Genomic DNA, 122,907 nt, shown 5'->3' on the forward strand with positions numbered 1-122,907 from the left:
GGGCGATCGTCAGCTTGTATTGGGCATTCCTTTACCTATTTCACTATGATAGGTTGTAGCGAATTGGTTCTCAGGGATATACAGCCTGAAAACCCACATCACTGATCGTTTGTAGCGTAGGAAGAAACACTGATTGAAAAATTAAGGTGCCCGAGTCATCACCAAAGAGAGAATCTTTACTTTTCATGTTAATGATCTACCATGAATACATCGTCATGCCATGTATCACATCATATAATCTGGCTTAAACATCGGAACGTCAAACTGTCGTTTACGCTGGCATGTGACAGCCATCTCTCCACTTAAAAAGCTGTGTATATTTCGATCGTCAATTTAAATATTATTTTTTATTATTAAAAACAAGTACAATTTCGTTATATCTCACCTGCAGCCGCTGTGAACTCTCTTGTGTGGTTGAGACAGCCCTCAACCCCTACATAGTACATGGGGTGGATACTTGGAACGACGTAGGACACGTTTCCCATGTCGGTGGAACCCAACGCCTGTCCGGCCAGTTTTTCCTGCGGCGTGAACTCAACACCAAGACCCTTAGCGTTTTCGACAAAGGCATTGGCCAGCGTCTTGTTGGTAACAACGTTGGCGTAACTTCGTGGATCAAAGTTGCATTCCGCCTAAATCAAATCAAAACTGGTTATGAAAGTACGTGACTGTGAATCAATTGTGCTAAAATAACGTTTCCAGATTATCTCTATATACTATACTTTTAAGATTCCTTATTGTTGTAATGTACTATGATGCAAGCATAAATATAGCTGTCTAAATGTTCAGGTCCGTGTCCCCTGTTTAGAATCCGCACATGCACTCGTTCAGGTTATACTGACAGGGTATCCTAATAACTATCAATGCACCATGGTACAATATCAACTGTGCCTTAATACCATTTTAGCAGATACACGTTTAATCGGATTAAACCAAGTTAAATTTCTGCGAGTCACTGACCAGACATATCCTCCTCAATACAGGCCAGACACCCTACCAGACACTATCACAGACTCTGTTAACATCCTGAAATATTTGGACCAGGCGCCCTGTTAACACACTACACGATACTCATCACAGTCTCTGTTAACATCCTGCCAGTTACTGAACAGACGCCTTGTACGCTCTACCAGATACTCATCACAGTCTCTGTTAACATCCTGTCAGATACTGACCAGACGCCTTGTACGCTCTACCAGATACTCATCACAGTCTCTGTTAACATCGTGTCAGATACTGACCAGACGCCTTGTACGCTCTACCAGATACTCATCACAGTCTCTGTTAACATCCTGTCAGATACTGACCAGACGCCTTGTACGCTCTACCAGATACTCATCACAGTCTCTGTTAACATCCTGTCAGATACTGACCAGACTCCTTGTACGCTCTACCAGATACTCATCACAGTCTCTGTTAACATCCTGTCAGATACGACCAGACGCCTTGTACGCTCTACCAGATACTCATCACAGTCTCTGTTAACATCCTGTCAGATACTGAACAGACGCCTTGTACGCTCTACCAGATACTCATCACAGTCTCTGTTAACATCCTGTCAGATACTGACCAGACGCCTTGTACGCTCTACCAGATACTCATCACAGTCTCTGTTAACATCGTGTCAGATACTGACCAGACGCCTTGTACGCTCTACCAGATACTCATCACAGTCTCTGTTCACATCCTGCAAGATACTGAACAGACGCCTTGTACGCTCTACCAGATACTCATCACAGTCTCTGTTAACATCCTGCCAGATGCTGAACAGACGCCTTGTACGCTCTACCAGATACTCATCACAGTCTCTGTTAACATCCTGCAAGATACTGAACAGACGCCTTGTACGCTCTACCAGATACTCATCACAGTCTCTGTTAACATCCTGCCAGATACTGAACAGACGCCTTGTACGCTCTACCAGATACTCATCACAGTCTCTGTTAACATCCTGCCAGATACTGAACAGACGCCTTGTACGCTCTACCAGATACTCATCACAGTCTCTGTTAACATCCTGTCAGATACTGAACAGACGCCTTGTACGCTCTACCAGATACTCATCACAGTCTCTGTTAACATCCTGCAAGATACTGAACAGACGCCTTGTACGCTCTACCAGATACTCATCACAGTCTCTGTTAACATCCTGCCAGATACTGAACAGACGCCTTGTACGCTCTACAAGATACTCATCACAGTCTCTGTTAACATCTTGCCAGATACTTACCAGACGCCTTGTACGCTCTACCAGATACTCATCACAGTCTCTGTTAACATCCTGCCAGATACTGAACAGACGCCTTGTACGCTCTACCAGATACTCATCACAGTCTCTGTTAACATCCTGCAAGATACTGAACAGACGCCTTGTACGCTCTACCAGATACTCATCACAGTCTCTGTTAACGTCCTGCCAGATACTGAACAGACGCCTTGTACGCTCTACCAGATACTCATCACAGTCTCTGTTAACGTCCTGCCAGATACTGAACAGACGCCTTGTACGCTCTACCAGATACTCATCACAGTCTCTGTTAACATCCTGCCAGATACTGAACAGACGCCTTGTACGTTCTACCAGATGCTCATCACAGTCTCTGTTAACATCCTGCAAGATACTGAACAGACGCCTTGTACGCTCAACCAGATACTCATCACAGTCTCTGTTAACATCTTGCCAGATACTGAACAGACGCCTTGTACGCTCTACCAGATACTCATCACAGTCTCTGTTAACATCCTGTCAGATACTGAACAGACGCCTTGTACGCTCTACCAGATACTCATCACAGTCTCTGTTAACATCCTGCAAGATATTGAACAGACGCCTTGTACGCTCTACAAGATACTCATCACAGTCTCTGTTAACATCCTGCAAGATACTGAACAGACGCCTTGTACGCTCTACCAGATACTCATCACAGTCTCTGTTAACATCCTGCCAGATACTGAACAGACGCCTTGTACGCTCTACCAGATACTCATCACAGTCTCTGTTAACATCCTGTCAGATACTGAACAGACGCCTTGTACGCTCTACCAGATACTCATCACAGTCTCTGTTAACATCCTGTCAGATACTGAACAGACGCCTTGTACGCTCTACTAGATACTCATCACAGTCTCTGTTAACATCCTGTCAGATACTGAACAGACGACTTGTACACTCTACCAGATACTCATCACAGTCTCTGTTAACATCCTGTCAGATACTGAACAGACGCCTTGTACGCTCTACCAGATACTCATCACAGTCTCTGTTAACATCCTGCCAGATACTGAACAGACGCCTTGTACGCTCTACCAGATACTCATCACAGTCTCTGTTAACATCCTGTCAGATACTGAACAGACGCCTTGTACGCTCTACCAGATACTCATCACAGTCTCTGTTAACGTCCTGTCAGATACTGAACAGACGCCTTGTACGCTCTACCAGATACTCATCACAGTCTCTGTTAACATCTTGCCAGATACTGACCAGACGCCTTGTACGCTCTACCAGATACTCATCACAGTCTCTGTTAACATCCTGCCAGATACTGAACAGACGCCTTGTACGCTCTACCAGATACTCATCACAGTCTCTGTTAACATCCTGCAAGATACTGACCAGACGCCCTGTTAACACACTACACGATACTCATCACAGTCTGTGTTAACATTCTGTCAGATACTGACCAGACACCCTGTTAACACAATACAGATATTCATCACAGTCTCTGTTAACATCCTGAAAAATTCTGATCAGATTCCATGTTAACAGCCAACCAGGTACTCATCACAGACTGTGTTAACATCCTGCCAGATACTGACCAGACGCCGTTTACACTCTACCAGATACATACCACAGTCCCTGTTAACATCCTGGAAATACTGTTAACACCCTACCAGTTACTAAATCGGCATTTTATTCATAAACAACATGGCGACTGCCGTGCAGATTTTGGTCGAATGCTGGATTTGTGTACCGTCAACTGGGTGACGGCAGATGTTTTCCAAATCTTTTCAGGCTATTAATTACGGTGTTCAAGTGCTTTACTGAACCGCGCTAATTAAAGCGCCAAGAAAGGCCAATTATATTGCATTAAAGATCTTGATAAAAGATTAGATCGTCTTGACTCGGTGCCACCATTTTGTTTGCAGCAAATGCAAGTGATATGAGAGGTGGATAGTTCAGGAAGATGGTGGCCAAGGGTACTGCAACTACTGACCGTGCACCCTGTGGCTGAAGCAGCAGCCTCTATACACTTGGACACTTTCTCCTTCAGAACGTTCAGCTCAGCGTCAGTGGGTGCCCTCAGGTAGTATTCCAATTCCGTCAACTCAGGTATGATGTTGGGCTTGGCCCCGCCATTGATGATGATCCCTTAACCAACGTTAGACATACGTTTTAGTTGTGGTATCTTCACGACAGATCAGAGCAAAATGAATATTGTATTTCAAAAACATAAGCTTATGTTTCTCCGACAAGGAACTGGTCGCTTATTATAGATAGGGCCGTCGGTCGGATTCGTTAGAGGACCGTATAATATTTTGCTGACGCCTCCACCCCCCTCCACACACACAAACACACATTGACATGTAACATTTCTTCATGCCACACCCCATCCCATATTAAATTACCAGACACTCAATAATGTTCTAATTTATAACACATTATTATTTGAAAAAGTAGAAGTATGTGATATTTTCATGCCACCCTTAGAAATGTTCCTTGTGGTCAGTCAGTACAGATTATGCAATAAGTATATATACATTGCGTTGTCTATATTCATATGTGGAAGTGTTCAGAATTGGCTAAAGAAAGAGATTGAGTTGGAACTTACGCAACTTTGTACAGCATGAACAGTTTATATCACGGCCGATGTGATTGATGTTTGAGAGATTTATCACTTTGGCAATTAACTTTGGCCTCATTCCGATAGGTTCTAATGTTCAGAACTGGCTGACTGAAACTACGTACCATGCACTCTCCAGTCAGGTTTCATCTGTTGTCTGAGACAGGAGATGTTCTGGTAGCACAGGACGGCGGCGTCAAGAGCGTTGATGCCCTTCCAAGGAAAGCCGGCAGCGTGAGATGCCTTGCCGTGGAACTTGATATTGCATCTGAACCACATACATATTCGATATACAGTATTTCACTTACATATCGACGTGTCTGCTTGATAGGGTATGAAAGCCAAAGTGTCACATGACATGTTATATATAGGAGAGCAGAGGAACAGGTCTATAAAAATATGAACCACCAAAAAGAAAGTCGAATTTATCAAATGATACAAATTGTATGCTATTATTGTGTATACTGATTATAAACGCCACAAGCTTTCGGAATAAACTCAATAAACTACAGATTATCAGAATCACTATTTGTGATAAAAGTAGAATGAAGGTGTTGCTGTATCTTACTGTACTATGGACAGGCAGAAAGGGAATGCTGTTACCAAAGGCGACGGGTGCGCCATCATCGCAATATCAACATCATCAAAGACTTTGGCGTTGATGAAATCAAGTTTGCCACCTCCACCCTCCTCCGCAGGAGTGCCAAGAACAGTTAACTGAAACACAGGACAATAACTCTCATGTACACATTAGTATTTTATCACGCCAAGGCTATAGGACTGACCATCAGCATTTTAGTCATTCGTAACCCCGATTCAGTATAAATTTGAAATATTCCTCAGAGTATGTTTACATACATGAAGAGCGCAATATCTATATGTCTTGTCTATATACATAAAACATTTATTGCTGTGTATTTAAGGACCATTAAATAATATCTAAAGAAGTAAACAAAGTAACAACGACGTACACACACAGGGACGCACGCACACACAACACACACACACACACACACGCACGCACGCACGCACACACGCACTCACACACACGCGCACACACACACACAATACACACACACACGCACGCACGCACGCACGCACGCACGCACACACGCACGCACGCACGCACGCACACACGCACTCACATATCCCACCTACTTATCGCCTTTCTCCGAAGCGACCCCTTCTATGGTCAGGGTAATAGCCCTCTGTCCGGAGAGTTTTATATGCGTTTTTATGCGTGCAATTATCTCCTGAACGCGGCGTTAAACCCAATTTCACCTCACATCACCTATTACTGAAGAATTCAGATATAAAATATATGTGAAAAGAGCTTTAGGTTTTGCAAGTGTTATACATGATGGTAGATATAAATTATGAGCCTTCAAGATGCATGTATATATAACACCTTAACCTTGACCTCTCAGGCGTATCAGAAAACCTCTTATCAGTCTAGGTCTCGTTCTCAGAGATATATACATGTATTGTTGTCAATTGTACGGTTATTGTCATAAACCTTTACTGCTCTCGTTTCAACGCATTTGGGAAAACTATGACATTTGTATATCCACGTGGCAATGTACAGGGCCATGTAAAATCGTTGACAATTAACATGAATAAATTATGTCCAAAAAAACAACCCAAAAAATTTTTTAGAATGACATTTGTATATTTCAGGGCTTCTTACTTTTAATTTTTCATTCATATACTTTCATTGTTTCTTTGCGCTCAAATACAGAACCACATCCAGTGTTCTACTTCTCTATCCAGTCCTCCAAGGGGAAGATTTTGTTTATGCTTTATGAGGCATATATAATATCTACCCGTCCTTTACCATTTATGAAAATTGCATGCATGCACGTTGCTTTTTTAAAGATATTTGAATTTGTAAACTTTCTGAAATATTAATACTTATATTACATTATGTTTTGGTGGCCATATATACTTATTATATTATATTCATGTTACTTTAGGTGGGAACCCTGCAATACTGAATGAACTCTTGATATAACAAGTGGTCATGTACATATAGTTAACAGTGTGGGATGTAACAGTGGTATTAATGCTGGTAAAATCCTACCTTCCCTCCCGTTCCTGTAGCCTGTAACGCCGCCTTCACCCCAAGGCCCGCTGCCACGCCCACTTCAGCAATCAGGTTGTGGCCACAAGCGTGTCCGATCTCCGGCAGGGCATCATATTCACACAGTACGGCCACATGAGGACCTGTCCCATCTTGACCAAACACTGCCCTGAACCCTGTATCCAGTTTGTAATTCCTTTCAACCTCAAATCCATGTTTCTCAAGAAAATCGGTCAGTACCTTGTGAGCATTTATCTCCTCAAAATTAAGCTCAGGCTTTTCCCATATGGCATGACTGACTTTGTTCAATTCATCTGCATACCTGTCAATTTCTACGCAAGCTGCATCTTTCAGTGGTTTCGCCGTCATCTTGTATGACCAGTGTGCTGTTTGTGCTGAGTAACGTGACGATCATAAGACTCCTGCTTAAAGTGACACGAGGCTGTGTTGCGGTGGTCTGATATGATATACAATGCAAATAGAAATAGTTCATAGTTCAGCCAGGATTGTGTCTACAATGTCTGGACACATTATTCAACAAATATCGCTCGTTGGTCAACATGTAAGTACGAAGCCTAATTACCAAGGGACCAGCAAGATGAGTAGCTGCGAGTAGTTTAGTGGACGAGATACATGTATGATAAAGGCGCCTTTCACCCCAGGGAATCTGCATAATTGTGAGTAGTATCAAAATCACGTGACCAGTCGGATAACCAATGAACGTCCAACGCCGGACAATCACGTGACAGTTCCGGGTCAGTGACCCGCACTCAAACCCGGTAACTAAGATTTATATAACACCGGTTTGCGGAATTAAATAGTATACACGAAACCGGCGAACGACTAGCTAATTCAACAGTTGAGAAAGCATGGAACAGCCTGTTGACGAACCTCCCATGATCGCTACCGCTAAATGCGGTTTGTTGGGTAGAAATTTGTCCATTAGAGGAAAGAAACGTATTATCATTTTGGGTACAAATTGTCGGCAGTGACCAGACTAAACGTATGTCGAGTTGAAAACCGTACAGTTTTGGACGTGAGAATGTTTCTGGCCGGTAAGGCCACCATTAAAGGAATAACAATGACCATGGAAGAATGGACAACAATGCTACAATTGCTACCTTTGATAAAGACTGAACTCGTATTGTTTAACGTTACTGGAAAGTGTAGACCTTCCATAATAGGCGATACAACGTATAATATGTTATGAATATGTTATAGTGCAAACCATTTCAATACTTTTATTTATAATTGTGCAAACCATTTCAATACTTTTATTTAACATTTCATTTATCTAAATACCTAACTGGTTCAATATGTTTCCAAGTGCACCGAAATTCTATGCCCTTTGTCTGTTTAATATATTCAGCAAACATTCGGCGTTATCCCCTCTTATCATAAGCCCCTCCGGGCAGGACCCTTAATCTCCAGCGCTATCTACAAATTTCAATTAACACCTCCTAACGTCGCCGGATCTTACGTCTATACATACACGTGGGACAATGACCTTGCCACACGTTACGTAATTCCTCGCTCTACAAACCGCGACTGACATGGTCAGTCAGGGAGAGAGACAGCCAGGAGACAGCCTGGAGACAGCCAGAAGATCGACTCGTGTAAGTGACAGAACGGTTCTCCCACCCGGGAAGATTGGCCACTCGGTCCCGGTGTGCGTTCTGTCACGTTATTATCAACATGTACCTTTTCGACTCATTTCAATCTGCATCAGTAAATATGGCTGCTGTCGTCTAAACTTCATCCCTGAGTTTTGTCCTCCGCCATCACCCTGAGCTACCATCCGAGGGCCGAAACGTACGCCCTTGGACAAATAGATACTGTCTTTATACTTAAGCTTTCCGAATGTCGTTTTTAAGCACGTTTATGTATTAAGAAATATGATACCGTTTTCATTACCTTCGATAGCCGCGAACATTTTGAAACTGTCACTTCTAAACAGTAGTTATGACACCGTGCGTGAGCATTGACGCTGACCGCATCGCCCTTGTTAACGGTTTAATCACCAGAGGCTGTTGCGCAGCAGCTGGTATTACGGATCGCTGACGCTGAATACGTCTGACCGATCTGTTGACGGGAGCTATTCACACCCGATTATATCGAATGTACCAACATGTCATGCTTATTATCAACCGTTTAACCTGTAGCCGTGCGTAAAAGCAAATCCAGTGTAATCCCGAATGGGAAGCTGGCGCAGTGTTCGCGATATAGGCTGCCGGTAAAGTCTCTCGTTTATGCGTACGTAGTAAATAATCCCTAGGTAATGTGCCTTTGTAGACGTCCTTTAACTCGTAGTCGCCTCGCACGAAAGCGTCTATATCCGAGGTGTACAACATCTTTACGTCATCATAACGTTACGGTACGCGTCCACTTCAATACAGTTATTCATTTCCAAATAAGTAATCATGGTCAAAGGGTGAGCTAGCGGTTGTGAAAAGTACAGATCGATTCCTACTTTGCCCGATTGTTTAGGGTAGTGATGTCCTTCATCCGCGCCTAGATCGTTACTAATATCGATCATGTACAGGGTAAAACCGCCACGGAATTGTTCGGCCGTTATACCGTGTAATCCATTTCGCCACAGTCCACCGCAATTACGAAACAGGTCTAAGTAAGTTTCGTACAATCTGGACGAGTCGTCGTCGTAATCTACGTGGATAGATTTACCGTGTACCTCTTGACCATTCAATTTTACGTTTAGATTTGTCAAGCTTTGATGACCAAATTTGAAAGGGTTCAAATGACATGTACCGGCATACGCATTATTTTCCACCAAACCAACGACCATACGTTTCGGGAGATCTCCGTTGACAATAGTTTGATTATGATAATCTCTTACACCCGTTGGTATATCGTGAGCAGTTGTCTTGACTCGCGTAATAGGATATTTTTGCAGTTATCCCTTTCTGTAAAGCTTTAATGTGTAGTTCTCTTATTCGTGGCGAAACGTCCACTTGTCTGACGTAAAATTCCGCTCTGACGATCTCACTTTTATAAGTAGTCCCACCACCGGCGTACATCAACCAAAACTGATCCGATGAACGAAATGAGTTCTAGTTTTATATTAACACCGTCCATGAGATAACGGGGTTGTAAAAATATATCGCAATTACGTCTTGACACGTATTCTACTTCACGCGTGGGAACTATTGATTTCCACCGTTTTTTCGTCCCCGAGTTGCAGCCAGCATTGTCCATATTGAGATCGTCAAATTTGTTGGCTTCGTCCATATGCCATCCTTGACACGTCATAAAACTCTGTTTAGATTCTTCGTCGAAGGACAGTAGCGATTCGACATAACTGCGGTAGGGGTACGTACCGAGACTGGGCGTGACTTCCTGCTAATTTTGACCGAGTTGTATCCTTACATCGCGGAAAAGACTGTGAAAGGAATTATTTATAGGCGCGACGTGGTCCGGAGGTATATTATCAGCACAATTGAGTATTTATACCCTTGATCATAAAGTTAGTCACTACTTTCACATTTTGATTTGTATGATTTGTGTTATGATTAAATTGACAAAATAAGAAATCATTCCGTGTATATGTGTATTATATATTGTACCCCAATACGTAATTAAATTGTGTATAAATAAGGACACTAGGTTAATTACTGTAATTGATTATTTTATAAACATATTCACATTTAGTTGCGTGATATGTCACAGAGGTAAAGCTAATTCATAACAACTAATTGTTCCATTTATTTGGCTTCTATCGTTTAGATGAAACAAATGCTATAACATGGGGTGATAAACTTCATTGGCAATAGACGTAGCATATAATTGTTCGCATGAACAGTCTACTCTGTTCCAGATATGTTTATTCATTTTGTCAGCATTTAAATCGTTGCATTCCTGACTCAATGATTCATTTGACGAAATATAATTCCCTGTTTTGAATTACCGTCAGATAGTTCCAGACCAATTATAAAATTTCCAGCCCTATGTGTTGCGCATAATTCCGAGATAATTCGAAGTTCATATTCTTGTACGAACACTTATCGAAATTCATTTATACGTAGTACTATTATGTACATATGTATATTAGTTCAAATTATAATAATGAGGCCCTCTATATTCTCGAAACGGTCTTTGTTCTACGACAACCGTAAGTCGGTATGGGAAAACAAAATATTTGTTTAATTGTTCAAAGTTCATAGTCAATGTCATATGATTATAGACAAGGAAGATAAGAAATTAAATATAAAGAGTAGCCACTTTAAATGACAGAAATTCTTTTAGTTAAATTTGCTCATGATTTGGTCTTTTCGTGGTACATAGTGCCAAAATACTCTTAATTATTTACTTTCATGTCATTACTAATCTCACATAAGGTCAAAAGTTGTAAAACGTTTAACATATATGATTATGACATGTTGTATCCAAATATTTCCAAATTTTTCCAAACATTTCCAAACAAATCCAAACAAATCCAAGCTTGGAAATATGACCTTGCCAAATATTGGAATGGTCATATTTCCAATTGGAATGGTGGTATTTCCAAGTTTGGGATTTTTTGGAATGGATGATATTTTGTCCAGTGATACGTCTGGCTTTGTCCGAAGACATTACGATACGATACCCGACAACACCTTAATAGCCAGAGGCGCTAAAACTGCCGCTAATGTCCCGATAAATCCTCCTTGTTGCTGTAGTATTCGTTTCTTCTGTTTTAAAGACCCCCGTTTTTTTCTGAGCTCGTGTAGTTTTATTCTGTGTTTGAGTAAGGATTTTCTCTGACTGACACTCATCGGTACGTGTCCGAGAAATATATTCGACGCTACCTCGGATATCGCGTCTACGACTTCTTTAGGTAAATGACGTTAAAGCTTGTTTCTAACGCGAGGGGTCACTCTACACATACAGTGTAATATATCGGCATTTTTCTTCACTATACTCTTATTCATGACTCTTCCCAAGATGTAGCCGGAGGAATGTCTAGCTTCAATTTGAGACGGTTAACGTTAGATTTATTCTATTGTACCCCGGACGTCTTCGGTTTAGTCACGTGACTATCGATCGTTTTCGCCGGATTTACGTTAACATTTTCATCGTCGGTGTCGGTACTACTGTCCCGGGAATCGCTACTATAGGCTCCATCCTTATCAACACTATGCATGCGGTCCCACGATTTACAACCTTGTTGACACCACGCCATGACGATATCGAATGATGAGGGCGAGGTAATTTCGCGTATTAATACCTCTTAAGGTCGACAGCGTCACCCTTTATACCCGTACGGTTGGACTACGAGTTCTGATTTTATACGTAGAGCTGCCCTTTAAGGCGTAACAGCGGTACCACGAGACAATGCGCGTAGACCTCTAGGGTTAACCTCTTATAGTACTAGCATCGTTATACCGTCCCCTTTAAGACAACGGATGTAACGTTATGGACAAACACTCGCGCATTATTTTGACAGTTATATACCGTAACGTAGTGCTTTAAGGTAACGCGTGTTTGCGTTACGACCAAGGTATGTATACATCTATTGCCCCGTCAAATATATTCCCTCTAAATCTATATGTTTCGGGTGTCGCGGGAGTCAGATCTAACATCAAATAAGTATGAGGCAATTTCCGCGCCTTATAGTACGCCTCTCGTATAAATTTTATTTTCGTGGGATATACTTGACGAGCTAATGTTTCGATTTGAGACCCATCTCTCGGGTTTTTATAAACTACCATATGAGTACTATTTAAACTTATAGCTCGATGGTGTTTCGTTTTAGCAAATAAATTTAGCTGTAGATATATCAATGAAACATTTCTGTGACTCGACTTTTTCACGAACCATCTAAGTAACTCTGACTCTTCCTCTGACGTAATATCGCCCAGAAAATCGTCTAGGACTATCCAACTCTTATCTCGAACTAACATTTCTGCTTTGATGACGTTACGTAGAAAATATATGGATATACCGTGTTTCGCGCAGAAAGACGATATTTCATCGTACAGAACCTGTTGTTCGCTAAATACCCACACGATGGCATCGGGTTTTTCGCACAGAGGTAAATCGTTATCTAAACTCTGCAGTAACTTATATACAAAGGTGGTCTTTCCAGCACCGCTACTTCCACTTATCAATACGCGGAAAGGGTGTTTAAACGTGAATGTATCCCACGACAGTTCTACGTGTCCTGACATGACGACGGCAGTCGACCTTATGTCGAACACTCGAACAGAAAACGTTATAAATATCGATTAAAGACAGAGGTGAAATTGGGTTTAGTGAGTGAGTGAGTGAGTGTGTGCGTGCGTGCGTGCGTGCGTGCGTGCGTGCGTGCGTGCGTGCGTGCGTGCGTGCGTGCGTGTGTGTGTACGTGTACTTGTACTTGTCCGGACTGATGTCGATTTATAGTGCTTGCTCACTGAGATACCATGCCGCAGTTTAACATGAATACCCCACTCAGACACAGTATACTGACTCCGAGCCGACCAGTCCTCGCTTTAGCCCCTGAATGCCGAGCGTCAGACAGGGTAACAACGAGTACCATCTTTTAACGTCATTTGGTAGTCCACTAGACCACGGAGGCGGTCAGAATAAAGGCAGAAAATATTGAGAACGATAGACGTATGTTTATTCTTGAAAACCTGTAGATGGCACGGGAACAAAGTTGTCAGGATGTCGAAAGCTGTAGGTAAAGGGGTCATTGCTACCATGGTAACGACCTATTAGTCCCACACTAAAATCCTTAAATTTCATAATTCCCTGCATCTGGTCAGCATCTGGTCAGTATCTGGTCAGCATCTGGTCAGGATCTGGTCAGTGGCTTTGTCATTCAAATGATGATTTTCAGTTTATCTACCTATTTGGAAAAAAATAACTGTATTGAAGTGGACGCGTACCGTAACGTTATGATGACGTAAAGATGTTGTACACCTCGGATATAGACGCTTTCGTGCGAGGCGACTACGAGTTAAAGGACGTCTACAAAGGCACATTACCTAGGGATTATTTACTACGTACGCATAAACGAGAGACTTTACCGGCAGCCTATATCGTGAACACTGCGCCAGCTTCTCATTCGGGATTACACTGGATTTGCTTTTACGTACCGAATAAGGATACCGTAGAAAGTTTTGTTTCATTCGGTTTGAATAATTCGCTTATGTGTGCTGAATTCAATAGTTTGAAATATCTATACGGTAGACGTGTGTACATATTTTCTAGTAGAAAGCTTCAATGTTACGATAGCGTTGTTTGCGGTTACTATTGTCTGTATTTTCTATATTATCGGTGTCGACACAACTCCATGAGTGGTATTTGAAACAGTTTCACCGATGATTGTACTATAAACGATGATATCGTACACTCTTGGTATTGGAATAAAAAGCGTTAAAAACGTATATGCTACTATTTTCTGGTTTATTGGCCACGCCTACAGGTTAAACGGTTGATAAAAAGCATGACATGTTGGTACATTCGATATAATTGGGTGTGAATAGCTCCCGTCAACGGATCGGTCAGACGTATTCAGCGTCAGCGATCCGTAATACCAGCTGCTGCGCAACAGCCTCTGGTGATTAACCCGTTAACAAGGGCGATGCGGTCAGCGTCAATGTCGCTCACGCACGGTGTCATAACTATTGTTTAGAAGTGACAGTTTCAAAATGTTCGCGGCTATCGAAGGTAATGAAAACGGTATCATATTTCTTAATACATAAACGTGCTTAAATACGACATTCGGAAAGCTTAAGTATAAAGACAGTATCTATTCACGACATATTATACGTTGTCTCGCCTATTATGGAAGGTCTACACTTTCCAGTAACGTTAAACAATCCGAGTTCAGTCTTTATCAAAGGTAGCAATTGTAGCATCGTTGTCCATTCTTCCATGGTCATTGTTATTCCTTTAATGGTGGCCTTACCGGCCAGAAACATTCTCACGTCCAAAACTGTACGGTTTTCAACTCGACATACGTTTAGTCTGGTCACTGCCGACAATTGTACAATTGGAAATATGAAGACAAAATCTTACAAGAACATAGAAGACATTCCCCCAACTGCGTCTACCTGAAGACCGTATTTGGCTCACCATCCACGACGATCTAAGACGTCGTCAACATCCACGTGTACAGTGTACGCACAGGTTCCTTATGGAACCACCAAATCTCCCAAAAGAAAACTTTTAACATTTTGCTGAGACGCTTTCAATTAAGATATCCTTTCTCTATTTCTTTTTTTTTTCAGCTTGAGAATTTCACTTTGTAATTTTAGAACTTCTTTTTTATTGTTATTGTATACACTAAGTCTAGAATAGCATTCACTTGGTTTAATTATGAATAAGTTACATAACAGCGCTCAAAATCAAAATGGGTGGGAAAGTGGGGTGGGAAAGAGGGGTGGGACCCCTGGGTGGGGGAGGGGACCCTGCGGGTAGAAATCAGCCAATGAGAGGACAGAAATATATGTCCTTACTCTGGGTTGGGGGGTGGGGGAGGGGGACCCTGCGGTAGGAATCAGCCAATGAGAGGGCTGCAATATATGACGGGCAGAAATCAGCCAATGGGAGGGCTGCAAATAAAAAAACCGGGCATAAGTGCACTATATACTACTATTGTGTGTGTGTATGTGTGTGTGTGTGTGTGTGTGTGTGTGTGTGTGTGTGTGTGTGTGTGTGTGTGTGTGTGTGTGTGTGTGTGTGTGTGTGTGTGTGTGTGTGTGTGTGTGTCTCCATGTGGCAGCCTGCGATAATGTCGGTTTTATTGTGGGCTATCATGCCGCAACTTAACATATATACCCCATTCAGACACAATATACTGACTCCGAGGTGTTATCCCTTTAATTTCAGGCAGGGTAACAACAAATGCCGTTTTTTAACGTATTTCGGTATGACAGTGCCAGGGAATCAAACCACCGGCTTTCTGCTCTCTGGGAGGACGTTCTATCTATTCGAATAAAGAGCCGGTCTCATATCATGGAAATTAGACTGTGTTCAGTTCTACAACTGCGTGTTAGGGATTCAATTAAATAAATGTATAGGTAATGCTAAAATGTGCAAAAATAATATTTGAGAGGTGTTGATATTCTTATTTTTGAACATAAGCAAGTCTTTGACCTATCTAAGATGACTTTTCACTAGATGTTCATATTTAATGGTGATTCAAGGACGCATGCTCATGAGATGGTCGGAATCGTACCGTCGACCATGCTTTTGACAGATATTTCTTATGAATATGGAAAGGGTTGTGTCGTTTCATATTTAAAGGCAGAAATCTATTTGCCAAGTATTTTAGTACTGGAAACCTATTTGTCAAGAACCCCTCCAAGTTGTGGCAAGTCTCGCACAAACGGATTTTTAAAAATTCAGCATGCTATTTTCATGGGTATGTGATAAGGAAGAAGAATAAAGAAAATTATTTCGAAAACTCTTTAAAAAAAAAAAAATTATGTCGCGCATGATCGAAAATATTTTATTTGCTTCAAATGTTTTTGTTATGCAGATAAATAAATGTGTATTAAGACACACAATTCGATTATAATTTAATTGAAATAATTAATAGCATTATTAAAATATCTCGCCCATAGGCGAAAAGGTTTGGCCCGTTGGCGAGAATAATTTCATTTGCCCTGACCTCTTAAAACTTAAAACTTTTGCAAATACATAAAGGTGTCTCTACAAGTATCATGATTCATTTAAACTTAATTCAACTAGTTTATGACGCTCCCATTTTTAGACAGATTAATTTGTTTTAACACGGTAACTGTGCATTGATGAGAGAGAGAGAGAGATACAGTGTATATATATGTTTCCCTTTATTTCAAATTTATGGTTGGTTAATTCTGGCCAGTCCCATGTGGCTGCTTGTTCTATGCCGATTTTCTAGGGCGTCCCAGGTCAGCGACAAGAGTAAAGGATTGATTGTTCCGAAACCAGGCCCTACGAAATCGAGCTTAAACGGCAAATCAAGTTGCTGCAAACTTCCATCAGGCTGCTGGAGTAGACGATTTGAAACCGTCTACATGCAGCTCATCTCCATGCTCGAAGGCAACGTGTTGTTCCGCCCCTTACATTTTCGTCATTTTGCCAACAGACATCAATGGTGTACACAACGTCGAAACTTGGATAATCGTCGCTGGTCACGTGTCATGCGTTCAGATGAGTCACGAGTCACTTTGCACTTCCTTAATAGGCTTGGTCGTATCTGGCGACGTCGAAATGAACGTAAATATCAACATGGGACCTCATGGCGGTGGGTCAGTTATGGTGTGGTGTGGTGTGGTTGCGAACATCCATATTGTGCAAGGAAGTGTATTTTGACAGTTCTATCGGGACAAAATACAAGATGGCGAGATATGTGTGTCAATGTCATAGGCCGCCGACCACGTTGCTGAAGTTGGCCAGGCGCTCCAAGAGGAGTGGGACAAACACCCTCAGATCTCGCTAATACTCACTAACGTCCAAAAACGTCAAATGTGAAATTCCTATCTTACTTTTATATTCCTACAAAATTGTTGGCGGTCATAACTTTCATACTTCACTTCCGGTTACAATATGTTCACATATTATAATCATACAACTATTACTTACAAAATAATATATCTTACAAATTTTGACGTTATTTCCACGTATCCCTTACTTTTTAAGAGTATATTTGAACTTAAGAACTCATTATTATACATCTATTGTTTTTTTTTCAAAATGCCAGTGAAAGGTTCTCTAAGGCAAATTCTAAGAGTAAATAAGTTATCGTTTTTGTGTCACCTTTTCCTATTTTATTGATTTAATAATACCACTGCTGTGATAATACCTTTCTCCTTTTAGCTCTTTATGGCCTCTTCCATTAAGTTTTCTTGTCGATTTGGAGTCTTTCACTGCAGTGAGTAAAATCTATGTGAAACTCGTAGTCAGAGGCCGTTATACATTGACACATTGTCATTTAGGATTTTGAAATAACTATAAAATGTTTCTAAACATGGCATACCGGAATCTTTCACCATCTAACATGATTTTGAATCATGAATTCTCAACGAGGATAGTTTCTTTGGAGGTATGCAGATTATGATCATAATATTTTAATTATTACGCTTTCTCTTGTAAGGACAAAGATCGACGCAGTCACTGTGGCCATAAATCACATGATATTTAGCTGTTTTGCCATCTTTTCCTTCCCACCCCACGTCTAATCCCAGTACCAAAATTATAGCTGCAAACACCCGTCTTCTTCTTCACCACATTGTCAAATATTCATTCTCTCTCGCCATGTTGGGTTGGAAGGGTGACGATAGTGGCGTTTCCTTGGCGGGACATATATTTCTGTCGCAGACCTTAGGTGTCTCAATACCGATGTTGCCAAACATAAATTGCTTCGTGTGTCATGGCATTTAGTGGCAGTGTCCATTCCGAGTGAATCAGTGAATCTGTCAGCAAGTCGGAAATCCCATCGGCGAACACTGCACAAGCCTCCATGGAGTTGTTAAAGATAACATAACTACCGTTTATATAATGAAGTTATGTTGATGTTTTTTAATCCTTTAATCTGTGTTCATGGTTATTATACTTTCCACTGTCTTCTGAGGATCTGTTAATTTCTAAATTGACGGAATTCATCATGGCAATGTGATTTATTTCTACTATTATTATTTCTGTTTAGATATTGGATTTGATATATGAAGTACAGTCGAACCTTGTTATATCGAACTTGGATGTGTCGAACTCCCGGTTGTCTCAAAACTCGCCAGTATCCACATTCAGCATAAACGTCACCTGATTCCTCGAACTTTCTTCCCGGTTCGCCGAGTTCGACACAACGGGGTTTGACTGTATAGGAGAAATTATAGATATCGCTCGACACCAGAACATAAAACTTCACAATAACTGCAGTGTTGAATAACGTCCAATTCAGTGTAAGTAAATGTGCTGTTATCATGGTATGGGGAGCCTCCATGGGGATGTATATAGAACAAACAAGGATAACTATATATGTAGGCTTTGTTACAAACAATCATTTCACTCCAGTTCATATTCATGTAAATTACAGCACACATCATAGCACAATTCATCATAATTATGCAAGACCATCACGTTGTAGCCACGACTCGTTCTTCATTGGTTATATGAATACAACATGTAGGCTAGGTTGCTCTAGATACAACTCCTCGTCACCAATAAAGGGATTTTGTATGTTTTATTATTTGGCCGAGGGAGGCATTGAACATGAGCAATCAACGTTCATTTTAAACGTATTCATACGGATACATGTGTGTTGGTATTTACGGAAACGTAGCAGGGCCACGGTGAATATTTTTTGACTAAGTACCTCCAACGTAGGACTTACTATCTCCTACGTAGGACTTAGTATCGCCTACGTAGGACTTCCTATCTCCTACGTAAAAGATACCTAGTCCTACGTAGGAGATGCTAAGTGCTATCCATTGTGTCTACTTTGTCATCGTTTTTTACAGTGAACATGCTGTGACCACATTTTCTATTTGCTGCGATGGGTATTTCAGTTTGGAAATGCTTATTCACTTTGAAAATATTTGTTAAAATCTTCCTTGATCTTGGATAACATATCCGGTGATGTGAACACGTCAATGGCTGTCATGGCGAGAGCCTTTCCCATGTCCAGTGTGTTGCGCTGTGCTTCAGGCGAACCTTTGAAAAGATGAGTAGTTGTTCACCTATGTTTCAGCTTGAGGATTTTCCAATATGTATTGCATTAAAGTCCCTAAATATTTAGTCACAACAAAAAAGCGATGAATAGTGGAACGTCATGATGTACTTCAAGTAAATATACTGGGCCCAATCAAAGCGGATCGATCCATATGCTGTCACCTAGAGTGTGGCGACTAACAATTTATTATCTCTGTTGGAGTGAACAATCATTTGATCAATTCCTTAACCGTGTATGGCGTATTCCTTTGTTCCCAGTGATGGGTCGTAGCGATTCTTTCTCACGGATAAATAGCCAAAAATCCTACGTCATTGATATTGTGCTGTATTTGAAGAAACAACGATTTCCAGATATAGTTGTCAAAGTGAGTGCCAAAAAGAGGAATTTGATTTTTCACGTTATTTAATTAGGATCTGTCCAGGATTTGTGACAGCATAACAGTTTTTACGCCTGAACGCCATTTTCGCCTTCACGTGGCCGTCCTCTTCTCCACTGTTGAAGCTGTGTATATTGTGATCATGAACTTTATGTATTATGCATGAATTTTAAAAGAAAAACAGGTATAATTTCGTTATATCTCACCAGCAGCAGCTGTGAACTCCCTTGTGTGGTTGAGACAGCCCTCAACCCCGACGTCGTACATGGGGTGGATACTAGGTACGACGTAGGACACGTTTCCCATGTCTGTGGAACCCATAGCTGTTCCTGCCAGTTTTTCCTGCGGCGTGAACTCAACACCAAGACCCTCAGCATTATCGACAAAGGCATTGGCCAGCGTCTTGTTGGTAACAACGTTGGCGTAATTCCCTCGTGGATTATACTGGTACTCCGCCTGAATCAGATCACAAGTGTACATGGAACTACATGTGAATCAACAGTGCGCAAATAACATTTTCAGATTTTCTCCATATACTACACTGATTGGTTACCGTATTGATGTCAAGGAAAATATTTATTAGTTTCTGACTGTTACGGACCCTGCATCCTGACATATACAGGCTGGACACCCTGTTAAAATACTGCCACATGCTGATAAGAGACTGTTAACATGTTGCTGGAAACCTGTCCTACTCATCAGACCCTGTTGACACCCTACCAGATACTCATCAGAGATTATGTTCGGATTCTGACAGTCTTTGGACTCCCGGTTAACACACTACCAGATACTCATCCCAGGCCCTGTTTACATGCTGCCAGATACTTATCACATTCTCTCTTAACACCCCACTACATACTCACAAGACGCCCTGTTAACATGCTTCCAGATATACAGACTCTCTTAACATCCTCATACATACTCACAAGACGCCCTGTTAATTATAACATGCTTCCAGATACTGGCCTGCCACCCTGTTAACATTTTCAACAACACCGACTGGACAATCTCTACACACTCTGCCAGAGGCTCACATTTAACAATGTTGACATCTTGTAAGCTACACCTTGTTAAGGTCATGGCATATACTGACCGTGCACCCTGTGGCTGAAGCAGCAGCCTCTATACACTTGGACACTTTCTCCTTCAGAACGTTCAGCTCAGCGTCAGTGGGTGCCCTCAAGATGTACTCCAGTTGCGTCAACTCAGGTATGATGTTGGGCTTGGCCCCGCCATTATTGATGATTCCTTAACCAACGTTAGATGTCAGTTCACAGATCAGAGCATAATGAATATTACAAAGACATACGTTTGTGGCCCTTCGTCAAAGATTGGGTAATTTATTATAGATAGGTGGGCTGGTAGGATTGGTCTCAGGATGAGTGAGTGAGTGAGTTTGGTTTTATGCCGCTTTTAGCAATATACCGGAAATATCAAGACGGGGGACACCAGAAATGGGCTTCACGCATTGTACCCGTGTCGGGAATCGAACCTTGGTCCTCGGCGTGACGAGCGAACGCTTTAACCTTCAGGCACCCTATTTTATGTAACACCCCCCGCCATCCAACCCCCCCTCTCCCCAAATGCATGGCACATTTCTTCTGGACCCATAGACACACTGCTCTGAACATACAATAAGTATATATACAATGCTATGCCTGTATTCATATGTTAACATATTCAGAATTGGTTGCAGAATTGGTTGGGACTCATCCAGCTATGTACATTAGGAATAGTTTATATCACGGCTTGTCAGATTGATTTGAGAAGAATGACCGAAGTGACACATTTGTATGTTTGAAAGGTTTATCACATTGGCAATTCACTTTAGCCTCATTCCGATAGGTTCTTATGTCCAGAACTGACGACCGCCTCCGTGGTCTAGTGGTAGAGCGGAAGGTCCGGGATTCGATCCCCGGCCGCGTCATACCAAAAGACGTTAAAAGATGGTACTTGTTGTAACCCTGCCTGGCGCTCGGCATTAAGGGGCTACAACAAGGACTGGTCGGCTCAGAGTCAGTATACTGTGTCTGAGTGGGGTATTCATGTTAAACTGCGGCATGGTATCTCAGTGAGCTAGCACTATAAATCGGCGTCAGTCCGGACTAGTACAAGCAGCCACACACACACACACACGTGCATGCACGTCGCTATATAAGTGCAATAATCCTGGACGCGACGTTAAACCCATTTTCACCTCACCTCACCTCACCTCACCTCACCTCACCTCACCTCACCTCACCAGAACTGACTGAAACTACGTACCATGCACTCTCCAGTCAGGCTTCATCTGTTGTCTGAGGCAGGAGATGTTCTGGTAGCACAGGACGGCGGCGTCAAGAGCGTTGATGCCGTTCCAGGGAAATCCCGCAGCGTGAGATGCCTTGCCGTGGAACTTGATATTGCATCTAAACCATATACATATTCGATACACAGTATTTCACGTTTAAATCGTGTCTGCTTAATATGGTATGAAAGCCAAAGTGACGCAGGTAAAGATAGGATAGTGAACCGCTCTTTAAAATGCCGAATTACATTACATTATACATGCTATTATTTTGTGGAATTGATAATTTCAGCCCGAATTGATAATTGACACCACAAGCTCCCCAATTAAACACATTAAACTACAAATTATAAGAATCATTATGAGCGTTGAGTGAGTGAGTGAGTGAGTTGGGTTTAACGCCGCTTTTAACAGTATTCCAGTTATATAGCGACGTGTCAGCTTAATGTGGGAGGAAAGCCCGAAGTGATGCAGGTCTCAGACGTTTACCGATTCGGTGAAACCCACGAGCTAGGGTATGGTGCTGACAAACCTAGAAACATAATCGGGACCAACCGGGATTCGAACCCACGATCATAGGTTTCTGGCGTGCCCAAGGGACGCAACTCTGCACAGCGAATCGCGGCGCCTTAGACGACTGGGCCACCAGTGCCCCCTTATGAGCGATAATGGAGTAAAACGTCGCGTTCAAGACTTTACGCTCCCTGGGTAGACGCTTTGCAACTAGATCAAGGAGGCGGTCTTGCGATGATGGTAGAGTCATGATGTTGCTGCCGAAGTTGTATATCTTACCCTATTGCGGACAGGCAGTAAGGGAACGCTGTTGCCATAGGCGACGGGTGCGCCATCATCGCAATATCAACATCATCAAAGACTTTGGCGTTGATGAAATCAATTTTGCCACCTCCTCCCTCTTCTGCGGGAGTGCCGAGAACAGTTAGCTGAAACACAAGACAAATACACTCGTGCATACATTATTTTATCACCAAAAGGCTATTGGACTAACCATTTAGGTTAGTTATTGATATGCACAGTAACCACTAGCATTTATTTATTTATTTTATCTATACCCACTATAGGTGTCGGGAGTTTCATTGCTTTGACGTCACGCCGAAGACCCGGGTTCGATTCCTGACATGGCTACAATGTGTGAAGCCCATTTCTGGTGTCCCCCGCCGTGATATTGCTGGAATATTGCTAAAAGCGGCGTAAAGCCAAAACTCACTCATTGCTTTGATCCATTCACAACAAAGACATATACACTCGTGCATACAGTATCTTATCACCCCAAGGCTATTGGACTAACCATTTAGGTTACTTATTGATATGCACATTAACCACTAGCATTTATTTATTTATTTTATCTGCACATGTACCAACTATAGGTGTCGGGAGTTTCATTGCTTTGATCCATTCACAACAAAGGGTGTCAAAGATTCATTTAAATTGCCTAAAAAGTACCCGAGACCCAGCCCAAGTCATTCGATTCACTTCGCAGTATCAATTTGACACATTTCTCAGTGAAAGTTTACATACATGTACACGTTTAGCGAAATATGTCTTTTTATATGTTGTACATATACCTTGTGTATTTGACAATATGTCTATATATATTTGAGCCGAACTTATAATTATATAATATATGTTGTAGCAGGATCACGGGGTACATGTGGTTTTATGCGTCACGTATTAGGTTAGTGGTATAAAAACTAACGGGGAACGTTGATAGCCGATGGTACCCGATATGTTTTATTATGTCATTGTAAAAGAATTAAGACAAAATCAAAATTGATAAAAATCAGCTGTTCGATTGAGCTGAGGTGCTAAAATAGGTGACTTTCATTGACTCGGAAAAAACGTGCGGGGGCGGTGTATAAGTGATTTATCCTCCCGCTCAGAAAAGTATTTCCCTACTAGGCGGCATACAAATTAAATTTGGTAAGGTTATGTAAACTAATCAGATCTCATCACGCTGACATGAAGTTATGATAACTATGCCTATCCATAATCGGTGCGTGCTTATGTACAATGTAATAGCTATTAATTAATAAGTAAAAACATACAAAGAAACCACACACACACACACACACACACACACGCACGCACGTACGCACGCACGTACGCACGCACGCACGCACACACACACATGTATATACATACATCACACCAACAACGTTGGTTGATGCATGAACGCCGTTGCATAAGTGCAAACATCTCTATAACGTTAAGGAAGCACGGGTGGCCCAGTCGTCTAAGGCGCCGCGATTCGCTATGCAGAGTTGTGTCTCTTGGGCACGCCAGAAACCTATGATTGTGGGTTCGAATCCCGGTTCGCTCCGATTATGTTTCTAGGTTTGTCAGCACCATACCCGTGCTCGTGGGTTTCACCGAAGTGGTAAACGTCAGAGACCTGCATCACTTCGGGCTTTCCTCACACATTAAGCTGACACGCCGTGATATAACTGGAATAATGTTAAAAGCGGCGTTAAACCCAACTCACTCACTAACGTTAAACTCCGTGTCACATTACCTACATCTACACCGAGCCTTACATTTCGTAAGTGGTATGCATGATCGTTGATATAATCTATCAACCTTCAAGCTGCAAGGTATAGATATAACACCTTGACCTTGACCTGTCAAGGGTATCAGGAAATCCCACATCAGTCTAGGGTCAACGCATTCATCCTTAGTGATATATGTATCTCTTGCGTGAATTGTTTGTTTGATAACAGAAACGTGTACTGCTTTCCAATCAGCGCATTGCAATTGGGCGAATATGTGTTACCATTTTCATTGTTTCAGATAGTGTTCTACATCGTTATACAGTTCCCCACAGGGTAGCAAGATTATCTTCTTTATAAGGCATGTATAATATCTGGCCACCCTTACAATTTATGAGCAAAGAAATGTATGCACACTGCTTTCGTTCATAGATATTTGTACAGTCGATCCTTGTTGTGTCGAACTTGGTTGTCTCGACCTCATTTGGGAGTCCCATGTTTTGCAATTAAGCACATAATTCTACTAACGTCTCGGCCCCCAGATAACTCGATTTTTTTCACGTCCTAAGGAGTTTGACACAACGAGGTTGGATTGTATTTGTGAACATTCTGAAATAGTGACAATTATCTTATATATTATTATGTATCATGATCAGTGGGCATATATTTATTATATTATGTTAACATAATGTAAAACTAAATAAAATCGTGATATAATATCCACCCAATACACAATTAGTCATAGATATATAGTTAGCAGTGACTCAACGAAATCACTCAATGTCAGGTTCAGCTGTGTGATCACAGCTTTACATGGGAGGGAAGCCACACAGTGGTATTATACAAGTACAAACTGACCTTTCCTCCCGTTCCTGTAGCCTGTAACGCCGCCTTCACCCCAAGGCCCGCTGCCACGCCCACTTCAGCAATCAGGTTGTGGCCACAAGCGTGTCCGATCTCCGGCAGGGCATCATATTCACACAGTACGGCCACATGAGGACCTGTCCCATCTTGACCAAACACTGCCCTGAACCCTGTATCCAGTTTGTAATTCCTTTCAACCTCAAATCCATGTTTCTCAAGAAAATCGGTCAGTACCTTGTGAGCATTTATCTCCTCAAAATTAAGCTCAGGCTTTTCCCATATGGCATGACTGACTTTGTTCAATTCATCTGCATACCTGTCAATTTCTACGCAAGCTGCATCTTTCAGTGGTTTTGCCGTCATCTTGTATGACCAGTGCGCTGTTTGTTCTGAGTAACGTGGCGATCATAAGACTCCTGCTTAAAGTGACACGACTTTGTCGATTAGTATGCATCTGTACTGACCCCGCATACAACAAGGGCACCGTGACTTGCTTAAAATGATAGCCCTGACTCTGCATTTGAATGAGGTAATCATACAAGTCGACGCAGTTTAACATAAACACCCGATTCAAATTTTGAATGTCTGTTTTTACCGTTTACTGTGATAATTGACTGAAAGTTTAATAATCTTCTTATCATTTTTTGTTTGTTTTTCAAACCACTGGAATATTGCTGATATGGTTTAAGGCAACACTCACTCACTCACTCACTCACTCACTTACTCACTAATTAAAGGTGGCTATTACAATATTAATGGAGACGTCTACATTCTGAACCATTTGAGATGCTTCAAATGCCGAAAAATACGGCCATGGTGTCAATACTTGCACATTGTCTGTTACATGGGCTCAATGCAGTGAGAACTTTAAAAATTGCATCAACTGCACAGGAAATCACTCATGCTTCTCTAAAGAATGCCCTTTCTGGAAACATCAAATGGAGATCAATCAAATTAAATTCAGAGGGAATATTTAGTTTTGCTGATGCCAAAACACTTGTTTAACTCAAAAGGTAAAATACATCTCTAATAATGACCTGTGCATATTTAATGATCCCAACACTTACATAGAGCTATATCCTGCAATTGCACCTACTCTCGTCTCGTACCGATTCTTACCTACCCAATGAAATTGAATTGTCAGTCCACAATGACCTTTGTAGAAGTAACAATTTCCCAATTATCATTAAAGCAATAAATCCATGTGATATTCCACCTTCAACTAATTTACAAAGACTAAATGGCATTTTCTTTCGCATCAGCTATGTGTTGAAACTGGGAGATAATATCCCACGTGACAGAAGATTATGTTGTTTTTGTCATGCTGGGTATGTGGAGGACGAGTATCATTTGTTGTTAGTTTGCCCCGGTTATAAGTTATAGGTGGATCACTTCCAAAGGCAATATTGTGCAAATCCGACCGAACAAAAATTTCATATCATTATCTCTACAAATGATTGTAAATTAATTAAACGTCTAGCTGTATATATACTGAACCGCAAAAGAAACATTACCATGGGTAGATATATGAGAAACCTTATTTGTCCAAACAGTGTAAAACTATTTAAGACATATTAAAAATATGAGACTTGGCAAAACCTATCATCAAGGTTGAAAATAAAGTGTCAAATGTTCTTAAAGTGAAACACAGCACTAGTCTCTGAGAAAATGGCATCGCAAGTCAGTATCTCGTGTGTCCGCCACGTATCTCGTGTGTCCCGCCGTGCAACGTCGATACATGGAACGGATGAGGCGGTTGATGAAGGCCATAGGCACTTGAGCCCACATTCTGAGGAACACCTGACGCAGTTCAGCTGCAGTTGTCGGCCTTGGCCGGACGTCATTCAGCCATCTTTGAATATCGTCCCACATGTGCTTAATGGGATTTAAATCAGGACTGAGGGCAGGCTACTGCAAGATTCTGATGCCATCTGATGCCAGGAAGTCTCTTGCTGCTCAATCAATGTACCGAGCTGCTGTAACAACATTGCCTCTTCCTGGACCGATGTTCTGGAAGACCACCGAGCCGACCCTCTGTGCAAGATCAATTCCACCCCACACCATGATGCTCGGACCACTCCACCTAGTCTCTCTCAACAGCACAAGTATCCGAATAACGTTTCCCACGGCGTCGCCAGACTCTCTCTCTGCCATCAGCTGTTGAGATGCAGTAACGGTTCTTGTCTGAGAAGAGGACTCTTCTCCACTGCTGTTGGCGCCAATGCTAGTGCTGTGTTGCCCATTGAAGACGAAGACGACGATCCCGGCGATGACGTGGTGTCAGAACGGGTCCTCGGTGTGGCCTGTGACATTGGAGGTGTCAATCGTCGACGCACGGTGTATGCACTAATGTGTCGCTGTTGTGTCCCCATGGTCTGTCGACAAGTAATGGGGGAACGCATGTGCATTTGACTTGGCACGGAACTCACGTTCATCGGGTTACCATGGCCGTTGCCGTGATGCATTTTGGCGATCGCTTTTATTGTCATCTGCATGTTTTTTTTATCATCAAATTTAATTTTTTTCGGACAAGGTTATGTTAAATTTTAGAAACATTGACAAAAAATACCCAGATATTTAAATGACAACTTTTCATGCAATGTTACTCTGGGTGACGTTTCTTTTGCCGTTCAGTATACAATGCATATTGGTGTGTTAAGTAAAAACAAAAGTGACACATTAGAATGCACATTTGTACCTTTTATAACGACTTATAAGGATAGACTATCGACAAAATAAACGATATGCTATTTTAGATTTTAAGATGACACTAGCTGTTCATACATTCTGTGAACAAGGATTTCAATAGTTATGCCCTTTTGAACAGTAGCATCCGTCGTTAGTGACTGTTGATATCACACTGGAATAAATTGTACTTGCATTCAAGGTGACGATGACGCATTCGGGGGAAATCACTATTTGACAGATGTAAGCTAAAAGCACTTTTGGTACAGAACGGATTTGATGACAGCGACTCAAAACAAGTTAAAGAACGCCCACACTAAGAAGGGTGTGTGTTGCAATACCTACCGGCCATGACAGATTTACTGTAGTCATATGATAAAACTAGGGTGTTCTTTAACTTATTTTAAATAGTATATGGAACACACATACAACTGCAAAATAGTTCTTAAGCTAATAGTTCATATCCCTGCTAAAGTCCTCATAGATCTCTGCCTGGATATCTTGTGATGTGTAGACATCAACAGCAGTCATGGCCAGGGCCTTACCGATGTCCAACGTGTAGGGCTGTGCTTCAGGTGAACCTGGAAAAAATCATGTTCAACACATAGAAATGTCATTTCAGCGTCTGTTGATATGAAAGCAATGAACTGAAGCCGATTTTAGAAGGAAATCTACACAAAGAAATATCTAACGCAAGATAGGTTGCTGAAAGGTTCAGAGCTTAACCATGATGGACTGCGTTTATGGAGTTACAAGCCAATCACATTTTAACAAAATCCCCTCCGAGGTCCACACACTTCTGCTTATTATGCTGGAGTGACTGAATCGCACAAGTGTAGAAGGCTAGGTGGTGTAAGAAGTCCTCCTCAGCAGAGACGGCCTATGTGGTCTAGTGGCAGAGCGTTCGTCCCCCGGCTACGTCATACCAAAAGACTATAAAATATTGTACTTGCTGTTACCCTACCTTGCGCTCGGCATTAATGGGCTAAAACAAGGACTGGTAGGTTCAGAGTATCTGGCATGGTATCTCAGTGGGCAAGCACTATAACATCAGCATTAGTTCAGACTAGTACAAGGTGGCCACACTCATACACATGCCTGCACATCGCTATAAAAGTGCAATAATCTTGACGTTTAACCCCATTTCACCTCACCTCATCACATCAACAGCAGAATGACGGTATCATCTTTTGCATTATGAGTCCCAGGCAGATTGCACTTCAAGTATCGGAAGAGGTGGGCATATGGCGATTCCAAATCTGGCAAATACGGTTGATGTCCAATGAATTCAAGGCAACAGACGTTCGGAGGAGCAACACAGCATCAGTGAGTTGTCTTGGACGTTTAGCCTTCATATTGTCATGCAGTGCTCACACAGATTATCATAACTTTGGCCTTTAATAGTCTAACCTTTGAAGTAGTCCACCTGTAGAATTCCTTTAGAATCCCAGAAAACCAATGCCATCGTCTTGCCAGCTGATGGAACTATATTTGCCCTTTACAGAGTAGACGTTGGACTGTTTCCGCTGGTTTGACTGCTGTTTAATCTCTGGTTGATAGTGGTGAACCCAAGACTCATCTATAGTTACGAATATCTCAACAAAATCAGTCAGTAGCCTTGGAACCCAGCGTGCTTAAACCTTTAATATTCCCATTTCTTTCCTGAGAATGTTCTCCATTATCTCCTGTGAGATGACTTGTGGAGAGTAGTCAATCCTCCAAAATTATAAAATGCATTTTATCAACATTTTTATCAGTAGTGGCAGTTGAAGGTCTGCCTGATCGCGGCTCATTTTTGAGGCTCTAAGATCATCCTCCTCTAAGGTGGACACCATTTCCTCACGAGTGGCATTTGGAGATCGTCCTTCAGTTCGAGATACTTCATGACAACGTGGTAGCCAATTTTGCTCATAAGTCATCACCAAAGAGTACAAAGACACTTTGATAACTGAAGAAACGTGCTGCCCGGTTGTGTATTTGGTTCAAATGCAGCCTTTAAGCATGGACATTTACTAATGTGCTAAAAACACACTGTACGGGGGTAAGTAAGTGATGGAGTGAGTAAATATTTGCAGCGAGACACTGTTTGGGATATGCAGTACACCCTTCGTAGTTATGCTCATCATCTTACAGCCACATTTCTTATGTTTGAAATCAAAACCACTAGGCAATATTTATTTTATTATCCAATATCACTATGAAGCAATTAAATATGGCTAACCTGTTTTTCATTTATAAAACAAGTTAATGTCTGAGACCATTTGGGCTCATCATGGTGCAAGATATCATCAACATATCCCTTAAGAAATCACCCAAAATGTTCATGATCTTTAAATGCCAACAGTGTGGAGGCCATGCTGAATCTCTTTTGCTCAGTTTTAGTGATCTTTCGCCTGTTGGTTTACAATTGTGTCGAATTCTCTTCCTGACATCATATTTTAGAAGTTTGTCAGATCACAAGACTCATATAGTACTCTCAACAGTATTTTTTCGTCGTTGTGTTTGTTTATAATGATTTAATCTCACCAGCAGCCGCTGTGAACTCCCTTGTGTGGTTGAGACAGTCCTTAACCCCGACGTAGTAGATAGGGTGGATACTAGGTACGACGTAGGACACGTTTCCCATGTCTGTGGAACCTATGCACACACCTTTCAGCTTTTCCTGCTGGGTAAACTCAACTCCAATAACCTTAGCATTAGCAACAAAGGCATTGGCCAGAGTCCTGTTGGTTACAACGTTGGAGTATTCCTTTGGGTCGAACTCGTATTCAACCTGTGACATTCGAAACATGAACATCACTTTTCGACTTGATAACATAGGTAAGCATGTGTATGTATATGTTTTAATACTCTCTGCGTTCAGAGTAAGAGAAATCGTAGATTTTATCCAGTAAACATTTATTCCATTTAAGTAACGAAATACTACTACTCTTCACCTTTCCAATTATGTTTTAGACTCGCCACTCACTTTTTTTTATTTATGCATGCATGTAGATTAATGTGTTTAAGTATGATTAATAATATAAATAAGTTGGATACCGATTTTGTAAGCACAGACGATTGACCTCCCTCAGTTGTAACAGAGTTATTGATTTACGTGTATTCTGTAGGATGGCCACCCGGTTCATGATATTCACCTAGAAATTAATTAAGCACCCCACTGGTTGTCCGGGCCATAGCTGTACAACAACAAGGTATCATTGGCTTAAGGCCTGAGCTATAGTGGAGAATAACATGTCTTGTGTAAGATGAGACTCTTCACTAATGAAACAACAGAGAATGTTCAATATTTTCATTGCACTTATAACACAGTTGCGATAGTACTGTAATTGAGCAAAACTTGATAACCACGAAAAGTATGGATCTCGAAAGTTCCATGATCTGGTATGAGCGACCATTGCTGTACAAAAAAGTTAATTGTTATCTTACAAAAATCCTGAAAATTAGTAACAAGTGTAAACGCCCTGAGCCTTGATGACAGATTCAACCCATCCTGTTTCCTCTAGTGAGTCTTCTGATACGATCACGAGTTAACTGCTGCCACTCCCGATGCTATGCAGCCTCTAAAGCTGCACACATTCTATACTGGTGGGTCCATTGCCTGCAGCTAACGTCCAAAATGTCCTCAACATGTCAATAGCTTGGCAAAGTATCAATAGCATAAATGCAGTCACAGCAGTTAGCGTTGTCGCCACACAAACACAGGTCGAGTGGCAAGAGCATGACCGTCAAAATGTGGCACAACAACAGGATTCAGGATGTCCTGTGTGTGACTATCACCGATAAGATTGCCTCGTACTCGTGCCTTGTGCAGATTACAGTCCTGAGATATTACTCCCCACACCATGGCGGAGCCTCCAGCATACGGGACTGTTGATGCAATGTTCCTAGGGGAATAAGGAGTGTTTCTGTGTCTCCAAACCCGCATCCGCCCAACTGTGCCGTGCAGCAAGAATCTGCTTTCATCAGACCAATGGAACCGTCGCCAAGTATACAGATTCCCATGACATCGAGCCATACACTAAACTAGGGCTGGGACGGGTAACTCGGGTACCCGGGTCGGGTGGGTACTGAGTAGGACTGTAGGACCCACAGTACTACCCGGACCCGTGGTTAGTCACGTGATATATTGTTTAATGACAAACACTCTATACAGTACAGATCAGTGGTTACACAACAGGTCTCTAATGATTTCTGACAATGCACTCACTCTTTCTGACTTTTCATATGGTTGAATATAGATATAAATTAAGTCAACTTCAGTTTATGCATGATCAGATTGTTTAATACTTGTATCTAAATTCGTTTTGCCAAGGCTATGGTAAAAAAAATCCAACAGACATTTTATACCTTTCTCTTGAGACCTACAGTGGGTACCCGGGTAGGGTCGGATAGTATGGGGTTGGGTACCCGGGTAGTACATTTTGACTCGTCCCAGCCCTACATCAAACCAATCGGATCTAATGCGCAGTTAACAAGGGACGTCTGATGACCCTCCGCGACTTCAAAACAAATGATTGTATCCAGTTTTGGACAGTTCTGGTGAACAGATGACTGTTGGGAAGCCATTGTTCTTTCAGAGCTCTGTCTTCCCGTACAGTTGTCTTTCGGGGTGGCCCTGGTCGTGGACGGTCCTTTCCATCACGTGTCTGTTGGTGTTGTCTTACGAGTCTGCTGATGACAGCATGGTTATAGCCAAGTTGACGCCTCATGGCTCTATATCACATAACTGTGTCATGCATGCCATGTCCAACGGAGTACCCTGACAGCCTCCTGCGTGTCATGGTTACATGTGCTGACTAAACATTTGGATAACTGACACTTTATATACCCTTAATTGCATCATTATCTAAGTGCTTTTTCTGTAACTCGAGGGTATCGTACTAAGGTGTATATGTATCATCTGTTTTTTCTCTCAGAGCGACACAGTAAGTTATTGTCATGACTATACTAGAGATCGACAGCTATTCTATGAATGAGTATCATGAAAGTTGATTTTTTATAAACGGGTTTATCACTGTTCTTTATTTTGTCAGGAGGTATTTTATAAATGTCTAGGTGTAAAGATTTCCAACACTCTATTGTCTGTACATTGGATTAGGGAGTTACACTTCAGTAACGTGGGTAAATGCGTTGCATCGTAAACTAAGGGTTTCAAACGTTGGTCATAACATTAACCTCTAGTTTGTCTTGTCCGAATTGTTTACATGCCTTGAAAAAGATTGTTGATTGTGATTTTGCATGTTTACCACTCTAATTACACGAATCTTTCTCTGCAGACGCGTTTATGGATTCTACAAGACAATTACCATTAAAAATTTTACAAACTGAAATAAATTTCTACCTCATATATAGATTAAAAATTGTCAGACTTCTGCCCCACACTCACGATACTCTCTTTTTACCGGACATAAATCCTGTTTACATTTTGCAGATTAGACAGTAAACAATCAGTCAGATGTAAATATTAAATTATCTTAACATTTTGTGAGCTGCTGCCGATACACCCAGGAATGGTTCTTCTAGATACTGACCGTGCATCCTGTGGCCGAAGCAGCAGCCTCTATACACTTGGACACTTTCTCCTTCAGAACGTTCAGCTCTTTGTCTGTAGGTGTCCTCAGGGAGTATGCGAGTTCTGAGACCTCAGGAATGACGTTTGCCTTCACACCTCCTTTCTTTATGATTCCTGTACTCACAAATGATGTAGTTAAATGGACATTGCGTCGCAACAGGCGAAGGGGGTATTATGAATAAAATAGTAAAAAAAAATGTAGTTCGTCATTTCCATTGATTGGCCAGAGAACTATTCCCTGCAAAAAAATGAATCGTAAAAGTAGTAAAATCGTAAATATCTTAGTGTTGCCGACATCCATACTAAATTAATACCAAAAATGAATTGGTCGTTTTTGCATGGATTGGGATTAATTTGTGTGGAAAGAATGAGGTACTGCAGGAAATTGGTGAACAGATGGCGCCTGGCGCCGAAACACACCAACATGTCCTGCACGTGCAACATCACTTGTTTGGCTGTAAAAACGTGGGGTTTTCATTTTCATGCCATCAGTCCTACAGCGAGTGAACAACGAAAACATGCCACGACGACGGCAGCCCAACGCAACAACGCCATCTAAAGAGAGATATATTCATCGCTGCTTTCATGAGTATTTCAGTTATATCACAGTATGTCACTTTGGTGAGACCCAGAGGCACGGGATATTTACAACAATAACAGCAACTGAAAACAGGAGAATCATATTCAGATTTAGCAAGGTTTCCAACGTAGTACCAAGTACCACTACAAGACTCTGGAACCGTATCCGGTCGACCACGTATCACTCCCAGAGCACATGACAGATTCATACGGCTACGCCACTTACGTGAAAGAGCCACCAAAGGCAATGCCATGATTGCGTAGGATGTTTTGCCCAGACAGCAAAAGACTTTCCGCGATGAAGGTATTCCGTTAGGCGACCAGTTCGAGGTGTCATTTTGACGGACCTGCATCGTCGACTGCCACGTCAATGATGTCAAAGTTACAGATTATGCCCACAACTGCGATGGAGACAAGTTGTGTTTAGTACAAGTCACGTTGTATTCTTCGAGAACTCCCAAAGACAACGCCCGACCTCACACGGCAAGACTGACAATAGCCTTTTTCAGGAATCACAATATCCAGGTCCTGCTGTGGCCCACCAGGTCTCCAGATTTAAACCCAATCGAAAATGTATGGGATGCACTGAATCAACGACTGCGAGCACGTCAGCAACAACACAACCTCCGAGAGTTGGCAAAAACACAACAAGCAGACTGGGTGAACATTCCCCGGGCCACAATCAGAAATCTCATTGCTTCCAAGGAACGACAGTGCCAGTCAATCGTGGCCATACAAGATATTGAGAACAGATGACCTTCACCTTGAGAATCTACTCTTCCATGTGTGCCATATGGAACCTGGTCCAATTCAATGATATGTGTCTATTTTGAGCAATCGATTACCATATTTTGGTTATTTGAATTATTTAGTTTGTTGTTTAACGCCGCTCTCAGCAATATTCCAGCTATATGACGGCGGTCTGTAAAAAATCGAGTCTAGACCAGACACTCCAGTGATGAATATCATGAGCATCGATCGACGCAATTGGGTTCGATGACATGCATCAACCAAGTCAGCGAGCCTGACCATCCGATCCCGTTAGTCGCCTTTTACAACAAGCATAGTCACCTTTTACGGCAAGCATGGGTGAATGATTATATACATACAAGTATCACTTGTGTGGTTTTTTTTTGCAAGGGTTACTTGTCAACCACCTTTACCATGCACTCTCCAGTCAGGTCTCATCTGTTGTCTGAGGCAGGAGATGTTCTGGTAGCACAAAACGGCGGCGTCAAGAGCGTTGATGCCGTTCCAGGGAAATCCCGCAGCGTGAGACGACTTGCCATGGAACTTGATGGTGCAGCTGTTGAAACAAAGATCCTATGCTACTCAAAAACGTTCAGGGCCACCAGATTCTTTTATGTGACTATAGTTGATCTGTCATACCAAGAGAGCATAACAATAGTAATATGAAAGATATATGTTATGAGTAGTATATTTTACCTGGTAAAATGTTTGTGGAAGAAATATTAGTATGAATGACATGGATCAAGATATGAACAGCCACATATACAATTTATGCCATTTCGTGTCATTTTGAGTGTGGCGACATCATAATGATAAAGGGGCACTGGTGGCCCAGTCGTCTACGGCGCCGCGATTCGCTGTGCAAAGTTGCATCCCTTGGGCACGCCAGAAACCTATGATTGTGGGTTCGAATCCCGGTTCGACCCGATTATGTTTCTAGGTTTGTCAGCACCATACCCGTGCTCGTGGGTTTCACCTAAGTGGAAAACGTCTGAGACCTGCATCACTTCGGGCTTTCCTCCCACATTAAGCTGACACGCCGCGATACAACTGGAATACTGTTAAACGCGGCGTTACATCCAACTCACTCACTCACTCATAATGATAAATAAAGTCAATTGATCACCTGAAAAAACACTGGAACATATGAAACAAGTTAAAATTGGAATTGCATCGGACATCATTGTTGTCACTGATGTGCCAAATTTGGAAATGTCCTCCACATGTCTACCTTGATACGTTTTGAAAGCTTTACTTTCGAGGCCTTGATTATTGTAACCTTGATCAAACAACTTCTGAGCAAGAGTTGTAAGACACTCTTTGAAATCTTCGAATTGAAGGAATGCTCGATTGTACCTCAAAAGTTGTGAAATGTAGACACCAAGTGCTGGAGCTGCTGGACATAAAGGGAAAGTGGACTGAAACATGACAATTGTCAAGATATGAACAGCCACGTACACAGTTTTATGTCAAGTGTCATTTTAACTACAGTGTAATCATAATGATTAATGATAGATTATATCAATAGTGTATATATCTTACCTTACGACGGCCAGAAACAAAGGACATGCGGTTACATATGGCGAAGGATGCGCCATCATCGCAACATCAACATCGTTAAAGACGTTAGCGTTGATGAGATCGAGTTTACCACCACCATCCTCTTCAGCTGGAGTGCCCAGAACAGTTAACTTAAAGAAATGGACATTTCGCAATTTAGCAGGTCCAATCAGAAGCATTTCATTTAAACTGTCTGCTTTGAATATTATCTCAGTTTCTAGTGTGTCAGGCGCGTCCGCTTGGCGAGGGAGGAAAACTCAAGGTAATGAAAGTCTTAGACGTTTAAAATTTGGAGAAACCCACTTACACCGACATACTGCAAAGTGATGGAAGTCTCATGATCAGACGTTTGAATCATGTATCTTATTCAGGACAGATTGTGGAATCGAACCCACGATCATTGAAGGCGAGGGGAGGAAGGGCTGCTATTGTAAGGAAAAAAGAAATTGTCCCAGAAAACGCTTGAAAAATGCTTAATGACCTTTAGGAAAAAATTGCTTGGCACACAAAAACATACATTGTTGCAAAATGTTTTTACCGAATAATATTAAGACTCATGGTGTTAATTAAAACAATATCTGGTTTTGCAGATGTCAGATCACGTCTCCATACAAGCCACAATATCTCGAACATGACGCTACACCTCATTTAACCTCCCATTTCTACAACAAATGATACCACACATGATTCCCTGAGAGTCAACACTGCGTGATATCAGTACAACTGACCTTCCCTCCCTTTCCTGTAGCCTGTAGTGCCGCCTTCACTCCAAGACCCGCTGCCACGCCCACTTCAGCTATCAAGTTGTGACCACAAGCGTGTCCGATCTCTGGCAGGGCATCATATTCACACAGTACGGCCACATGAGGACCTATTCCATCTTGACCAAACACTGCCCTGAACGCTGTATTCAATTTGTAATTCCTCTCAACCTTAAATCCATGCTTCTCAAGAAAATCAGTCAGTACTTGGTGAGCATTTATCTCCTCATAATAAAGTTCAGGTTTTTCCCATATGGTCTGACTGATTTCATTAAGGTCAGCCGCATACCGGTCTATTTCCATACATGCTGCATCCTTCATTGTTGTTGCCGCCATCCTGCGTGCAACAGCGTTGTGTTAGTAAAAGCAAAAACTCGATGGGACCTTAATCAGAAAACGAGTGTCATGCTCATCACACTGATATTCATACAGTTCACGTCGTATTCCTATTAACTGCAATGTCTCAGTGACTCGAGGTGAAAATAGACTTTCGAACTTATGTATATTTGATGACCGTGATAAACTGGGGCACAACAACGATAGCGAGAGATGAGGTCGAAGTTCGTTAACAGGATATCATTGGCCTGTCGTTAAAGTTATATGTTCATGGGTATACTCTACATAAATCCTTTTAAAGCAACACTTACCTGAAGAACATTTTTTGTGTACTATTAATCCTCGGCGATCTGTTAAAGTTTCAATGTATCTACGCTAGTGATAGGAGAAAAAATTATATTGGAAACGAAACGTTATTGATTTTGGCATGAGAAATAAGCTGCTGAAAAATTCAACTTTATCAATGAATATAACTGTACATATCTTTGTCTTAGGAGAACAGTGTTTAATTGTAATTAATACCGTTATGGTCATGTTTGATGAAGTATGGACAACCGTCATTACAAATTGAACCACTGAATTGCTTAATGGTATAGATGTTAAATAACAAGGTCTATTTCAGCAACATATCTTTGTAAGACGTAAGTTATTATTTTTGTTTATCTGCTAGATATTTCTGTTCCTCTGCTAGAGCATTTGACCTGTGTGTCTAAAAAATATACCATAAGCATCACTTAATACAGTTAATAAGTTAATACTCTCGTTAATAATATATTAAAATACAATATTGTCCTAATTCTCTAATTCTGCGGGGGTATTGTATATTTGCCTGCTGTTTGTTTGTAATTCGCAAATGCTGCATGCACAGAACGCGTGCAGTGTTTGTTTATTTTTTGTTTAATGCTGCACTCAGCAATATCCCGGCTACATGACGTAATGACGTTTTACTTTTTCTTCTCAATTATGTACTCAGTCTGTATCTTTCCATTGTAATGAATATTTTGACGTGACTACAGCTTGGCCGGTCTACCGGCCTACTGTGTCTGGGGACTTGATGCTTCTTGGCCGGTATACGGGCCTACGGTGTTGAGAGAGTAATAATAATTAGGCCTAAGCAAATTAAATTTGAAAACACAAAATCATTGTCAATATACCGGTACATCACAAACGTATCGCGATACGTAATTGTTTCATTTTCATATTGCGGTATACCGGTAATACCGTGCAGCCCTAGTAATGATATATGTAAATCAGGTTAAATCTGCCTTCAAAATCCGTATTGAGCTATAATGCCACTCACAGACAGTTGATGAAATCTATTGATGCGTGTCCTCAAGTAGGTCCACTTTTGTTTCAGCTAACTGACACTCTGTTCTGTGACGTGTTACTGCATTTATCGATGCCGGAGTGATGAAACGGTGATTTTATATAATCCCATATCAACTATATCCCGCCAACGTTTCCATTAGACTAAAACCATTTGCACAAGGAAGTGACAACATATGGTTAGGAAACGTAATGCAAACACGTGTGAATATTATGTATACATTTGATATCAAACAGTACCAACGTCATTTATTGTTTCGACAGTGGTACACTGTATGAAAACAATTAAACTGTGTTAATAAGGGTCCAGTAGACAATCCCCTTCCACTGATTTACCCGTCTGAGCTAGAAATAAGAAAAACGCTGATACCGTCGTCTCTTTCCTGCTTAGAGCATGAGGGTTCAGTGACAAAAAGCTATTCACAAGACTGTTTGACAAGATGTCCTCCTAAAGGATATACAGTTTCAAGACTGACTGCACAATATCTCACCACGAATTTAGTTGCTTAGAGTGAACGACTCTTTCAGATGACCTTGTTTTGCACATCACTATGATAGAGCTGAAATACACAGTGAAGTAAAACCAAACAATTTTGTGTGTGCATCATGTGGTGTTATTCAATTTTAGTTATGCCATTCGTGAATCTAAACCAGACAATTACAAATAACACTTATGGACACACATATATGACGAAGAATAGATCTGCACTTATAATTAGTCTAGTTATTAAACTTTAATTTTAAGCAGCACTTTCTGTATCACAGTTCAAAAGCTAAAATATTGTTATTCAATTCAAATACTCAGCAGGTAAACCATTCAATCAACAACACCCTGAATGTAACCTTCCCTCCTGTCCTGAAAAGGAGTCCAGGCAATAAAGTGTTAAACCTAGGACAAATTGCAAAAGTTTTCATTTTGCGTTTTTAGCATGGAATAACTTATATTAGTATTAAACATACTTAAAATGTACATGATTAATATTTTAAGTGGAACATATAAAAATCAAGACTTGAAATTATTGACCAAAATCGAGATGGCCGTTAGCCCAAACGGAGCTCCATACCAACAAAGGGCAAAAGCGCACGTCAACATTCTACAGAAGAAAATGTCAACGTTTTGGAAGATTTTCATCTTCTGCAACTGTTTTCCTTGGTGAGTATACACAGAATAACATAATAAAGTATATACCTATCCAGTGTTATATATATAACGTTAAATCTCACCTAAGTCAAACCTTTCTAGATCACGTTTGCCCCTGTTGAAAAGTATAAATTATGAACACTTTCCTTCAAACTGGATAATAAAATCATGATTGTTTAAGCATATATGTATAGAATCATAATTTATATAAATAGAAATGGCCAAGTTATACAAAATATTTGTAAAATTAATTGAATTTCCTTACCCCAGGCCTTTCATGGAAATAAAAAGTATGGAGGACTAGTTGTTCCAAAATCTTGTATGGAAGCAGGTAATTTGTATTTCTTTTATCAAAATTACATTATTCTAAAACATCTTTCTAAAATACTTTTTACGAAACTGTGTATTATTTTTCCTCCAATTTACTTCGATTTCTTTATCATAATATATCTATATCTTAGAATTGTTAAAACAAATGATGTGAGGGTAACTTTAAAAAAAAATTAAAAAAAGAGTTTATATACATGTATGGATGAACAACTTCTTTATTACAATTAGTAGCAATGTTAGAACCTACACCGAAACGTCGTTCCTAATTGTAATAAAAAAGTGTTCATACATAGGTCGATTCCTTACTATGCACCATCGCCATGATGGTCTGAGCAGATTCATCGTCAGCTACATACGAGTCATTGTTAATTTGCATTATCGACTATTAGAAGAAGAATTACGTATAACCAAGTCATTCTTGAGCCAGTTATGGGTTGTAAAGACACTGACATTAGGACAGACCTGCCCAGCTTACAACAGGTTTGAAAATTATAATGCTGGGGACACGGGGATAATCATATCCAGATAAGGACAGTCATGAGGACAAATACGATGGTGTCACCGATACTGGTGCGTGCTCTGGCTTAATAAGGAATGGGGAGTGAATCATTGAATCCAAATGTAGTTCGGCCCTTGCTTAACATTAAAGCAAGAACACTTGCTTTAAGAATAAAGCGAAGCAACACACTACGGGAGGAATATACACCATATGTACATGTACATTTATGTATGCCTCATAATTGCTTTCCGCTTTGTATCATGTCTCACCTTTTTTGTCAATTGATCAATCTTTATTCATTTCGTTTTGTAGGCAACATGTCCATTCTACATTACAGAGATACACGAAGAGAGAACATTCACAATACATCAATTAACATACAAAAGGCGTAAGCGCATAGATATATAAGTGGAAATACCTACATTTTGTGTATTGGATACATTATTTGTGACGTTATTATTTCAAACCTATGTAAAGTCAGGAAAAGATGGTATTTTCGAGGAATATATTTACATTACAAACAAACACAAAATTATATTTATTTTCATAAATGTTTTTGTTTGACAAACTAAAGATAATCAGTGGTGATTTAATTCCTTTTTTATATCGTCAAATCTCAAGCCTCACCTTATGCAATCTCATTAAAATCACACCTTAGTTCTCGCTACCGCTTAACAATAATCTGAAGACATCTCATTAGGGGTCACGTCAGAACGACCTTTCATCCGACCAATCAGTGCGTCGCTTACCAGATTATGAAAGTGGCGGTCGGAATGTGATTTCTAATCATGCAATCTCGAAAACTTTAACACGGGGTATTCCGAACGATAGTTACGGGTTTAACGACTGAATCTTACAATCTAGACCATCTATTAGCCATTCCAGAGCTGCCTTTTGCTTGGTCATTTGTTTGGTCGGTCAAAGTTCGCGCAAGGTCGGTCTGACGTGACCCGTAATGGGATGTCCTCTGATCTTTGTTTAGCGGTAGCGAGAACTAAGATCTGATTTTAATGAGATTGCACCTTATTATATGTATTCAAATTTGCATCCTGTCGTGTGAGGATGCATAGGTAATATGGGAGTGATTTTTTTATATTTTGTATGTGTATACTTGCAAAGTATCATTTTTCATTTAAACGTCTTTCTTTAAGACGTCACAGCACAATTGTATCCTAGCACCCATAAGGTCCCTTTTCCCCTGGTAAGTCACATATAATAAGCTCCAATGGATACACTATACTTGCTTCCTGTTCTTTTTTTTATCATAAAACGTCAATACAATTATTATTCAGTCTGCTTATTACTGCTCCCACAGATGACTGCTTAACTGTATTTCGTGTCATTCTTGAAGTCTCTTTTTATGTCCGACAGCATCCCCGGCAGTGTGTAGACGTCGATGGCTGTCATGGCGAGGGCCTTGCTGACGTTTAGTGTGACGGGTTGCGCTTCGGGAGACCCTGTGTACAATAATTCACATTCCTATCGTAATTATATAACTACATAGAATTGATTCAAGTGACAGTAAACACACAACAGTGGACAGTAGACACACAGCAGTGGACAGTAGACACACAACAGACAACAGTGGACAGTGGACAGTAGACACACACAATTGGATAGTAGACACACAGCAGTAAACAGTAGACCAACAACAGTGGACACAAAAGTGAACAATGGACACACAACAGTGGACAGTGGAGACACAACAGTGGGAAATAGAGACACAACAGTGAACAGTGGAGACACAACAGTGGAAAGTAGAGACACAACAGTGGACAGTGGACACACAACATTGGGAAGTAGAGACACAACAGTGAACAGTGGAGACACAACAGTGGGAAGTAGAGACACAACAGTGGACAGTGGAGACACAACAGTGGAGACACAACAGTGGGAAGTAGAGACACAACAGTGGGAAGTAGAGACACAACAGTGAACAGTGGAGACACAACAGTGGACAGTGGAGACACAACAGTGGGAAGTAGAGACACAACAGTGAACAGTGGAGACACAACAGTGGACAGTGGAGACACAACAGTGGGAAGTAGAGACACAACAGTCGACAGTGGAGACACAACAGTGGAAAGTTGACACACAACACACAACAGTGGACAGTAGACACATAACAACGGATAGTAGACACACAACAGTGGACAGTGGACACTCAACAGTGGGAAGTAGAGACACAACAGTGAACAGTGGAGACACAACAGTGGAAAGTTGACACACAACACACAACAGTGGACAGTAGACACATAACAACGGATAGTAGACACACAACAGTGGACAGTGGACACACAACAGTGGGAAGTAGAGACACAACAGTGAACAGTGGAGACACAACAGTGGAAAGTTGACACACAACACACAACAGTGGACAGTAGACACATAACAACGGATAGTAGACACACAACAGTGGACAGTGGACACACAACAGTGGACAGTAGACACACAACAGTGGACAGTGGAGACACATCAGTGGACAGTGGACATACAACAGATCAGTGGACACACAACAGTGGGAAGTAGACACACAACAGACAACAATGGACACACAACAGTTGACAGTAGACACACAACAGTGGACAGTGGAGACACAACAGTGGACAGTAGACACACAACAGTGGAGACTCAACAGTGGACAGTAGACACACAACAGTGAACAGTGGGCAGTAGACACATCAGAGTGGACAGTTAACCAGAAAAACAGTGGACATAGGACACGCAACAATGGACAGTGGACACACAACAGTTGACAGTAGACACACAACACACAGCAGTGGACAGTGGACACACAACAGTGGACAGTAGACACACAACAGTGGAGACACAACAGTGGACAGTAGACACACAACAGGGGACAGTGGAGACACAACAGTGGGAAGTAGAGACACAACAGTGGACAGTGGACACACAACAGTGGGAAGTAGAGACACAACAGTGAACAGTGGAGACACAACAGTGGAAAGTAGAGACACAACAGTGGACAGTGGACACACAACAGTGGGAAGTAGAGACACAACAGTGAACAGTGGAGACACAACAGTGGAAAGTAGAGACACAACAGTGAACAGTGGAGACACAACAGTGGAGACACAACAGTGGGAAGTAGAGACACAACAGTGGGAAGTAGAGACACAACAGTGAACAGTGGACACACAACAGTGGACAGTGGAGACACAACAGTGGGAAGTAGAGACACAACAGTGGACAGTGGACACACAACAGTGGGAAGTAGAGACACAACAGTGAACAGTGGAGACACAACAGTGGAAAGTAGAGACACAACAGTGGACAGTGGACACACAACAGTGGGAAGTAGAGACACAACAGTGAACAGTGGAGACACAACAGTGGAAAGTAGAGACACAACAGTGAACAGTGGAGACACAACAGTGGATACACAACAGTGGGAAGTAGAGACACAACAGTGGACAGTGGACACACAACAGTGAACAGTGGAGACACAACAGTGGACAGTGGAGACACAACAGTGGGAAGTAGAGACACAACAGTGAACAGTGGAGACACAACAGTGGGAAGTAGAGACACAACAGTGGACAGTGGAGACACAACAGTGGGAAGTAGAGACACAACAGTGAACAGTGGAGACACAACAGTGGAAAGTAGAGACACAACAGTGGACAGTGGACACACAACAGTGGAAAGTTGACACACAACACACAACAGTGGACAGTAGACACATAACAACGGATAGTAGACACACAACAGTGGACAGTGGACACTCAACAGTGGGAAGTAGAGACACAACAGTGAACAGTGGAGACACAACAGTGGAAAGTTGACACACAACACACAACAGTGGACAGTAGACACATAACAACGGATAGTAGACACACAACAGTGGACAGTGGACACACAACAGTGGGAAGTAGAGACACAACAGTGAACAGTGGAGACACAACAGTGGAAAGTTGACACACAACACACAACAGTGGACAGTAGACACATAACAACGGATAGTAGACACACAACAGTGGACAGTGGACACACAACAGTGGACAGTAGACACACAACAGTGGACAGTGGAGACACATCAGTGGACAGTGGACATACAACAGATCAGTGGACACACAACAGTGGGAAGTAGACACACAACAGACAACAATGGACACACAACAGTTGACAGTAGACACACAACAGTGGACAGTGGAGACACAACAGTGGACAGTAGACACACAACAGTGGAGACTCAACAGTGGACAGTAGACACACAACAGTGAACAGTGGGCAGTAGACACATCAGAGTGGACAGTTAACCAGAAAAACAGTGGACATAGGACACGCAACAATGGACAGTGGACACACAACAGTTGACAGTAGACACACAACACACAGCAGTGGACAGTGGACACACAACAGTGGACAGTAGACACACAACAGTGGAGACACAACAGTGGACAGTAGACACACAACAGGGGACAGTGGAGACACAACAGTGGGAAGTAGAGACACAACAGTGGACAGTGGACACACAACAGTGGGAAGTAGAGACACAACAGTGAACAGTGGAGACACAACAGTGGAAAGTAGAGACACAACAGTGGACAGTGGACACACAACAGTGGGAAGTAGAGACACAACAGTGAACAGTGGAGACACAACAGTGGAAAGTAGAGACACAACAGTGAACAGTGGAGACACAACAGTGGAGACACAACAGTGGGAAGTAGAGACACAACAGTGGGAAGTAGAGACACAACAGTGAACAGTGGACACACAACAGTGGACAGTGGAGACACAACAGTGGGAAGTAGAGACACAACAGTGGACAGTGGACACACAACAGTGGGAAGTAGAGACACAACAGTGAACAGTGGAGACACAACAGTGGAAAGTAGAGACACAACAGTGGACAGTGGACACACAACAGTGGGAAGTAGAGACACAACAGTGAACAGTGGAGACACAACAGTGGAAAGTAGAGACACAACAGTGAACAGTGGAGACACAACAGTGGATACACAACAGTGGGAAGTAGAGACACAACAGTGGACAGTGGACACACAACAGTGAACAGTGGAGACACAACAGTGGACAGTGGAGACACAACAGTGGGAAGTAGAGACACAACAGTGAACAGTGGAGACACAACAGTGGGAAGTAGAGACACAACAGTGGACAGTGGAGACACAACAGTGGGAAGTAGAGACACAACAGTGAACAGTGGAGACACAACAGTGGAAAGTAGAGACACAACAGTGGACAGTGGACACACAACAGTGGAAAGTTGACACACAACACACAACAGTGGACAGTAGACACATAACAACGGATAGTAGACACACAACAGTGGACAGTGGACACACAGCAGTGGGAAGTAGAGACACAACAGTGAACAGTGGAGACACAACAGTGGAAAGTTGACACACAACACACAACAGTGGGCAGTAGACACATAACAACGGATAGTAGACACACAACAGTGGACAGTGTACACACAACAGTGGGAAGTAGAGACACAACAGTGAACAGTGGAGACACAACAGTGGAAAGTTGACACACAACACACAACAGTGGACAGTAGACACATAACAACGGATAGTAGACACACAACAGTGGACAGTGGACACACAACAGTGGACAGTGGAGACACATCAGTGGACCGTAGACATACAACAGATCAGTGGACACACAACAGTGGGAAGTAGACACACAACAGACAACAGTGGACACACAACAGTTGACAGTAGACACACAACAGTGGACAGTGGAGACACAACAGTGGACAGTAGACACACAACAGTGGAGACTCAACAGTGGACAGTAGACACACAACAGTGAACAGTGGGCACTAGACACATCAGAGTGGACAGTTAACCAGAAAAACAGTGGACATAGGACACGCAACAATGGACAGTGGACACACAACAGTTGACAGTAGACACACAACACACAGCAGTGGACAGTGGACACACAACAGTGGACAGTAGACACACAACAGTGGAGACACAACAGTGGACAGTAGACACACAACAGGGGACAGTGGAGACACAACAGTGAACAGTGGACAGTAGACACATCAGAGTGGACAGTTAACCACAGTGGACATAGGACACACAACAATGGACAGTGGACACACAACAGTGGCCAGTGGACACACAACAGTGGATACACAACAGTCGACACACAACAGTTGACAGTGGAGACATAACAATGGACAGTGGACACACAACACACATTGCCGATTCACTCGGGGATATATTTATGTTATGTAAACAGTATCAGTGTATGCATTACGCCACACAACAGATGTGGCTATACAAAAAAAACAACCATATAACATTTAATTTCAGAAAAACTGCTATCGACAGAATAAAACATTGCTACATTGTATCATTTATATAAATATTGTTCATGCAACATTAGGAGTCCTGAATCAAGTGTAAGTTCCATGGTGTGCAGGTCATGCAATACATGACACACAAAATTTAAGTGATAACACACAATTGAAAATTGATTTTAATAAGGGCAATGATATTATATGTATTGTGTGTATCCTTTACAAGGATTAATTGAGTGCAGATACTCATAACAAGCTGTTGCCATGCGTTCAAACATGTCATTACCATGACATGTGTAAACTTCGTAAATTGTGATAATATTCCTTTTGAGGTTTAACGATCCTGCATTTGCTATTGTACAAAGTTTAAATCTGATGTGTGTGTGTGTGTGTGTGTGTGTGTGAGTGTGTCATGATCAGTGGGTGTCTCTGTGTTAACGTCTGTGTGCGCGCGTGTGTTTGTGTGCGTCGGAGTGTGTGTGTCTCAGTGTCTGTGTGTATATATGCGTCTTTGTGTGTGTATGTGTGTTTCTGTGTCTGTGTCTCATTGCAATTGTGTGTGTCTCAGTGTCTGGGTGTACGTCTTCTTTGTCTGTGTCTATGTGTGTCTGTATGTGTGTTTGTCTCTGTGTCACACAGACACACACACAGACGCACACTTAGAGACACGGAGACATACACACAGAGACATAAAGACAGACATACAGACGCACGCACATAGAGACGTACATGTACAGGCATACATACAGACAGATACTCACATACAGAGGCACACACATACAAACACACACAAGTACACAACCACACAGGTATACAAACACACAGAGAGACACCCACAAACACACAGAGATACACACACAAACATACACAGACACAGGCACACACATACAAACACACACAAGTACACAACCACACAGGTATACAAACACACACAGAAACACCCACAAACACACAGAGATACACACACAAACACACACAGACACAGGCACACATACAAATACACACAAGCACACAACCACACAGGTATACAAACACAAACAGACACACCCACAAACACACATAGACACAGGCACACACATACAAACACACACAAGTACACAACCACACAGGTATACAAACACACACAGAAACACCCACAAACACACAGAGATACACACATACAGACACAGAGATACACACACACAGACACAGGCACACATAAACAAACACACATAAGTACACAGCCACACAGGTATACAAACACAAACAGAGACACCCACAAACACCCACAGACACAGGCACACACATACAAACACACACAAGTACACAACCACACAGGTATACAAACACACACAGAAACACCCACAAACACACAGAGATACACACACAAACACACACAAAGACGACTTCCGACTGTATCAATCACTATGAAATCGTGACGAAGTGTTTGGGGAGGGGTGTGTGTGTGTGTGTGTAGGGTGTGTGTGTGTGTGTGTGTGTGTGTGTGTAGGGGTGGGGGGGGGGGGATGACATGCATCAGATATCGGTACATGGCCCATTTTTAATAGTTATTATATAAAACTACGTTTCATTTTCGTGTCTTCGTTTTGGCCTTGTTATTTTCTAAATTTGATACACGTATTTCGTATTTTCATTTTATTGGCAACTTTGACCGTGTATACCTACATTGATTCCGTCGTTGTTTGGCTGAAATACAGCCCTTCCACCGTTATCTTTAACTCACCTACTCACTGAAATCCTTTTTGTGTATGGATTTGCTGGTCAAGGAATCGAATCAAGATTCGCCCCGAAAATGATCGGTAATTAGCACCATACGACCAATTGGGCGTGTTCCCAAACCTTAAGCTTGCACATCCTAATTGCCAAGGCAGTCTATAAAGACACTGCTCCCCAACTAACTCATGGAGCCCTTGTGCATACATTGTTATATGCTGCGCCTCACCAGATGCCGTTGTGAATTCTCTCGTATGGTTAAGACAGCCTTCGACTCCGACGTAGAACATAGGATGGATGCTGGGGACAACATACGAAACGTTGCCCATGTCTGTGGACCCCAATGCCAGACCTGCATATTTCTCCTTCGGTGTAAATTCTATCCCCGTTGTATTAGCGTTAGTGGTGAAAGCCTTCGCTAGGGACCTGTTTGTGACGACGTTGGAATATGACTTTGGATCAAAGTCATATTCAACCTTAAATTTAGAGAGGTATCCATTAAAAATCCTCCTTTATCATGAATATACAATGATGTGTTTTCGGTGATAAAGCCTACGGTTGATTGTTACGTGCTTCAGACGAAAAACCCAATGTTGCTTAAATCAAATAACGGATTTAGAATTTAGAAATTCCTTTGGTATGAGAAAGATTGATTGGCCGTGAAATACTCTACAATAAATCGTGTGTCTCTGCTTGTTGTCGTTTTTATTCTAAATATTTGTTTCAATACCAAGGCTTGTGAACTTCATGAGTTTCAGCAAATTCATAAAAGTGTATCATCTGTATAAGAGTGTGGCATTTTACCTACAATATGCATAACTTCCGTGATGTAACTGCAAAACAGCACACAACAGCGTTACACCCAAATGACTCACGAAATGACATAGATGTGACGAAAAATACATGTGCACACATCCCGACAGTTCTTCTCTTAATGTTAGGATAATGAATATAAGAAATATAATCAGCCAGTTCACCAGGACATAATCTAATGCTATCCACCTTACATCCAGTTGCTGCTACTGCCGCCATGATGCACTGAATAAACTTCTCTTTCAAAACACCCATATCGTCATCACTAGGTGTCCGCAGGTAGTATTCGAGTTCCGTCAGCTCTGGGATAATGTTGGGTTTGGCTCCCCCATTCTTGATTATCCCTAAAACACAAGTTTAGTCTGCAATATTCAAGCTGTATCACGGCAGTGAGCAACAGTATGCTCTATCGACCACGGTGACACACAATCAGCAATATTCACATTATTAACTCCGATCTTCTTTAATGGAACATGCTATTAGAATTGAATTCTGTGAATTATATATTTTGCATCGGATGTGCACACACACACGCCCGCACGCACGCCCGCATGCACTCACGCACGCAAACACACAACATGTATACACTCACGCACACAGCTACATTCACACCTTCATATATACACTTTCACGCACGCACGCACGCACGCACGCACGCATGCACTCACGCACGCACGCACACAACACGTATATACTCACGCACGCACGCACGCACGCACTCACGCACGCACGCACGCACACGCACACACACACACATACATACATCCATACATATACATACTTGTAGTCATATTGATCAGAAGTACAATTCATATAATTTTCTACCTAAAGCATTATGACAATCAATGTGGAACCTTTACCATGGACCCTCCAGTCAGGTTTCATCTGTTGTCTGAGACAGGAGATGTTCTGGTAGCACAGGACGGCGGCGTCAAGAGCGTTGATGCCCTCCCAGGGAAATCCCGCAGCGTGAGACGCCTTGCCTTGGAACTTGATGGTGCACCTTTTGGATGAGAGAATTCAAGATGTCTCTACAGCAGGTGTCCATGGAATTTGTTGACGACATCCCATTATCTTTCTTACATCACATACGAAAACTTCCGATGAACATCAGAATGGACACAAGAGGCGGATCTTTATTGTTTTGTCTTACTTTTTCAAACGCTGGTTTATTATGGCTCATGCATACAGTTAGAGCCAGCTGTAACACTTGTATGCAAGTGACTTACGACTATGACATGTAAACAGCCGGTACAGAACGCTAACTATATAAAGCTATAGAATTCCATTTTTATGTTTGCTTTTTTACCGAATATTCTCACAATTCTCGCGGCGATTATCTTCACCGTTTCTCCGAATACAAATTGCCATGATATCTCGCCTATTAATTAGTGGATGCGATCTTTCGGCCATTGTGTTTACCAGCGTTGGGAACCACTCACTTCCTTCTCAATAATAACATCGTCAAATTCACTACGTCATCAAGTTGCGAGCGTCTGTTCTAATCTCCAGAAATGACATCTTGATAGAACAATGTTTTATCGTGAAATACACCACGTCGCGTTTTTCATTTTCATTTTGATTTATCGCGTAGCTATCTTATATATATATATGTGTGAGTGTGTGCGTGTGCGCGTGCGTGCGTGCGTGTGCGTGTCGCAAGCTTGGCATTGCCATTTCAATATTGTACTACTTGCAGAGTATAATTAGATGTAGTCATATATTCGCATAATTTTGAACATACAGCTAAACCTAATGCCGTCTAAGCCGTCACTCTGTGACACACAGAGTTGCGTCCCTTGAACGTATCAGGCTCCAGTGATCGTTGTCTCGAATAACAGACTGATGTAACCTGCATCATTGTTGTCTCCAACCACCTTACACTGATATGCCGTGACGTAACTGTAATACAGCTGAAAGAGCTGATAGATCCCACTCACTCCTCCAGTTATTCACTAAAATATCACAGTGACAACTCTTGGACATTTGCGCGTGTTAACCTAATCACAGCATCACAGGCACACACTTAACAAGCAATGAGTCAGAGACTTCAAATAGTGCGTCACAGATACACCGATGTTAAGGACATAACATCTACCTACTGCTCTCTCGATAAACAAAAGACGTCAACAGTTGTGAACGGTGCTGGATGAGCCATCATTGCCACGTCTACCCCTTTAAATGCATTGGCATGGATAAGATCAATCTTGCCGCCTCCCCCCTCCTCTGCTGGAGTGCCCAGAACGGTTATCTGGAATACAATGTCACCACAAAAAAACATGTTTATGCAATAGCAGGCTGGGTTGCGTTTTCAACAATGGTTGAATGACTTCTTTGAGTGGCATTTAGAAGTTGGAGTGATGAAGTAAGACGAGTTCTATGGATGAACAACTTCTTTATTACAATTAGTGGACGGTGTAGATCCTAACACCTTTATCAAGCAAGTGATCACTTGCTTGATAAAGGTGTTAGGATCTACACCGAAACGTCCACTAATTGTAATAAAGACGTTGTTCATCCATACTTCAATCTTACTTCAATGGTTGAATGTTTGAATAATGATTTGTTTGTTTGATTGCTTGTTTGTATAACGCCGCACACAGCAAATATTCCAGCTTTATGACGGCGGTCTGTAACTAATCGAGTTTGGACCAGATAATTCAGTGATTCATATCATGAGCATCGATCCACGCATTTTGGATACGATGACATGTATCAACCAAGACCACGCGATCCCGTTAGTCGACACCCATGACAATCATAGCAGCATTGGGTTGCTGAAGATATGAAACAAACAAACAAACAAAAGAGCCGACACAAAATTGGGTTCGGGTGGCCATGTCATGGGTCCCGATACTTTCTTATGCTTTAAGTCACTGGTGTGCCTGGTTCGGGTTCAATTATTTAACAGCCACCGTGACATACTATATTAAAACAACATTCACGTACATGTATGATTTAATAACTGGTAACAGATTTACGAAAGTTCATACTGACCTTCCCTCCTGACCCTGTGGCCTGTAACGCCGCCTTCACCCCAAGGCCCGCTGCCACGCCCACTTCAGCAATCAGGTTGTGGCCACAAGCGTGTCCGATCTCCGGCAGGGCATCATATTCACACAGTACGGCCACATGAGGACCTGTCCCATCTTGACCAAACACTGCCCGGAACGCTGTATTCAGTTTGTAATTCCTCTCAACCTCAAATCCATGCTTCTCAAGAAATGCGGATAGATAATCGTGGGCAAACGTTTCTGCATACTGAAGTTCTGGGTGTTTCCAGATTTCCTGACTGAGTGTGTTGAGATCTGCAGAGTGGGCGTCGATCTCCCGACAAGCCACGACTTTCCCTGACATGCTCGTTCGGTAGAGAAACAGCTAAATGGCTCGGTGTTCCGGATTGTTTCTGTTGTTCTTTTCTTTGCACACGGCTGTGATCACGTGTGAAGCGTTAATGTAACGGTAAAGTAGTATTGACGCTATGTAAAGGTGGAGAAGCGAAATATAGTTGTTTTAATCCGTACCAATGACTGCGCATGTCACTGTGTATTCTATTAGTACTTAAATAACAGCGACAATACCTTTCCCGTAATCGTTGTACGATTCCGATCACTATGCCTGATCGATTTTTCCTTGTAAAATCTCGACAGCCTATAAATGATACAGTCTGGTATAGGCAAACCAGCGTCCAGCTCAAATAGTATGTAGTTGGTCATTTCGCCACATATATAGGTGAGCCGTGAAGATCCGGAGTAGAATAGGTCTTCAGCAACCCATGCTTGTCGTAAAAGGTGACTAACGGGATCGGGTGGTCAGACTCGCTTACTTGGTTGATGCATGTCATCGTATCCCAAATGCGTGGATCGATGCTCATGATGTCAATCACAGGGTTGTCTGGTCTGGACTCGATTATTTACAGACCGCCGTCATTTAGCTAGAATATTGTTCGGCGTTAGAAACAAATAAACCAACAAACAAAAGTAATACGAGGCATTGAACGCTTTAAATCAGATCAAACCAACTTTTGAGTATGAGTGGTATGACGCACTTTGAAATAGTCAAAGAAAGAGGTGGCACGGTTTGTCCAGTCGCCTAAGGCGCCGCGATTTCTTGGGCACGCCAGAGACCTATGATTGTGGGTTCGAATCTCGGCTCGCCCCACTTATGTTTCTAAGTTTGTCAGCACCAAACCCGTGCTCGTGGGTTTCACTTCAGACTGCATCACTTCGGGCTTTCCTCCCACATTAAGCTGACACGCCGTGATTTAACTGGAATACTGTTAAAAGCGGCGTTAAACCCAACTCACTCACCCACTCACTACAAAGAAAGAACATCCTCGATTTACTTCAAAAGTTTGCTCTAGCAAAGGCTAGAGCTACTGGAATGTTGCTCGACAAAACAACTTATCTGCGTATCTGGGATGTATTTTTCCTGTTTTTCCTGTCAGAGCAGGATGATCACGTGGTTTAAGGGGCAACGATTCGCCGAGCTTATGGTTGCTTTCCTGACAAGGACGAGTGTCCGATGCGTGTTATAATTAAGCTGAATCGCCATCATGTAACTAAAATACTGTTGGGTTTAGCTTAAGTCACTTCTGTCACGAAGGACAGTTCAAGTTTGAATAACCTAATGTGCATGTCATACTTACAAAAGCGACATATATACAGTGGAACATATATTTTTATCAAGTTTGATGTTGACGTAACACAAAATTACGCCAATGAAAACTGGTTCAGTATATTTCCAATATACTAAATCCTTTCAACGTATATTTCACCAACTGTTGTAGTGTCTTCCAGCATGACTGAAAACGTTCATGTTTGTCACCAAATATGTAGTGAAAATGTTACAGGAAATTGAACTGTTGAGTACGGACCTTGTTTAAGCCATGATCATGTTGTGCCCGGCCATTGTTGCACCCTACACCTTTAATGGATCGGCAAATATCCCCTGCGGTGTCCCTGTTATTGTACAGGGGGACAGATGGAGGTCAGATGAGGTCAAGGCATTGCTACGATATATGTTTACTCAGTCTGTTGACGACACAATGTCAAGTACATTGGTAAACTACTGTACAAAACACACCTCCCCTCTGTCGCGATTGTGTCGCGTAACGTTCTCGAGCGGCAAAGATCAAGGTCAAGTTTGTAGCTATAAAATGCTAGTATTAGGCGTATGATTGCTGGCTCAATGTGAGATGGGCCATGGTGTTATATGATATACTTGTTGAGGAGGATCCATTGATAAATGTATCTCTGTGTGTGTGTATGTGTGTGTGTGTGTATGTGCGTGTGCGTGCGTGCGTGTGTGTGTGTGTGTGTGTGTGTGTGTGTGTGTGTGTGTGTGTGTGTGTGTGTGTGTGTGTGTGTGTGTGTGTGTGTGTGTGTGTGTGTGTGCGAGCGCACGTGAGTGTTTGAGTATACAAGTGGGTGGGTGGGTGCTGGAATGCAGCTGCGTGGGTATCTGAGTATGTTTGTGTTTTTGTCTGTGTTACGATTATATGTTGTAATAAATATGGCATAATATGTGTACTATATAATAACGTATGTTAATCAATATTTTGCCGTGAATGGTGTCTCATATGCCAATAATGGTTACTTATACATATATTATTATTATTATTATTATTATTATTATTATTATTATAAATATTATGTACAGATTAAAATTTAAAAAATGCAGCAAAGAGGGTTCGGGTGATCCTGGCACAGTCAGACTGGTTATTCTCATCATCAGCTCAGGGCCCTAGGCCACACGCACTCCTGACAGCGAATGGGACTCCTCCAAGGAAGCGCTGCCTAGTCAAACCCACCCAGAACTTTTCGGAGAATGTGAAGACTCCCAACACTACAGCCTTCTGCATTACCCAGATTGTCAGAAGGGCTCTTTTCATGGTAGCAAACCCGGGTACTCTCCCAATGTCAGACAACAGATTGGGAGGTACCAAACCTAAGGCACCGAGAACAATGGGGGGTCGGACAACTTGGTACTTGGGATGTAAGCGTGACATTTCGAAAACGAGGTCCGCATATTTGTCATGTTTTTTCCTGTATCTTGTCATTCACATTGTGTCAAAAGGGACAGAAAATTCAATTATTATATAAATTTTATTGGATTTATCAAAAAGGACAATATCAGGTTTGTTGGCCTGGATACGTCTGAGGCTGTATAAGGGCCTATTCCAAAGAATGTTGTATTTATCCTTTTCCATATATTCCGGGTCGTACCATGGATGGACCTCTGTGCCAAACCACAAGCATGGCGAAGACGGTAATAAAATGATCAAGCCACTTAATCATGTCGCTAAGATACTGTGTTTGTGCCACAGCTGAGCATCCACTGATAATGTGTTGGACAGTCTCATTAAATTCATTACATAATCTACATTTCATATTTACATTTTAATGCAAAATCACACATCGAGGGTTTCGATTGGGAAGTGACTGGTCCTGAGCAGCAAACAGAAAACCTTCTGTTTCACTTTTCAGGCCAGTCGACTTCATCCAAGCGAATAACTCAGCAGGGTTGCTTCTCTTCTCAACACACTTCACATAAACATGAAAATCTGAGTCTGTGTGACTGTTTGCAAGCATCGGCCCTACAACAAATGGGTTCATTTCACCTGTGCGTTGTCAGAATGTTGCGATCTTATTATCTTCAGTGCGAGAGCATAAATCCCTTATACCCTGCCACAAAGTCGACGTTTCGTGACAAACCATTTAATTCATTACCCTGACATATGAACGCATTTCTGCACGTCATATTGACGTGACGAGAATATCAAACGTGACTGGAATATGCGACTAGCAGTTATATATTTGTTTTATCTATTTTGATGAAATATACACTTTAATGAAGACTGAATCTTCCCTCTTGTTTCATTTTAGCGTCCTGTATCAATGATCAAATATATAGCTAGCACCGGTTTTAACATTATATCAGCCGCATCACACGGGGCACGCCCCTTTTTGAGTTCTCAGTTACTGGCATCGCTTCCGATTGCTTCAACGAGCACTAGGCCCTTCTGAACCCCCGAGTCACATCATGCCGCTTTGGAAGAATGTGGATCCACTTGTTTTATTAGTTCCCGTGATTACTGGTGTCATATTATACAGCACAAGTTCACGGGAAACGGTAAAAGACATATATTTTGATACTCAATAAATGTCGGTTTATCAATCAGTTCAGTACTCGAATTTGCAACATTGTACTATACGATTGCAGTCTTTAAGATAACGTCTATGTAGTGTATTCATTGGTGTATAATACGAGTCTTGAAGCCTCAAAGACGTTTGTTTGTTTGTTTGTTGTTTAACGCCGCACTCAGAAAGATTCCAGTTTTTGACGGCGGTCTTTAAATAATCGAGTCTGGACCAGACAATCAAGTGACTGACATCATGGGCGTCGATTTGCGCAATTGGGATACGATCAGATTCATCAACCAAGTCAGCGAGCCTGACCACCCGATCCCATTAGTCGTCTCTTACGACCAGCGTTACCCAGCAGTTGATGCATTACGCAGCAGTTGATGCACCGGAAGTCTTTAGTAACTGTAGTATTGGGATAACCAGATATAGTAGCATGATTGTAACGTACTTTTTTAAAGTTATAACACAATTGATAGATTATGGAAAGGAAAAGTTTTGATTTTGTTATTTTCTAGATTCCAGTCTATATCTACCTAACAGTAACTGTCCTTCGTGACATCCTTTTAATAGTATACATGTTTTTCTAAAGTCGCGTGACATGGCTGTGATACTGCCGCCACGGCTTTAAATTCTATTCAATTGTGAATATATTAACTTGGTCTTATAACAAGCATAGGACACCAGTAATCTATTATGCCTGTATTATCATTCATGTAATTATCTTGCAAAAAGAGTTTGCACGCCCGTTTTATTCCTGGAAACCTATTTGTCCAGAAACTCTTCTGGATTTGTTGAACAGTCTCAATACATGTCAAAATCCAGGGGGCACGGGTGGCCCAGTCGTCTAAGGCGCCGCGATTCGCTGTGCAGAGTTGCGTCCCTTGTGCACGCCAGAAACCTATGATTGTGGGTTCGAATCCCGGTTCGCCCCGATTATGTTTAGGTTTGTCAGCACCATACCCGTCCTCGTGGGTTTCACCGAAGTGGTAAACGTCTGAGACCTGCATCACTTCGGGCTTTCCTCCCACATTAAGCTGACACGCCGTGATATAACTGGAATACTGTTAAAAGCGGCGTAAAACCAACTCACTCACTGACTCACTCACTCAAAATCCAAGTTTAAGCCATTGAATTCATCCATGTACAGTGGTCCATTGTTTCAAATGTTCATGTACTCAAACTCCTTTTTCTTTTTCTGGCTTTGCCACACATAGGTCTAAATGAACGTGTAATGTATTGAAACAAGATCGGTCAGTTTGCCATTGGTTTTTTCCCCATGGGGATTGTTTCAATGGCTGGTAAATGTTGCCATAAATCAACTGCTTGTAGATCGCGGAAATTCTCTTACTTCTTTACCTGTTGCACCAGATGGTTGCATAATAGTATATTACTGATGTGCGTTTATCTATTCATGTTTCAGATGATTAATGTATGACATAGCAATCACCGTATTGCATATGTTAGTTCACATTATCTGTGCTATCATGACAAATTGTCTGTATGGCAGAGTTGTGAAATAGAATGGCTATGTCACTTATCAAGTTTGCAACAATTGCACATAACATAAGCAGCTAATTTAACCATAGTATTGTAAATGCTACTGGTGTACAACTAAATGATTACGGGGAGTCGATATACCAACAACAACGATGTAGTTCAGTTGGGCATATTGTCTGGTCCAAACTCGATTATATAAGGACCGCCGTCATATATATAGAATATTGCTGAGTGCGGTGTTAAACAGCTAAGAAACATACAAACAAACAAATCAATTGGGCGTATCACGGTATATATGTTGGCGAATATGACAGGAATAATTTAATAACTGGTTACAAACATATCTCGGAAAGTTCATACTGACCTTCCCTCTCGTCCCTGTTGCCTGTAGTGCCGCCTTCACCCCAAGACCCGCTGACACGCCCACTTCATGAGCAGCTATCAGGTTGTGACCATAAGCGTGTCCGATGCTCAGGCAGGGCATCATATTCATAGAGTACGTCCACGTGAGGACCTGTTTCATTTTGACCAAACACTGCCCAGAACGTTGTAACCAGTTTGTAATTCCTCTCAAACACAAATCCATGCTTCTCAAGAAATGCGGATAGATAATCGAGGGCAAACGTTTCTGCATACTGCAGTTCTGGGTGTTTCCAGATTTCCTGACTGAGTGTGTTGAGATCTTCCCAGACGTGCTCGTTCGGCAGAGAAACAGTTAAATGCCTCGGTGTGCTAGGTTGATTCTATCGTTCATTTTTTCACACAGCTGTGAGAACATGCATGACACATTCATGTCACTTACTTGCACAACGTGTTTTTCTCGGTATTTAAGTAGACACGACGCGATGTGTCCGAAACTGCGCTACACCCATCTCACACCCTACCTTCCTGGAATAATGCCCAGGATACAGGTGGAAATAAATTGGTGCCAGGTCTGGCAAGTATGGAGGGTGAGAAAGCTCTTCAAACCCACGATGTCGCACAGCAGCCTTTGCAAGTCGAGAGGTGTGAGAAGGGGCATTGAATTGTCATGAAACGGTAGAACTCCAGCAGTCAACATTCCTCGCCGCTTTCCCCTCTCAGGCGATGAGGCAAATCAACATAGTAGGCACTGGTAATCGTCTTTTGACTTTCTAAGTAATTAACAAGGATCACACCCTTTGCATCACAGAATACAGTGGCCATAACTTTCTTCACTGATCTTGAAGACCCAAATTTCTTCGGTGCCGGAGCAAGGGAATGGTACCATTCCATGGATTAACGTTTTGACTCGGGATCTTAGTGGTAGACCCATGTTTCATCATCCGTTACTTATCTCTTTTTGAGTTTTGTGGCATTCTCCTCAAGTACCTCTAAAGTTTCTCTGGCAATGTCAGTTCTGATTTCCTTAGGTTCATAATTTAGAAACTTTGGCACCCAACAAGCAGATATCTTATTCATCTGTAAATGTTAATGAACAATAGTTTCAATGGATCCACTTTTTAGACCTGTGTCTTCCTCAAGTTCACCAATGGTTATACGTCTATCTGACAGTATAAGTGTTTTCTATCTCCGTGATTGCATCTTCATTGATGGCAGTTGAGGGACGTCCATCATCACGGCTTGTTCTCACAGCCTTAAACATAGCTGCCTAACGTTTAACAGTGTAATACCTGGGGCACTTATCCCTATACACTTGTGACATGCGGGCATGGGGAGACTTGGGAAGTACGTTTCTCTAAAGTAAAAAACTTGATGACTGCTCGGTACTCGTTCTTCTTCGTTACTGTCTCCCATTGGGCCCCCATCACATTCAACTGGCTTTCACCAATATACAAACGGCCTCAACAGACCAAATACACTTGCAATGAACTACTCAAACAAGGTACTACATTAACTAGTTCACCTTGTTATGGCCCATATTGGAACGAAAGCCAGGCTTAGAACTGTTTTACCAGCCCTCGTACATGAACAAGGTAGTTTTGATCGTTCTGGAGGTTTCTGGAAAGGACAGTTTCTAAACAGCTGACTATACCTACATGTATAAATGAGTGACAAGAAGGCGATTCAACCTGTTTCTCATTTACCTGCCAGTTGCAGTTTGATACCTGTTTGGAAACAACGAAATCCAGTTCTGGATTCAAGCAGGAAGACAGGCTTATTCAAGTCAATATGTTACCCATTACTGCCACCATTTCTTTGACCCATTAATATGCCTTTTTTATGATAAATCTGAAACTGTGTGTTTGGATGTAATTCATTGATGATTTCTTGATGTTTTTGTTGTCATCTACTGATTTTACAATTTGCTTCGTCATGTAAAAGTACACACACACACACACACACACACACACACACACACACACACACACACACACACACACATATATATATATATATATATATATATATATATATATATATACTTATATATATATATACACGATCGAAATGGTGTTTGGTTGAACGTTAGCGTGGCATCTAGAATACCACACACACATGAGACATAAATATGATGGCGAGACATGGTTCATGAGAGCTTGCGTTCACTGTTCACCCGCTAACGCATACCCGTATAGGCTGTGTTCAATATTCGACACAAATGTAGACATACGGTACCACTGTTGAGATTCGAAAAACGTATTATATTGTGGAAGACGTACATCTTGTCCATGTAACTAAAATGTAAATTTAATAGATTCTACATAGCGATCACGGGGGGTATTGTCAGTTTGCCGTCACTGTAAACACAATATGGTTGAGATGAAAGCTATTGAAATGACCACAGTTAATATGCATCCTGTGATTATGCTGTGTCTGTGAGAGAGAGATGTTTGGTCATATACAAATATTCTCAAAGATGCATACAGCATATTTTATATAATTTAAATTTTATTTGTAGTCATCCACAAGAACAGCATGACAAAATATAAGTTACAATTTTTATATAACTACATAACAACATGACCACTTTTTCTCCTACATTTTAGATGTCGGAGTAATCGCTTTTCTTACATTCGTTTGGCATCAGACTGAATAAGTGATTGTCATTGTAAACGAATTGCAAGAATAATTAAACATTGGACACTCAACACGAGACATTAGATGAGACAAAAGAATACCTTATCCTACAGTCACCGTACATGTATACCTGGGTGTCAACAAATGAATAGTTACTTACGATTAATACAATTCTTCTCCTATCTTTTTTACAATTCGTGATAACCTGAAGAAATATACAGTATTTAATAATAACTTTCAAGAAACGAATATCGGTGTTCTTTTACCGACTCTGTATATTGGTATATGTAAGCATTAGCTTTGACAAATAATCATGAAACTGATATAACGCAAGGCCCCTTTCCTGAGTAACAGTTTTCTGTATAAGGCCATCCAAATAATGATCTTTCAACTCCAATCTCAGCTTCGGTCAGTCGAAAGAAAAAAAGTCAAAATATACAAATCTTCCTTTGGTTGATGATACAACAGGTATGTTGTCTGTATAGATAAAACTATGTGCAAAAAATATATGAATCTTGTCTTCAGGAGCTTCCAATTTTAACATTTACCGAACGCGCAGCCCCGACATTGGAACATGTGTTGGGTCGTAGTGCAACGTTTGCTGTATCGGTGTAAGAAGATGCAGCGTTGAATCGTTTTTCTCACAGCGGAATGATATCTGTATTGAGGCGGTGAATGGGCGGAAATATTACCCTTTCTTATTTTTGAACGACATAGTAAAGTAGAACAGACTGGAATGAGGAACACACAAAATAGTACAGACCACCTAGTCTGAAAATATTAGACGTGACAAAGAATAACTATTATTAACATCAAGTCAATTGAAAGTGCCCATTGGAAGACAGATATCAAATAGAACTCCATGTGAAGAAAGATAAACATATACAATATATGAATCATGGAATACAAATGTATGCATTTTTATGAAGACTGGACATCTGCAAGGAGATCCCTTTTAGCCTCCTGTGTCAATGACGGTTGTAAAAGTAGCTCTACACCCGTCATAGCAAGTGCCTTGCTTACTTTCAGTGTATAGGGCTGGGCGTCAGAGGAACCTGAAATACAAAACGTACAACGATGAGCATTATGTTTTTTCCTTAAACCTATATTGACGAGGGGCGTGGGGGGTGCTGCCACGCCATGATATAACTGATATACTGTGATTTAACTGGAATACTGTTACAAGCTTAAGCGGAGTTAAACCAAACTCACACACACCTGCCTCGTTCATATCTAATACATATGGCCTTGTAAAACCGTACAAGCCAATGAATCTTAGGCAGCAGTTTGTCGCCAGGGGACTTATGGATAGATCAAAAATATTATTGTCGCCATTTTTGGTTTTTAATATCAGTTACTGATCACTCCGAGTGTGCTGTAAGAGGTATACCTGCTGCTTCGGTAAATTCTGTTGTGTGGTTGATGCAGTTTTTCCTACCCACGAAGAACATTGGGTGGATGCTCGGCACTACATGTGACACGTTTCCCATATCCGTGGAACCAACGTACTTTCCCCTGACACGTTCAGTGGGCGAGAATTCCAGCCCAAGGGACTTGGCATGTTCCGTGTAGGATGTGGCCAGGATTTTGTTAGTGATGAGGCTTTCGTACGCTTTGGGATGAAAATAATAGTCTGCCTGTAACATAATAAAAACACGCTTAGAAGCAGCGATAAAATACATAAGCAATAATTAGGATTGATTAAATTAAGGCCAATTGGTTCGTGGATGTGTGACTGTCGACTGTATCACTTGCCCAACTACGCAATAACACCTTGGAACAATCGAGTTTGTGGGGCAATCACACCCGTTGCTGTTTGCCTTAATACCTACTGAGGACAACAACCATCAAACATGCAATTATATACTGGGTAATTAGCAATGCCTGATGCCATATACCCTAGAAAGCGGGAATTCAAAGTGTTAAGATTAACTGGCCTTCCAAACGTCAACTTAAATGTGCTTTTGAACAGGGCGGGCAATCTTCACAGTCAACAATTCTAAAACACAAATGTATTCCTCTTTTACATTACTTCTCAATGTCGAATTATATCTGAAAGAAATTACCATTGCAAAATTTAGCATAGCTTTGTCGCTTGTATTTCCCATCATATCCAAATAGCAATGGGACGGTATCATAATATTCCAAGACATGAAAGGATTTGCCTGTACTGTATACTAATATTGTGGAGGATGGGAACCATTTTATACTGATTTGTTGCAAATACAGTATGTTACGAGTACCAAACATATATGTTAATCATCCAACACAGTTTAAATTTAATTCGTTAATGTCTTCATCTGATGTGAAAGTAATTAAAACACTTGCTGTGTACATTTATCATGCCAATCATGTTTTAGGGTCTTCATATCTATAAGTACATGTGGTGTGTTTACCATATTTTCACTAATATACAAGATGATGAATCACTCTGCAGTACAGTATTTCATAGGTTTATCCTGTATTCACTGTTATACTAAACATTGCAGTCTTTAGACACTGTCGTACCTTGCACTTTGGGGGTGGCTCTGTCGTCTTGGGCAAGTCAGGAACCTGTGATTGTGGGTTCGAATTCCGATCATACCTCTAGGTTTGTCAGCACGATACCCCTGCTCGTAGGTTTAACCAAAGTGGTAAACTACCAAAATCGTAATATATTTGCATCAGGGGCGGTCGGGTAGCCTAGTGGTTAAAGCGGTCGCTCGTCACGCCGAAGACCCGGGTTCGATTCCCGACATGGGTACAATGTGTGGAGCCCATTTCCGCCGTGATATTGATGGAATATTGCTAAAAGCGGCGTGAAATCAAACCTCACTCACTCACTCACATTTGCATCGCGTGACGGGAGAGTTTTCATAGGTTGTCAATGAAACTGTGGTAATACCAAGCGTTACAGATCACTGTTTGATTTACCGATCATTGAAGGGTGATTATAAAGATGTGTGAAATAAATTCTGAGGTAAACGATAGACTGTAGACAGTATACTGTCACTGTCAGTCTAGATAAAGTCGATATTTGATATGCATGTCTTCGTTTTGTTCTCATGGATGGATCGTAAAGAGGATATTCGTAACCGGGCATACAGTCAACTCGCGGACGTTTCCCAGTGTATGCCAAAATGCTGACTTCAAGATTAAAAGGTATAAATGATCACAAACAATGCTTCTTGGTGTAATCGTGCTTGGGAATTCACAGGGGTTACCCAATACTGTGGAAGCAGTTCATCAGTGTTTACGTCATTTTAAGAATACAATCATTGAAAACATATAAACGTCAAACTGTATGGTTCAGACACTTTTGAAAGCCAGCTTCAAGGTCATGTGACCGACCTCCCGTCCAGTGGTAAAGTCGTATATCGTGTAAACTTCACATAACAAAATTATAATGTGTTAAGTTTGCATTCACTGTTATACAACATGTAGTTGAGGCCTCACCTTGCATCCTGTGGCTGTAGCAGCAGCCTCCACACAAGCAGAGAACTTCTTCGTCAGCTCCTTCACCTCACTGTCGGTGGGCGCCCTGCAGTTAAACTCCATCTCAGTCAGCTCGGGGATGATGTTTGGCTTGACTCCTCCGTTGTGTATCACACCTTAGATTTAAAAAAAAAATGTTTTCATGATTTTGTTTAAACATCATGTACTGCTCAACTTGAGGTATTTACCAGGTTTACATTCGCTATATTTCAAATATCTCGAATAAACTTACAATGTTTTGACCATTTTCTTCTTATATAAATTTCACTCAATACATTGTTAAAACCAATTTCTCTTTTCAAATGTTTTCAATTCTCCGGAGTTTTATAAGATATTAATCTTTTTTTTAAATGTCGTGGTTGGTAGTATTTTTGTCCACGGAACATTCCGTTTGGGCGAAGAAATCTGTATACGAATAACTAAACCAATAAAGAATGAGTGAGTGAGTGAGTATGGTTTTACGCCGCTTTTAGAAATATTCCAGCAATATCACGGCGGGGGACACCAGAAATGGGCTTCACACATTGTTCCCATGTCGGGAATCGAACCCGGGTCTTCGGCGTGACGAGCGAACGCTTTAACGACTAGGCTACCCGACCGCCCCCAATAAAGCATGACCGAGCATTGATATTTGATAGGATTCTAGCAAAATCATAAGCAAATTTAACAAGGGTCATACATGACGTGTATAATATCTTGAAATCTTCCAAAAAATGTATAGTAATGAATACGGTATTATATACAATAAAGGCTTATTTTCTAAAGATTAACTCACTCCAGGGCATAGTCGTACTCTTTCGCCCGAACAATACATAACTTACAACTATATTGAATTATATAACTTATGTTGAATTATAGTCTGGACTAACTTAGTTACCATGCACTCTCCAGTCAGGTTTCATCTGTTGTCTGAGACAGGAGACGTTCTGGTAGCACAGGACGGCGGCGTCAAGAGCGTTGATGCCGTCCCAGGGAAATCCCGCAGCGTGAGACGCCTTGCCGTGGAACTTGATGAAGCACCTTGGTATGTCACAAAACATTCATATCATCATTTATTACCCATAGGGTTAGAAATAACCGAGTTCATAATAATCGTAATTGCATAAAGGCAGATATCATTTAACGCGCACCAGTGTACTGTTTAAGTCATCCAGACCGTATTGTTGGCGTCATCCGAATTTTATTGTGACGTATGGTCGGTATGATGTCACACTAGAAACGACGTCATAGAAGCTGATGATTCGACTATTGTGAGTATGTAAGACGGCGGTCGTCGTCGTTGTTTTTTCTAAAGCGGAACGCAAATGGATAAGAAATAATGGGTAATATAAGAAATTATTACACTTGCATACATGTGTGTCATACTGATTGTACGAAACTCGTGTAAAAATGCATGTATTATCCTCAATTTCGCTTGGCAAATATAAGAATTCCGACACTCGTATCGTCAAATCAGTATGACACACTTCCTTTTATAATAATCCCTATATAAGTGATTAGTGTAGTCGACTTACACGCATGTCTATGTTATTGGACCAAAAGTTTATATTTTAACTTTAAAAACCTGTTTGCAATTCTATTATTAATAACAGCGGGAAATAACAAAGTTAGATAAATACTTTTGCCTAGCTAATGATGGCATATATTCCGCCGTCTCCGGTGTTGGGTGGGCCATCATGGCGACGTCGATGTCTTTGAATACTCCGGCATTGATCAGATCTATTTTTCCTCCCATTGACTCCTCAGCCGGAGTCCCCAGTACCGTCACCTGCGGAGACAAGCGTCCTCATCAGTGGCACAAGCAGGCATCAGTTTCGTTCATACACTAACAGTAAATACGTACCTACATAAACACAAGTAACTTTGACCATGAGCAGTCGAACCCCGTTATCTCGAATGTACCGATATCTCGAACCTATTCTCCTAATAATAAGCATCTCACATGCTGGTGAGCAATTCTCCTCCATTCATGTATATCTAGGACCTTTCCTCACAGAAATAGTGGCACTTTGTTGTATTGGTCCGACAGACCAAATACCAATTGCTGGTTGAAAATATGTCGATAATTGATCCTGGAAAAAACCCGATAATTAATACCTGGATTTACAGATTGGTTGATCATCAAAATGTGTGACGATGCACGGGTGGCCAAGTCGTCTAAGGCGCCGCAATTCGCTGTGCAGAGTTGCGTCCGTTGGACACGCCAGAAACCTATGATTGTGGGTTCGAATCCTGGTTCGACCTGATTATGTTTCCAGGTTTGTCAGCACCATAACCGTGCTCGTGGGTTTCACCGAAGTGGTAAACGTCCGAGACCTGCATCACTTCGGGCGTTCCTCCTACATTAATCTGACCCGCCTTGATATAACTGGAATAATGTTTAAAGCGGCGTTAAACCCAACTCACACATTCACTTAAAATGTGTGCACAAAAATATACATGTACCCGTCACTTCAGAGAAAGGCAGGTTGATGCTTTTTAAAGGCCAAATACGGGCCAAGAGTTGGGCACACTTCAAATGTTCCTTCCCTTTCAAATTTCAAAATGCTATACATCTCTAATCGGTGAGTGAGTGAGTGAGTGAGCATGGTTTTACACTGTTTTTTTGCAATATTCCAGCAATATCACGGCAGGGGACCCTAGTAATTGGCTTCACACATTGTACCCACGTCGGGAATCGAACCCGGGTCTTTGGCGTGACGAACGAACGCTTTAACCACCAGGCTAGCTACCCCCGCCCCCAACTCTAATCAGAATGAAAATAAATGTCACTTCACCATAATTAATGTAAAAAAACAAAACGAAAAGCCAGAATTCTATTTTGAACTTTTAATATGTTAAATTGTAAAATTAACAAATATAGAATTTTGGAAGTCTATTTGGTTCATCAACGACCCAATAAAACACTAAATACATGACATTGTTTATGGATAACTTTTTTATTCTTTGTCACGACGGTTCAGAGCTACTTCTTGTCCATTGTGTTAACTAAAAGTTGTGTGTGAGATTATTGTAGTAGCACAGTTGGGTATGAATCTGGGCGAGGTGGCAGTGGTCCAGAACCCCTATTCACTATACTACTATATGAGTGACGCAGTAGCTCATAGTCCAATGTAGTACGGATTAGCGTGTCGTGGTCGACATGTGCAGTGCCGTAGCCAGCCAGGGTGAGTGTGTGTGTGTGTCCAAAATAGTTAACTACGGCCTTGATGTGGGTCATTCTATTCAATACATCCCATACCTTGCCAATGGGTTTCCCCGCCGCCTGTAGCGCAGCCTTTATCCCCAGGCCCGCTGCCACGCCCACTTCGGCTATGAGGTTGTGGCCACATGCGTGTCCGATTCCCGGCAGAGCGTCATACTCACAAATGACCGCCACATTCGGACCAGGTCCGCTCTCTCCGTACTCTGCCCGGAAAGCTGTTGGGAGGTTATACCTCCGCTGGACATCGAACCCACATTTCTCAAGATACCCTGTTATGTAGTCATGTGCAAACGTTTCCTCATAGGCAAGCTCAGGGTGTTTCCAGATTTCTTGACTGAGAGTGTTGAGATCTGCTGCGTTAGCGTCAATCTCCCGACAAGCGACCTCCTTCAAGGACATGGTGATGCGAGTGTTGTTGATACAGCGGCGAGTCCTGACTTGCGAAACACCTGGCAGAGTAGACTGGGATATTGATGCACACGGCACTTAACCACATGACATGACACTGGCCTCCGATATGAGCGGTGACTCCTCGCTGACATTTGACGCGTGCCTGGTTGACTTTAGACTCACAATCCTATATCGTTCTATTGCACGGAGAGGTCTAGGCATATATTTACATTTATACATCGGAAATTGTATAGTTGTTCGGGTATACTAAAAGTAATCTACAACACCGCAATACATATAGCGCTGCCACAGTTGATATGCATTGGAAATGTATCGCGAATTGCCAAATCGTAAATTAAATCCTCCTTTTTCCTAATGGAAACGCTGTATTCATATTTGGAACATATCTACATACAATAAGTTTGTCGAACAGTGCCGAACACAATATATTTCATGCATATTACTTTGATTAAATGTTCATTATGAATCGTTTTGTTAATCATCAGAGACAGATAATTTACCCCCTGCTACTTCCACCGATACGGGATGTCACGGGTGGTCCAGTCGTCTAAGGCGCCGCGATTCGCTGTGCAGAGTTGCGTCCCTTGGACACGCCAGAAACCTATGATTGTGGGTTCGAATCCCGGTTTGCCCCGTTTCTGGGTTTCTAGGTTTGTCAGCACCATAGCCTGCTCGTGGGTTTCAACGAAGTGGTAAACGTCTGAGACCTGCATCACTTCGGGCTTTCCTCACACATTAAGCCGACACGCCGTGATATGACTGGAATACTGTTAAAAGCGGCGTTAAACCCAACTCACTCACTCACTCATTCCACCTGTACGGAGAGTACAACTGACTGTACTTTATCGTCTTCACGGCGGATAACTAAGCTCATTGATTATCAAAAATGTAACATACGCTTTTATCTATCTTGGATAATCATGTGTATTCATTTTATGGTGAGTTACAATTTAAAGCCACTCCGGCGTATAGTGAGTCTATACACGCCGCGACCCGTAAAGATCCGGGTTAAAACGGGTCTTCTGCCACCCGTGCTTGTCGTAAGAGAGTACTAACGGAATCGGGTGGTCAGGCTCGCTGACTTCATTGATGCATGTCATCGTATCCCAATTGCAGACAACCGTCATATAACCCAAATATTGCTGAGTGCGGCGGTAAACAACAAACAAACAAACTGAACATACTGCAATAACGTAATCTCGGAAACGTGTATTAGTCGGTATTTCAGCGATATCAAGACGTGTCAGCTTGATGTTTGGAGGAACGCCCGGTGTACACATATCTTAGAAGTTTACAGCATTGGCGAATCCCGTGAGCGGGGGTATGTAAAACCTGGAAATTTGAATTTATTCCCTGAAGAGTCACGAACGGCTGCATCAATATGTGATGCAGAGTTGCATCCCTTACTTGAGCCGCTGATCTTGACATAGTGAGTGAGTGATTATTGTTTAACATCAACATTCTATCTATCCTTGGATTCTATCAGATGTTGAGCTTTCGTGTCTAATTGTTAAACGTCTGCGTTATACTAAATTCAACAAAAATGTCTTTCTCAAATTCGTACAACCGTTGATGCTTATTTTTCAGTTTCTTATCCAACCTGCGTCGTTTGGTAATTATAAACATGTTCGTACTATCAACATAGCAATAATAGACAGAAAAGAACCTGTGCATGACAAAAACGATCTTGCTGTCAGCATGACAATAATATATTTAACAAAACGTCCCCATTGGGATCCCTATACCAATTGCATGGCTCGATGTTCATGATGTCAATCACTGGACTGCCTGGTCCAAACTCAATTATTTACAGACCGCCGTCATATAGCTGGGATGTTGCTGGAGTGCGGCGTTAAACAACAAACAAACATTGGGATCCCAGGTGAGGACAGATTCCCAGGGATCCAAATGAATCATGGGTCAAGCTCCGTGATTTTCGTCGATTGCGTGTCAGCTTACCCTACAGCATAGATCGTGGCTTATACTCTCATATTGATTGTCTGGTTAAGCCTCGAGGATTTAAACAACAACTAATTATAAACAAAAAGAGAAAAGAACGTTAACCTAAAGTAATAGGGCATAATGGATATTTTATGATCTCTTCTATGCTGTCGGGATCCCAAAGAAGCGTATACACAATATCTTAGTGGGGCCATAGTCAACAGGAGATCAGAGGTCATTGTTAAAAGTAAGTGAGTGAGTATGGTTTTACGCCATTTTTAGCAATATTCCAGCAATATCACGGCGGGGGGCACGAGAAATGGGCTTCACACATTGTACCCATGTCTGGAATCGAACCCGGGTCTTCGTCGTGACGAGCGAACGCTAAAACCACTAGGCTACCTGACAGCCCCCATTGTTAAAAGACAACATGCAGTGCCAGCAAAATATTCTGAGGTGAGTTATGTTTTTTACCAACCTATTTATAAGTGGGCATTATAGACGACAGGATAAGTCGGCATCACCGCGGGAGGATGATGTCTCCCGGGGCACTAGGGATCAAGGCTGTCCTGGAATGCCTACAGGGAGACAGACATGGGGTACTGGGGATCAAGTCTGTCCTGGAATGCCTACAGGGAGACAAACACGGGGCACTATGAGTCAAGGCTGTCCTGGAATGCCTACAGGGAGAGAAACACGGGGTACTGGGGATCTAGTTTTTCCATGAATGCCTACAGGTAGACAAACACGGGGTACTAGGGGTCAAGGCTGTCCTGGAATGCCTACAGAGAGACAAACACGGGGTACTGGGGATCTAGTTTTTCCATGAATGCCTACAGGTAGACAAACACGGGGCACTATGAGTCAAGGCTGTCCTTGAATGCCTACAGGGAGACAAACACGGGGTACTGGGGAACTAGTTTTTCCATGAATGCCTACAGGTAGACAAACACGGGGTACTAGGGGTCAAGGCTGTCCTGGAATGCCTACAGGGAGACAGACACGGGGTACTGGGGATCTAGTTTGTCCTGGAATGACTACAGGGAGACAAACACGGGGTACTGGGGATCTAGTTTGTCCTTGAATGCATACAGGTAGACAAACACGGGGTACTGGGAGTCAAGGCTGTCCTGGAATGCCTACAGGTAGACAAACACGGGGTACTAGGGGTCAAGGCTGTCCTGGAATGCCTACATGGAGACAGACATGGGGTACTAGGGGTCAAGGCTGTCCTGGAATGCCTACAGGGAGACAAACACGGGGTACTGGGGATCTAGTTTGTCCTGGAATGCCTACCGGGAGACAAACACGGGGCACTAGGGGTCAAGGCTGTCCTGGAATGCCTAAAGGGAGACAAACACGGGGTACTGGGGATCTAGTTTGTCCCGGAATGCCTACAGGGACACTAGAGAAGTCGTAGTTGCAGTAATGAATAGGCCTAATGCTGCCGTCAGCATATCATTTTCCTAAATGGGACTAATCAGCATCAAGTAGTTACTGTGGCGGAAACATTCAACTTGTTCTTAAATAACCTTTCATTTGATAGTATACGTATGTAATAGAATAATGGAATATATGTTGTTACCATCAATCTAATTATGATGAAAAATGAACGTATTGGTGCGTGTTTGTATATGAATATATATTTTATTGTTAATCATTAAATTACAAACCTGAATGACGGTTCACACTTGCGTCATTGCGTTTCAGAATGAAAGCATTCAGAAATAGTTGCATGATTATCAGCTGAACAAGGAACTAGGAACAGATTGTCAGTTCATAATTACCTTCCTTTTTATGTGTGAGAGTGCTCAATGACAAAATGTAAAAGCTCATAGAATGCATTTCAAACCATAAATGTACAGTGCCTATTTGATTATGATGACCAACTACTGACCACTGACATATCTCATCCGCTTCAGACATCACTCCCTACCATGTTCATCGAGTGCAGATGAGGGGAGGTGAAATTGGGTTTAACGTAGGGATCAAGATTACTGCAATTATATAGCGACGTGCATGCACGTGTGTGTGTGTGCGCGCGCACGTCTGTAAGAGAGGAGAGAAAGGGGGCGGGGGGAGAGAGAAAGAGGTAGAGGGAGAGTGAGGCCGATTATATAGTGCTAGCCCAATGATACCATGCCGCTGATTGATACTCAGACGCAGAATGCTGACTCCGAAAGCACCATTCCTTGTTTTACCCCTTCGTGCCGAGCGCAAGGCAGGGAAACAACAAGTATAATCTTTTAATGCCCTTTGGTATGACGCGACCGGGCGTCGAACGACAACCTTCTGATCTCCAGAAAGACGTTTCATCCACTACGCCACGAAAGCGGTTCCTGAATACAGTAAACAGAAGTGAGATAAATTCTTCGTCTACATAGTCCTCGGTACCAAGGTACATTTCAGGAACAAGTATAGCTGACATAAAATCATGCTTCTCAAGGCAAATTTTGTGCACTCATTAGCTCCAATAAAAATATTCTTAACGCAGTTACTCGTAATATTATGGCATCACGCACATAAAAATACACATGCTTGTGGGTGGAACCGACTATCGATTCAACGTAATGGTCTATTACATACAAACACGACATCTCGGGTGCTTCATCAGTGACTATTCACAGTGGTATCCATGAAGCATGTTGAGGACAATAGTCGACGTACGGCCACACGCAATAAAAGCAATTACAATTTCCTTCGCACCTTTTTTAAACAAAGAAACCACTCCAAAGGTGGACAAAATTAAAACTTCAATTTCATTCGATGAACATATAATCCTCAAATGATATGTCAGAAACGTTTGTTTATTTCTAAATTAAGTGCCATCCGTACGTTATGTAACACGTATCAATAATACAATTGTCCTGATTGGTTTTATATACAATGGACCATTGTTAGTTGTGGGTGAGGTGATCTGGAAGGTGGAGGAACGATGGAAGTTTCGATTCAGTGACGAGCCCACTTGTTTCCCACTGTTTGTTGTCTATTAAGTTATTGTAATGTAAGTGGCGTCTTTCTTCTCCGCACACAGAGGGATAATGTTTGTCGATATCTTCTCCGGTGATGGTAGAGTTTTGTCATGCCCTAGTGATAACATTAAACTTTCATCGTGCAGTGCCTAACTTCAACAAGCATCCTGTTTATTCCCAGGCTACATAAAGCTGATATTAAATCAATATAGATCCACGACAACCAGACGCAGAAACACAAGAATCGATTTATATTCTGTCAGTACATAAATTGTTTGTACTCTCGCCACTGGGGCCATGGGCATTATATTTACTGTCTAAATAAATTTTAGTTTATGGACATAACGAAAAATATGTATAATAGTGAAAACGTCTCTGTCCGGAAACCTCCCCGTCCGTACATGAACTGTTTGGAGCGTCTACATATGTACAAAATAACATTATTCAACAGTCTAGACTTATTAATCAGGAAATTTATCATTCTGGACGATTTCACTGCACTGTTCAGATTAACGGTGATGCGTGCGGGTGAATAATCTGAGCTGTTCGGGCTTCGGTGTTTGTTTTATGCATGTAACGTTGAACGAATTTCATTCTGTGAACACTATGAAGGACAACTTATATCCGCTATTACTCAGACAGGCACACTTGCATGTAATTGTTTAGCGTAAATCATTGGCCTAAAACAATAAAAATCCAAACATAACGTCCGGTCAACACAGTAAGAGAAGCTGTAAGTCAACTTAATCACACTTTCAAAGGCACGAACGTGTCCATATATTACCAAGTCTGGATCGACAGAAATTAAACGAGATTCTTGAGATAATCCAAGTTGAACGTTACAATCGACACAGATTATATTGATTGAACAGGAAACATTTTTTTTATCAATTACCATAAAATGGCACCGAAGTGTTCAGCATATCTCAATAACTGGTCAGACGTGCTGTTCGTTCGACTTTTGCAAAGGTAATATATTAAAATGTAACTTCAATGTTTTGTACATCAATTCAGGTTCAATAGAACAAACAATAGAGTGTGACGTGCGAATCCTTCTCTGCGACAAAGACCAACAAAATCATTGATATCCCACAGAACATGACATTCAGAAAATGGTTCATGCATAACTGTATCAATCACAATGACCATTTTCTCATTTTTGTCAACAAAAAGAACTGTGTGATGATGATAAAATAAGTTGAGTCATACAATCTCAATGATTTGCAATCACACAAAAAACACAACGGTTCCGCTCAATGGGGTTGTCATGGTGGCGCTCATGTTGTGGGTGGTAGACGACAAGTCAGTCTAGAGATGACATTGCTATGGCAGGCGACATCTATTGAAAAGCAACACAGCGTAAAATATCGATCAAATTTGTTTGGAACTTTCTTCAATGTTGCTTTATGTTGTCAAGGTAGCATTTAGCAGATTATGTACATCTCAAATTAATTATTGAGTACATTTCATGGTACCGATGAAGCACTCTCATTGATGTACACTCAACATCTTCTTTAAGAGCAGACACAATATTTGCGGGTAGTGGTATGTTGCTGTGCCACTTCGCTTGTGATGCTTTGCGAGATGTGATTGTTACGTGACTCGCTGAATGCATTGGCGCTGACAGCCGCGGGATCGGAAAGTCCAAGAAAAAGGCGACGGAGTAATATGGTTAGAATCTATTTCTAAAGACGACACATTTTGGCAAATGATTCTCGTTTCGGATTTTATGTGTGCCCAAATACATTTTTATGGAACAACCTAAAACCATCTTTCGTGTAAACGAAATAGGAACCTTTTAAGACTGATTAGCACATACCGATACCCGAATTTTTGAAGAATGTATCTAATGTATTCGTGATTGGACATTGTCTACAGCGGTTACATCGAAGTTATTGATATCTGAACAAGTTCATATATAACTGACTGGCCCTTGAGATCATTTGGTGACCGACAATAAAGGTAACAATGAGTAGTCAGGTCCTAACAGACAGCGGTGTGAGTTCCGCTGCCAGGTCTATGACAATATGTTGTGGCAGCACGGACGATGATGACAGGATGACCAACGAGACGTATTTCTCTGAAGAAGGAACATGTGACTCTTCTGACGAGTATGACACAGATCTGGATCTTCCCCTGAATGCCAGATCACCGCCTCCTGGTAAATATGAACGTTATAATTAAGAATTTGTTCTCAGTTACAAAAAGGTGATGTTAAGGACACGGTGTTGACCCAAATATGCCTCTCGTTGTCATCATTTGAAATGACCAATGTATAGCATTCAGATATCCAGGGATTGAGATGTAAGGATTAATATAGAAATATAATGACCATAAATACATCCTTTGGATTGACAACTTCGAATTTAATGTGACGACCTTGTCACATATCCTTTCGAATGATACGTTTATAATACCATGTTAAAACTGTGTTAAAGATCGCGCTATCCGACTGACCAGTGTCTGTGTTGTAAGAATCCATACATGTTGGCTGGTCACCAAGTACGGACATTATGACGTCATAATGTTTGAAGTGGTTACGTGCTAGTCACGTCATAACTGACCCTGTGCGCACTTCGAGCTAGCGAGATCAGATTTCGGTCACAAGTTAGATATATTATATTCATTCAATAACGTCTGAACTTGTTATGCTGCATTCGTTACAATTGTTTCCAGCCAGACCTTCGGTCTTTGTGGTGTACAAGTCCATTCAGATCGTACAACCCCGTGCATCCCGCTTACGACACATGTAACTCAAAATCTAAACAGAAGAGCAAGATAATATGAGACATTTCCTTTAACGTATAAATATATGTGTTTACTCAAAGGAGTATCGTCAGACCTGCGTTCGATATGAGCTACATTCAAAACGTCAACGACTAAGAATAACCAGTCTTAATATCTACCGAAACAGATTCAAATTGATTCAAACAGACTAAAAAAATGCTTACTAGTGATCACTGAAAACCATTCGATGACACCATTGATGTATGCGAAAAGGGTACCCCGTGAGATCTCGGTTGCAATTGGTCTTCAGCAAGCCATGAATGTCATAGTTTCCCAATTGCGTAGATTGATGCTCATGATGTTAATCATTGGATTGTCTGGCCCAGATTCGATCATCAACAAACTGCCGCCATATAGGTGTAATATTGTTGAATGTATAATATTGTTGGATATACAACAAACAAACAAAGTCAATACGGATTATTCGTTTCAGAAACACCAGACGAAGATAAGCTAGACGTGGTGTGTAGAAAGGTGTATCAGAGTGCTTGCAGTCGCCAGACTCCTGTCATGACGTACCCACAGCGGAGAATAGAGGACGGACTGTCCAACAGGACACTGCATCTCAAGTACCGGACAATGGGTTGTAATGCAATGAGGCCTCTATCGGTTGCCCTAACGGTGAGTACACATAATCATAATCATATTTTAAAGAGCCCATACTGTAAAACATATTAATATGGGTATATCCGTCACATGAGTAGGTGAGTGAGACGAACAATACGCTGCTTTTATCAATCAATGTTTTATTCCAACAAACCACCGTAGGTGGTACAGGAACAATACATAAACAATAAATTGTAGTGATCACTTGGTAAATTGTTGATTATAGTGTTGTACTCATCTTCTGACAGCATTTTTAATAACTCTTATAAATCGAAGATCTTCAATCTTCAAAATGTGCCACGTGGGGGACATTAGAAAAGACATTTACACTTTGTACCAATGTAGGGAATCGAACCCGGGTCTTCAAAGAGACGAGCGAACGCCACTAGGTTACCCCACGCATCGTAATGAACAGAACATGTTTGAAGTGATAAATGCACCAGCATATACATGCAACGATCACAACACGGCGATCTGTACGTTGATCTCAGGTCATTCAATATCTTCAAGTGACATTTAGAGTTCTATTATAAATGAAGTTATATTGACCTGGTAAAGGTACTGGTATTTGTATCAACACGTCGCACTGAAACAAAAGGAGACAATGACACCAATGCCTGAATCCAGTTTATTATAAACATTTAGTTGTATCATGTGCTCGTGATGTATGTAGAAATTTATAAAATAATTACAAGACACATGTTTCAGCTATATCATCAGGGAAAAGTTACAAGTGAATTTTAAATTTGTGCTTCTGTACACTAGTGAACCTTACATATGTGCTACTGTACACCAGTGAATTTTACATATGTACTGCTGTACACCAGTGAACTTTACATATGTGCTACTGTACACCAGTGAATTTTACATATGTACTGCTGTACACCAGTGAACTTTACATATGTGCTACTGTACACCAGTAAACTTTACATATGTGCTGCTGAACACCAAAGAACTTTACATATGTGCTACTGTACACCAGTGAATTTTACATATGTACTGCTGAACACCTAATAACTTTACATATGCACTGCTGAACACCTAAGAACTTAACATATGTACTGCTGAACACCAGTCATGGTGCAGGACCAGTAACGGCCGAAGTCAACACATTGTTAACCATAGACTTTAACCTTTAACTTTATGTGACAAAGTGTTCCTTGCGCTAACAGTGAGTGGGTGAGTTTGGGTTAACGCCACTTCGAACAGTATTCAAGTCATATCACGGCGTGTCAGATTAAAATGGAAGGAAAGCCCGGAGTGATCTAGGTCTCAGACGTTTACCACTTTGATGAAACCCACGAATACGGATAGTGCAGGCAAACCGACAAACATATTCTGCGCGAACCACGATTTGAACCCACAAGCATAGATTTTTGGCGTGTCCAATTGCAAGCAACTCTGCGCCTCTCACGACTGTGGATGCTTGTACTAGCCCGGATTAATGCCGACTTTATAGTGCTAAATACCATATCGCAGGTTAACATGGATAGCCCCACACAGTATACTGACTCCGAGCCGACCAGTTCTCTTTTATCCCCTTAATGCCGATTGCAAGGCAGAGTAACAACAAGTAACATCTTTTAACTTCTTTTGGCATGACGCGGCTGGGGATTGACCACCGAACTTCGGATCTCCGGGCAAACGTTCTTTCCAATACATCATGGAGGCTGGCCGAAATAACGAAGCATGTTTTGAAACATATAGACAAGTTTGCTAAAACAAAAGTTGTATTTCTTCATCGTTTTTTGTATAATGTATGATACTTCAGATGAATCATAATTTATAGGTTAATTATTATCACAAGCGCCTCTTCAATCACTATCGTCCTGCTTGCCGTGAGAAACTACAGTGGGGATCGTCAGATTCCATGAATTACGATTACAAAATATTACGAGTAATGTTCACGCCATCAATCTCTTGAATATTGTATTTCAGAATAACCTGCGCGTTGAACGCCTGGACCTCCAATACGCAGACATGAAGGCCGAAGGAGTGAAGGACCTGGCCAATGCGCTCTCAGACAACATCACTGTGTCATATCTGGTAGGTGGAAACTTTTGCTATGTGTTGACCTCTTATGGCGCATTTCATGTGTCAGGAGAATCTTGTATCTCGAAGGATGTCCGAAATACAAAACGTCAACACCAGAGAATAGCTATAGTCATTCTACAATATTCAACCATACCCACTGACGCAGATTTCATAGGGGGTAAAAGGCAACACGAGGATGCAAATTATGATCATGAAGAGTTCCGAAAGTTCATATATGTGAATGAAGAGTTCCAAAAGTTCATATATATGAGTGAAGAGTTCCGAAAGTTCATATATGTGAATGAAGAGTTCCGAAAGTTCATATATATGAGTGAAGAGGTCCGAAAGTTCATATATGTGAATGAAGAGTTCCGAAAGTTCATATATGTGAATGAAGAGCTCCGAAAGTTCCGAAAGTTCATATATGTGAATGAAGAGTTCCGAAAGTTCATATATGTGAACGAAGAGTTCCGAAAGTTCATATATGTGAATGAAGAGTTCCGAAAGTTCATATATGTGAATGAAGAGTTCCGAAAGTTCATATATATGAGTGAAGAGTTCCGAAAGTTCATATATGTGAGTGAAGAGTTCCGAAAGTTCATATATGTGAATGAAGAGTTCCAAAAGTTCATATATGTGAACGAAGAGTTCCGAAAGTTCATATATGTGAATGAAGAGCTCCGAAAGTTCATATATGTGAATGAAGAGTTCCGAAAGTTCATATATGTGAACGAAGAGTTCCGAAAGTTCATATATGTGAATGAAGAGTTCCGAAAGTTCATATATGTGAACGAAGAGTTCCGAAAGTTCATATATGTGAATGAAGAGTTCCGAAAGTTCATACATGTGAATGAAGAGTTCCGAAAGTTCATATATGTGAACGAAGAGTTCAGATGGCACAGGGGCGGTCTTGACGCCGAAGACCCGGGTTCGATTCCCGACATGGGTACAACGTGTGAAGCCCACTTCTGGTGTCCCCCACCATGATATTGCTGGAATGTTGCTAAAAGCAGTGTTAAACCATACTCACTCACTCACTCAGATTGAACAGGGAGTAATTATCTTATGAAATGGACAAGGGAAGGGATGACCAAGTGACAGAATCTGGGATGAATCACATTTATGTACCTTAGATCTGCCATGATCCACTGATGGTGGATTGGAACCATACAGTCCCTACGATTATGATACTTGATATGTTAGCACCATACCGTGCTCTTCGGTTGGACTAAACAGGTAAATATATACAGCCTCCATTACTAAGGGTTCGTCCCAGTAGGCTGACATACGGTGACATCACTTCAAACGGCCAGTGCTGCGTTTACCTTTAGACTAGCATCTAGTCTCAGAAATGAACATAGCGTACAGAAACAACAGTTGTTCAGTTATCTTAATAAAAATATTATAAAAAGGAGCCCAGTGACTCTCTTCATTTTCAGACCTGATACTGCAGTGATCTAGACTTGCCAAACATTATAGACTTGCATGGGCTGTATTTGATATAAATTTGTATCAGGGTCTGTAAGACAGACTACGTTTACCTTCTTCACTCACAAATATATTTACATATGTTCATCTCTGGAAAATATATGCGAAAGGTATATGTGTGTCCTTATACACGAGGTTAATAACACAATAAATACTGTCCATGGATAATTTATTTGTGTCAGTGTCGGAACAGTGTAAGACTCGCTGGTGTCAGCCTTGTATTTCTTGCTTGAATCAACACAAAGCAGTTCTAAAAACACCCTTGCAAAATGCATGTTGATCTATGTGCCTGTAAGTGTGCAATCGATGAGAATCTTTTGTCACTGCACTTGTAGCAATGGCATGAACGTCAATACTGGGTATTGTTGTCTCTTGTGCTGCTTCATTTAACACAAGGCAAAGCGCCAGAAAAGATATCCATAATTAAAACATCTCCTGTAGTAGCGTAACAACAGAGCATAAGAATGGAACATGACCTGCAAATGCAAGCTATGTAGATAACTGCTATGACCTACATGTACACCATATGTCAGGCCGACACAATGACATACATTTTCTGAATATTCAAATGTGTGAATATTACTTTATTCATAAATTTACAAGGAATAAGAATAAAAACAACACTTTGTGTTATCAAAAGAAATTAATGATAGTTTTATTTTTGTGGCATAATACGTTTTGTCATTAAAACAATCTATCATCAGTACAGTGATAAAGCTGGTTTACCGTCTAGGGAAGCCGAAGGGACACTTGCAAATATTTCAAAGTAGTAATTATGACTTTACATAAATAATTCGTGATGACACTCAGCTTTCACATAGTATCGACACATCCGTAATTATAATTTGTAAGTGGCGCTAATGAGCTTCCATAGACGTCAAACATGCCGTCTCGTCTATAAACATGTAATCATGTCACATACCCCGTATACATGACTCATCAGTGACTGTGCATATTGTTGTTTCCGTCAGAACCTTGGAAACAATGACATCGGTACAGAGGGGGCGAAATGGGTCGCATATTTGCTTCTGAAGAACAGGCTGATAAAACACCTGAATATAGAAGGTATGTCTATTCACACGTTATCTACATGTTTTTGTGTATGCCAATGTTTGTTTGACAATCCCCTTTGACAAGCATGACAGACGCTTTTCATGTACAGTCATTCCAAAAGTACATTTTGCATATCACCATGAATGGACACATAATAAATGTGTTGTACTGTCCCTGTCTCATATTACTTCAAAGTCCCCCTCAAAACTTCATTTATATATGTACAATGAATATATACATGAACAATGTAGGTTAAATTTGTAAGATATGAATGTGATGGCCACGGATTTTACCTTAAAAAATATCACTTAAGACATTAATCCATGGTGAACGTTTCTAACTTGTTATTATTCACGTTCTTGTTTAGTCCTTTTGCTCTGACATTCGGTATATGAATGTGTTACCAACACCAAAGAACTTATATCCGTTTTGATATGGTTAAAATCCGATGAAACATATATTCATACAGATGAACTGGTATAGGGTGACATTTAATGTCATGCTATTAATATTTATTCTATCATGAATTTGGATAGTACTCGATTTTGATTGGTCAATCAGAGGTATCAAGTCACAATAAACCTCCTCTGATTGAAACAGCCTATTTGACACCCGGATCACCGCGGAGGCCAATATTTTTTAGAATAGTGCGTCTCTTACAATCATTGTCGGTACGCATATTTAAGTAATTATATGTACAATCATAGACTACAAAATGCAAAGGTGCGGTTACTATAATACTCAAAGGCTGTATGGCAATACATTTCAGGCAGAAAAAACGACAGAAATATTCAAAGAGAATCTAGTTCAAGTTTGGAGGACAACAGTTAGCTTGCTATTTGGCGCTTGTCAATATACGACTGTGAGGTTATATCTGTTGCATCACAATGAGCGACATGGCGTCATAATAGTGACGTTCGATGTAAAACGAAACCTTCCAAGGTTGGCTCAGTTTTTCGTAGGTGTGCCCACCCTTGTTAAGCTTACGAAGTTGTCGTGATTCATGCTTTCAAAGTCTGTCATAAGTTCGAGTGAATTATTACTGTGTGAACAAACTGCTTGAGCATTTAGATCGACATATTTTGTTTAAAGGCTGTCGATGATTTCGGAGAAGGACTCATCCCATTCCGCTCCACTCAGTGTGTTTGTTAACACCAAAGAGTTCGCGTTTTATTTATTCATGGTAGAATTGAGATAAACAAACTGTGTTTTCATTGTTGAGCTAAGTTGCCAGTATATTTAAACGCGCTAAATCTAACTTTTGAAACCTCGATTCCAAATTCAATTTAGCGCGGGTAAATGATTAGCATTTCCCATTTGTACATTGCAGGAAACAAACTCACGGACAATGCCGCACCTCACCTTGCTATGGTGCTTGAAGTAAGGCTCCTGAATAGTTGAATGAAAGAGGGAAATAACGTCGATTTGAACAGTATTTCAGTTTAATACGGCGTCGCACTCAGCAATACTGCAGCTGTATGACGTCAGTCTTTAAATAATCGAGTCTGGACAAGACATTTCAGTTATTGACACCACGAGCATTGATCGACGCAATTGGGATACGATGCCATGTATCAACAAAGTCAGCGAGCCTGACCTCTCGATCCCGTTAATCGTCTCTTACAACATATATGGGTGGTCTAACCCGGATCCTCGCGGGGTTTACTGTTACAGGAACGGTTAATGTGATGCAAACCGTAGACATTAATCACTTGGATGATACCCAAATGCACGGAAAGGGTGAATAACAACGATCATAATTGGGATGAATGTGGGGATCGAACTCGTGACCAGATGATTCTGGCACTGCCAGGGGACGCAACTCTGCATAGTGTGCTTCAGCACCGTAGATTATTTGTCTGTGTCTCTTATCTTTTAAAATAATCACAATTGTCTGAAATTTATAAAAGCAAGTAACATTATATCAGTTAGATTGCCAATTATCAGTTAATGGCATTCTTCCTTTACAGCACAACACTAGTTTGAGTATTTTAGATCTCAGCCACAACGAGTTCTGCGACAATGGACCAAAGCTTATCGCAGCAGCACTTGGTGAGTACGCTGTTTTAACAGCTCACTATTTACTTAAGTAATGTCGGTAACGGTTGAGGAGATGATATATTAAATACGAGTATATTCGTGATCGAACTGCATTGGAGAAACCGTGGGACACGACTTTTCTCATTTCTGAATATGGCTTTAAGCAAGAAGACTATTGTCCAACATCCTTTATAGATGACCACTGTTCATCGTGTGACATATCAGTATTTACTCCAACTGTAACACCTTGTAACCAAACGATACCGTCTTCTTTTTGTTACAGGCAAAATTCTCAACGTTGCACGTGTAAGATATTGATTGTTTTGAATAGAAGTATAAGCTAAGGATGGTCCTGTGTTGGGCGAGACACCGAGGCGATTTGCCATTTAATTAGAGATTTTTGCTATTTACTGCTGTCGTTTTCTGCATCTTCCAGGACTCAACACGGGTTTGGAAACATTTCGAATGAGCTGGAACCACGTCAGAGGAAAAGGAGCTGTAGCCATTTGTCAGAGTTTGAAGGTAGGTTTGTGTTACAGTTGTATCTTGCAAGGAAGAATACACCCATTATTCCTGTTACACTCATTTACTACAATCATGATATTATAATGAATAAACACATTAAGAAAACGCTTAAGGTTTCATGCGTTCGCCATTTCATGTACACGTGTTCCATCTGACACACAATGCTTAAAACATTATGTTTAAGTTCAGATTGATGCATCTGCTCAATGCAACATCCTTCCAGGACATTTAGAATACAGCATTATGATTGGTCTCCAGACAGCAGAGGGTTCGATTCCCACTTTTGGTGTCCCCCGCGTGATATTGCTGGAATATTGCTATCCGCGGCGACAACACCATACTCACTCAGGACAGACAACCCGACGAACGACGACTAATAGAGTGAACTATGAAATTCAGTACTATCAATGCAGTTTGACCTTTGTCGCTACTCAACCACACACGCTGACGCCATGTCTACCCCATTACAATGGGTGGACTTTTGATCATGATGTCATTATAGCTGTGTGTACTTAATGTGCAAGAACGCTTGATTTGTCTCTAGGTAGGGTTGTTTGAATAATGCACATACTTACATTATATGTACTCACAGTAATTTTATTTCCTCATATAATGATAAAAATAATAAAATAGCATGCAAAAATTTTGATGATTTGAGTGCAAACATAAGCGACTTTGGACCGATCGTCAATTGTCAAACCTTGGAGTATTCATCTCACTGAAAACTGATGACACAACACTCATCACTTCAGCGACCGCCAAATAGTTAATTATTGTGTCATTATGTTCCCAATTTCAAACTTCAATCGCAATCTGTACATTTTCTTTCAAATTCGAAATTCCGTTCGCTTCAATAACGTGAAGTATAGAATCTATGTTTGGATCTTCAAAATTGGAAACACAGGAGGTTTATCTCCTAAATGATTTTTTTTTATTGAAGCTATTTGATTAATCATAATACAAAAGTGTTCACATGCGACTTCGTACATGACTTTAGTGGTCATAAGATCGTCGTTCGATCACCATCAGCACAACATAACATTTCACCATCAGTAAAACATAACATTTCACCATCAGCAAAACGTAACATTTCACCATCAGCACAACATAACATTTCACCATCAGTACAACATAGCATTTCACCATCAGCACAACATAACATTTCATCATCAGTACAACGGAACATTTCACCATCAGTACAACGTAACATTTCACCATCAGCACAACATAATATTTCACCATCCGTACAACATAACATTTCACCATCAGCACAACATAATATTTCACCATCAGTAAAACGCAACATTTCACCATCAGTACAATATAACATTTCACCATTAGCACAACATAACATTTCACCATCAGTATAACATAACATTTCACCATCAGCACAACGTAACATTTCACCATCAGCACAACATAACATTTCACCATCATTACAACATAACATTTCACCATCAGTACAACATAACATTTCAACATCAGCACAACATAACATTTCATATCAGCACAACGTAACATTTCACCATCAGTACAACATAACATTTCACCATCAGTACAACATAACATTTCACCATCAGCACAACGTAACAATTCCCCATCAGTACAACATAATATTTCACCATCAGTACAACGCAACATTTCACCATCAGCACAATATAACATTTCACCATCAGCACAACATAACATTTCACATCAGCACAACATAACATTTCATATCAGCACAACGTAACATTTCACCATCAGCACAACATTATATTTCACCATCAGTAAAATGCAATATTTCACCATCAGTACAACATAACATTTCACCATCAGTACAACATAACATTTCAACATCAGCACAACATAACATTTCACCATCAGTATAACATAACATTTCACCATCAGTACACCATCACATTTCACCATCAGCACAACGTAACATTTCACCATCAGCACAACATAACATTTCACCATCATTACAACATAACAATTCACCATCAGTACAACATAACATTTCAACATCAGCACAACATAACATTTCATATCAGCACAACATAACATTTCATCATCAGTAAAAGTATCATTTCATCATCAGTATAACATAACATCTCACCATCAGTACAATATAACATTTCACCATCAATTCAACATATTATTTCATCATCAGTAAAAGTATCATTTCCCCATCAGTATAACATAACATCTCACCATCAGTAAAAGTATCATTTCATCATCAGTATAACATAACATCTCACCATCAGTACAACGTAACATTTCACCATGATCACAATATAACATTTCACCATCAATTCAACGTAACATTTCACCATCAGCACAACGCAACATTTCACCATCAGTATAACATAACATCTCACCATCAGTAAAAGTATAATTTCACCATCAGTACAACGAGACCCTGAAACTGCTGGACGTATCCATGAATGGATTCGGGTACGAAGGTTCTGTCGCCATGGCAGAGGCTCTCAAGGTCAACATTTCCCTCCGAGAGTTGGACATGTCCTCTAACCGGATCACATGGAAGGGAGCTCTCATCATATCCGGGGGTCTGAAAGATAATAATGGCCTTGAGATACTGAGGGTAAGAGCAATAATCTCCGCATTTCAATTGCAATTTGCTTTATACAAAGCCTGTTTAGAATTACCAGCTCTTATAATTATTAGCACAAGTACTAACGTCCGAAAAATAATCTTAAGCTCAGGGGGAGATGTCGCGAGCTGAAATGTGAAGCCCTTTTCTAGTGTCCCCGCCATGATATTGCTGGAAAATTGCTAAAAGCGGCGTGAAATCATACTCACTCACTCGCGAGCTGGAAGGAGAGACATTAATTCTATGCATATGGTATTGATCTTGTGAAAATAGAGTTCATTTTTCATGAAATTCCAAATGTCACGAATCCAATATTGTCAATCAGTGATACATTGCAATGCAGTTATTACACCAGAGTTATATTAACAACAAAATTGGGTGGTAAATGTATTCGCCGAACTGTGTTTCAGTCATATTGAATATGCTTTTAAATATTTTATACAAGTTTTGAAAATGATTTACGATTAAACTCATTTTCATCAGATGTGACCCTTTCCAACGTGTACAATTACTGGTCTTCACAAACATTGCTCTCTAAGTAACTCTTGTTTGTCCTTGCAGCTTGGAAAGAACCCATTGTCCACGACCGGATGTATGGATATCACAGAGGCTATAACGTATCCTGACTGTAACGTAAAGTTCCTGGATCTAACAGTAAGATTTTATTTGAGTTGTTTGTTTGTTGTTTGGTTGTTTGTTTGAAGCAGCAATCAGCAATATAACGACTATCTGATGACGGGCTGGAAATAATTGAAAAATCCATTGATATTATGAGTATGTTCTACACCGTCTTCCAAATCATCGATCATAATCATGACCACCCGATTCTTACTACCAGCACATCTTGCTGTCAATCAGTTCTAACCGGAATCCCCAAAGTGTCTGGCGATATGAGTAATTTCGGAAACGCGGATTTGGAAAATAGGTCGGGCAAGCTGTTACCAAATTCTTATTTTGGAATTTGTACTTCGAACAGTAGCGATTAATGGGGTTTCACTAACTAGCAATAGATTACGGTATACACAAAGTGATTCAATAACATACAGGTCAATATCTATGTGTATATTGTGGTTTCCAAATTGAAATGTACATGTTACCCAGAAATCGGTACGTACAGAACTAAACTGTGAAATCAAAGGATTAAATAAAAATAGCAGCAGCAATAAGAAACAGGGCCTATAATATGTCAGTGCACTCAAGAATGACTGCCTGTCTCCGTTCTTGAACACGGAATCAGGGAAACTTGCAGGGATTCGATGTTTTCAGATAGGTATTCGATCCACATTTGTTCGAAAAAGGCCTCGAACGTCCTTACTATCCCTCGTATATTGGAACAGCGAGGAACTGTCCCATCCCATAACTTCTCGGATGATCAATCCTATTTTGTTTGTAAACATCCAGGTACGGTACATGCAACTCTACATTCTACTCACTCTCTGACGCGGACAGCAGTCGCCATTCTAATAGTGCTTCATTCATGTGCTTCTACAGACAACAACTCCAAATACACTTTTTCACAACTATATATAGTGTTCATATTATATTCATACATGTATGTTATTCCATTGAGTAATATTTCCTCTGACAAAAGGCCTTTCACAAAATGCATTCACCGTCAATCATATCGGAAATAACATTTACCTCAACAGGGTGTCTCTATCCTGGCCGAGAACGAGGTTCTTGCTGATGCGATCAGGATGAGGAAGGATTTCCGGTTTCTCCACGGAGGGATAGTCCTGACTCCAGATGTTTTGGGAGAGCGAATAGGTTAGACAAAACACAATAATATTAACTTATGGAACTTTATTGTAAATGCACTTTTTGACAATGGAGATTTAAGAGAGTTGCAGTTTGGCCAATAGAATAAATCCTAGATAGCAAGACATTAAACATAACCATGTTCAAGGGGACAATAGATCAATTCGGGTCTAGAAAGAAGTGAACACAAAGACAAAACCCAACTCATTCCCCAATGGTAATAGGGATGCACTCTTTTTGATCTGCAGCCCGGAAGAAGGACCATATGGAGATATTGATGGAGTACATGAGGAAGACATGCATCAGGCCAATCGAAATCATCCGAGACTACGACAAGACGGTCAACTTTAAAGTAGCACAAGACAACTTTGTCGAAAGACTTGTGGTAAGATCATTTTGTGCCCCCATCATGTGTGACGTGAATAGGGCTTCAGCTGCTATACACTGACATCCAATGTATGCCATGCAACCATATGCAGACAGAACAACGGCAAGTGTTATCACCATCCAACAATGACGAGTGGTGTTACACTAATGAAACTTGCCTAACAGTCGTTTTTAAGTCACATCTGTAGCCCATTTTCGGCCATTTCAGCAACTGATGTAACGACCCAAGTTGAATTAGTGGCGTTTAAGGGCTCATTATCACACGGAATAATGATTATCTTATGTTTCTTTCAGCGTGCGAATGTACCTCTCCACAGGTTTGAGATGAGAGCCCTCGCCAGAGCAATAATTGAGAACGATAACATCCAAAACAAAGACAAGATCGATTACATGTATGTATATCTTCGCCCACTCTCTTTTGAAAGAATAAATCGTCAGTAATTTCCTAACGACAGCATTGAAGGGACTACAAGGTTGCAAAATAATTACTTGCATTGGCAATCATTTAACATTTTTCTTCACTATGTCCCAAAAAGATTATTTCACTGATATAAAGATTAATAAACAGCTGTCAATTTTGAAAACCGCCACATATCTTAAAAGGAATAATTGATACAAAATCGTTTTCCACTTTTCAGGAAACTAGTTGAGTCTGTCACTGAGCAAATACTACAGGACAGAATCCGCATTAAAAGTGAAAAACGTGAGGTGCGAAAGACCAAACAGCATCACAAAAGGATTCTGGCAAGTGGACTGCCACAGGTACTTTACGACCGTGGTGAGGGAAGAGACAGTAAACAACGCAGCTCCAGAACAAGCGGTACCCCATCGATGAGCGCAATAAACTTCAGCCGCCTTGACCTTGGTACTATTTCCTGTACGTCACTACCTAGTGTACCCGACGTCAACAGAAACATCCAATCATTTGAGAGCTCTTTGATTTTTGGCCCAAAGAACGTCGTAAATACACACGTTCCAAAACCAAGAGTGATATCAATGTGTGCCGACCTTGGTGATCAAGGTAAAAAGAAGAAGAAAAAGAAGTCTAAGTTGGTCCGTAAAAAGAAGTCTAAATCGAAAACACACGTAGAAACATGGATCTCCAGATCAAAGTAATGTCACCAAAAGCTGCCTGAAATGGGATCCGGAATGAAAAGATAAATGCAATATTTACACTAGTATGCGCGAGTGTTTTCTTGTTATCGTTCGACACAACTGCATATACATGTAACAAAATCCTAGCCACATCATAGCGGGGGACAGAAGTAAGGCGTCCACACTTTGGATCGTTTTGGGTGTGAATGCACGGTTGATTTTTTACCGTAGCGTTGGACATGCTAAGCCTTTTCGCAAATGCCTGGTGTCCACTGATATTCTTTCCACCGCTATTTTGCCTTACGCCAAATGGATTCAAGACTGATTGTTTTCTGGCTTTGACGTTATAAATTTTACATTCTGGTGTGTAAAGAAAGTGTTTGTGCAGTATTGTTTATTGCCTTGAGTTACTACCCAGGGTTCTACTTTGTTGTTGTTCCTGAAAGACCATTAATCATCAAAGTGTGCAAATCCAACTTTCTGTGACCACTTTGACCACAGTGACAGTGACACCAATTAGACCGTTCTACAGGTTGACAACACCAACTGAACCTTCCAGTTATGCAAATGTTACCAGAAGCTTCAGTACTGGATTTGGGGCTTTACGAGCATTTCGTGTTCGTTATCATCATCCCATGGTGTATTGGTTGCATCACCTGAAAAGCAGTTGTTTTTTTGTAATATTTACGAGTCATATAGGTATTCTCATCAACACTGTCCACTGTAATCCAGTACATGTTACTGGCAAACCAGTTATCATGATAACGGCGAACCATACCCAACCATACCATCATGGACCCGTGAAGATCCGATGTAGAAGAGGTCTTTAGCAACCCATGCTTGCCGTAAAAGGCGACTATGCTTGTCGTAAGAGGCGACTAACGGGATTGGGTGGCCAGGCACGCTGACTTGGTTGATGCATGTCATCGTATCCCAATTGCGTGGATCGATGCTCATGATGACAATCACTGGATTGTCTGGTCCAGACTGGATTATTTACAGACCGCCGTCATATAGCTGGGATATTGCTGAATGCGGCGTAAAACAACAAGCACCACCACCACAACCACACGATCATGTCACAACATGGACAATTTTAATGGACAGACTATGCACGGTGAATGCACCAGCAATTTATTCATTACCTCTCGATATCACATATCGGTGTGTCGTATTGTATAATACACTACTTCTGTTGAAGCTTTTTGTGCAATTAAGATTTATATCAACAATAGAAACATTCGTTATGGTTTTCTTTCCAATGGCAACTACAACAGTGAACTGGGAATTACTTCGGATTTCTACAGTGCTTCAGTAATATCACTGAGGCTATTTGTAGCATACGGTACTATTAGGAATTTCTTTTTCAACGCTGATATATGAACAATGAGAATTTGTTTTAAGGATTGACAGGTTTGTTTCAGTTCATTGAGGTAGGAATAAAAAAACTATCCGCGTAGTGGATTCTTACAAGAGTTTGCACATCGGTTTTTCGATTCTTACATCAATGAACCGAACAAAATACACATCCAATGCTTATTATTAAATTCGACAACGTAAAACATATTTTATCAACAAATGTTTTAACCAAGAACAGTTTTATTTATCAAAACAGACAAAACTTGACGAGATTGATAAACATTCCAGGTGTATGAATACATAATGTGGCGTGACATGAATCAGGTGATCGTTTAATCTATGCACATAACTTGACACACCTACAAAGTCAGGAGCCAATCAACGGAGAGTAGTATCTGTCAATTAAGGCAAGAGGCGAGAAGAACTGCAACAGTCAGACTGTAACGAACCGGAAGAAATATGTCCAGGAGAAGGCGGATGTTTCAAATGACATGGTCAGCTACGGCCAGATTTAAACATTAGTTTCCTGAAAACGGGAAAATGCTAGTTAGAAATGAAACGCGAAGACATGAAAGTTGTTGAATCGAGGCGGGCGGGAACAAAACAGGCGAGCGAGCCTGCATGTTTGCTGTTTCATTCCTTCTCGGACATCGGTTTCAAAGGGTAGTTTGGACAATGAATATGCATGAATGTCGCTAAATTTCCTGTGCATGACGATAAACGTGAGCAGAAAGGGAATCCCCGCGACTGTAATATTGGGATTCCCCAACATTCCGCAGTAATAAAAGTAGTGCCCTCGGTAGGCGTGGCGTTTGCTGTCATATATTAAATGAGTTTCAGTGTGTTTGACCACATTACTGTAGTTGTTTAGTATACAACCTTTGATTAACGAAGCCGGTGCTGGTTTGTTTTTCGTTATTCAAAAGTACTGAATAACTAAACAGCTTTTGGACAATGTAAGACGAACCTGCTGTCAAATAGTAAGTAGTTTCAGTGTATTTGACCACATTACTGTAGTTGTTTAATATACAACCTTTGAATAACGAAGCCGGTGCTGGCTTGTTTTTCGTTATTCGAAAAACGAATGACGAATAACTAGCCCCACTGGTAATACATTATATTATATTTGTTATGCCAAGTCTGAATAACGAACCCGGTGCTGGTTTGTTTTTCGTTATTCAAAAGTACTGAATAACTAAACAGCTTTTGGACGATGTAAGACGAACCTGCTGTCAAATATTAAACGAGTGTCAGTGTATTTGACACATTACTGTAGTTTTTTAATATACAACCTTTGAATAACGAAGCCGGCGCTGGCTCGAAAAACGAATAACGAATAACGAACCCGCTGCTAACTTCGGGCCCCTGTTTAGGGTAGCCTACTATAGCGTTCGCTCGAAACGCCGAATACAAAGCCCACTTCTGTGTCCTCCGCTGTGATATTGCTGGAATATTGCCAACAGCAACGTCAAGCCATACTCACTCACTCACTCACTCACTATAAATAAGTGGCAACATACCCGGCTTTAACGATCAAGTTATTCATTGTATTTTCAATAATAATTTAACTGAACAACTTGCACACTGTTTAGATATTCCAGTTATATCAGGGCGTGTCATATTAATGTGGGAAGAAGGTCCGAGGTGATGCAGGTTTCGGACATTTTCCATTTTTGTGAAACCCACGACCAGGTCTATGGTGCTGACAAACCTAGAAACATTATCGGGGGAACCAGGATTCGAACCCACAATCAGAGGCTTCTAGTGTGCCCAAGGAGCGCTACTCTGCAAAGCGAATTGCGGCGCCTTGACACTTGGGCCACCCCTCGTCACAAGAAAAATAGAAAAATTCAAGACGTCACATTCAAATCAGTGATGAAAGTAAATTCAGCGATACATGACTCAACATACCCCGAGAGTATTAAGAGAGAAATCAAGCACTTCCAGTGTGCATGCACATGTGTTTACTCCTCTCTGCCCACACAAATGTATACATGGATATCACGTACAATAACATCGTAAGTGAAGTTTGCATTTATTAAATTACATACATTAAGGCTTACGGTGTCGGTTGGGTTATCGCCGGAAAAACGACTCTTTTATTATTGAAGAAGGGACAGTCTAAACTTGGTTTTCATCTATTGTATATTGTTGGGAGAGAGTCAATAAAGCATACGAATGCGCGAACATAAGGCATACACAATGTCATGTTGTTCAATGTTGGTGTCATTCTGCTTGTGTAGTTAAGGTCAATTTGGACTAGCCACTAGGAAATGAACTGTAGTAGTAATGGTTTGTGTACGTATATATTGACCGTAAGCAACATTCAGGTTTGCTAAAAACTTCCATGGAATTGTACTAACTCTTAATGGCCGATTTGCGCAAGTCAAATGTTATAGTAGTGGTTGTGGCTTCGACAACAAAAGTATGAGTCCCACACATCAAATTGAATAAAATCGCAATGCTTAATTGCTATTGCCCAAAAGGAGGCCCCAAATATGAAACTTGTGGGAATAAATGCGGTCAGAGGTGGTTGGTGTTCACATCCAGCAACGTTCAGAGCATGGACACCTAATGTTAAAAAGCATGTCTAATCGAATAGGATTTGATCGAAAAAGTATTGTCCCAGAAAATAATTATGTTTCAGACTGTTGACAATAAAAATGTGTGTGGGACAAAAATGTACATATAAAATTGATAGACAGTGAAGTCCCAACGTTTGGGTTTGTTTATTTGTTTGTTTGTTTGTTGGCTTGTTGTTTTTTGTGTTTTCGTTTTGTTTTTGTTATTTGTTTTACACGGCAATTGGTAATATTACAGCTACTATCAAGGCCATTAACACGTCATTTTCCCAGAGCATGACCACTCGTTCTAATTACGACCAACGAACAGGTGCTGGGTGTGCTGGTATCTACGCCTAATCAAATAAATATAAATGTGGATCTATATCAACACCTTCCACTAGTAGCGCAGAAAGATAAAACTCTCCTGTTCGGTTATGCTTAGGATAATTGTAAACCGTCAAGAAAACAGCATCGGCAACAAAACCTCCGCCTCTCGTTTTGCAATTCTAGACTGACTTCAGAGTCGTGTTTTATCCTACTCTAAGCAAACAACAGAGTATGCCACAGGCTGTGAAATGAGAGAGGAGATCCGGGTTAAGCCAGATTTAGGTTATCAGGTGTGAACCAGTATGAAGGAACTATGTCGTGGTTTAAACTATACGTTGCAATTGACTGTCATTCCAATTTATAAGTTGGAATATGTATCAACATAACATCAATTTAATACGCGTGCTAAATGTGACATCATAACAATACTGTTGTTATACGTATATTCCCAATCGACATTTTTGTCCGCAAATATTTGAGTTTTCTGGCAGTCAATTCAAAATATATGTATATGGACACGAGGCAAACAATAGCAGATCGTACAAGCCGTTGTCTGTGTCCTACGAATTAAAAATCTGTCGGGAATTGCATCAGGGTGGTCAATAGTCCTACATTAAGGCAACGGGTGCTCAGTGTCTAGGACCGATGTCCTGGTTTATATTGTCCAATGACTTCTATTTCTACGGAGTCAAAGTCTCTCATTGAGGTTATATCAGGCGTGTATGTAACACTACAGAGCCTCACCTTGTATCATGTGGTCAATAGTCCTACATCAAGGCATCGGGTGTTCTGTGCCTAGGACCGATGTCCTGGTTTATATTGTCCAATGACTTCTATTTCCACGGAGTCAAAGTCTCTCATTGAGGTTATATCAGGCGTTTATGTCACACTACAGAGCCTCACCTTGTATCATGTGGCCAATAGTCCTACATCAAGGCAACGAGTGCTCAGTGTCTAGGACCGATGTCCTGGTTTATATATTGTCCAATGACTTCTATTTCTACTATCATGTGGTCAAAAGTCCTACATCTATGCACTCACTCATCATTTACCTGATGAAGAGGCAAGATGTAGCTCTTAAACGTCTTGACAAAGAATAAAAGAAGTTGCTGTCCATAAAAAAGTGTCATGTATTCACATTTTAAACGTGTATTCTGTTTAGAATTTAAACACATTGCGATCTAAATACTTACTCAGTGACCAGTATACCACTGGTTTGCCTTGCGCAGGTTAGAGCAGGTTAAAGAAGTAAATATTCCAAATTCAATTACTTACTTAACACATGCATGTTTCTGTTGGTGTGTTACATCGAGTAGACGTAATACAATCGAGAGTGGATGAGTATTGTTTTAAGCCGTTTTTAGCAACATTCAAGAGATATCTTGGCATACATAAATGGGCTGAACACTTTTACCCATGTGTGGATTCGAGCCATCGCTTTTACCCCAAAGGCTACCCCACTACATTGCGAGTTGCGTCCCTTGGGCGTGCCAGAATCCGATGATCATGCATACGAAGCCACGATTCGCCGCCATTATGATAAGTTTGTGCGCACCATATACGTGTTTTGGGTTTCACCAAAAACGTAAACGTCTAAAATCTATATCCTCCCACGTCAAGCTGACAGACTTTGATGCAGCTGAAAAACCTTTCAAATAAGCATTAAACCGAACTCACTGTATTGCAATAAGGAGGAATCCGTTATATGGTAGGAATCGTGACATAAAAGTTCATAACCATACGTCTCATTATAACGACCGTACGGCTGGTCACAGCACCGACACAGGTAAGGAACAAGATGTTTGGTGACAATGCTTGTATCTGCTTAGGACAGGAAGGATCTGCTACCTGACTACAAGAACCCCTGCTGGAAGGACCGAGAAGGAAGACTCCACTGCCTCCCGTATTTCCATCTTATTGGATCCGATAAATGTGCATCTACGGATCTGTTCAAGAGTCGCTATGGTAACGCGTCATATTACCTCAGATCAAAAACAATTACAATGTTTCTTTTTTATGATGCCCTGTTATGTCGTCAAGGTATACCTCATGTAGGCATACGATCAATAAGGGTGTGAGCGAGCTGTACAGAGATCAACTTCAATTCATTATTAAAATAATAACGGTTTTGCACCGTCTTTGGCAATACTCTAGCCACCAGAAAATAGCTTCAAACCCAGTACCAATGTAAGGAATCAAATCCGTATCTTTAGCGTAAAGAGCTATCCTGTACCCTCTTGGCTATTCAAACGCCCTGATCTTATTGTGATTTGAACCCTCTGATTAACCAATGGTGGTAGAGTGCCTTTATTCCCCATTTTTTTTTTAAAAGGATGGAATTTGGGTCTAACTGGCAGACACTTCCCATTATACAGATCACATTTGTATAGATGAGCAATACTACAACAGAATAAACAGAATATGAACAATTCATGTACATATTTGTTTGTGAAGTATTTTTTAATACTTCTCTTTTAGGAATGTGGAATAAGAGTCGAGTGCGTCATAAAACCTTTGCTGACTACATCGACATGTTTGGGAATGCATCCGTCCAAATTACAGAATATACAACGGGTGATTATCATCCTAAAGTTGTAGGTGACTATTTGCGAGAGTATGAAACCTACATGTAGAATCCCCACATGTTGTTATTGTCGACATTTATAACAGAAACACAATATCCGTAAACATACAGTTATGGTTGTGAATAAGTGAGTTGAGTTTAATCCCGCTTTGCAACGTGTCTCCTTGTCGTGGGAGGAGATCCCAAATTGACTCAGGCCACAGACGTATGTCCTTGTGGGTAAGACAGGAATAGTGCTTATAGACCAAGGGTCATAAAAGCCGAATCCGGGATTCAAACTTGTAATCAGCGGATCCTGGTGCAACTAAGTGGCGTTACTCTACAATGCAAGGCCGAGGACAAGGACATATGTGTTATATTGTGACATGTCTTTATTGAAGCCCAGCTATCAATGAAACCTAATCAAATATATTTTCCAATTAACTCTAAGATATTTGTTTAAATTGGAATCTGTGACTCACTGTTCACCTGTACTTACGACGACTGGAGTGCTTTATTTACAAACTTTTATAGTTGCCAATATTTCTCTGCATTTATTTTTATAAATAAGGGGACGGAACACCGATGGACTTCTGGGATTACCGAGGGTAGAAGAGAATACCTCAGAATAGAGGGCTCAAAGAAGTAGGGTATCCGAGGAAACAGCGTCATGGTATCTCAGTGGGCGAGCACTATAAAACCGGCATTAGTCCAGACTACTACAAGGTGCGGTGGAATAGGGTCCAAGATTATTGCACTTATATATCGACGTGCATGCACGTGTGTGTGTGTGTGTGTGTGTGTGGCTGCTTGTACTAGTCCGGACTGATGCCGATTTATAGTGCTGGCTCACTGAGATACCATGTCGCAGTTTAACATGAATACCCCATCAGGCATAGTATACTGACTCCGAGCCGACCAGTCCTTGTTTTAGCCCCTTAATGCCGGGCGCCAGACAGGGTAACAACAATTACCATCTTTTAACGTCTTTTGCTATGACGCGGCCGGGGATCAAACCCCGGACCTTCCGCTCTCCGGGCGGACGCTCTACCACTAGACCACGGAGTCGGTCCCGGACTACTACAAGCAGCCACACACATACATACATACACGTGCATGCACGTCGCTATATAGGTGCACAAGAATCTTGAAGCGACGTTAAGCCCCATTTCTCCTCAATGATAGTATTGCCATTGTTAAAACCACTGTTGCGATTCTATTGCAGAGTTGTTAAAACTATTGCAATAGTACAACGATTATCATACGTGTAGTGTGATAAACACACGCACCGCCCTGCATCCCTGCGTGATGCGGCATTATGACAATGCCAAACACATCCGCCCTATCCGCAAGTCCTTGGTACAGCAGTTTGCTGGGGAAGTTGTCTCTCAATATTGTCTCCAATCAAACAATGAATGTTTTCTAAATCGATAACGACATGTGTATTTTGGACCAAAACGAATTACGGAAAACAAATAATGATTAATGATTTTCTCCATTTACGTCTATTGATACTGATATAGAGCGGCATGTTAAGTATTGATTTCCATCGGGTCAGGGACAACTGCGATGCATCGATAGTTCGATCAGTCATTACATCCTTAATCAGCATCATTGTTGTGACTATACTGAATACTTACGTGACCGACTGGGTTACGCCAGCGTCATATACATACTCTCATGTTCATACAATTAAAGTATTAATTAATGAGCCCCTGAAGATCCAGGTTAGAATAGGTCTAAACAACCCAAGCTTGCCGTAAGAGGCGGCTGTACTTGTGAGAGGCGACTAACGGGATCGGGTGGTCAGGCTTGCTGACTTTGTTGATGCATGTCATCGTATCTCAATTGCGTAGATTGATGCGCATGATGTCAATCACGGGTTTGTCTGGTCCAGACTGGAGTTTTTACAGACAGACGTTATATAGCTGGAATATTGCTGAGTGTGGCGGTACACAACAAACAAACAAACAAACCAAATAATTAACGACTGGTTATCTGACTATACTCGCAATGAGAACGACAGAGAGCACAAGTGTATATATCCCTTACATTCCTTTTTGACCGCCTCCGAGCTGTAGTGTTAGAGCGTCCGCCCGGTCCAGAGCGAAAGGTCCAGGGTTCGATCCCCGGCCGCGTCATACAAAAGACGTTAAAAGATGGTACTTGTTGTTACCCTGTCTGTCGCTCGTCATTAAGGGGCTTAAACAAGGACTAGTAGGCTCGGAGTCAGTATACTGGGTCTGAGGGGGGTATTCATGTTCAAGTGCGACATGGTATCTCAGTGAGCTAGCACTATAGATCGGCATCAGTCCGGACTAGTACAAGCAGCCACACACACATACACACACACACACACACACACACACAAACACACACACATACACACACACACACGTGCGCGTACATGCACGTCGCTATTTAAGTGCAATTATCTTTGACGCGACGTTAAACCCCATTTCGCCTCACCTCACCTTGACGTTTTAATCCTTGAGGGTACGAAAATGTGTTACGCATAATGAAATTCAAAAATCAATAGTTAAACAGATCATATCAGTGGAATAATTAGGTTATTAATTGATCGGAAGCACTCGAAAATGATAGGAAATGGATACTAGGTAACCTACGGCCGCGAAAGTAAAGCGTCTCGGTTCTTTCATTTTGTGTCTCAAAAACCGTATCCCCAGTAACCTATGTTTGACGTCGAGGCGACCAAATGGTGGTCATGATCAGGCTTGGTAATTTGGCTGATTTGGCATATTGCTAGTCACCGTACGTGTCATCCGAGGATCTGGATCGTTGCTCATAATAACAATCACCTTATTTTACAAGCCGCCGTCATATAGCGTGGGAACGGCATTAAACCTAAACCAAATAGTGTGTCCGTTAGTACAGACCAGTGGTTAATTCCCTGTCGAGAGAAAAGCAGAGCATATATGATAAACAGGGTGCCGTTGTACAAAGCGATCTTAGCGCTGAGGTGATCGTAACTCCCATACCTTAACATAGACTTACGAATGTCGTAGTGCTAAGGTTGTTTTGTACAACGGCACCCTGGTCCTTAGATGATGCAATACAACTTACACAAGATACACGTCCACCATCGAAACGTACCTCCAGTCATACCAGAAAATAAACCGGAAGTGACCGTGAAGCCCCCTAAACATGGGGTGCTTACGCTTCCCGTGCAAGCGTTGGGATACAGGAAATCTACAGGCTGAAAGCGAGGATTATATGCGGTTCCGTGGCACACAACTCCGTTGCCTTACACAAAGCAAAATAATTAACATCAGGCAATGCAGCTATTGCAGTGTTCATTTTTCAGGAACTCTTGAAATTGAAGAGATCTTAAAGTTTTTCAAATGCAAAGTAATTACGAACCCGTAAATCAAAAGTATTATCTGGCTCCAGCAATCGTGAGCCTCACACAAATGATGCTTGATATCAAATTGGACCTAATGCCGTGTAACTAGAAAAGGAACCTCTTAAAAAGTCCATCGTCATCTTCTCTGAAGGATATAAACGAAAATGAATTGTTCCATTGTGTAGTTTACAGTTCTCCGTGAGGTATTACTCCGGTAACGGAATAAGCCGAGTCGATCCGAATGCACAGTCACGTTCATGTAAAGTCCTGTTGCACAGTAATTGCCATTAGACCGACTTGATCAAATTCTGAATTCAATACATCAAAAGATGCCTGTAAACAAATAACTGCCTGTATAAATGCCATGGTGCGGTCGATAGTAAATCATCCGGATTAGCAAAAGTCCGGATTATGGATGGTGACTTATGTTACTCTAAATATCCATGTCCATTCCAAGATAGTCCGGAAGGTGGGGTTTCCGGATTAACGGGTTTTCGCTGTATTTTTATGTTTATTTTCAGGTTATACTCCGACTACTACTTCCTGGACTATGGACCGTCACCTGAGTCGTTCCAGAAACATGTTTTCCTTTCCGTCAGAATGATGATGAACTGTTTCCGGAACAATTCTGTCAGAGCATGCATGTTTAGTTTGGAATTATACAATAAGCTGCCGGTATTTACTTTCTTTAAGTATGTTTGATAGTGTTAGTTACAGCTATAACACAAATGGTAAAATTGCAGTATATCGGATATCTGACATATTTGTTTGATGCTTCAACGGCGACAGTTGGCCATATTGACAAATATATGTTCCTATTGCTTATTAATAGTAGACAAAATTGATCGCAATGCACAAATTGGTTTAAATGATACGAAATTTGACAGCAGTCCATTTCATTCCCATATGATATCACATGTATATATATATAAATTTTAGAAATTCAATTTATCGGACTACAACTTGTTGACGTCCGATATATACGTTGAGAATTTATTAAAGGTAACATATGTTGGGAGTAGACCTATTAATCACACTGGCATTGTTTAGTCGAGTAAACTTGGAAAGGGGAAAACAAACTTGGAAACTCTTGCAAGGGCGGCTCTTCACGCACCAAAACGCTTATGCCTTGCCAAAATGGCGGAAGGTATCGGAAATACTGCAATCTCGCCAAAGGATATATCTACATATCTACAAAATCCCTCTGTCCCTGAAACAGTAGCACGATATTATATCAAGTGTGTCATGAAATGGATTGTGCTTCATACAACGGCATATTCAGAACTTATGTATATTTCACACATATTCACTCTTAAAAGATAAAGTTATGTGTACATTTTATCCTTAAAAATAAACTTACTTGCCCTTACTATTCATGTAGCCTTCTGGCTGAAGCGTTCGATTGTCACGTCGAAGACCAAGTTCGATTGCTCACAAGTGTACAATATGTGAAACCCAATTCATGTTTCCTCCCGCAGTGAAATAGCTGGAATATTGCTTAAAACGGCATAAAACCTGCTCACTCACTCGAACAAACGAGAGATCAGAATCTCAACACGTAAAGTTAACAGCTGCTTAAATGCACGTGGACGGCAAATTGTAATGTCTTTAGTCTTTTGGTGTTGACCAGAAATAGTCTGATTGGAAGATACAAACCCGTCCGATAAAATGTATCATAATCTCAAGCCAACGTAATCTAGTTCCGAACTACAAACGTTACAGTAGTGGCAAGTACATGTACACTGAGCCCCTTGATTACGAAAATACTAAACGTATAAGGTGCTTAAGTCATCCCCTTTGATATTCTTCTGAGCATCGACCCAAACGCTTGTTTGTGTACTTACACCGACACACCGACAGAAAGGTTCTTAAAGTCTCCCCTTGTGTAGACAGCCAAATCTAGTTGTCTCGAACTCGGATGTGTCGAATCCCCGGTTATGTCGAACTCACAGTCCGTCCCGGCAAACTCTTCCGATATTTAACACCAGTTTGATATGTCGAACTAGAAGTGTTATCTCGAAATCAATTTGTTGTCCCGAGAATTATAAAAAAACAAACTTTCCCTGACGAGTCTAACTAAAATATAATTCAAAACTGCAAAACCGTACCGATGAAATGCAAAATAGATATATATCCCAAAGCAACAAATCGTCTTAAATGTCATGAAAGTTATTTATTTGTCCATACCAACTCGTCACCATAATGTCAAACATTGTCATGGTGGGTAGAAAAAGTTATTTAACAAACTCTTATGTAACTGTTGGTGTTTCAATGCGTGTTGTTACAGGTGGATCTGCACTGAAAGCTGAACAGCCCGTCATTCGCGCGTGACATTTGCGCGTGTTAGACCTATCTACAAATGTCTTGACTGTAATAAAATCATGTCAAATGAAAAGCCTAAATTAGAAGCGTATCTTTCTTTGGTGTTATTAAACGGAATATACAATGATTATCTGTAAGCCATTCTCAAAGCAATGATTTTGATGTTCTTGGTCTTGCTGTTCAGTTAATTTCAAATGCAAATAATAAAATAAACAAAACGAGCTCAATGTATCATTGCATTACGGTACATGATAAAATTCACAGATAATTTGAGTGTGGTCGGGTAGCCTAGGGGTTGAAGTGATGCTTCGCTTGTCACGCCGAAGACCCGGATTCGATTCTTAACATGGGTACTATGTGTAGCCCATTTGTGGTGTCTGCCGCTGTGATATTGCTGGAATATTGCTAAAAGCGGCGTAAAACCATACTCACTCATTCACAGATAATTTAAAAACATTGGTAGTTCAGGTTCATGATTATTGCAGGGGGTGCACTGACAAAGGTGAGACCGCAAATAAAGTTTCATTTTGTGACAGAGATGGTCTAGATCACCCAACTGTTAGTCAAATTATTATTTCTGTTGAGAGTAATTTCAGAATAGAGGTTTTGAGACTATCCCTATGTTACGGGCTGTCCCTCGGCTGTTATGTTTATTGTGCAGATCCCCTTGTAACAGCAGGCATTGAAACACAAACAATTACATGATAGTTTGTTAAATAACTTGTTCTACCCATCATGACAATACCTGTAATGATGGTGACGGACAAATACATACCTTTCATGCCATTAAAGACGAATTGTTGCTTTGTGATTTATATCTATTTTGAAGCAAACGGACTATAGTACGTTGAATTTTATAATCTTTATAACTTGCATATACAAGCATGAATGGAGTTTTGGTAAAAGCTTCCGGGTTTGTTTATTTTTTTTCTTATCCTATGCTTTCTGTTATCCTAAGGTAATAAGGTCTGTTCGGTTGTGTCAAATTCGGATAAGCCGAACTATTTATCTGGTCCCCAAGAATTCGAGACAACTGGATCTGGCTGTACTTTTAAAAACAAATAAACGCACTATTAAATGTTAGAAAATTTATTCACATGCCGTTCCATATGAATTTACGAGATACCATTAATAAATGTCGACATAAAGTACACATAGTTTACTTTAAGGGTAGAGTAATTTATCAATTTAAAACCCAAACGTGTGTAAGTCGGACTGGGTGTTGACAGTAAATGCTGACTTTCTACATGACCTTAATTGTTGACCTATCCCAGCCGTGACACGTGTCATCGTGTCCTTATCTTAAATAGCTCCAAACGTGACTGATTGTATATGACATCCATTAGACAACTCCATGGCTTGTCATTTCTTCTCTCGCACTGTTCGAACAGAACGCCTTGTGTTTGAACTGAACAAGAACAGTGATAGTTATACGAAGAGCTAGACACTAACTTAGTAAGTTAGTACTAACCTTGGGACATCGCAATATTTAGTATTCAAAGCTCTAAAACGGTTACAGCTGATGACATTCTGGACGCCGACTTTTAAAATATGAACATAACATACCCGTATCGCTTTGGATTACATTCGGGGCGGTCGGGTAGCCTAGTGGTTAAAGCGTTCACTCGTCACGCCGAAGACCCAGGTTCGAATCCCGACATGGCTACAATGTGTGAAGCCCATTTCTGGTGTCCCCCGCCGTGATATTGCTGGAATATTGCTAAAAGCTGCGTAAAACCAAACTCACTCACTCACTCACTTGTATTACATTCTCCCGTTGATTTCCCCAAAGGGTTCCATTTTTATTATACGGTATTTCATCCATTGCGACTCCCTTTAGGACTGATCTAGTTCTGGCTATCACGTAAGGGATATTTGTCGGACAGTTGATTGATATCTAAGAACGAGTGAATACACTTTGGGGGATCTCAGTACCTGTCCGGTCGTTTTGTTAAGTGGTCTCCATACACCAGAGCCTGGTGCGGTCAGCGCGCAGAACAAGCTAGTTTCCAAAACAACAATGTAGGTCACGTACGATGGAGTAATACAATACCCCTGGTATCACCAGATGTATGTAGAATACAAACAAAACACTTGTCACCAATTAAAGCTCGTACCAATTCACTTCAGCTTATCACATACCACGAAACGGGCCGGTGATGAAGCTGAACTTGACCAAAAGAGCTGTCACATCTGTTCAGTAAGTATCAACGAATTAACTATAAGTATTGAACCTTGTTCTTTAACTCACTTGTTGCTGGTTTGGGTGTAATCTTCACCAAATAACGCATGCGTCGGAGTCTTAAAATCGGCAGGAAACGTGTCGGTTATATGTAGTAGAGTGGAATCGTTATAACTTACAGCATGCATTGTAGTCTTACAAATTGGCATGAATCTATAGTCGTTATAAGGGTGATGCATCAATATAGACTGTTCAGACGTTTATTTATTAAACAGACAGTATCACATGATATCGCAGGATCACGTGATATCACATGATGTGAATGGTTTTCATTGATAAATGTTGACAACACTCTACGTATACACTGATGCCAAGACAAGGCACTGTTGACACATGGCCTGACTGTGTCCCACGCTACTATCACGTGCTAGATTACTCTACGTCAACATGTATGTGATTTGAAAAGTGGGTCATTTGACGCCTCTGACCTGATCCAGCGCAACTCCTTGCAACGTCACTGACCTAGAGGTGGAACAATAATAAACCACGATCTTAGCTGCTGAGTCATGCTAACTTGTACAATGTTATCTCGATATCTACTTAATATATAAACAGAATATACTGAGAAATATTTATTCTGAACGAAGGTTTGACCAGAACAAGGCCAAGGAGCCCAGCAAGACTTTGACCATAGTCAGGTAGGCACTATCGGGATTATGTATATGTGGAGTCAAATATTTCTATGTTGTAACCATTTTTGTAAACGTTTATGCCATTCACTTGCTATTATGAAACTGGAAGATGTTGCTCACCTTAATGTTTGCATGAATTATTGTAAATTGATAATGAAACCCTTACTTTGGAATATAATGCTTTGTCAATCAGAAGTGTCAATTCACAGTAACCACCTCTGATTGAAACAGATGATTTGACGACCGCATAACTGCCCAAGCCAATTATTTATAAAAGAAATATTTCTTTCTTTTTTATTGTCGGGAAATAACTAAATTTTATATCTACATTTGTAGTTTTCATTGTGGTCCTGAAATATATATGTACAATGCATGTAGGGTAATACATCCTGTTTAGAAAACGACGAGGACAGTTATTTCAACATTTTGAGACAACGGGGAGATTAAAATTTATCATGTTTCTACCGCCGACTGTGATGTCATATCCGTTTCGTCGCGTCACAATGAACGTTCATAATAGAGCTAAATTGTGAACGGCATGCTATATTTACTTCATGGCTTACGAAGTAGCTGTGTTGCTCATTTTCGATGCCTCTGATATATGTGAGTAATTTATGAAGAATATCAATGTAAAAATATACATTGAGTATACATACAGCGACAGGTGTTTACACTACCTTTCCTATATATGTGACGGTGCTCATTTGACATTTGAAACCATACGCTGATTTAAAAATATTTCAATAGGAATCCGCTCCTGAGAACTTGTTTTTCGTATAAAGTATGTTTCTAAGTTGTGTTCGTTAAGTTGTAAAGATTATTGAACAACATTGGAGATATGATCAGGTGACAGGTTATGATGTAACGTAAATACCGCTCGTAGTGACGTTAAATCAAACTGACGACGCACTTGTTTCAATTCAAATACCAAATCCATCACATTTATACCTTCTATGTAACACTAACCTGATAACTGATTTATTTACAGAAGTTGGTCGTAGCTTTTATACACAATATAGTTGAGTTAGATGCTGTACCATATTAGGCTTGATTATGTTTGACACGAAGAAATAATTACCATAGGTTTTATAATAATTGTTAAAATTGTTTTGTAAATCTCATGTGTTCCTCATGTTCATTTACCTTAGAATATATAATGTTAAATTTTATACTTCGTGCTTTCAAGTTATACACGTCACTCCACATGTATTTTAATTTGTAATATTTAAAGTATATAAAAAAAATCTTATGTCCTACACGTCTGTGGCCAGTGACGCATTGAACAATATCTATATATATTGCATTCAAATAGCAAATGGCTTCAGTTTTGCCCTATATTAATCTTCGTGCAGACCTTTCTGATCATATATAAAATTTATATAGCAGGTTTCCGGAAAATAGTGCTAAGAGTCGCCGTCCGAAACCCCTTTCAGCAATAATTACTAACTGCTTTCGTTGAAAGTAGATATATGAAAGTAATCATTTAACAGTTCATATGGTAACGAGTTACGCATGCATAACTTTTATATTTGTTGTTGTTGATTTTTAATCGAGCTTTATCACTTTTCAGTTTAAGAAGAACATGTCCAGTAACGGGAAATACAAAATAATCGTCCTCCATGACAACAAGGAATGGTTTTCCTTCCTGAAAGAAGCCTTCAAAGAATATGACGTCACAATGGAACAGTGGATTTCTGACGAAATAGATTTTGATGTAACCTCTGACCCCCCTAAAAATGCTGTCTTTTACAACCGATGCAGTCCATCTTCTTACGTCAGGGGACATCGCCTCTCTCTGGATCAAGCAAGGGTAATAATTCAATGGTTGAGAAGTCACAACCGGATCGTTGTCAACGGGGAGATGGCAATTGACGTGGAGGACAGCAAAGCCTATCAATATGTGATGGCGAAAAAGAGTGGACTCAACGTACCAAAGACAATCTTCACATCCAACCCAACTGCACAACTCATTGAAGAAAACTTTGGAAAGGACTCAGCATTCGTTATCAAACCAAACCGAGGTGGGAGAGGCCTCAACGTGAGAAAGTTCGACAACCTAGCTGATTTCGAACAAGACACGGAGCCACTTCAATCCACAACTGGTCTCTACGTCATCCAAGCTTTCATTCCGTTGACCAGCGGACTTTTCCGGGCGGAATTTGTTGGCAAGAAATACCTGTACACCAGCAAGGCTACGGCCTGCGATGGTTTTAACTCCAACTTTTGTCCGTGTGAGGTACCGCGCGACCGGTTCAAAATTCTCCCCGATTTGGAGGATCCTTTCATTGAGAACTGTACAAACTTCTTCAGAACGACAACCCTTGAGAACGGTGCCATTGAGTACATTTATGACGCCAATGGTGTTCCATACGTCATTGACATCAACTGCAACACGGGTTATAACACCGAGGCGGAAGATGAAGCTGGTTCCAAACAGGGTTATGTTGAAGTGGCCAAATACGTCTACGGCAGAGTGACCGAACTAAGGAAATCTCATGCTGAAAAGTTGAAGCGCTTAGATGTGATTCAATAGAGGATGCAGGGCATCTGACCGCTCACTGTATGAGTTAAGTATAATATGATAGATCATCAACATTATCACTGTATTCAAATAAAATTTCAACTATATCCACTAAATTGTTTGTAATTCTTCATAAAATGATTCACTTTTCGTCAGCCAATCATAATACGATTTGTCGAACGATGACAAAGATATGAGACACACTGTGATGTCTTATGTTTGTTTTTTGTTGTTCATGCCTCACTCAGCAATATTCCAGCTATATGACGGCGGCCTGTAAATAATCAAATCCAGTTATCCATAATCCAGTGATCGATATCATGAGCATCGATCTAAGTCGTCGGGGTACAATTACACGCAATCAACCAATTCACCGTGCCTGATTAGTTCTACCCCGGTTGTCAAACATACATAGAATCCATTAAACATATCTACCGGATTATATAGAATCCATCAAACATCCATACCAGACTATATCAAATCATTCAAACACGTGTTTCAGACTATATATAACCAGACTATATGTATACATACAAGTCAAATGTTCATATATCATGAAATCCATCAAACATACATACGAAACTCAACATAACATAAGATGTTGTTAAAAGGCTCTTTGCAATTTGAGAATGTTGTCAATGTCATGATTAAACTGTTCTGAGAATAGAGAACATGATCTATCTATTTAAACAATTTGAGAAAGTAACAATTCGTCATGTTAACTTTGTTTGGGGTTAGTCCATTGTATGGAAAGGTTTCAGCCAATGGATTAGCAATCCCCTCAACCATGACCTATGTGCTTATATAAGATAGCTACGCGCTAAATCGCAACGTGTTCATTTCACGACAAAACATTGTTCTATCATGACGTCATTTCTGGAGATTCCAACATGCGCTCGCAACTTGATGACGTCATGTATTGGACGACGTTACTTTTGAGTGGGAATTAGAGCCCCTATCTCACATTCAAGAAACTGAACACGAGTGATAAAGATTTAACGTTTTTCCTTAAATCGTGTTAGAACGTATGAAGGTCGCGCACTCATTCGTGTTCATTCGTGTTAAGTCGTGGTCGGTCGCGCGCGGTCGTATGGACGTCGCAGCTCGGCTTAAATCGTGTTATAAATTTTTGCAATACAAAAATTTATAACACGATTTAAGCCGAGCTGCAAAGTCGTGTTCAGTCGTATGAAGGTCGTATGAGAGTCGTGTTCAATCGTATGAAGATCGTGTTCAGTCGTATGAAGATCGTGTTCCATCACGTTCAGTCGTGTTTGGTAGCGTGGGAAGAAACTCATACGACCTTCATACGTTTTAACACGATTCAACACGACTTTCATACGACTCCCATACGCCTGAACACGAAATCCATAAGTTTGTCATACGACCGGAAGAGCCCATCACGTGACTGAGTGAGAACGTGGGAAACCCCCTGAAAGTGAAAGCTCATTCTACAGCCATGCCAAACATCAGGCGGCCGAAACGGAAGCTCAACAGCCATGTTCGAACCCAGAATCTCTTCCTGTTCCTCACTCTGCGACGCCTACAGCTGTCTCCCACTCCTCACCATCAAAGCCATAGCTACCAGAAGTACTTCCTCCTCCTCTAAAGCTGCTTCTTGCGGGTCTTGTTCGTTGTTGAACATGGTGGGGACTGACACAGAAATGCTGTTGCAATGCAGCTTATATACCACATGACACACGTGACCAAAATAAACAGAAATATGTCGTATGAAGGTCTTGCTCAGTCGTATGGAGATCGTGTTTATTTTTGTAGTCGTATGGACATCGTAATGATTCGGGTTTAATCGTATGGCGGTCGTGTTGGTTCGTGTTAAGTCGTATTTGCGTCGTATGACAGTCGTGTTTGGTCGTATGACAGTTTGTATTGGGGTCGTGTTAAATGAGGTTAATTCGTGTTCTATCGTATGAATATCTTATGACGGTCGTATGAGTGTCGTGTTCAGTCGTATGAAGGTCGTGTGAGGGTCGTATGAGGGTCGTATTTGGTCGTATGAGGGTCGTGTTTGGTTAAGAAATTTGCATAATCCACAAGGTCGAGCACGAATCAACACGATTTTTCAACTTTCTTAAATCGTGTTCGCGATTTCTTAAATCGTGTATGGGAGATAGGGGCTTTAAGTGTCTGGTGAGTTAGCTGGGCAACGTAGATAGGCGCAATGGCCGAACAATCGCTTCCAACAGTGGGAGAGATATGATAATCGGTTTGGGGAGAAAAGGTAAAGATAATCGGCGTGACAAAACCAAAAATAACCTCCTGTTCATAAAATGGATGTGTCCGACATTGCCGCGGTCTGATTCTATTCAGGGAATCATCAGTTACTGTATTTAAATACGGGTAAATATTTTTAGAGCGTGTTTAGGCTGTACGTAATGTTGATATCGCATACAAGAAATAAACGACTCGTGTTCGTTGCGCCCCTCATGGTATATTTTTCCTGCCGTGTTTTAATGCACGATAAACAACGCCCACTCGTCGTTTATTTCTTAAATAAACTTTCTGACAAGTGGGCTGTCTGTCAAATGAGGGACACCGCCTGTTCACCCGAGCCATTTAGTCGCCTCATCCCATTAGCATAGGTTGCTGGGGATCAAATTTAACCCGGAATCCCAACAGGATGGGATATTTTTGGACAATATATGTACCTTCACATAAACTTTGCTGAAAGTGTAAAGTATGGTGTGATTCTTGTTCGATTATTGGAGTGATGCTATTCATTCGTTCATAATAACAGCATACACAACAATAACAAAGAAACCGCCCCCGTGGTCTTGTGGTAGAGTGTCCGCCCGGAGAGCGGAGGGTCCGGGGTTCGAGCCCCGCCGGCGTCATACCAAAAGACGTTAAAAGATGGTACTTGTTGTTACCCCGTCTGTCGCTCGGCATTAAGGGGCTAAAACAAGGACTGGTCGGTTCGGAGTCAGTATTCCATGTCTGAGTGGGGTATTCATGTTAAACTGCGGCATGGTATCTCAGTGAGCTAGCACTATAAATCGGCATCAGTCCGAACTAGTACAAGCAGCAACACACACACTTACGTACATGCACGTCGCTATATAAGTGCAATAATCTTGGAGTCGACGTTAAACCCTATTTCACCTCAACCTTATCGTGAAGTGTTAGTTTCCCTGAAATGTGCACGGGGCCGCTGCATGTAGATTCGTCCTTGGTATAAACTTTGGGTCATTTGGGTCATTTGGGCTAGACTCCTAAGCTAAGCTGCCGCGCCCTGATTCAGCTTAAATACTGCACAGTCCACCCAACTTCACCGATTAGCTCACCCAGCTGTTAAGGTAATTAAGGTCATAATCAAGAAAGACAAGTTCTATGGATGAACAACTTCTTTATTACAATTAGTGCGACGTTTCGGTGTAGATCCTAACACCTTTATCAAGCAAGTGATGGATAGTGCTTACTTACTTACTTACTTCGGAGATTTAACGTGCGCTTTCCGACTGATGCATATTTCGCACACGGGCCCGGCCAGGCCATTTAATGTGTTTCCGAAGGGGCGAAAGTGGTCTGTGCAACCCAAGAGGGGGGTTTTAGGGGTTGCTTATATAGAATATGGGAATTTTGAGATTTGGAATAGATGCGTGTTCTGGGGTTTCTGGTTGTTTGCAGTGTGGGCAGTTACCTGTAGTGTGTTTTTTAAATTTTTTTAGGTGGTTATTTAGGTTGGTTGGATAGTGCTGAACAACATAGGTATATATACTTATTAACATCAATGTTTATACAGTAAATTGATGGATGGACACAGAGAGCTGATTGAGATGATTGGAAGCCAGTGAACGACTAATGGGACAGGGTAAACAACCACGGAAGCTGATTGGGGTGATTGGAAGGATGTGAATTAGAAGCCAGTGAATTGTCTACATCATCTATCACCCCCCTCTGCTGGTTTAGGAAAGTCGACGACACCTTTGTCATTCTCCAACCTGAACATGACCCCAAAACCCTCCTCAACAACCTGGATGCCCAATAACCTCAGGATGCAGTTCACTATGGAAGAAGAAGCTGAGAGACAACTACCATTCCTAGATGTAAGAGTGCAGTGTAGAACAGGTTGCAGATTCAGATTGATAGACTCGGATCGTGCACACTCATTGCTCTACATAATGATGGGTATCCCTGACTTACTTTATAGGTTGAAGTTTACATTTTATATACGTATTGTAAACATAACATGTGTATATTTTTCCCGGTAGTCAAAGTGACCACGAGGCATTATAGGATTTGCAACAATGTAATACAACAATGATGCAATGCAATACATTACATAAAATCATGGAACTTATTTGATAAGCGGATTTGCTAAGAAGTAATACCAGCATAATCACATTATTCTAATACCATAATCTAATATACCACATATGTCCACGACATTATGGGGGTGTACCGATTGATGGAGGTATCCATGCATCGAAATACTCCACACCACGGTGACACGATACATACTGAATCAGCAATACTGTTGGCTTTCTAGACTATCAAAAGCGTCGATAGACGTAATACAGGGGTTAGTCATGGCGGTATCTATGTTCATTTAAGCGTTTAATACATACTCGTTTTCACGTCAGAACCTGTGCATTTACCTGTAGTAACAATAAAATACTATTTTCCCCAAGTATTTCCAATGTAATGTATCTCTTACTAAATATTGCAATTTCATCGCAATATAATACTTATTTGAACTATAGCAATACTATTCAAATTTCGTTATCATCGTTCGTCCATATTTAAACAAATACAATTATTCATATTCTATTCAAAAGCATAACTATCTTTTTCATATATTAATCACAGTCTTATTTAGCAATCTGGTATGTTAATATAGCTCATCAGTCACTAATAATTTTCGTGACGTAACGGGATATCTCTGTATGGTTACTGTTGCATAGTATTCACAGTGTCTCTTTGGGCGAATACAGTTGCTTAAAACGTGTCCGGTGTGATTTACATCGTATACACTCTGTGTTGAGAACACATACATGGGTTGATATATGTAAAAACTATGTGTGTGCATGTGGCCTGTCGTCTAAGGCGCCGCGATTCGCTGTGCAGAGTTGCGTCCCTTTGGCACGCCAGAAACCTATGACTGTGGGTTCGAATCCCGGTTCGCCCCTATTATGTTTCTAAGTCTGTCAGCACCATACCCGTGCTCGTGGGTTTCACCGAAGTGGTAAACGTCTGAGACCTGCATCACTTCGGGCTTTCCTCCCACGTTAAGCTGACACGCCGTGATATAACTGGAATAATGTTAAAAAGCGCGTTAAACCTAACTCACTCACTCACTATGTGTGTGTACCTCTCACATCAAACTGATAGGCAAAGGAAGTTAAATAGGTGCATAGATAATGGTTTCAGACTATTGTCATGGTAGCATTGTTAAGACAAAGAAAAGAGCGCTGTACATTTTGTCAGTTTCTAGTGGTATATAATGTATTAAGTTGAATACCGAATTACAATATATCTTATGCTCAATCATAAACTGTAAAACATGAAATATATATCAGCATATAAATGACGAACATTGTTGTATAAAGGTGATTTGACGACACACACAGGCTGAGTGTTGTGAACATTTAAATAGTGACGGTATGTGTACTGTTTATTATGAATTTGATTTATACCAATTAATTGACAAAGTGGTTAGGTGGGAAAAAATGAACTTTATTTTATTTCGTATCACAGTTACAACCAAACACTACATTATTATTTACTGTTTATTGTTGTACACCGGAGATTCAAACGACACTATCTTCAGTCTTATCTTTTACTACGCACCATAACAACAGCTGGCTCATTTCTCAGTGACTGCTTCAGTATATCATCCGAAAGTATGGCGTTGGTTCCTTTTCTTTCTTCTGACGTTTCCTCTTGTTTGGCTATGGCACTCAGGCGGTACGTGCACACATATTACCAAAAAGTAGTTGTATTTACTATATACTTCAGTGTGAAAGATTGAGATTTTCGAAGTTGTAAAAGTGAATGTTTTATTGCAGTGAACATAACACTTGATAGTTCACTGCTGTGAACAGAGCACTTTGCGGAACTATTGTCATATAAGAGTTACCTCCCCTCAAATTGTCCATTTTTATTGTAAATGCAGGTACACAAACTGTTGACTTCCATTTCACGTTAGTTCCACATTGACAAGGCAAACCAATGACAGATGGTCATTTATGGAGTGAATTTCGCTTCATGTCGTTGGTTATTCTCTTGAAAATGTTTCGTTATAAACTGTAAATTTCTCATTTAACTCGTCAATCGAGACTGTATGTTCCTTGACCAGCGTGTAATCTGTCGCTTCCAACAGCGATCTCGTAGTTTTTAAGAATATATTTTGTTAAAGTTGATTTTGTATATGATCATATCTTTATGTATGATACAGAATTTTGGTGACCCTAAATATTTTTTTGTTACTTTTGTTTATATTTTTTAAAGATTTTGTAAACACGAAACTACTTTTTTAGTCGCAAATACAAGGGTTGGTGAACCGTCCCTGTTATCCTGTGCGTTAGATAGGGAGAATTTACGTTTCAAGGTTTTACATATGCACACTTTCTTTATTTTTCTTAGTAGGAGTTCTCCAGGTCATGAGTATCTGGCTATCGAGTCGTAGAGTTACGAGCATCGCCTGATGCAAGGGAAGATGAACTTCCTTACCAAGCAAACAGAACTATAATCTATTTCAATAATCACTATTTTATAAACACATATTATCCAATGAAATTATAGTTAGCATTCTGTAAAAGAGTGGTACACGAAGTGTAATTATAGATTGAAAATAATTTCAATCCTGATTCTATGCTCTTGACATTGCATATATCCATTCACTGAAAGTATGTCTGTTGACGTAATTATTCAACAACCTTCTTACTGCAAAACATATATTTTATCACCTACATTTTGGATTCTTTTTCTTATTTATTTCTGGTTCGACCCCGGGGGCGTCATACCAAACGACGTTAAAAGAGTGGCTTGTTGTTATCATACCTAGCGCTCGGCATTTAGGGGATAAATCAGTATAATGTGTCTGAGTTGGGTATCCATGTTAAACTGCGGGGTAGTCGTGGGTTCGATCTCCGACCGCGTCATATCAAATGACGTTAAAAAGATGGTACTTGTTCTTACCCTGTCTGGCGCTCGGCATTAAGGGGCTGAAACAAGGACTGGTGGGTTAGAGTCAGTATACTGTGTCTGGGTGGGGTATCCATGTTAAACTGTAGGGTGGTATCTCACTGGGCTGGCATAAGGAAACTGGCACAACTCCGAACATGTACAAGCAGCCACACACGCGTGCATGCACGTCGCTAAATAAATTAAAAGAATCTTGAACGTTACAACTTCATTCCACCATCGTTTCTTTTAAACGATTCCTCTCCAGGCGACTAATCATTTTCCGTGAAAGAAATACTGATGTTTGCACAATACTGCCATACTGCATAGAATACAAATAAGAAACTACGACAGGCTTGTATCATCTATTTTCTATTGTTCACATTTCGTGAAAGCATAACAGCTTCAGCGACAAACCCAGGAGATGTAGTGAGTCTGTCGTGCCAACACTCAGGGTGGACGATGACTGGATCTGAGCAAAATGCCTCGTCCCAATGGTATAAATATTGTCAGACTAAGTCCATGGTTAGCTGTCAACAATATTTAACACTGTCTTCATATTATAAAATCATGATTGCAAACTAACCGTAACCATGGTGACAGTCGATTGTACAAGTCCGACTTTATCTTGAGCATGTGCCCGTAAATGACTATCAAAAAGCTATGATACCAGGCGTTCACAAAAAGGAGAGCGTATCTGACCCCACCGGTGCCTCCTGTTACAAACACATGCAAAAGCAAGCCAATTGTTCACCTTAAAAAACATGGGGAAAGTCAGAAAATGGAGCTTCATTCTTGTCATTGATGGTCAAATTTGAAAACGTCCTTTAGTGTAGCAACCTTGATCAAGCCGATTCTGATCAAGAGTCGAATGACGCTCTTGAAATCGTGTCATACAGTCTTGTGGAGAGTGTTTTGTCACTGTGAGTCTTTAATTCATAGATCTAAATTTGAAACAGATGAGGCGGTCTCATTGGTCTCTTTATTTATAGTTCAGGAGGGAGTGGAGTGAGTTTGGTTTTACGCCGCTTTTAGTAATCTTCCAGCAATATCACGGCGGGAGACACCAGAAAAATTGGTTTCAGACATTGTATTCATGTCGGGAATAGAACCCGGGTCTTCGGCGTGACGAGCGAATCCTTTAACCACTAGGCTACCCGACCGCCCCGGTAAATCAGTGGAAGGGAATTGGCTATTTGATGGTTATTTAACGATATCAGATCATCGATATACCTGAAGGTTAAGTTAAACATCTAGGCCAAATTACCCTTTTTGACAAACGACAAATTGATTATTATCCCACATAATTGTGACATGGTGCATATTAAAGAATTTAAAATAAATACCTTTTCGAAGGCAATAGTCAATAAGAACATGACTGATATATATCTCATATATGTTTAATTCAAAGAAACTCAAAGCTATACATATACATGCTTTGGGGGCATTAAACATAAAAATGTACAATAACACATAAAACATTCATATTGTTATGCTGTAAACAACGATATAAATAATACATGGTCGGTTGAAATCCAGATAACACAAAATAGTCCCCCTTTGATTTAAATTTCTCCTACCGCGAAAACATTTGCGAAACGTTTGGTAGAAGTAACTAGTCCTTATATGAAATCACGTTTATGTCAGTACTAATACTGTAACTTTGAGCAAAGCTCTCATTTTTGGCAAAAAGTCACTGAACATGTGACCCATTAAATTCTATGATACATAACAATGGTAAAAGGCTGCGCTGTACAAAATCCACAAGTTGATTGAGGAAGGCATTTATCATGAAACGTCTGTTTTGTTCTGTGCATTGAACAATGTGTCTTGGATTGCTTGTGTCGGTTGCTATGGAGACCTATTCTTGAACATCAACAATGAGTGGGGTAAGGTACTGGCTGTGTCGGATTCCGAAGGAGTAGTCGGGTTCCTTCTTCTTGTGGATCCACACCTGGAAGATAAAGCTCCATGTTATGCACCATCCTCATCAAAATGAAAAGTAGGAGAAAGAATCATCATCAAATTGATTGAAAGACTTCATTGAACAGCACATTGGTATTCAATGGGACATACATTGTCAAGTTGTGAAAGAGTGAGTGAGCTGCTTTTAACGCCGCTTTAAACAATATTCCAGTTATGTCACGGTGTGTTAACTTCAAGTGGGAGGAAGGCTCGAAGTGGTGTAGGTCTCAGATGTGTACCACTAGGACCCAAGGAACATAATCGGCGGGAACCGGGAATGAAACCTACGGGCATAGGTTTCTGGCCTAACCAAGGAACGCATCTCTACACAGCGAAATGCGGCTTAGAGGACTGGGAATCCCGTGCCCCCAAGTTGGGAAGGAAGTTCAGTAGGATCAGTGGGTGGTGACCTGGCTTGTGACATCAATTCTTCGTATCGTTTGACATAACATTACCAAATGTTTTCAAAAAGGTATTCATTTTCAGATCCAGAGAGGGGTGGAGGAGATGTACACTCCACCTTTTCACTCATCTCAGATGTCAACTTGTCACACATCCTCTTCTAGGTAGTGTTCACTTCATCACACCTTTTATCAACATCCAGCATCTACTTCTGTATTTGTTTCCTTTCCTAATCTTTCTATGACCAAAATTCTGATTTCCTTACCATGTGTCAATGCTAGATACTAGTACACTTTATTGGGTGTTTAATAGCTTGAGACTTACCTTCTGTGGTGAGTGAGCTCCTGGGCCAGGCTTCTTGGTGGTGTCGCCGGGCATGACGCTTCTGCTGGTCATGCTGTACAGAGGGGCCTTCATCTTGAACGTGCTGGGGTCAGTGGTGTTGTAGGTGCCTGGTCCAGGGGCCTGAATAGCAACAGCCCCATCAGTATATTATCGCAAATATGATCAGAAATCAAGAAGTGTTCTGCTGAAGTGAGTGAAGACCATGTAAAATACATTCCACACATCCACAACCGACTGATGTTTGCCATCTTGCTCTGATATCAACCTATCACTTGAGGGACATTGGGTAGCATGGGGGAGAGAGTGTTCTCTCTTAATTCTGATATATTATCTTATGAATGATATGAATATAGTAATGTAACTGATGTGTAACGACGTACTCGCTCGCTCACAGTCTCAGGATATCAAAGGAGTGAACGCCTGTCAGGGTAATTTGTTACCTTTGGCAAACTACAAAAAGGGCAATATTTCCGGGTTGAATATAAGCTCTCCTTCTGAAAATCAATGTTACAAGAGGACACATTTCAATTCGCAACAGGAGCGTTTACGTACCCTGGCCAGATCCTCAGAAGAGCCTCCAACGGTCTGTCTCCCAGAGAGACTGTGACAAGCTGCCTGTTTCTTCCCACTCTGAACTGTCTTGCCGATCATGTTGGGCAAGGAGTAGCTGTTGGCAGCTGGAACATAAACAATAGTTTAAATCTTTCCCAAATCTGTCATCATATTTTTTCAAATCATAATTTCTTATTATGACCCAGTCATCCTTTTCATCATAAACCCTGACTCTCACCTGGATTATTGTCGGTTCTTCTGTATCTCTGCCTCGTACCAAAACTGTAGGCTGGATGACGGAACTTGGCGGTGGGGCCGACTTTCTCAGGATTATAAGAACCTGGCCCGGGGGTCTTAAATGATTTGCTATCCTTCTGGCGACCATACAGGGAGTAATGGGGGGTACCATCCATTCCGTCTCGGTTCACCTGTAGGATATACATCTCAAGTTACGTATATTGTTCACGATATCCACTGAGTAAGCTTATGCCTTCTGAAGTTGCTTATAACATTTTGGTTAATGCTCTGTTTTGGATATTTTTATTGCTTATAATTGCAGTTAAGTGTAATAATGCCTAATGGCACGACGTTATATGCAGATATAGTTTATATATGGGAATTTCTGAAAGGACTAGGGTAATGGATGACTTGGGTGAGACCCTTACCTTGGTGTCAGGGAGGTAGCATGGGCCAGGACTGCAGTCATCCCAGAATTTGCCGTGACGGATGCCAAAAGAGTATGCGGGGTATTTCTGGTGTGAACTGCGAGGATCATGGGTATTCTGGCCAATTAGTTTCGGTAGGCCATAGGCTGGGCCAGGGCTGGTGTACATGGCAGCGATCGCTCCTCGGGGTTTTGTTTCGTTGTGCGCCATTGTGACTGCCTAAGATGGAACCTGATGAACTGAACAGAGAGAAAAAATATATTACATTTTATGGAAATTAAATACAAGTCTGGATTAGATATTAAACCAATGTCATGATCATCAAACCTTAATTTGGAGACCTTTATACTATCACCGACAGTTTCTGTTTACCAAAAGCCTGAAGCATTAACCATTGCAGCCACCAATGTAGAGTTACCAAGGTGTTTAATAAATCGATCATTCAATATGATTTATTAGTATGGAATGCAATACATTAAGTGCGTGATTATTTCGGATGCTGTAAAAATTGAATTTCGAGATCTATAATATTGCACGCTGGAACATTTTCTATGGAAACGTTTCTGTTAGTTTAATTATTAACAGCTACAAACATTTGATTTCATTGATAAATAGTTATGCATTTTGGATAGTTCTATTAGAAATCAAAAACGATTACGTACGAAAGTGTAAATTGGCCTTGGTAATTTCATTTCAATAGTCATAAATCTCAGTCAAAAACATAAAAGCAAATATTGTGGCTCTACAACGAAAATCAAAAACAAAAACTTTTTCTGAGAACTGAAAACAACAAGTATATGAAAGTATTGAGTTTGTAATAGTTGTTTCAGGACGAATGTCATAACTGCAAAGCTAGCAAATTGACGGAAAACTACCGGCAGATTTATGCAATATGTGTATTGCGAGACTTTACGATAGATATGAAACGTCCAGTCTCGGTTATCTCACAAAATAGACCCCGCTGGGCGAAAACGGAAAGAATACCATGATAAGTACACTGAATATCAGTGAAGACACCAGGTGTTCGCGAAAAGGGTAAGCTTTCTCCGCCCTACCGGTAGCACCCGCCACTCACACAATACATTCTCATACATTCTAGATCCTTCAGTTTGGAGAATGAATTAGTTCCAAAAGTCTTGCAAGCTATTACACTTCTTAATATTAGTTATGCCAACACTTCAATTATAAGAGGTAAACGGTTCATTACTAATGTTAACGAACCCTGCTTCGATAGGTCAAACGTTTGCTATTGCAAGAGGGAGAACGTACCAAACTTGGTGTATTCCACAGTTGCTACGGTTGTATGACCGATGGTCCTCGCAGTACGTGTGAAGAGGGTGACAACTTTTCTTGTTCTGAAAAACCCTCAGCCCTGGTATATAAAGCCACCCCTTAATTCTCTAATCGCCTACTAAGCTACCGGTCCGCAGACAGAAGCTTACACCGCAACGTAGCAACCTGATGCCGTGTCCCTATCAACTCATCGCTAAGCCGAAACGAATAATTAATCCCACCTATGAGGTAAGCAGTTTTTACGTATACTGTAACGAAGCTTATCAGATTACAGTTTCAGAGAGAGAATGAGGTTTAGGTTCACTTCACAACCACTGCCAACAGAACTCACCAGACTCGTCTATCTTAATACCGTCGTTTGTGAACCATGGATGAGCAAGCCTTGCCGGACATAAGAGACGGCACATTTTTGTGACTCAGGGTTGATATATGTATACTTAATTATATGTGTTCTGCAATAGATTTCATATTGACTGATAATTATACGCCGATGTGACCAAGTGTGCATTTTATCAGTGAGTGACAAATACATTCTGATAATGTTCCAATATCGGGGCGTTTTTCGTTCCAAAGGGTTATCACCAATCATTGTTATGTGCATGGATGTCTAGGCAATCGATAGATCGATGTATTCGCCCAATGATGTATTCAGCTTCTGTATAATAATTTGTCTTAATCGTCCAAGCTGTTCTTGTTTAGGGGCCGACCATTCGATTTTCCGGGGGATGGGGTGCGGGGTGAATTCTTTAAAAAGATTATGCTTCATTGTGGTGCAATGTGTTTTGTAGAAATACAATTGGCTCATAGTTTTAATTAAAAATATATCTGGTTTTGCAGCTGCAGTTGACGAAAATATCTGGTTTCGATACAAAATTGACTATCAAATGGTCGGCCCTAATCAATATTCAAGCTATATGACGGCGATCTGATCGCAGTCGAGTATGGACCAGACAGTCAATCAATACGAAAAGCATGGGTTATTGAAGACCAGTTCTAACCCGGATCTTTGCGGGGACTTAAGTGGCATTGCATCAGACTGACATGCATTTGTTGAAATATTTGTTTGTTGTTCAACGCCGCACTCATAAATTTTCCAGCTATATGACGGCGGCCAGATTGACATGAACGTAGACAGTAAGTGACCAAACTCAAGGTTTATCCAGCTACGATAACTGAAGTAACTATATACATCGTATGTTGTTCCGTTCCTTCTTACAAAGCCAGAGTAAAAGTGGCCGTGGTTCCTAGATTCTCTCCGATTATGAACATTGGTCTGTCCGCATCTTACCCCGCAGGTGGATTTCACTAAAGTATAGGATCCACCCAGGTCTCAGGTGTGAGCAGCGAACGCTTTAAACTAGCCTACCGATAGTTCCCTTTTGAAATTAAAATGAATGATTCACCCGCAACCAACAGAAACTGATTAGAGTTGTATGCGTATTATTAACCAATCAAATGAGTCTAAACTGTCACTTAGGATCGATACTGTGAGTCAAAATCAGATCCGTTTTTCGGCCTCCATCGCCCTGCTATGGCTGGGATTTTCTGAAAGCGATGTAACCACCCACCTACCAACTCTCCCACAGCGTTGAAGAAGGCGCCGTTTCTCGTGGCCATTACGTTGGGCTTAATGATCCAGAAGGACAGAGGTTATGGAATGGAAACAATCTTTCAAGAATATGTCATCATCTCCGAGCATACGTTCTTCCCTGAATGTGCAACTGCTCTGTATGCGTGAGAAATGCGGGGCAAAATCCGACCACTGTGAAGGCTACTGTTGAACATGAAGAAAAATCAAGTTAACAATTAATGCTCCTGTAATTTCAAAATGTACAATGTCTCAGTGGCCGTAGTTTGCACAGGATTTCTCAGGCATACAAACATACCAGTATAGAACATTCAGCAAAGAACATTTCGTAAAAGTTGAGGTGAAAATGGGGTTTAACGTCGCGTCCAAGATTATTTCACTTATATAGCGACGCGCATACACGTGTGTGTGTGGCTGCTTATACTAGCCCGGACTGATGCCGATTTAGACTGCAAGCCCACTGAGATACCATGCCGCAGTTTAACATGAATACCCCACTCAGACACAGTATACTGACTCCGAGGCGACCAGTCCTTGTTTTAGCCCCTTAATGTCGAGCGCCAGACAGGGTAAGAACAAGTACCATCATTTTAACGAGATTTGATATGAAGCTGTCGGGGATCGAACCCACGACCTCCCGCTCTCCGGGCGGACGCTCTACCACAAGACCACGGAGGCGGTCACATATGGTTGGAGGTTAAATGTAGCAGATTGTAGAATAGTGTATATATGTGTGATTAAGTGTGAAATACAGCGATTTTAAGGGGAGAAATATTTTAATTCATCAGGCGAATTAAATAAAATAAATTATGTATATAATTCCTTTTTCTCGTGAACTTTTTATAAAAAACTGTCTGGGCAGGGAGGTTTTGATAAATACATTTTGCCGTTTGTCGTATATAATAATTGTAATGTACCACATATCGTCTTTTGGTCGGCTCGAAGTTTAAGGAGACGGCGAGCTCAATTAATATCACCCCTCTCTGTAACACGTCTTGTGTAAAACAAAAACATTGTTCAGGGCGAAGCAACTTTAGGTGCGGAAGGGTCATGAGGAACAAGTATTATAATAGTCTCAT

At 41.0% G+C, this 122,907-nt stretch overlaps 8 protein-coding genes across 8 annotated transcripts in view; 2 read left to right on the forward strand and 6 right to left on the reverse strand.

Moving 5' to 3' along the window:
* The window catches only part of LOC124110302 (peptidase M20 domain-containing protein 2-like), an 8,133-nt gene extending 585 nt beyond the window's left edge, over positions 1–7,548 (reverse strand). Inside the window, exons 1-5 of the mRNA XM_046469550.2 lie at positions 6,925–7,548; positions 5,413–5,561; positions 4,970–5,112; positions 4,218–4,372; positions 386–632 (exon numbers count right to left, since the gene is read on the reverse strand). Coding sequence (XP_046325506.1) covers positions 386–632; positions 4,218–4,372; positions 4,970–5,112; positions 5,413–5,561; positions 6,925–7,293 — 1,063 coding nt within the window. The 5' untranslated portion in view covers positions 7,294–7,548. The remainder of the gene's footprint in view (positions 1–385; positions 633–4,217; positions 4,373–4,969; positions 5,113–5,412; positions 5,562–6,924) is intronic.
* A 10,837-nt stretch (positions 7,549–18,385) lies between these two features.
* LOC124110301 (peptidase M20 domain-containing protein 2-like) lies at positions 18,386–27,023 on the reverse strand. The gene is made up of 6 exons (XM_046469548.2): positions 25,590–27,023; positions 23,020–23,168; positions 22,206–22,348; positions 21,034–21,188; positions 20,147–20,396; positions 18,386–19,545 (listed from the first exon to the last, which is right to left on the reverse strand). The coding sequence occupies exons 1-6, from the start codon at positions 25,956–25,958 to the stop codon at positions 19,412–19,414; spliced, it is 1,200 nt and encodes a 399-aa protein (XP_046325504.1). The 5' UTR covers positions 25,959–27,023; the 3' UTR covers positions 18,386–19,411.
* A 1,259-nt stretch (positions 27,024–28,282) lies between these two features.
* On the reverse strand, positions 28,283–38,017 carry LOC124110303 (peptidase M20 domain-containing protein 2-like). The gene is made up of 6 exons (XM_046469551.2): positions 37,473–38,017; positions 36,727–36,875; positions 35,598–35,740; positions 33,815–33,969; positions 30,807–31,053; positions 28,283–28,861 (listed from the first exon to the last, which is right to left on the reverse strand). Exons 1-6 carry the CDS (start codon positions 37,839–37,841, stop codon positions 28,731–28,733), a joined length of 1,194 nt encoding a protein of 397 aa, XP_046325507.2. The 5' UTR covers positions 37,842–38,017; the 3' UTR covers positions 28,283–28,730.
* Positions 38,018–42,254: 4,237 nt separating this feature from the next.
* On the reverse strand, positions 42,255–53,358 carry LOC124110300 (peptidase M20 domain-containing protein 2-like). Its single transcript, XM_046469547.2, has 6 exons — positions 52,965–53,358; positions 52,070–52,218; positions 50,828–50,970; positions 50,157–50,311; positions 49,384–49,630; positions 42,255–42,594 (listed from the first exon to the last, which is right to left on the reverse strand). The coding sequence occupies exons 1-6, from the start codon at positions 53,322–53,324 to the stop codon at positions 42,461–42,463; spliced, it is 1,188 nt and encodes a 395-aa protein (XP_046325503.2). The 5' UTR covers positions 53,325–53,358; the 3' UTR covers positions 42,255–42,460.
* An 8,643-nt stretch (positions 53,359–62,001) lies between these two features.
* On the reverse strand, positions 62,002–68,789 carry LOC124110299 (xaa-Arg dipeptidase-like). Its single transcript, XM_046469546.2, has 6 exons — positions 68,328–68,789; positions 66,706–66,854; positions 65,964–66,106; positions 65,048–65,202; positions 63,003–63,249; positions 62,002–62,667 (listed from the first exon to the last, which is right to left on the reverse strand). The coding sequence occupies exons 1-6, from the start codon at positions 68,688–68,690 to the stop codon at positions 62,534–62,536; spliced, it is 1,191 nt and encodes a 396-aa protein (XP_046325502.2). The 5' UTR covers positions 68,691–68,789; the 3' UTR covers positions 62,002–62,533.
* Positions 68,790–75,000: 6,211 nt separating this feature from the next.
* Positions 75,001–90,849, forward strand: LOC124110297 (leucine-rich repeat-containing protein 74A-like). The gene is made up of 13 exons (XM_046469545.2): positions 75,001–75,776; positions 76,836–77,023; positions 78,947–79,054; positions 81,502–81,595; positions 82,914–82,963; positions 83,554–83,635; positions 84,060–84,145; positions 86,538–86,732; positions 87,303–87,395; positions 88,391–88,508; positions 88,748–88,884; positions 89,181–89,278; positions 89,525–90,849. Exons 1-13 carry the CDS (start codon positions 75,584–75,586, stop codon positions 90,000–90,002), a joined length of 1,920 nt encoding a protein of 639 aa, XP_046325501.2. The 5' UTR covers positions 75,001–75,583; the 3' UTR covers positions 90,003–90,849.
* Positions 90,850–104,624: 13,775 nt separating this feature from the next.
* Positions 104,625–107,982, forward strand: LOC124110284. Its single transcript, XM_046469531.2, has 3 exons — positions 104,625–104,680; positions 105,310–105,360; positions 106,925–107,982. The coding sequence occupies exon 3, from the start codon at positions 106,937–106,939 to the stop codon at positions 107,885–107,887; it is 951 nt and encodes a 316-aa protein (XP_046325487.1). The 5' UTR covers positions 104,625–104,680; positions 105,310–105,360; positions 106,925–106,936; the 3' UTR covers positions 107,888–107,982.
* Positions 107,983–116,404: 8,422 nt separating this feature from the next.
* On the reverse strand, positions 116,405–120,354 carry LOC124110283 (outer dense fiber protein 3-like). Its single transcript, XM_046469530.2, has 6 exons — positions 120,217–120,354; positions 118,948–119,186; positions 118,521–118,710; positions 118,283–118,407; positions 117,710–117,850; positions 116,405–116,972 (listed from the first exon to the last, which is right to left on the reverse strand). The coding sequence occupies exons 2-6, from the start codon at positions 119,155–119,157 to the stop codon at positions 116,880–116,882; spliced, it is 759 nt and encodes a 252-aa protein (XP_046325486.1). The 5' UTR covers positions 119,158–119,186; positions 120,217–120,354; the 3' UTR covers positions 116,405–116,879.
* Positions 120,355–122,907: the final 2,553 nt, after the last annotated feature.

Source organism: Haliotis rufescens, unplaced genomic scaffold (assembly GCF_023055435.1).
Source record: "Haliotis rufescens isolate VD_foot unplaced genomic scaffold, xgHalRufe1.0.p SCAF_5, whole genome shotgun sequence".
Lineage (NCBI taxonomy): Eukaryota > Metazoa > Mollusca > Gastropoda > Lepetellida > Haliotidae > Haliotis > Haliotis rufescens.

Excerpts from the sequence above, each read along its gene's own strand:
- LOC124110297 (XM_046469545.2), top strand. The coding sequence starts at position 75,584 with ATGAGTAGTCAGGTCCTAACAGACAGCGGTGTGAGTTCCGCTGCCAGG. Across the intron at positions 86,733-87,302 it reads ATGGCCTTGAGATACTGAGG|CTTGGAAAGAACCCATTGTC; the intron begins GTAAGAGCAATA and ends TTGTCCTTGCAG. Across the intron at positions 87,396-88,390 it reads TAAAGTTCCTGGATCTAACA|GGTGTCTCTATCCTGGCCGA; the intron begins GTAAGATTTTAT and ends TTACCTCAACAG.
- LOC124110301 (XM_046469548.2), bottom strand. The coding sequence starts at position 25,958 with ATGACGGCAAAACCACTGAAAGATGCAGCTTGCGTAGAAATTGACAGG. Across the intron at positions 21,189-22,205 it reads GCCTGACTGGAGAGTGCATG|GAATCATCAATAATGGCGGG; the intron begins GTACGTAGTTTC and ends ACGTTGGTTAAG. Across the intron at positions 19,546-20,146 it reads GGAGTTCACAGCTGCTGCTG|GTTCGCCTGAAGCACAGCGC; the intron begins GTGAGATATAAC and ends ATCTTTTCAAAG.
- LOC124110300 (XM_046469547.2), bottom strand. The coding sequence starts at position 53,324 with ATGTCAGGGAAAGTCGTGGCTTGTCGGGAGATCGACGCCCACTCTGCA. Across the intron at positions 49,631-50,156 it reads TAGCAGCAACTGGATGTAAG|GTTGAATATGACTTTGATCC; the intron begins GTGGATAGCATT and ends TCTAAATTTAAG. Across the intron at positions 42,595-49,383 it reads AGAATTCACAACGGCATCTG|GGTCTCCCGAAGCGCAACCC; the intron begins GTGAGGCGCAGC and ends TATTGTACACAG.
- LOC124110303 (XM_046469551.2), bottom strand. The coding sequence starts at position 37,841 with ATGGCGGCAACAACAATGAAGGATGCAGCATGTATGGAAATAGACCGG. Across the intron at positions 36,876-37,472 it reads CTACAGGAAAGGGAGGGAAG|TTAACTGTTCTGGGCACTCC; the intron begins GTCAGTTGTACT and ends CATTTCTTTAAG. Across the intron at positions 33,970-35,597 it reads ACCTGACTGGAGAGTGCATG|GAATCATAAAGAAAGGAGGT; the intron begins GTAAAGGTGGTT and ends TTGTGAGTACAG.
- LOC124110299 (XM_046469546.2), bottom strand. The coding sequence starts at position 68,690 with ATGTCCTTGAAGGAGGTCGCTTGTCGGGAGATTGACGCTAACGCAGCA. Across the intron at positions 63,250-65,047 it reads CTACAGCCACAGGATGCAAG|GCAGACTATTATTTTCATCC; the intron begins GTGAGGCCTCAA and ends ATTATGTTACAG. Across the intron at positions 62,668-63,002 it reads AGAATTTACCGAAGCAGCAG|GTTCCTCTGACGCCCAGCCC; the intron begins GTATACCTCTTA and ends TTTGTATTTCAG.
- LOC124110283 (XM_046469530.2), bottom strand. The coding sequence starts at position 119,157 with ATGGCGCACAACGAAACAAAACCCCGAGGAGCGATCGCTGCCATGTAC. Across the intron at positions 117,851-118,282 it reads CTTCTGAGGATCTGGCCAGG|GCCCCTGGACCAGGCACCTA; the intron begins GTACGTAAACGC and ends GTTGCTATTCAG. Across the intron at positions 116,973-117,709 it reads GAGCTCACTCACCACAGAAG|GTGTGGATCCACAAGAAGAA; the intron begins GTAAGTCTCAAG and ends TTTATCTTCCAG.
- LOC124110284 (XM_046469531.2), top strand. The coding sequence starts at position 106,937 with ATGTCCAGTAACGGGAAATACAAAATAATCGTCCTCCATGACAACAAG.